Source organism: Molossus molossus, unplaced genomic scaffold (genome assembly GCF_014108415.1).
Source record: "Molossus molossus isolate mMolMol1 unplaced genomic scaffold, mMolMol1.p scaffold_m16_p_15, whole genome shotgun sequence".
Classification (NCBI taxonomy): Eukaryota; Metazoa; Chordata; class Mammalia; order Chiroptera; family Molossidae; genus Molossus; species Molossus molossus.
The window spans coordinates 24,782,222-24,926,400 of NW_023425350.1; the positions used below are offsets into that span (position 1 = coordinate 24,782,222).

Sequence of the window (144,179 nt, forward strand, 5' to 3'; positions counted from 1 at the left end):
AGGATATTTTTTCCATTTTTTTGTTCAGATAGAGTGGGAGGGAGAGCGAGGAAGAGAGAGAGAGAGAGAAACATCGATGTGAAAGGGACACATCAAGTGGCTGCCACCTTCAGGGCCCAACCAGGGCCGGGGACAAACTGCAACCGAGGTACATGCCCTTAGCGGGAACCGAACCCGGGTCTCTCTGGACCGCAGGCCGACGCTCTAACAGCTGAGCCAAACCGGCCAGGACAACAAGGTCTATTTCTTGCATACAGAAACCAAATTAAAGAATACAACCTTCAATACTGGACAACAGTGTGTCTGAAAATGATTAACCTTATTTGGAAGCAAAAACAACAAAAAACAAAAACGATGAACAAAATGACAAAACTTGTATTTTCTAAAGAAAGTCAGTCGGAGTCTTATCACTGTAACATTTCCCACACGGTGAAGAGAGGTAATGGTGGCTGGTGATGGACCAGAGATTTCATGAAGATCAATATAGGGATAGATTCCTAAAGGGCACTCCAACTGTCCCTGCTCCTCTGTCCTGCAGGGACCTGCAGAGCTCAGAAGTTTAGAGGCCAAGGGCTAGCTGGAGTGGGAGGTGGTAGCAAACCTCACCAGGCGTTTCTTTACCATGATGCCTGTACCCTAGTTGGAGAAGGGAGAGGCAGGGAGGAAGGAGGCTGGGCAAGAGGAGTGGAGAGTGAATAGAGGGAACCAGCTGGCCAGGACACCTATGTCCCATGGCAGCATTAACCTGTGGCCCTGACCCCTGCTCCAAGACAAGTGACCCTGCACTCTTACAGTGCACCTGCTCAACCCATAACACCCAGAGCTGCAGCAGGACAACCCAGCCAGCTGTTCCCATCCTTCCAGAGGATGCTTGTACCCAGTAGATGGAGGAAGTGAGGCGCAGAGAGGCTGGGCCACCGCCTCTCGGAGTTCCACCCATACTTCCTGTGGGAGAAGCGGCCGATTCCAGAGCATGCTTTGCTCCACAGAAGGCAGACAGCAGTGTGGCCACACACCTGCCCATCCCCTTCCTCTCTGAAAAGCGCCTTTTGTAACGTCTTTAAAAAGGAAACACCTTCTTCAGGGGAGGAACAATACCTGCTTCTTGTTAGAACAGACTTTTATTTAGGATCAAGCTTTGTGGGGGGCCCGTGCCCACAGGGAGCAGGAAGGTGCCCCAGATGCTCCGTGGAGGCCGGTTTAGAGAACGGCTGCAGAGAGCTCAGAGCGCCAGGAGCTGCAGGCCCGCAAACCCAGCCTCTCTCACCTGGAGACCCTCCTCCCTCCTCCCTGTCCAGGAAGAGCCTGAGACTCAGCAGAAAGACAGTCATTCTGGGCGCTAAACTTAATGGTTTGGTTGGCTTGACCCTTAGATGCCTGCCTGTCCTTTCCAGGGACAATTAAAGCCAATCATCCTTCCATGTATTTGACAGCTCTTTGCTGAGCACCTACTCTGTGCGAGGCCCTGTGCCTGTGTGCACACAGCAGGAAAACAGGCAGACTTGTTTCACATCCCCCCTCCCCCAACCTGAGAGCCAGTGGGAGACATTCAACAACCACCCAGACAGCTCTATGCTCACACACAGGATAAGGGGATGTCCCAGGGGGCATGTGCTGGTGGCCCTGACAGAGGCTGGGCATGGGTTCCTGCCTGCAGGACAAAATAATCTGTAAAAGCAGGACGGAGGGGCCAGGGCAGGAATCTAACCCCCGTGCTTTTAGAAGCCAGCAATTCACAGTTACATCATGGTAAGGATACTTTAGGTGCTCAAAGCCAAGTTCAAATAGTGGATCATGGAAACAGGTCATTTATTCCTGGCAGGACTCAGAAGCTGAGGCTGGCCCTCAGGCTGGTGTGGAGGGTATGCTCTTCTCTCGGAGGGGCAGCTTGAAGCCCAGCAACTGTTGCCATGAGATGACCAATGTTCCTGAAGCAGCAATGACAATACCCACCATCGTCAGCAAATATATATGACAGGGAGCTACTGTTTTCCATAGTGGCTGCAGGAATTTGTATCCCCAGCAGCAGCGCACCAAGGGTCCCCTTTCCTCCACATCCTTGCCAGCATGCGTGACCTCTTGTCTGCGAACAGCCACCCTGACCCGTGTGAGGAGATAGCTCCTTCTGGTTTTCATTTCACGTCCCTGATCTTAGAGGGGCTGAGTACCTGAAAGCTGTTTGTTTTTCTTCTTTCCATAAGTGTCTATTTTTCAATATGTCAGACATATTTCAATAACACTGTTTTTTAAAAGAGAGAGAGAGACTAGAGGGAATGTCTATGCCTCTTGTGAAAGCCAGGGGAGAGATTCCACGTAGGCTTCTCCAGGGTTATGGCCACCTCTGCAGCCTGTCTACTGAGGTGGTCTGCTTGGTCTTTGCCCCACAGACACACGTGCCCTGCTGCCCCCCACACCTGGGCACGCACACCACCGCCGAGCAGAGGACAGCTAGGGAGGAATGTACAGGCTACCTCGACCAACTCACATGCTTTGGAGTCAAGTGTTCTTTATTTAACTCTCCGGGTAGCTGAATAATAAGCTAAACCTGCCTTTTATGGTTGAAAATACCTTAGTCCCTCCTCTTACGTGAATCTAACACACCAGAAGTTATTATTAAATTATTTGTGGACAAATGAGGAAATTGAACACTCAAATCTTTTATTCTCAATTTCTGTTTTCATTGTATTATAATTGTACCTATGGGCTGAATGCATGGAAAAGATAAATAAAAGCTTATTTGGATATAGGACATTATAATTCCCAGGGTGTTTACACTACATTACTGGATTTGATCCATACAATTGTCCTGGGAATGAGGCAGGAAATATTTCAGTTTCACAGATGAGGAAATCTATGTCCTGAAATGTTTAAGTAACTTGACCAAAGTTCATATAATTAATTTACTTTGTTTTTCATCATATTCCACTATACTATCTTCTGAAATCTGGAAGACTATATACACATAACCAAATTCATAGTTGTCTATTCATCTCTTCCTAGAATTATGATGCAGAAAATAAAAGGCTGTCTAAAAAGGAACTCGAATGTATTGTTTGTCTGGGTAATTAAATTTTATTATATTTTGTTTTAATAAAAGTTTGCAAATAGCCCAGGAGATTTCCCCTAGAGTTCCAAACTAAACACACATGGATCATATACACATACAGCTCAATTGCATGGTAGGTCCAAATTCTTAATTTCAATCTTTCATTGGAATAAAAATCTTTACTTTTCTTTCACTAGTTTTTTAAAAAATTTTTAAAGGCTAAGGGAAAAGCGGGGGGTGTATAGTGCCATCTTTGTCTCATTTGACAATCACCAGCGCCATCTACTGTCAAGAAATAAAATCATGAAGGATTGCAACAATTTGTTCGTAGATACGACTTCTCCTACCCTCAGTCTTTTTATCTGTAAAATATGAATAATTATACTTGTAAGGTTGTTTTGTTGATTAAATGATATGTGCAAAACTACCCCAAGCCAGCAGAACAAGGTGGCCATTATTACACAACATTTATTGAGCACAAGCTGCGTATTAGACCGTGCTTGGCACTTCCCTTACAGCAGTGGTGAGACGGAGACTCTGACAGAACAAGCACTGTGCCCAAGGATGCACAGCCAAGTGAGGGCCAGGTGTAAGCCCCGTTATCATGTGGTTCCAGAGTTCTTATTTCTGGCAACTCCCCTTCTGATAGACTTCTGTGGATGTTCACTTTGGGGCCATCAGTGAGAACCTGCTTTGCATGTATTGATTTGAGCCTCATCCTGTGTGGTCTGAAGCGCGTATCTCATTGTATGAGGGTGCCGAGTTTGCCTGACCATGATATACATATCTATTTAAGAAACTAATTTCAGGAAGACTCTTCGTCTGATATATAACCTTGACCATAACCAGGGATGAGAAGAATGATAAACTCACACTTCTCTGTGTCCTCGTAGCATTTTGTTGCTGTTATCTCACTATGTCATCGAAGTTTTTTTTACAAAGTTGCCTTCCTTTCTGGAATAGAATTTCTCAAGGGCAGAATTCACATTTTTCTAAATGAAAAATGATAACATGATTTCTCCCAGGATGAAGAGGTGATGCCTCCAGAGGGTCTTTGAGGACAGGGACCTTAAATTCTCTGCACTCCAGCATGTAATGTTTTTCTGACTTGAATCAGGTTGGCTAGAAACTGTCCTCAACAAGACGGCGGGTAGGTAAACGTGGTATCCGTCCTCCCACAACCACATCAAATTTACAACTAAACTACAGAACAACCATCATTCAGAACCACCTGAAATCAAGCTGAATGGAAGTCCTGCAACTACCGGATTAAAGCAGCAGCCACATCCAGACTCGTAGGAGGGGCAGAGGCGGACGGGCTGGTCCCACACCCACGTGTGGCGGATAAAAATCAGGAGGACACCTCGGCTGGGAAGGTCCTCCCTGAGGACTGAGGGGTCCCCGTCCCACACCAGGTGCCCCGCTCAGGGTTCTAGTGCCAGGAAAAGAATCCCCATAACTTCTGTCTGGAAAAACCAGTAGGAACTGAGGCTCAGGGAGGCTGAGGCGGCTGGAGCCCCAGGCAGCTCCTTAAAGGGCCCGCACACGGACTTATTGGACTCTCTCCCTCTAAGCTTGGAGGGGAGGCAGTTCGAGGGGCTCCAGAGACATACAGGGAGGAACTGAGCTGTTTGGCACTGGAGCAAGGGCTGGAGAGGGGGCTTTCTCCAGGCCAAATGTGCTGTCAGAGGCCTTTGTTCCTTTGGTGAGCCCTTTCCTGGGGCAGCAGACAGTCACCATATCTGGGACTCCAGCAACCTGGCTCACACTAGTTGCCCCACCCTGGTGATTCCCTAAGGCCCCGCCCCACCCCACGCAACTTTCAGGCCCACCCAAGCTGTTTCCAGTTGGTTAACTATAGGATTGGCCTGTCTCAGATTCTGTTTCAGGTTTTTCCTAAATTCTTTCAAACGAGCAGCATCTGGTCTCAGCGAGCCCCATATCTCTCGTTAAGTAATACACAGAAACAAACACAGGGAGGCAGCCAAAATGAGGAGACAAAGAAACAGGTTCCAAATGAAAGAACAGAACAAAACCCCAGGAAAAGAACTAAGCAAAATGGAGATAAACAACCTAACAGATGCTGAGTTCAAAACACTGCTTATAAGGATGCTCAATGGACTTAGTGAGAACCTCAGTGAACTTAGTGAGGCCTCAAGAGCATAAAATCGAACCAGTCAGAAATAAAGGAGGCACTAACTGAAATAAAGAATAATTTACACAGATTTAATAGTAGAGTAGGTAAAGCCAAGAAGCAAACCATAGATTTGGAATCTAAGGAAGCAAAAAATACCCAATCAAAACAGCAAAAAAGAAAAAAGAATCCAAAAAAATGAGGATAGTGTAAGGAGCCTCTGGGACAACCTCAAGCGTGCCAACATTCGCATCGTGGGGGCGCCAGAAGGAGAAGAGAGAGAACTAGAAATCGAAAACCTATTTGAAACAATAATGGCAGAAAACTTCCCTAACTTGGTAAAGGAAACAGACATACAAATCCAGGAAGCACAGAGAGTCCCAAACAATATGAACCCCAAGAGGCCCACACCAAGACACATCATCATCAAAATGCAAAATGTTCAAAACAAAGAGAGAATCTTAAAAGCAGCAAGAGAAAAGCAGTGAGTTACCTACAAGGGAGTTCCCGTAAGACTGTCAGCTGATTTCTCAAAAGAAACTTTGCAGACCAGAAGAGAGTGACAAGAAATATTCCGAGTGATGAAAAGCAAGAACCTACAACCAAGATTATTCTATCCTGCAAAGCTGTCATTTAGAATCGATGGCCATATAGAGTTTCCCAGACAAGAAAAAGCTAAAGGAGTTCATCACCACCAAACCATTATTATATGAAATGTTGAAGGGTCTTCTTGAAGAAAAAGATAAAAAATATGAACAAACAGCCCTGGCCGGTTTGGCTCAGCGGTTAGAGCATCGGCCTGTGGTCTGGAGAGACCCGGGTTCGGTTCCCGCTAAGGGCATGTACCTCGGTTGCAGTTTGTCCCTGGCCCTGGTTGGTTGTGCGGGTGGCGACCACTCAATGTGTCCCTTTCACATCGATGTTTCTCTCTCTCTCTGTTCCTCTCCCTCCCTTCCACTCTACCTGAACAAAAAGTGGAAAAATGTCCTTGGGTGAGGATGATAAAAAAAAAATATATATATATATATATATATATATATATATATGAACAAACAGAATGGCAATAAATATTTATCTATCGACAATTGAATCTACAAACAAAATGAACAAGCAGAACAGAAACATTCTCATAGATACAGAGAACATTTTGTTGGTTGCCAGATGGGAGGGGCTTTGGGAGAATGGGTGGAAAAGGTGAAGGGATTAAGAAGTACAAATTGGCCCTGGCCAGTTTGGCTCAGCGGTTAGAGCGTTGGCCTGCCGTCCAGAGAGACCTGGGTTTGGTTCCCGCTAAGGGCACGTACCTCGGTTGCAGTTTGTCCCCGGCTCCGGTTGGTCGTGCGGGTGGCAGCCACTCGATGTGTCCCTTTCACATCGATGTTTCTCTCTCTCTCTCTCTCTCTTCCTCTCTCTCCCTCCCACTCTATCTGTACAAAAAATGGAAAAATGTCCTCGGGTGAGGATAAAAAAAAGTACAAATTGGTTGCTAGACTGACAAACGTCAAAGGGAAGGGTATTGGGGGATGGGAAGAAATAAACCAAAGAACTTATATGTATATATGCATAACCAATGGACACAAACAACAGTGTGGAAAAGGCAGGAGGGGGATGGGAGTGGGGAGACCCTAGGGGGTCAATGGGGGAAAAACGAGGAACATCTGTAATACATTCAACAATAAAGATAAAAAAAAATAAAATAAAATAAAAACTGTCCTCAAGGTATTTCCCTGTAGACAAACCACGTTAGAGTGATATCTTTCCCCTTTTTAACTAAATCCAAAGAGAAATTTTCTTAATTAAATTTTTTTCTATAGGGAATTTGAAAAGATTTTACTGAGATTCAAAAATATCAATAACTAGAAATGGATAAAATGCCTGTAGAAATCACAAAATTGTATTGCTAAAGTTGCTTTTAAAACTAAGGGTGTCTTGGTGGGAGGGGGGGCAGAAGAGGGCAAAGGGGGTATAAATAGTGGCAGGAGACTTGACTTTGGGTGGTGAACACACAACATAATATACAGATGGTGTATTATAGAATTGTACATCTGAAACCTATATAATTTTATTAACCAATGTCACCCCAATAAACTCCATAAACATTTTGAGTGTATTTTGCCACTCATCTGTTAAAACAGAAAAAAGAAACCACAACTGCAAAGAAACATTTTAAATGTTAAATGAAAGAACATATGTAAAGTATCTAGCCCAGTGCTTACTCAATTTCATTCTTTCACCTAAAAGTGTATTTCCTGAGCTTCTATTATGTGCTGGATAGATGGTGTTTTAGGCACTAGTGTAAGATAGTAAACAAAAGAGATAAAATCCTGCCCTTGTGAAGCTTACATGGCAGTTGGGAATGGAATGGCAGGCAGGGAAACAGACAAATTAATCGAATGAAAAGTGCTATGAAAAAAAAGCAAAGCAGGGTATTAAAAAAAGGAAGTGCGAGGAGGTGCTGGTTTAGAGAGAACAGTCCCTGAGGGCCTCCGTGAGTGGTGAGACTTAAGCACAGAGCTGATGAACTGAGAGAGTGCGCCACCATGAGGGTATGTGGGAAAAAGAGTCTCAGACCAAGAGGACAAGAAAGATAAGGAACCCCTAAGATGAAAATATGCCTGGCCTAGTAAATGCCAAGAGGTGCTCCTTCCCACCTCTGCTCCCACACCTCAGCCCTTTGGTTTTCCTGATGGTGGCTCCTATGATCATATTGATTTAGATGCATAAGTATTGGCCACACTATGTACACAGATGTAACTGACATCATTGACAAAGACCTGGTCCATGCAGTGGGCTTCAAAGGATATAAAGAAAAGTAGCAAAGGCGAAGTTCTCTGTGGCAAGATCATTCCTGCTTTGTGACTATTTGATTTACTGTGTTGTTAGGGTGCCTGGCTGACCACAGGACCCTACCTAACACCGAATGTAGATGGGATATGCATTACGGCAGAAAACAACTCTGTTACCAGTGTATAGCACCATGTTCTAAATTCGGTTCCGGCTCTGACGCTCTATAATTCTATGATGCATAAAAGGAGCAAAGGGAAAATTCATTACCTGTACCAGGGGTGGAATGGGCCTTTGTGGGCTGACCTGGGCACCCAACAAACACTTATAACATTCTCTCCACAGAAAAGTGAGTTCTGGATTTCACACGCTGCACTTACAGACGTTGCGAATACAGACCATTCCTGAATTGGAGACTTCCTGTGGTGCGTGAGAGCGCCCCTGGTGGCCTCGGGCAGGAAGAGATTAAAGAGCAAAGCAAGGACCTGCTGTCCTGGAGCGTTGTGGGGGAAACACTGATCATGACAGAGTCCAGACAGTCCTTGGAGAGCCGGGCTGTAGCCGTGCGTGGCTAGCTGCTGAAACAGGCAGGCAAACCCTGGTCTGTAGACGTCAGCTGTCTAATGGAGCTCTGGAAAGAGAAAGTCTAAAAATGTTAACATACTTTTCTCTTTCCATTTGGGGGCACATGGCCTTCCCCATAAGGCATCATTGATTTCAAGGATAAAGACTGTTGCTGCAGGAATGCAAGTGGGAAAAGTACTTTGAATAACCGGTCTAGTTATTTGAAATAGGATTGTATGGCAGAACACTGAGCTTAAAAACCACGCTTAATTCACAATGAGGAAGTTGCTCCAAATTCTTTTATTTCCTTCTTTGATATATGGAAATCCATATAAGATGGACAGAAATGTACAGGAAATAAAAAGAGGGAGAGGAAAGTCTTTCTTTTTAGACCCAGGGAAGCGTAGCAAAGAGAAAGGAGAAAGAAGCTGGCGAGTATCGGACAACCAGGTTCCTCGTACTGCCTTTGGGACTAAGAAACTTGCACCATGAATGTGAATCGACTCACTTTTTTCATTGAAAAAGTCTTATTAAAAATATTTTAAAAGTCAGCTGAACGACCACAGTGTGCTTAGTGATAAGTAAAAACCGAATGGCATCAAGGCCAATATGTTCATTTCAATTCATTGTGTATCGATATTGTTGCTGATCCATAACCATAGCAGTTGTTTCCTGCTGAAGCAGGATGGAACTTAGGGGAGCAGTTTTACCAAGCCGAGCATGTCTGAACTATGAAATGAGCTCCTAGTGTTTCTCCAAGTTAAGAAACCCGTTTAGTCCCGGGATTTGTGGATGTGCCAGACTTGCTTATTGGTTTGAGGTCTTCACTATTTTAAGTATCATTAATATTTCGTACAAGGAAGGCAGGCAGCGTGCCCTTCAATGATGGGTAAGATCAAAGAGCAAACACACACAAAGTCAGGAGCCTGGAGGCCCAGTGTCCACACATTGTGGTGATCATAGTGAGGTAGATGATGCTCTTATTGTAGCACACTAGAGAAACATGCATAAAACACTTAGGCATTTGATAGAATGTTTTGAAATTTTCTATTGAGAGAAAATTCACACATAGGAAATCCATGGGTGTGAAAGCGATTTCTTTCGTTAAAAGGTTGTTTAACTATTCTACTATAATGAGGTAAGAAATACTAGAACTTCTGCTTTCATCTTAAATTAAATTTTATTAATGTTTAATAGTCAAAGTGTCAGCAAAAGGTTCCACAATGCATAAATAATATACATATACCGGGGATGTAGGCTCCAACAGTTTTTGCTGCTTGGGGTACACAGTCAATAAAGTTTGGTGACCCCTGGATTAGAAGATGGGACTGGCAGGATGTTTTAGCCTGGGCAATTACAGATTTGATTTCTTTAGTTCCCCCTTGTACTGATTTCTTCTGATTATGTCCTGTGACATCCATAGGGCTATAAGGAAAGAGAATATTGATGGTATAGACTTGGAATATTTCCAGGCCCGTGACCACAATTTCTTGTGCTAAAGTAATAAAATGGTTTCTGATTATGATTTCCTTTGCCATGTAGCTTAACTACAGGGAAAATCCATAAATAGTCCAGCCCATTTTTCTCATTGAGAACCAAGTAGTTGACATTTTGGTGTTTACTCCAGTCTGCTGAAGGGAGTCTCTAACCCGAATGGATCTCTGTGTCTGAGAGTCTGAGGCCTTCCCTGTGGGGATGCTGGAATGAGGTGACTTGTGCAGGACGTATCCAGCAAGGATCTGCCAGCCACTGAGGGCCTTCTTTTCAACCAGTGGTTTTCAGACTGGAGCCTTACCCTTCCATGGTAGACCCCCCCCCCCTTCAGTTCTGCTTTAATCCATTTTATATGTTCGACTTTGGCATATGGTTTCCTGAGCAAAGTTGGAAAACTACTGTTTTACCTGACTGCCACCATTTGTATCTGCCCTCAATGCTGAGTTCTCTGGGTTCATCTAATTTTACTTGTAAATCTATAGCCAGGTCTCTTCTGGGATGAGCGTTTCTGTCCATCTGTCCGCCTCTATGGTGGTCTTGGGGCTCCCTGCTGTGTGTGATCTTGGAGGAACACTCCCCCATCTCTCAACTCAGCTCTTCAAGAATTCCTGGACTCCCTCGGGCAACACCTCTGTCCACTTCTGCCTGTGGCCTCCGTAAAGCCAGAGGTTCTTTAGTCCTCTGGAGCCTTCTACACAGTAGCAGAATCTAGCCCCTTCTACACAGTAGCTGCTTACTGGAGTTTTGTTGACGTGAATTACTGAGGAAAGAACAGAAGAAAGTGTAAGAAAATCAAATCCAAGGAAAGAATAACAAGACTTTAATTGATGAAATAAAGCCTTGTCCCAGCACAGCATCTGTTTTAGGGTTGCCACACAAACCAGGTGGCTCTTCTGGCCTCGTGGTTTGAAGCCCAGATAACCGAGGACAATTGCCAGAGAGAATGCAGCAAAGAGGCCATTTCTGGTAAAGAGTAACCTTGGTCCAATTATTCAAGTATCTCATTTATAAAGCCAGCTATCTCCGTCTCTGGACTGATACACAGCTTGTGTGTCCCCATAAGAACGTTGCAGGTATTAATGTATTGAAACACTTTCCTGCTGGTTGGTAAACAGCTGCTGGCCCACTTCCCCTGAGAGCTCCCCTCCAAGGTCCTCCTCCCTACCCTCACTGACCAGACTGTTTCTGCCCCTCCCCCTTCCCCCTGGAGCTCCCCATAATCTGGCAACTAAAGGGTTAATGCCTGACTCAGCAGGGGTTTTCCAGATCCAATCCAATCCTGTGGCCTTGAGAAATCAGTTTGCTTCCTGCTCAGGCTGCTTTTAAATCTAGCAATCCAGCATCCTTGAGTGCACACAAAAAAACCCCCAAACAACAAAAAAAACATTGAGGAGACCCTCCTTGGAGGATTGGGTTGGATCAGGGAGATGCAGATTTGCTTAGGCCTGACTTGCTTAGCTTGGCTGTTGTCCCCATTATATCTCAATCTACATGCATGAGAGTGTTGCCCAGGAAAGGCCTGGAGAGAAGGAAAAGGCACAATCCCTAAAGACAGGCTTGGAGCCTGCAGTCTGGAGAGGCAAACAGATCAGCCCTGGACAATGTGTGGCTCAGTGGGCCTTACTTCACCAGGGCGCAGTTTAAGCTGCTTGCTTGGATTTATTAAATTGACCCGGGCCAAGGCCAATGCATCACAAACCCAGGGCCATTGTTGAAGATAAAGGAAAGTTTGGAATGAACAATTGAGTTGGAGGAAGGGATTAGAGGCTCACATCCCCAGAAATGCACCCAGAGAATTGACGAGATTTGCTTTTCCTTCCTTTCACATCCCATCTGGTGCTTGTATTGATGGCTAAACCTGGCTTGATATCTCAATACTATAAAATATTTTACAGTCTGCCCAGAATTTTACCATGAATAATCACAGTGCCATGCTGGGCAGTAATTATTTTTACTCATTTTACAAACAAGGAAACCAAAGAAACTCAGAGAGGTTCAATAACTTGCCCATACCCCTTTGGGAGTCAGGCCCTCAGACTTTAAGTCCAATGTCTCCTATTACGTCATGTTGCTACTTAAAGTCCTTTGAATAAGACAGTGCCCTCTTTTGTATGACTTAGTAGGAAGCAGCCCAGGGCAGTTTAGTGATGTATGCTCATTTCTGAAGCAAGTAGGTGGCAGCATGTGAGATTAGGTGGCGGGTGGAAAGAATGATATCCTGGGAGCTTATGGCTTTGTCGTTAAAGCAACACATATACACACGAAACTCTTAAAGAAATATATAAGAATCCATCTTATTTTCGTCATAGGACTTACTGATTTTCTCTACACAGGAAATATCAGATGAGGACAGCTCATTGCAACGTTGCCTTTTCAACAGCGAGAGAAATAAAGACAAAACCCAGGAGTGGAGAGTTTACTTTTTGGATGTGGACCCATGAGCAAGGAGAAGGAAGAGGATGGCAGATTTAGTTAACGGGGAAGAAGAAAGGTTGGGATTGGGAAGAATGCGGAAGAAAGAAGAGCATCCTGCTCTGACTGGAGCATCAGGAGAGGCACGACATCCAGGCAGGGCATGTTTGCTGAACCCTCTCAGGGAAGGAGCCTTGAGGAGAGGCCTTAGACATCTTCTCATTGTCCTCACCTGTCTGGGTCTCTGGCGTGGATTTTCCTCTGTGGAGAAAGAGATGGCAGAATGTAGCATCACATGTCCCCCTACGACAACAACTCTATGACACTATTAACTACTGGAAATGCTTGATGGGATGACCAGTTACAGAGACCTCCAGGGGCCTGGATTCCCAGGTTGAAGGGAAGCAAAACACAGAGACATTTGTGAATGCAAGACCTCAGACTAGTTCCATTAGAGGGTTTCCTAAATCCCCAAAGGGCAGGGAGGTCTCAACTGAAATCTGGGTTCCATAGTTCATCACTTTAAAGAATCTTGTTATAGCTGAACCAGTACAAATTGCTTGGTTTCCTCATTTTTAAACTTGGGGGGAGGTAACTCTTTGGTTCTCCTCAACTCAAGACACCATGACTCTTTTTATGCTCTAAATTACAGTTTTTGAAAATCTGGTTTTGGAAGGCCCTCCAGGTGGCCTGTGGTTGCCCAAATGCAAGAAATAGGTTTTGTTCAAAGGGTATTTTCTGTTGGAGATTCGAATTCTGCATAAAGGGTACAAAAATAGATATTTGAACATTATAACCAGGAAGGTAGTCATGTGCTAGACCAAACACTTCAAATGGTGTGGTGGTGGTGATGGTGGTGTGTGTGTGTATGTGTGTGTGTTGTGTGGTTGCAACAGAAGCTTTGAGGTAAGTGGTCCAAGGGATTCTCCTTCAATGTGGTTCACAGTCTAAAATCTAATTTAGGATTAAATTAAACCACTTATAAGACACTAAGAAACCAAACCACTTTGAGAATCTTTAGAACAGGTATTTGCAACTGGTATTTCAACTGGGAAAATATCTTGACTCTAAACCTTTGCAGTTTCATTTCTGACCATAATGAAGGGTTTCCTTGGCCATGCTGTCCTCGGATCCAGTTTTGTTTCTAGTAGGATAAAGAACTGCTCAGCTTTGAAATTCAGTGCTGACTGCTATTTACAGGGGACGGTCTGGAAAGAGACTGGCTAGGAAATCCATTCCCAGAGAGGGTCTTTTGAAAACCTTCGCAAATTGTTATTATCACAACTATTTTCTAACTTCGGTATTTAAAAATGTTCTATTCATTGTTTCGAAACCATGGCAAGAGTGCAGACCATTCAGACAGTAAGAATTCGGTGGCTGTATAGTTTTATTTAATCTCTCCAAATCATTAAAAAATAAGGTGACCTAGCTACTAGGAGCATAAAACACCGAGGACGTCTTTAACAAGACTGGTTGAAAAGAAATTCCCACAGCCCCCAAATACAGATAGGTGTGCCAAAGCATGAGACAGCAGCAGGGCACGAGAGAGAAAGGAAAGTCCAGAAAGATCTTGTGAACTAGAGGATCAATAAATTATCAGCAAAACTCTCCCCTAAAGGGAGAGGCCCACACACTCTGGGAACCTCGGTGAGCAAACTGAAAAACACCCAGTGAGAAAGGTTCCAATTTTGGGGGGAAGTGGCTGGACTGTGTTGTGGGGGTGGGCTAAATCACAACCCCCCGAACATGTCCACGACCTCCTAATCTTCAGAGGGAGTCCAGCACTGCCCATACTTTGATTTTAGACGAGAGAAACCCATTTTGGACTTCCCGACCTCCAGAACCATAAGCCTATAAACTTGCATTGTTTTAAAGCCGTTGAGACCTGGGTGATTTGTTACAGTAGTAATAGGAAACTGATACAGATGGAAACTACATTTCCCAGAATCCCCTCTCCTGTATTGTCCTTGTTAGAGTTGGCCAAAAGAACACGGATAAAATTTGGGGATCAGGGCCCGGGCCGGTTTGGCTCAGCGGTTAGAGCGTCGGCCTGAGGACCAAAGAGACCCGGGTTCGGTTCCCGCTAAGGGCAGGTACCCCGGTTGCAGTTTGTCCCCGGCCCTGGTTGGGGTCGTGTGGGTGGCGACCAGTCGATGTGTCTTGCTCACATCGATGTTTCTCTCTCTCTTCCTCCCTCTCTCTCTCCTGCTCTGTCTGAAGATGGATGCAAAAATGTCCTCGGGTGAGGATTAAAAAAAAAAAATTGGAAAGCAGGAGTGAGTGGAGCTGGAGCCATTCCTTTCTGAGGGTCTGTTTGATGAGATAAGGTGCTCTGCCGCATCCTCTCTGTCCTCTGCTCCATGTTGGCTCTTCGTCCAGACTGCAGGCCCTCTAACCCAACAGATGCCTGGCTATCGCTACCCTGAGGCAGGAGCTCCTGGAGACCCCCTGAGCTCCCCTTCACCACCCCTCTTCAGCACCGGACACTTGGCTCCTCGGAATCCCTGCACTCCTGAACCTGCCCTCTGATAGAGCCTCAGAGGGTTCATTAGACAGTGTCAGTGTTCAAGTGATTACGCCATGTACTTTGCAGTGGGTGGAAGTGTCTATTGTCCCATAACCTGAACGACACTTGATACTGGCCAATTGTTAAATTTTGACCAAACTGTAAGCAATGTGCTGATATCTCCTTGTGGCTTTACTCTGCATTTTCCTGGTAACTCATGAGCTTGTGTACCTTTTAATATTTTTAGTGGTTTACTGGATTTGCTTGTTTGTGAAGCATCTGACTTTCACCCATTTTTTCTACTAGATTGTTTGCCTTTTTCTTATTGATCATGGTTCTTTATATAGTCTGGATATTAGTCCTTTATCAAGTATATGTATTGCAAATATCTTATCCCAGTGTGTGGCCAGCCATTTTGCTTTGTTTTAAAAGTTCCTAATTTTGAAGTGATAAATTTACCAGTGAGAGATATATATATATATATTTAGTGTTTATTATGCATACACTAAAAACCCGCAGTCTTACTCCCAGACACATGTCCTGGAAAAGCTCTTGCATAATTCTTCAGGTACAAGAATATTCATGGAAGCATTGTTCCTAATAGGAAAACAACAAACCCTGGGAGCTCCCTAAATGTCCCCAAGAGAAGAGATAAATCCACATAAGCATGTCCAAGGTAATGTCCATACAAGGTAATGAACTACAGACACGTAAGTTCACACGGATTTGTGTCTCAAGCATACTGTTAACTAAAAACAAAATAGTAATAATAATTTCTCTTACTAAAAATTCAAAATCAACTCAAGTTAAATACTAAGTTATTTAGGGATAAAAGCAGAGGTGTTCAGCTGCAAAGAGAAGGAAGGGGGCAGTTCTCACCAGTCTCAGGACTGAGGTCACCTCTGGGGAGAAGGAGGGGATGTGAGGTGAGGGGGGACACGGGGGCTTCTAATGTGCTGGCGACATCTTTTTAACCTGGAGGGGTTTGCACATCTTTATTATCTTCTTTGAAATGAACATATTTTAAATATTCATTGTTACGTAACCTATTTACTCTATAAAACACTTTAACAGATAGCACTCTCTTGATAATTGTATTTGTCATCTTGGATTAAGGGAGCTGGGCAGACGATTCTGAATACTTCATGGGAGCTGTTCCCTCCCCAATGCCAGGCATCGGAATCATGTGGGCCGTGTGTTAAAACTACAGGCTGCAGAACCAGAATGTCCAGTGTGGGGCTGAGGGATGGGTGTCATTTTTCCCAGGTAACTTTCTATGGAGACATGCGGGGCTCCTCCAGACCACCCAGTCCCGGCAGTAAGCTCTTGAGGGCGTCACTGGCTCCCTACTGCCCTCTCGTGGTCAGTTTTCCATCCTCTTTCTTGTCATTTACTCTCCCACTGGTTTCCTCCCTGTCTCCCAGGGCTTGCTCTCTTTTACTCTTTCAGCCTGTGGAGAATGAGATGCTGCTCTACCTACGTGCATCTACTGTCACTCAGTCTGGAAATTGAGGCTCCAGGTTCAGAGAAAACTGTTTTCTAATTGTCACATAGTTACATGTGTCTAATGTGACAGCCGAATCCCTCAAAGAAATTCTGCAGAGCATCCCAGGAAAACAAAACAACCAGAGAAGCCCAGCCCTCTGTCCACACTTTCAGCACCCCCAGCAGACCTCTGCTCCTGCCCTCCAGCCTGCCCTGTTCTTCCTCCTGCTCTCCCGAGTGTAGTCTCTTTGTTGAGAAGCATATTGTGGATGAAAAGGGGGTTCTATGGAAAGTAACCTCACAGGGTGGTCTCATTATAAATTCCTAACTGGGCGGGTCGTGGTGGGTAGTCACTCCCCAGGCACATAACTTCTTTCGTAAAAGGCTTGTCTTTGCCTTAAGTAAACCCTGTCCATTGTTTCTGTGTATCTAGGTTAACACACCTTTGAAATGACCTCTTTTAGACCCCTCCTTCTAAAGCTTGGCCATCCTCAAGAGAGCACACAGACTTAGCTATTCTGTGATCCAATCCTGCCTTGCTTTCATGACTTCTTCCCCCCATTCCCTCCTTAACCTCAACTGCACAAAAGAAATGGCACATTATTATTCTCTGGAGGATTTGAGATCTTCTACCCTACCAACTGTCATCATTTTCGGCTCAAACTCATAAAAATTCTCTACAGGTTTGGACTTTCTTACACTGACACATTTAATCATGACATACACTCTCTATTCAGAATTGAACATTGGGGAAAATGAAAACTTCACGTAACTGGAAGACCTGAGTTACAGACCCACGCGGCGCTACCTGGCTCTGTGACCTTGTGGAGTTAGTTTCTCCTCTCTGGGCTCCTCATCTGCCAAAGGAGAGGGCCAGGCTGGATGGTCTGAAAGGCCAGCGTCAGGGTCGCTAGCACACAAGAGAGGCACGTCTGCTCTTTCCGCAGCACCACCCTTCTGAGAAGCTGCAGACATTCAGACAATGTGTCTATCTGCTTCATTCCTCAGTACAACTTCAAGGCTCGGTCCTTGACTCATCTATGACGAAGATCCTGTAGGGTGACTTGCTGGAGGTCATGAAGTAAAGCAATTTCAGGGTCCAGAACAGCAACCCAGGTCCCCCTCCCCGCTTCATTCCATAGACACAGCTTAAAACAATACCCACCACCACCTTCCCCAGAAAAATTCCTGATAGATTTACTTCCACATAAAACTTCTTTTTAACTTAAATTTGAACTTTCAGGATGATGTGTATTTAAACCAGTAGACTGTCATTATTCAAAGCTCTTTTTTTAAGCTTGCATGTGATCTTTATGAAAGAACATTTAGAAATTGTGGTGAAATGACAACAATAAGCTTTTTTCTTGCCATGTTTTTTAAAGACAAGAAACTTGAGTTTCTATACACAGCTCCCATGTTCCTCAGGCCTGGTAGCACTGATTCGACCCGGGGTACTTGGTGTTCTCCAGTTCTTCATTTGAGAGGTTTAATGTTTTGTGTGCAAAGCTCGCTGGCACAGAAACCCCCCCTGGCTCAGTCCTGAGTGTGGAAGAGCAGCCAGGCTCCTTGGAGGGAAAATCACTGAAAGCAAACAGTTGTGTTTTTTTTTAAATTCCTCAACCAAGGATATTTTTCTATTTATCGTCAGATAGAGTGGGAGGGAGGGAGAGAGAGGGAGAAAGAGAGAAACATCTATGTAAGAGGGACACATCGACTGGTTGCCTCCCGCACAACCCCAACCAGGTCTGGGGATGAACCGCAACTGAGGTACATGCCCTTGACCAGAACTGAAGTTTGTGAGCCAATGCTTTAACTGCTGAGCCAAACTGGCCAGGGCTGAAAGCAAACATTTTTTCCCCAAGGCAACATTATCTTATCTCTGACTTTGTTCCCTTATCTAAGAAGAGAGGACCAAATTCTTCCAGGCTTCCCAGAGCAGTACTTGCACTGTTGGAAGCAAAGCTGATTTCTTATTGTCCCCCAATCTCAACTTTCATGCAACTATGTGAAAAGAAAATAAGGATTTTGCAATAGCTCATGGTCAGGAAGTCTGTTTTCAGATAGTTGTGCTTAACCGTGTCACCATTATTTTTATAAAAAGGCTAGTTTGTCTCAGAAAGTTTGGCTTCCCCACCTAGGTGGGGAAGCAGGCAAGAGACTGGAGTGGGGAGAAGGGGAAGCAGAAATGCCCAGAGAAAGCTTATGCTTGGGCCACAAAAGAAACAAAATGTTTGTCCCTGAAACTAAAGGCCATGGAAATGACGACAGACACCAGCAGCTGAAGCCAGAGCATGAACCCAAAGGCAGCGGTGGAGGTGGGGTTGAGAGTCAAATGAACTCCCTCTCAAGGGAAGAGAATGGGAACAGACCATGGTCATACTGGTGGGATGCCAGATGATACAGAAGCCCCATCAAGAGTTTAGCTCACCTTCAGGGCAAAGGAGAGAAGGTGAACAGGGTGGGAGAGAGTCCCAGATTTAAAATCTGGAAATAACTGAATTACCTTGAATAAGCAATTTTGATTTCCATTGCATTGCTAGCCAGGATAAGGCTTCAATGGCTCAATTCAATCACAGATTGATTAAAAAAAAAAAAAAAAAAAGACATTTCTGCATATGTAAATGCTATGATTGAAAGGCTTACCTGTTATACTAGCAATATTTTGTTTTATTGAAGGATGTTGTTGTAGTGGATCTTTATAAAAGATTTTACCCCACTGAACTTAAAGCCATTGTCAGCATGCCTTACAGCAAATCTAATTCAGAAGCATAATAGGTTAATTTAGCTTTGATAATACTAAGGTTTTTTTCTTAGTATCAAATAATAGAACAGATTCATATTCTTAATATGTAATGCTCTCATCAGAGTTTCTCATACTTTAGTAATTTTAAAGAAAAATAAGCAGAATCCTTATGTTGACTTATTTCTATGATGATGTTTCTTAAATAGGTACAAACATAAAATAGGTATATAAAATCCTTATGTTTGATGGCCCTTTGTTACAGAAGACATGTGAAATCTTATGTTAACCAACAAAACAACCTTCTTGATTAAATAACATATAATGAACGATGCTTCTCCCCAAATCAGGGAACAGGATGTATGTCTTAAAACAAGGGCCCTGTTTGTCATGACTGCTGCAAATCACTAACAACCCTTTGAGCATATTACAGGCACTAGCTTCAGGGAAGGAGAACAACTCCAGCCACCAGACATTCTGGCTCTGGGAGACTTGCTTACTCTAAACCATAAATATAGGACCTCTGCTTGACCATTTTCAAGATAATCATCAGAATGGACTGTGCTGACTTACATGTAGAGGACTTTCAACCCTTCTCCCCCTGATTTCTTTGTTCCTGTTTCCCTCTCCCTCCTGATAAAAACCCCTTCCTGCACTGAGATGGGCTTTGGAACTGCAGTAATCTTTTCAGGTTGCCATCCCTTGAATAAACTGCTTTCCTTCTCACCATCACCTGGCTCATGAGGTTGGCTATCATTGCAGCAGGCTGCTGAACCTACATTCAGTTATGCCTTTCTAACCATAAAGGAAAAAACATAAATTAAATATAAACAATACCCATATAATTTGAGGTCATTATTAATTTAATAATAATTGATGCTGTTTTGCTGAAACCAAATTGCTACTCAAAGAGTGACTGAAACTGTGTCACAGGTTCTTTTGTGTTCAACATGTTTATTCTACCATATGCCCAGGACCACTCAACTCTTCTGCTTCATTTTTTTGTTTTGCTGATGCATGAAAAGTTTGATGGTCATTGTAGCCCATAGGGATTGAGGGACCCCCAGGTTCAAGGAGTCTGAAGCCCCAAATCACCAGCTTTTTATTATAAAACTGGAGGAGGAACCCCATCATCACTAAAGGTTTACCCTATTGCCATAAAAGGAAATGCATGCTGTGTCTCACCCCATCATCAGACCTACCACAGACTTCTCAATGGAAAGTGAATAAAAACGTGTTCTGAATGCAACTCAGCTTTGAAACCAAATTATTATAATTTAGTTAAAAAAAAAAAAAAAGGCTTATGCATTCATCCATTCATGTACACTTATTAACTGAGTGGTCCCACTCTAGTGTAAATATATTAATCTATTATTTCTCTTGGACCTATACAGTTTAACCCATTAATTTATAAGTATGGATTAAAAAGTCTTGTGTGAAGGCATTTCAGGCATCAGTAATTTCCCCTGTGGGTTGTGGGGAAGAAGTGGGTTGAAGCAGAGTGGCATGTCTGGAGCCCGAAGTTTATTTCAAATCTCTCTCACAAGAAATGGAGCTGGTCTAGTCAGGTGCTGGAGGCTTATTCCCAGAAGTTTTTACAGGCTGAGAGGAACCCATCAATGACTCCTGAGACCTGGAGTCAGTCCCCACCATCTAGGCAGCGGGGAATTAAAGTCTACACCTGTGGTCCATCTCAACTCTCTCCCCACCGATATCCTTTCTGTGAAAGTACTTGTGAAGTGCTCTGCCCATTGCACTGCATAAACCTTGTTCTTTACCACAAGAATCTCAGGCATGTTCCTAGCCAATATGACAAATTTTTGGAGCCAGTGTAGATCAACCCCCTTTTTGACCTATGTTACGTAGGCCCCTGTTAATGATGTTTCTAGCAACATGGTATGTTGTGGAACATACTCTTTTTTAACATAGACATTACTCCATAAAGTGAAAAAGCGTGGCAGCAAGAGAGCTAGCTCAGGCTCATGATCAGCATCCTTTTCCGTGAAGCCAGTTATCAGGCAGAGTTACTCTCAGATGATAGGAACTATCTGGGCTTGAACTATTCAGATATGGAGTCATCTGACATATCAAATAAAAGACTTATTTATTATCCTGGATATTTAGATATTGTGGACATACATGGGGACACTGGGTAACCTCTATACTATGTTTTGGCACCCCTACCTGCACCTAGGTTTTCATTCTTTACTCTTTCTCTCTTCCTACTACAACTCTTACTGACTTATTCCCCATGTGACTTCCTTCAGTGATTTAATTGGTTACTCAGAAGGTCAGTCTAATAAGTGCCTAAAGCCATAGTATTCAGGAAAAACAAAGGTATTAAAAGGCATTTTTCCTTTGAATTGGAATCTTGAGAATTGTTCCTCAGTAATTTTATATAACGAATGTGGTCCTTTCTTGTTTTTGCTGGTTATTGCATAGTTCAAAGGCTGCCAATTCTTATATCATTCTTATATTCTTATATACATTTCAAGAGGCTCTTCTCTTTTTCTGAGAATAGTTACTAGAAATAGCAGCAATACTTTGAAAAGTAAATTTCCAATTGCCCAATGTTTTAAACTTGCAAACTTAAATTTTCCTTGTCAGTTATTCCAAACTTACACTTGAAAGTGTAAGTGCTTACTCTGTCTGAGTACAAGTGTGACAGACTTTACCCCCACCTGTGCTAATAAAGGTCCCAAGCACTCCCACCCCCACAAGGCCTCTACCTTTATTTGTAGAACCCTAGACATGCTTCTTTAGATGTCATCTGAATGTATTTGAAAATCTAAATGACTTCCCTGAGGTCCTTCTAACTCTAAGCCTATGAGTTTACAAACACACTACAAAACCTTATAGCAAAGGTATGAATAAACTGTGTTTTACAGAAAAGCAGTGGACTAAAAATAATCTGAAGGTAACTTGAAATCAATACTAGATGAAGATAATAAATATGCTTTATCATTTTTAAAGGTGTTTCATAAAAAAACTTGACATCACTACAAGCAGCTAGTATTTTGTTAGTCATTTATTAAGAAAGGGTAGCATTTTTACTCTTTAATATTTTTTGGTTTTCTTTTCCTACTAAGAAAAATAAATAATGCACAAGAGGGAAACTTAAAATGAACTTCTAATTTTGTGCATTAAAAACTAATTAGCACTATCTTACCTTGAGACTCAGAAGGGCAACAATGCAAGGATTAAGTCAGTTCATCAAGAGCAAAGATGTGTCATCAGAGACCAAGGTTAAGATCACCTACACCCTCATATTTCCAATGACTCTGTACAGATATAGGGAGAAAATGATTCACTTGAAATATGATGCTGGAGGAGAGCTCTGTGGAAACCCTGAACCACTGGAAAGATGAGCAAGTGGACCCTAGAGCAATTAAGCCCGAAACATCGTTGGAGGATAAGTGACAAAAACGAAGCTGCCCTACTTCAGGCACAACATGAGAAGGCGGGGTTCTTTGGAAAATAAAATAATGCTGGGGGAAAAATAGGAGGCAGCAGAAAAAGAGGAAGACCAAATATAAGATGGATTGACTCCATCAAAGAAGCCATGAGTCTACAGGAGCTGAGCAGGGCTGTTGAAGATGGAACATTGTGGACATCACTCATTCACAGGTCGCCAGGAATCAAAGCGGTCTCAATGACATGTACATGCACATCTTACCTTTCTGTGCATTCACTGTCTGAGCTTAAGCTTGCAATCACTGCTCAAACAACAGGCAGCAGAAATGTACACTAGCAACTAGTTGATCAGGAAAAGCAAGAAGCTCTCAACTGCAAGTGAAGTGCTCTGAGCATCTATTTACTGGATACATCACACTTACTCTCTGGGAGGCTGTTTCCTCATCTGCAAAATGGAAATGAAAATACATGCTTTGCCATCTCAAATGTTGGAGTGACCATCAAACACCAGCTCATGAAAGTCCTTTGAACGCTCCAAAGCGCCCCCTGAATGCAGAGTGCTGTGTCTGATAAAAGAGGCAGAACGCATTCTCTTACCTCTTTCATCAACTCGTTGGTCGTGTCCACTGGATATTCATCACCTGAGAATTAGCTTGTGGAAGAAAAGGAATATGGGAAGCAGAGACCATTGTGACACAATGAATTCATCTGAATGATGACAATAAACCTGTTGGCCAACTACTAAAGAGCAGGTGCTGCTCAAATGATGGTCGCCTCATTTCAGGCCATGAAGGCGTTCTAGAACACTTGAGCTCTGAGAGCTGCCAGACAGGACCTGGAGCAGAGAGCGCCTCTGTCGGAAGAGGTTGAAGAAGCAGGGACAGCATCCTCTGATGCTGAGAGAAAGGGAACTATTTTCTTACTTCTCTCTCTCTCTCTGGCAAGGAAATTGCAAGGGGAATCCCTCATGAAGTATCCAGTTTCCAGAAACATAATTTCATTTGTTTTTTTCTTCAACATGGTCTTTGAACCCCTTTTTGCATAAAAGACCAAAAATGAATCAAAAGCAGATTCAACAGTAGTTCTTCTAGAATAAAGCTGCCTGATTTCATTTTTACTTTAGAAATTCAGCAGATCATCAACCCATACTGCTACATGCAATGTTTCTCAAAGGGTGGTCCATGCGACAGCAATTCAGGGTAATATTTTGAAATGTAAATTCTCATCTCAGAACTAAGAATCTTAGGGTTTGGTGGTCAGAGAATCTACATAATCAGCAGACAATCCAGTTGATTTGTATGCATGTAAACATCCCAGTCTTTCAGTTTGCCATCTTAATTACAAATGCTACCTAAAATATTTGGTGGAGTTTGCAAAGCAGAAACCAGTGACGGTAAAACATTTTAAAGTACATATGTATTTAGAAAGAATTCCAAACACTGGATAGTAAAATTCTTTGATAAGAATTAGTTTGATAAACAGGGCTGGCTCGAGGTAAACTACAGGTGTCCAAGGTGAGGTCAAAGGTTTTCATTGAATTTTGGAAACTTCACTTCTCCATCCTCAGCCTCCCTACAATTCCATGTTCCATGGCCCATGGTATTTTCTCCCCTTACCTGCAATAGCCAAATTTTTTTAAAAACCTTTTTTTTTTAAGTAATCTCATAGGCATGTGTGCAAACTTGCCAAACCTGGCTGAAAATTGAAGATTTCAGATATGTAGATATTTTAACTTATCCATTCATTTACTCATTCATTTAAGATATAGATTATAGATTACGGAATGTCAAGTACTAAGGATAGAAAAATGAATGAGACATGGCCCATGTTTTAAGAAAAATTATTGAAAATATAGGAATTAAAAATTTACAGCACATTTTTTTCTAAGTTGGGACATTGTTTAAAAAGCCTACCCAAGCATTATTTAGTTCTCTAGAAAAATGTACTTTGTTTGACTGTGCTATTTCCTATTAACTAAGGGCTGGGATTCTACAAAGTTACTTGTTAACTTATACATCTCCCCACAACTAGTGGGTGGGAGCCCAGGTATGCTGCGGAACATCCTACAATGGAGAATTCTCCCTCCAACAGATGATTCTCTGGTTCAAAAAAACAATAGTATCAAGGCTGAGAAACTCTCTTCTACAGAGATCGAAAGCCAGTCATTTTGAGAAGTCAGGAGACCTTTGTCCTTCTTGAATAAAGCAGTTTCAGTGCCGTTTTAGCGGTTTCTGCAGTGGACTAATAAAGGAAGGGAAGTGAGGAAGCAAAGCCTGAAAGTGAAAACTTTTACAGTTTTTGGTAGTGAAGACTGAAATAGGGTAGTAACACCAGAGGAGAGAAGGGTTGTACGAAGAATAATTGGTGGTAGCAAAGTATTTGAAAGTATCTGAATCAACTGAAATTTGCATTTTCATTTAGGTGATTGATGCTTTTGAAGCTGCAGTGTATTATTTAAATGAAAGATCTTTACAGGTTCCACATCTTAAAAATATGGGACAATAATGATCCCTAATTGTGGTCATAGCTGCATAATCGCAAACCTCTAGCCAAGGAAAATGATGGAAGTGCCTTTATGTCTTAAGTTGTATTCTCACACTTAAATACTTAGTGAAAATCATGTAAGCTATTGTCATTCTGTAAAATCTTATTGCCTTTCTGTATGTAAATATCTAAATTATTTAAGAGTTTAACAGTCTTTCTTAGTGAAATACAGACACTCCTTCAGTTGTGCTTTGTGTGACTGGCCAGGCATTATGTCCAGAGGAGAAGTTCCTCTTAACGCCCTTCCGTTTGAGAAATGGGAGGTTTCCATGATTAAGGGAGAGAGTAAATGTCATTACCATCAGAACAGTCTTTTTTTTTTAAGGAATATTGGAAGAGTTGTTTTGCTTCAGGTGAGAAAGTCAAAGAGCCCTGGCTGAATAGGTAGTTCTTTTGCAGTACTTCACTATTGTAAAAACATTGTGTCTGACAGCACATTCAACTTAATTTTTAATCTGTCACAAACAGTGAAACTGGCCTTGACTTGTGAAGTTGACGTATATATCTGGTCAAGGATGTCCTTGAACATTCTCTCTCAAGATGAAGAAAGAATGCAGGAGGGAGAGGGAAGATTGCTCTTTGCTCCGAACCTCTTGATTTTCATTTTAGAGTGTATCCAAGGCTACGCTTTGAACAAGCTGGTTATAGAAAACCAGTGTAAGAATGTGACTTACAAGTTCTGAAGAAGCTACTCCTATCTCAAGTGCCACAAAAAAACTGCCGATGATCACTGAGCAAGGCTAATGTCAACAAGACAAGATATACGCCTTTCTGAAAATGACTGTTTCTTCACTGAACACAAACTTCATTTTTCCAACAAAACAGAAAGTTTCTAATAAAAATTCTGTATTTAAATGAGTTATGTTTGTGTAACAAATTAGTTCAACAGTGAATTTCTAAGTAGCATTATATAAATATTGTTGCTAACTTTTCTTTCATGCATATCTTTCTAAAATACTGTTTCTCATTTATTCAGCACAGGCATATTGGTTCAACTATTTTCTTATATTTAAATTATTAATAATTTATCCCACTAATCATTGTCTTCTGGAAATATTTAATAAACATATCCTTATGCCTTTTTCAAAGAAAGCACTTTTGCCTTGGAAGGTCCAATTTAGTCATAGATATTTTTCAAATATTTTCAGGGTAATTTTCTTGTGTCCTGGGGGGGAACATATTTATATTAGACACAGTATTATTTTTTCCTCTTTTCCCCAAGCTGTATTCCTAGCCTAACCTGAATGTGATAGACCCACAATAATGTTATACCCTGTGGTTTAGAGATAACAGCGCAGAACAGCCTCCATGGGTAGTGCTGCAGCCTGGGCATTCAGTCCCTCCTGTAAGAGGAGCAGTGACAGATGAACCGCAGATAACTGACATGGGAGGTGGAGACGACAACATCACGTGAGAAGCGCTATGACGTGCTTACGAAAGGTGCTTACGAAATGTGCTATCACAGACGGCAAAGCCTGGCTCACAGGGAGTGATTAAGAGAGTTTCTAAAGTGGACTGTGTAGCCTGGGACAAGTTCCTTCACCTGTCTATGCCTCGGTTTCCTCGCCTGTAACTTTTTACCTCAGTGGATGGTTGTAAAGATGAAATATAATTATTCATGTAAAAAATGAAGCAGCAACTGAATGTAAGACTCGATCGTGGATTTTGCTGCAGCTGCTGCTGTTTGCTCCCGGTCCAGTTCACAGAGGTGGGGCTTCAGTCATGCCTGGCTGGCTCCTGCCTCCACCCTGCTCTTCGTCTGCACAGGCAGATTTGATCTCTCCTTGCTTTCTGACTCGCTCTCTTAATGTGTTCCTTTAAAATAATTTCTTCCGTTATTTAGCAGTAAAGCACTTGCTTAACCCATCTAGAAAAGAAGGTATATTTTGCTGTTTTGAGGTGGGAGTTGGAGATGACATGGTGTTATTAATTATATTTACAGGTCGGCCCTTGGTTTATAAATGAAGAAATTTAGGTTGTAAATTAGAAAATGTAATGTAATATACATTGTAACATCTGACTATCACCAATTTCTGAGCTTTAAAGTAAAATCCAGATCAAATTTCTAGAACAAAAAGAGTATATTGTCTCAAGGAATAAAGGCAAAACTCTTGATTGCCTTCTAGCTAAGCAGTTCAGTTTCCTTTAATGGTCTATTGACTAAATTGACAAGTGATAAAAGGATTTGGAAATAATTACACATACACTTATATTACTATTATATGAAGGACTGCATATTTCTTTTTTTTATCCTCATCCAAAGACATTTTCCCATTTTTTGTTCAGATAGAGTGGGAGGGAGAGAGAGAGAGAGAGAAACATCGATGTGAAAGGGACACATCGAGTGGCTGCCACCAGCACGACCAACCAGGGCCGGAGACAAACTGCAACCAAGGTACGTGCCCTTAGCGGGAACCGCAGGCCGACGCTCCAACTGCTCAGCCAAACCGGCCAGGGCAGGACTGCATATTTCTTAATTCTTTTCTCTTGAGTGTACATACATACTACTTCACAGAAATGTTTTCAAATATTATCTGATATAGAGTATGTGCAGTGCCAGACACTGAGGATATGAAGATAAATCTATTTCACCATCTCAGTCTTACTCACCGAGCAGTAATGTGCAGTGTACATGATAGAGGTGAGCTGAAAGACAGCAGAGAGGTTTTATATTCATTGAAACTTTTAATCCTTCCACAAAAGTTTTGGTTGGGCATGGATGAACACTTCTTTTGGGGAGGAGGAGAATGTGTAGAATAGCTTCTCAAGGGAAGCAGACTGGACTGGATGAGTTCGTTTTTGACAGGTGGCAAAGGGAGCAGCCTGAAAAGGACACAGAAACTAGCAAATGGGTGGCATACGGAAAGATTGTAAGGTAGTTTGGCTCCAGCTGAAGTATAGGATGATGTCTGGTGGAATGGCAGAGAAAAGCTGCAAAAGCAGGTGGGGACAAGTTGTATGCCACCGGTACTTGTGATCGGAAATGCTGTGCTAGTAGTGAATTAAAGTGTCTTATTTTGGGCTACTACAGCAAATTACCAACTGGGTGGCTTAAAAAACAAACATTTATTTCTCTCAATTCTAGATGGTGGAAATCTCAGCTCATAGTGATATTATGGTTGGGTTCTGGTGAGAATCCTCTTCTGGTCTGCAGACAACTGGCTTACCATATCATCGCACGGTGGAGAGAGACAGCTCTGATCTCTTATGCTTCTTTTTTTTTTTATCCTCACCCAAGGACATTTTTCCATTTTTTGTTCAGATAGAGCGGGAGGGAGAGAGAGGAAGAGAGAGAGAGAAACATCGATGTGAAGGGACACATCAAGTGGCTGCCACCCGCACGACCAACCAGGGCTGGGGACAAACTGCAACCGAGGTACGTGCCCTTAGCGGGAACCGAACCCGGGTCTCTCCGTACCGCAGGCTGACACTCCAACCGCTGAGCCAAACCGGCCAGGGCTCTTAAGCTTCTTATAAGGGCATTGCAGTAATCCCATTCATGAAGGCTCCAAAGTCATGACCTAATTATTTCCTAAAGGCCCCCTCCTCCAAATACCATCATATTGGGGATTGGGGCTTAATTTTTTGGGGGGAAGTTCTTTAAGACTGTACACTCCTACTAAGGGTGGGGTGAGTCATTTCTTCTTTTTTTTTATGTAATCCCTACAACAGTGCCTGGTAAAGATAGCTCCTCTTTGCTTTTCAGTTTTAACTTGACCAAAGATAATGGTTACCATCATCTGAGTTCTACCTCATAATTTTTACTGATCAAGGAGCTTCTGTTCTTCAGAGGTATTACAGGACAGGCAGAGGAACCCATGTTACCCTACTTCCTAAACTTGAAGAACAAGTAAGTACCAGCTTACCAGCTACCACCTTCCTCTTGGAGCAGAGAGTTGGCAAGGCCCTGTTCTCAGCCCACACCCCATATTTGCATTGAAGACCTCTTCAGCGCTGTATGCTGGGAATGTAGCAGTGAGCAGTTCAGTGGGCTCCTTCTGGAAAAGCTAAAATCTCAAGGGGCTTTAAGCTTCTTTTAAGTATTGAAGAAACAGTAAAATTTCTTTGTAACCAAATCCTGTTGTTCTTTAAAAAAAAGAAACCTATTATCACCATGCATGACAGGTTTACATGATATTGTATTCTGGTTGAATAAAGCAGATTTTAAGTTTATTGTAATATCTTTGCAAACCATGATAAAATAGTATTGAAACTGGTTTTTAGAGAAGGGAGTGCAGTCCTGGCTGGGCAGCACACATACTAAAATTAGAACTAGATTAGCATGGCCCCTAAGCAAGGATGACAGGCAAATTCTTGAAGCAGTCCATATATTTTTTTTAAGAGAATAAAAAAAGGAGGGCTTTACTAGTTTCAAATCTTAGAGGTTCAGGTCTGCTGTCTGCCAAAACATAACGTAGTTTTAATAAAATGGCTATGGCTAGGCCTACTTATTCTTGAATGTAGCTTGCTTGAAGCTCAAAAACCATCTTTTAGTCTTAAAAGCCTATAGAATTCCCATCAGTAAAGAGTTTTGTATGGACTGTAAAAATCGCTTTTTTATTTTTTATAGAAGACATTTTTTTTTTTAATAGAGCATACCCATTTTTAAGCCCATTCATTACATTGCCTGGGAATTTAATAATCAAGACTAAGTTCTCTGCAAGCCTGAATTGAAAGCTGAGAGGGAAATACAGAAGGGAGTGAGTGAGAGGTTGTTAAAGAGTTTATTTGGCAGAATTTTACTTTCATTATAAAAACCACAAAAAGCGAAGCTTAAATCTCAGATGTTCAGCGTCGGAGAAGATGGTTGGTGGTGTTCATCGAAAGACAACCTAGAAAGGTGGGGGGACCAGCAGATTGGGGGTTGTGCGCAGTAAAGGGAACACGAGTCCAAACGAAGTTAGGAAAACATGGCCGTGGCCAGGGTCACTACTTAGCTAAAGGCACCTGCGCCGGACCCCGCCAGCAGAGGCTGTACCTACGAAGGGGCACAGAGGGTGAGACTGGGGGAGGCGCGGGTCGGGCAGCGGCGGCGACGGGAGGGGACGCGCTGGGGGTGGACGGCCAGCGCCGGGCCTCCCAGGGGCCGACCGCGGGTGACCCTGAGCCCAGGCGCGGGGGGGACGGGCCTCGAGGGGAGGCAGCATCCGGACAAGGTCGGGTGCGGCCGAGGGGCCAGGCGGAGCGCAGTCTTCCTCTGCACCAAGTGGGCGTCGGCCGCAGGTGAGTGAACACCCGGAGCGAAGAGGCGGGACCCGAGGGCCAGGGGCCGCGGGCTCCTCCCCCGGCGCCTCCACTCACCGGGTCGGGCCCGGCGCCGGCCCTCAGGGTTCGCGGGCTGCAGGGCTCCCTCCGCTGGGCGCTCGCCTCCCACCCGCCCCTCCCGCGGGCCCGCCCCGGTCCCCGGTCCCCGACGGCGGAGAAGCGCGCGGCGAGCGCAGGTGCGTGCAGAGCGGCCGGGCGGCGGGCTGTGGCCGGGGGCGGGGGCGGGCGCGGCCGGGTGCGCCGGGCGCAGCGAGCACTTCCGGGTCGCGCGGACGCGCTCCGGCCGCTGCGCCGCCGCCCTCCTCCCGCGGTCCGCGCCGCCGTTCGTCCTGCGGCCCCGGGCGCCGGGCCCCACCGCCCCGGGGTCCGCGTGCGTGGGGAGCGGGCAGCGCGCTGCCTCGGCCGGCGGCCCCCGCGGCCCCCGCGGCCCCCGCGGCCCCCGCGGCCCCCGCGGCCCCCGCGGCCCCCGCGGCCCCCGCGGCCCCCGCGGCCCCCGCGGCCCCCGCGCCGCGTCTTCGCCTCTCTCCTCGGCTCCCTGGGTCGTACCTTTCAGCCGCCGCGGGACGTTTTTGTTCTGCTCAAAACAGAGGCGGGTTTTCTACCTGTTTTACACAAAACGATGGGCAGGCTTTTAGTGCGACAAACATGCAGATCAGCCAAACCTTAGAAGCCCTAAATTTAAAAGAAATGATAAAATAGGAAAAATTGTGAACACCTGGTGAGATCTTAGTGCTAGAATTCACTTAAAAGGGTCCGGTTCCCCAGGTCGCCGTGGGGAGTCTGATCCCTAAGGCAAGGTCTCCTGGGATTCCTGGGACCCAGACCTCGGCTCGGCGGTCCGACGGTCCTTGCAGAGTGTGCCCTGCACCCCCCGACTTTATCAGTTACATGTTCTGTGTATTTTCCCCTAAGAATCTGTTGATGAATTAAGTGACTATATATGCTAGATATTGCTGAAAGCATTATAATTAACTTAGTAAAGTATACTTTTTATCTAAAAGTTCATTTAAACTAGAACTTAATGTTTTCTGGAGTTAATTTTTGTGACTTTCTACCAAGAAATTTTAATGTAGAAGTTTCTTTCCAGACAAATACCATATGATCTCAATTATATGTGGAATCTAACGAACAAAATAAACTGAGGAGCAAAACAGAAACAGGCACGGATGCTTGGAACAGACCTGACACCCTTCAGGAGGAGGAGGGTGGGGGAGGGGTGAAGAAAAGGAAGGGATTAGCCAAAGAACGTATGCAGGATACTTGGACAGACCAGAGTGTAGTGACGACCGGGCGAAGGGGTGGGGATGGAGGTTGGGTAGAGGTGGGCAAAGGGAGGAAAATGGGGACACCTATAACAGTGTAAGCATAAAAATAAGGTTAAAGAAAAAAATAAATTTTTTTTTTTTTTTTTTTTATCCTCACCGGAGGACATTTTTCCATTTTTTGTTCAGATAGAGCGGGAGGGAGAGAGAGGAGGAGAGAGAGAGAGAAACATCGACGTGAAGGGACACATCGAGTGGCTGCCACCCGCACGACCAACCAGGGCCGGGGACAAACTGCAACCAAAGCACATGCCCTTAGCAGGAACCGAACCCGGGTCTCTCTGTACCGCAGGCTGACGCTCCAACCGCTGAGCCAAACCGGCCAGGGCAAAAATAAATTTCTTTTGAGTCAACATTTTAATGATTTATTTAAGTAGAATTCTTGATTCTCACATGTGAATTACCTTTATGTATTACATATTAATTTTAGATGGCAAAAATTTTAATTGAAATGTCTCATTTTCCATTATCACTGGCACTTTACAAATTGAAACTTGTAACAGGAATATTACTTATATCTAATTATCTAGTCAATGGATTTTTAAACCTTTTTTTATTCATTGATTTTAGAGAGGAAGGGGGGAGAGAGAGAGAGAGAGGAAACATCAATTTGTCGTTCCACTTATTTATGAATTCACTGATTGATTCTTATATGTGCCCTGACTGGGGATGGAATCTGTAACCTTGGGGGATCAGGATGATGCTCTAATCAACTGAGCTACTTGGCCAGGGCCTCTTTTAACATTTTTAATATTTATATTAAGTAGCGAACATATTTGTAAGAGTAGTGTTAATGTTTTCCTGCTTCTTTACATATTCAATAATTTATTAGTGGATGATCAACACTGATTTTTATGTTGTTGAGTTCTGGATCTTTTCTTAGCAGAAATGCTAACATATATGAAGCCTTCATCTCCTTTTCTTCTATGGCCCAGAATTCCTCTGCTCCTTACATTTCTATTTCTGTTTGAGGTCTTAATGTTTTCCTTTCTTTCAAATTTTAACTTACAATTTGATTTTAGAGGAGACTCCTGTACAGATTTCTGGGGCCCTTTCTCTTCATACCTACCTCGTCTTCAGTACTATGCCACAAAAACTGTAGGTGCTTTAGTTTTTTTGAATTCTGATCTCTGTTCAACTCTGTGAGACTCCCAGGCTCTGTTTGGTTTTCCCCTTTCTGTGCCATAGTTCAGAAGTTGCCTCCAATTATAAACCTGGGGAGAGTCAAGAATTTACCTCCTTTGTTTCCTTTTTCTCAGGGATGATAGTGGCAGAGCAGTAATAATTTTCTTGAAACAGTTCAGAAAAAAACAAAAATTTTACAAATTTGATTTCCTGTAATACAGCTTACCATTATTTATAACATTTCTCTCAAGTGGCTAACAAAATTTATTACAGATTTTTGTTTTTTTACAAAATAGGGGAAATTAATGGGAAAACAATTTGGGGAACTTCGAAGTTAGTAAAAAAAAAAACATTACTATATTGTACTGTAATTACATAAGTTCATCATAGTTCTAATATACTTATTGCCATTTTACAGTCTCAGAAGGAGCCCTGGGCAGTTTTGTCCAACGGTTAGAGCGTCGGCCTGCGGACCAGAAAGTCCGCAGGGTTTGGTGCCTGCTAAGGGAACGTACCTTGGTTGCAGTTGGTCCCCGGCCCTGGTTGGGGTCCTGTGGGTGGTAACCAGTCGATGTCTCTCTTGCATCGTTTTTTTCTGTCTTCCTCCCTCCCCCCTCCCTGCTGGAACTGAAGATAAATGCAAAAATGTCCTCTAGTGAGGATAAAAAAAAAAAAAGTCTCAGAAGGAAAGGGGGCTTAATATTATTATTTTCCTTTAATGGTCTTTTGACTTTAAGAATAGAGATAGGCAATAACATTAGTGAAGATGGGATATTCTAAAGAAGGATTAGGTGCATTTGGTCAAAGGAGCTGAGGTTATTTGGAAGTAGGTGGGCCAAAGCGTGGGCCTTGAATGCAGAAAAGCAAAATTTCAAAAGGAGAAAAGAGTCAAATAAATCACTTTTTTTTTTTTTTTTTTATTCTCACCCGAGGACATTTTTCCATTTTTTGTTCAGGTAGAGTGGGATGGAGAGAGAGGAACAGAGAGAGAGAGAGAAACATCGACATGAAAGGGACACATCGAGTGGCTGCCACCCGCACAACTGACCAGGACCGGGGACAAACTGCAACCGAGGTACGTGCCCTTAGCGGAAACCGAACCCGGGTCTCTCAGGACCGCAGGCCAACGCTCTAACCGCTGAGCCAAACCGGCCAGGGCCACTTTTTTTTTTTTTAAGTTAAAATTTGAGGCCTGGCAGAGTAGCTCAGTTGGTTAGAGCATAACCCCCATATGCCAAGGTTGTGCATTTGGTCTTCACGTACAAAAGGCAACCAATCAGTGCATAACTAAGTGGAACAACAAATTGATTCTCGCTCTCTCTCTTCCCTTCTCTCTCTAAAATCAGTCAATAAATTAAAAAATTTTAAAGTTAAAATTTAAAAGAAAGGAAAATATTAAGACTTCAGAAATAGAAATGTAAGGAGGAGAGGAATTCTGGGCCATAGAAAGAAAGGAGGTGAAGGCTGCACATGTGTTAGCATTTCTACTTTTCATGTTGAAAAGAAGAGAGGTGGAGGTCAGGTTACATACATGCCAAAGCTCTCTAATGTATTTTGTGTTTTGTTTTTTTGTTAATCCTCAAGGATATTTTTCTGTTGATTTTCAGAAGGGAAAGGAAGGAGGGAGAGAGAGAGAGAGAGAGAAACATCCATGTGAGAGAGACACATCAATTGGTTGCCTCCCATACGACCCCAACTGGGGTTGGGGATCGAACCTGCAACCCAGGTACATGCCCTTCACTGGGAATCGAACCTGAGACTCTCCTGTCCGAGGCCTGACACTCTAACTGCTGAGCCAAACCGGTGAGGGCATCTCATATGTCTTGTATCTCAAAGCCCTGGGATTTTAAAATATCATTTATCACTCTAAATATAAATACAAATGTAAACTAGATGCTAAAGAAGACCTTTTCAGCCTTCTTTAAAGATTAGGTAAGATCCAGAAATCAGCACACTAGTCAATTTTATACAAATAAAAGGTTCAGACACAGTTAAGCATAATTTGAATTTAAATAGTTTTTTCCCCCAGAAATTTATAATGATGCTTTTACCTCTATTACACCATTTAAAAAGATATAGTAAAGAGTAAATATCAGATCAGTCATGCAGAGTACAGATTCTGAATTAAAATTTATACTTTACAATGGACTTCAGTAATATCCTTCAAGTAAATATTTCCACTGGGCTGCATTTATTATAGAGGTAATATATTTTAGTTTATGATTTATCAACCGTGTGTGTGTGTGTGTGTGTGTGTGTGTGTGTGTGATGGTGTAGACTTGGCTTTTGCTGATTGTAAAAGCTCTAATATTTTTGTTTTGTGCTAAGATAGAAACAACATTCGTTTACATTTGTGTTTTTTAATTTTAGAAACAAAAACCAAGAAATGTCTCATTCTGCAAACAAAGAACTGATACTTGGCATCATGGTGGGAATTACTGGCATCAGTTTGCTTCTTTTGTGGTACCACAAGGTTCGTAAACCAAGCACAGCAATGAATTTACCTAAATTTCTTTCTCTGGGGAATGCATATGATTCAATGACTTTGCAAGATGAAATGCATAATGACCAAGGAAGGCAACTTCAGATACTGGAGAAGTTAAACGAATTACTGACAAATATGGAAGAACTCAAAGAGGAAATCAGAGTTCTTAAAGAAACCATTCCAAAGCTGGAGGAATATGTACATGGTGAACTTGGAGGAAAGACAGCCACTCATAGGATTAGTCCTCAGCACAGAGCTAGGAAAAGAAGGCTTGCCACAGTTCATAGTTCAGGAACAAGCAATAGTTCAGAGGAAGCAGAAAGTGAAGGAGGGTAAGTTGCTTTAGATGTTTCCCAGGTTGAATTGCTTATTTATTGCATTATTGCTATTATTTATGTATTTTCATAATGCATTCCCAGTCATATACAGGGGTGGGGGAAAGTAGGTTAATAATAAATAATACAACAATGAATAAATAAACAATACAAGAATAAACTCTGTGTCCTTGTACTCACAACTCTAAACCTGCTTTTGCCCATCCCTGTATTCTGCTACAAACAAGACATAAAAAAGTGATTATTGTGGCTTTTATTACAATTAAAACCATACTCAACCGAAGTCAGTATTTAAGCTAGTATAGACTCCATTGACAAAAAGAATGTAAGTAACTTATTAGTGCTAGGTGGCATCATGTGAGTATTGAAGAAGACAGTACTCGTTTGCCAAAACATGTCACCTATTTTCATATGTGGCCATTGTGTGGACCCTTATATAGGTACAATAAGTGCAGTCCAGTAGAACCTTGTGTGATGATGGACATGGTCTGAATTTGTGCTGTGCAATGTCGCAGCCACTTGAAGTATAGCTACTATAACTGAGGAACTGATTTTTAAATTGTACAGTGATACCTCGGTTCTCGAACATAATTCGTTCCAGGAGGACGGTCGAGAACCAAATTGTTCGAGAACCGAAGCAATGAAACCAATAGGAAATAATGGAAACTGGATTAATTCGTTCCAAGCCCCAGAAAATGCCTATTTACTGGCCTAATTTGTATATAATATGTAGAAAAACATAAGTCTCAACAAGAAATAAAAGTGTACAGTATGTCTAAGGGTTAAATTCAGTGTAAAGCGTGACTCTCTCCACAAAGCGTGACTCTCTCTCTGCACTCACACTGATGCCGCAAGCAAGGCGCGCTGGGCCGAATGAACGCCATTCCGCTCAACTCGGCTCATCTCGGAAGTTCGAGTTCCAAATATTTGTTCGGATTCCGAGACAAAAGTTTCTCGAATCTCCTGGTCGAATACCGATTTGGTCGAAAACCAAGGTGTTCGAGAACCGAGGTATCACTGTATTTCATTGTAATTACATTTGAATAGCCATATGGGACTAGTGGCTACTGGGTTGGGCAGTGTAGATTTAAAAGGATTTGAGAATGTACAGGAGATTTACGTTTATCCTCGCATGGAGTAATCCACTGAATTCTAAAACAGAACATATATAATATTCTCTGAGGAAAAAACAAATGATTTGTGAATAAAGAAATTGTGCCTGGTTAGTGTTTTTGAAGAGTAAAATAGGCAAGTAAGTAAAGAAGCACTAGTGAGTATGACAGGGACTCCGTGTTTTCATTGTTGTGTTCCTCACATCTAATGTTGCTGGGACACATCTGTACTAGTTGACCTAAAATATGTACTTTTTTGTTTCTGTTGTGTTTAAAACAACTTGCAGTTTGTTATTGGATCAGTTCAAACCCTTGACCATGTGCCGTTTCTTTATATTTACTAAACTGCATTTAGTACCTACTATCTAGTGAATTGATTAATCTTCTTTCTTTCAAAAGGAACTAAGAGTGGATAGGGAAATTCTAGAGAGCACCTATTAAATTGTTTGATGATCCCCAAGAAGTGCTTTTTGTACCTTTCAGGTCACATGAGGGTAACCATGCTATCTGAGCAGCAAACTAGTAGACTGAATAATTTACATTTACTACACTCAGATTGGCTCAAGATATAAATGTCCATTGCTCACTGAATTCAGCTCACTAGCTCTGTTTTGGATAATGTGGGAAAACTTAAATTTGTCAACCCAAATGAACTCAGTCACTTCTGGTTTAGAGCTAGTCTTTTTGTGTTAAAGATTCAGTCACATTCAAGGTTCTCCCCTCTCCCCCCCGCCCCCCGGGCACCCCAAGTATAATCCAGATTCCTTAGGGACTTAGCATCTAGGCACCAAGAGAAGGGATATTCAGTCCTGATATTATTTGTTGTCTTTCCTGGACATAGGAGGCTTCTGTAAGGTCTCTCAAAAGGCCCTTTTAACTTTTACTCTGAGGGGTTATTCATTACCTAGATGTTCTAGAACAGAGCTACTCAAAGTGTCCTTTGTGGACCAGAAGCATCAACATCCCATCTAATCTGGGAGCTTAAAGGAAATGCACACTCTCAGTTTCACCCCAGACCTAGGAAATCAAACCTCTGGGAGTAGTGCCCTGGAATCTGCATTTAGCATGCTCTCCTGGTGACTCTAATGTACCCTAAAGTTTGAGAAGCTTTGTTCTAGAAGATTTTCTAGGCTCCCACTGAGATATCATGATGAAATTGTAGTTTTAATTAGTGGCAGTTACGGTTACAAGTAAAGATGTTCATGGGACATAGTGAGATATATCATGATAGAGTATTGGTCTCGGTGGGAATAGAGTGGCTAAGGTAAAGAAAAGGGGTTTAGGTGACCATAGGACATGATGCACACAAGGCGCCTGGGATCATGGAACTGATAGAATAAAAGAGCTGGGAATGGATCGAAGGAGAAGTTTTAGGTGCAAGTTTTAGGGGTTAATTAGATCTCATTATGGTTTTCTTTAAAATAAGCCATGAGGGGCAATTTTAGGATTAGAGATTTAGATATGTAATCTATCCAGAAAAATATTAAACAACATATGACACATAGTAGTATGTGACTTCTTTTCTTTTCACATGTTTAGGCAGATCTGGGTCTTCTTTCCTGTCCCCCAAACATATACACTCACATACTTTTTAAAAAAATTGATGATTACAGATTTACTTCAATGGAGTGAGAGTGGAATGATCTGACCCTATTTGTTACTTTCTTTGGGCAGAAATATTTGTCAGCTTTGAGATCTAGTCCTAACATCATCATTTTCTTTGGGGTAGCTCAGTGGGCAGTGCTGCTTCTAGAGGCTCTGGTGGGGCTGTCAAACAAGAAGCTGGCCCAACTTTGGAAAGAGAAGTTTCTTTTAGAAACTTTCTATGCATTACATGACCTGTTGTTTTAATATGCAAAGGATGTGCTTTTGGAAAATGTACTCGTGGATCTTAGTGTGACTTAGGAACAATAGACAACAATCTCATAACACTGGGAAAAAAATAAGAGTGCTGCGGTGAGAGCCATGCTCCTTGGGCTTCTTACTTTCTTAAACATCTCGCTGGGTGTCCCAAGAATGTAAGGCCCTGAGCACTCTTTTTTTAAATTTTTTAAAAATTAAGACTTCGCTTTTCTAGAGCAGTTTTAAGTTCACAAAAACTGGGGGCGAGGTACAGAGATTTTCCATATAATCCCTAACCCTACACGTGCACAACCTCCCCATTGTCCAGTGCCAGTGAACCCACACTGATGCATCATAATCATTCAAAGTCCATAGTTTACATTATGCCCCACTGTTGGTGTTGTTCATTCTATGGATTTGGACAAACGTTTAATGAGATTAATCCACCATTATAGTATCATACAGAATATTTTCACTACCCTAAAAATCCTCTGTGCTCTGCCTATTCATCCCTCTCTCCCCCAACCCCTGGCAACTACTGATCTTTTTGCTGTCACCATAGTTTCATCTTTTTCAAAATGTCATGTAGTATGTAGCCTTTTCAGATTGACTTCCTTTATTTCATAATATGCATGTACGTGTCTTCCATATATTTTTATGGTATAATAGTTCATTTCTGTTTAGTGCTGAATAACATTCCATTTTCTGGATGTACACACTTTTTTTTATCTATTCACCTGCTGAAGGACATCATGGTTGCTTCCAAGTTTTGGCAGTTATGAAGACAGCTGCTGTAAACACTCATGTGCAGATTTTTGTGTGGACATGTTTTTGTCTCATTTGGGTAAATACCAAGGAGCATGATTGCTGGATTGTATGGTAAGAGTATGTTTAGTTTTGTAAGAAGTCTCTAAACTGTCTTCCAAAGTGGCTGTCTTCACTTCCAAGGTGAACCTTTTTGCATTCCCACCAACAAAGTGTGAGTGCTCCTGTTGCTCCACATCCTCACCAGCATTTGGGAGTGTCAATATTCTGGATTTTGACCATTGTTATAGATGTGTAGTGGTATCTCGTTGTTGTTGTTTTTTTTGAGAGAGCTTCTTTCTTTCTTTCTTTATTTTTATTCCAGATGTTTCTCCTTCCCCCAGACACCCTCCTTTCTATACTGCCCCCACCCTAGCCAAGCATTGTTGTCTATGTCCATTGGTTATGCATACATGCATGTAAGTTCTTTGATTTATCTCATCCCTCCCCCTAAGCACCCATCTCTGAAGCTTGTCAGTCTGAAGGTATCTCGTTGTTTTAATTTGCACTTCTCTGATGATATATGATGTGGAGCATCTTTTCATATGCTTGTTTGCCATCCATGTATTTTCTTTGGTGAGGTGTCTCGTAAGGTCTTTGGCCCATTTTTCAATCCGGTTGTTCATTTTTTTATTGTTGAGTTTTAAGAGTTCTTTGTATATTTTGGATAATAGTCCTTTTTTCAGATATGTATTTTGCAAATATTTTCTCTCAATTTGTGGCTTTTCATTCTTTTGACATTGTCTTTTGCAGAGCAGAAGCTTATCAGTTATTTCTTTCATGAATTGTGCTTTTGGTGTTGCATCTAAAAAGTCATTGTCAGCCTAAATTTATCTAGGTTTTCTCCAATGTTATCTTCTAGGAGACTTACAGTTTTGCATTTTATATTTAGGTCTCTGATTCATTCTGAGTTAATTTTTGTGTAGGGTATAAGGTCAGGTCTACATGACCTTTGTCCTGGTCATTTCTCAGGGTTGTGGTGAGAAACCTTGAGGAATGAAGGAATGTTTTCTCCAGGATCAACAGTAGGTTTAGCAGATTTACTCACTGCTTACTCTAAAAGTGGTAGATTGTCTAAGTTCAGTGTTCCTTTCTTTGTAACACAACTGTCTGTGAATGTAAGAATTTCTGGGCCCTCTGCATTGCCCTGTAGAACCTGGGGTCAAGGAAAACCAATACAAATTTGCTCATGCTCACACTGCTTGATATGCTGTCAGTAATAAAGTCCTCTGTCTGACCCAAGAATATGTATCTTCAGCATCCATAAAACAGTAACAGATTAATTTATTAGCTTGTATGTAGGGTAAAATCATTTATAAACTGACAATTGTATGGTGAGAATTAGAGTGCTGTAGGCCCTGGAAAGGAATTTGTTCAAGGATTTCCCAAAGAAGGTTGTTAGGAATGAAACAAAAACAGGAGATGGTAGTAGGGTGTTCAGGATATTGAGAAGTAAAAAGAAATATATTTGAGAAGGTGTTTTATGTCATAGTGGCTATAACATACATCTGTTATGTAGACAGTGCTGCAAGTTGGTTTAGAAAAGGAGAGGACAATATTTTCTAAAAATTTTGTTAACTTTGCTTTTAAACGGGTATAGGTTGTTTTAAGGGATTATAAACATGGCTCAGCCGGTCTCCATAGTCTGTGCATGTGGCCCATGCAACCAGATGGGACACTTCATTGCCAAACTTGTTTCATTCAGGGGCCATTGACATTTTCTGTCTAGGCTTTCTAACCTTCTCAATATATCTTTGGGTGAAATTTTGTAACAGTCACTGGCCCATATTACTGGATGGTGTTAAAACCTGGGGTAAAGCGGGTGAAGGAAGAATGAGTTAGTGGGCCAGGGGTATGGAGGGCAGCGAGTGAGAGAACAGTTCCATGTAAAGTATTGTGCAGATATGTGTGTTATGTTCTTCATTTTGCTGTTTCCTCTTCCCTTAATTTGATGGATGACGCCTTAAACATAACAAAGTTAGAATATACATTCCACAGTCATGTGAATTGGAGCTTTTCAGAGAGGTGAGGCACAGGACAGTTTATTCTAAACTGATGTCATTAGATTCTAGAATCTGTTGTCATCACATTCTGTGTTGTCTCCATGTTACCTCCACAGGCAGCTTAAACATCCAGTCTTCTGACCTGTTCCACCTACACAGGGCATTGTATGGCCTAAAGATGATGGCTTAGAAAGGAAGGGAGAGCTCTTAAAAAATTTATTAAATTTAATATGGGAAAATGCTTAAGGTAAGCCTTTAAAAAGAAAAAAACTCTTTCCTGTATGCTTCATGTGCTAAAGCGCATTGATAGATTCATAAGCCAAGCTTTAACGCTGCCTTTAGTTCCCCACAGTAACTGAGTACCTGGACTAGCTGGCTATTTATCTGAAATACTCTTCAGGGAGGCTTTGTTTTATATATGGTTAGTATTTTTTTTTTTTTTTTTTTATCCTCACCCGAGGACATCTTTCCATTTTTTGTTCAGGTAGAGTGGGAGGGAGAGAGAGGAACAGAGAGAGAGAGAGAAACATCAATGTGAAAGGAACACATCGAGTGGCTGCCACCCGCACGACCGACCAGGGCCGGGACAAACTGCAACCGAGGTACGCGCCCTTAGCGGGAACCGAACCCGGGTCTCTCAGGACCGCAGGCCGACGCTCTAACCGCTGAGCCAAACCGGCCAGGGCTATGGTTAATATTTTTAAATGCACGAGTCAACGGTATAAATTTATTCTCTACTTAGCTCCTTTAACTAGAGTAGTTTAATAGTCTCAAACAGATATGGCTCATTATTTTTAAAACAAAATGTTCTACCTTTTCCTTCAGGGGATCCTTTCGTTCTGGTGCCCTCTCCTGTGTTTCCCCTGATCTTTCTTTCTGCCTGCCTCCCTGAGTTTCAACTTACCTTCCCAAGGTTTCATAGACTGGGCAGCTATGTGTAGACTTAGGCATTCTTTTAAGTACCTCTGTGTGCCCATCCACTTTAGCTGCCATCGTTTTCTTATTCCCTGTTGTTTCCATATTGATAAGGTGGATAGTACTCCTCAGGAGGCTTGGGAGGTTCCCAGTTCTGCTTCATACTTTTTCCTCACCTGACACTTTTCTCACTCCAGCTGCTTTACAGAGGACCAGCGCTTCCAACCAGAATGTCCTGCAGATCACGTTGCTCCAGACCCCCTGCACCATGAAGCCTCTTGGGTTTCTCATCCAGATATATCTTTTGGTTTTAAAACAAACTGTCCTACCATACGGATAGTCAGTTTACCTAAAGGAAGTAAAAATTCATCTTCAAATACATCGATTCACTCATCTTCCTCTGGAAGAAGTCACTCTTCACTGCGTAGATTTCATAAAAGCGGTGCTTCCCTTCACTGTCAACAAAGTAGAGCTAACTTCGATCCCGAAGAAAAAAGCATCATGAGTGATTTAAAATGTCCCTCAGAACATTTAATTTATAGATCCCGGAAACATTTCTCTACCCCTAAACTAAGTATAATTTCTTGTTATGAAAGTGCTATGTTTTATGATCCTCAATCAAGTAGTGACATCAGATTTAATCCAACTGAAATGGAAAGCATTTCTAAAAGCTCAAGTATTGCTGATGCTGAAAAATATATAAACTCTTGTTCTCCTGACTACAACATCAAGCATTTTATGAATTTTGAAACAAAAGTTAATTCTTCAGCCACTCGGAACTCTGTTGGTAGAGACATCTATCAACCAAGCACAGTAACCTTCCTTACGATTCCATCTCTCGTTTCCTATTCTTATCAACAAAATGAATTTGCCACTGATACTCAAGAAAGAAGCCAATTAAGGAAAGATTCCCTTTATTCTGGTTCTCAAAGTCACAGTACAGATCATTCTCCAGCTATGATTCAGCAGCATCCCTCTCAAAGTGTAACTTCTGTTCCCCATAATGTTGGATCTTCTTTGTTTTATAAACATACTAGAAGCTTTACTAATACAAGGATCAAGTAATAAGTAAAGACACGTTGTCATAGAATATGTAGACTATATTCAAACCAGATATTTTAACTAAATATTTTGTTGTTGTTGTTGTTAATCCTTACCTGAGGATACTTTTCTCATTGATATTTAGATAGAGTGGAAGGGAGGGGTGGGGGGGGGGAGAGAGAGAGAGAGAGGGAGAGAAGCATTGAAACTGTGACCCTTTCAGTTGTGGGTTGACACTCTACCGTTGAGCCAAACAGGCCCTGGCTTAACTAAATACTTTTAATGCACATTTATGTATGCATGTGTCTGGGAATTCAGAAAACTCTGAAATCAGAGATAATGTGTATATTAGTTCATTTTATTTTTACAGTTAATATTTTTTATGTTTTTTCTAAAATTTTAATTTGAACAAATATCTCTAAAATTTTTATTTTTAAGAGTGAATATTTTCAGATTTTTCTTTTTTTTTTTTTTTTTTTTTGTGGTACGTGCCCCTAGCGGGAACTGAACCCGGGACTCTCTGGTCCGCAGGTCAATGCTCAACTGCTGAGCCAAACTGGCCAGGGCAGATTTTTCTATTATATTATACAAAGTTTGTAAACATATTTATCATTATAACTAATGAATGGACAATGTATATAGGCAATTAAAAATACTTGTTAGAATATAATCTTTTTAGAGGATATAAATTTGTCATAATAAAATGTTCCCTAAATTTGTCATTGGGCTAAGATGTTATTTTTGGTTTTTACTTTTTTCCCCAGAACTATTTGTTGTAGAGACTGTTTTTTTCATCCATTAAACAATCTTGTCAAAAATCATTTGACCACATATATATGAAAATTTACTTCTGGGCTCTCTATTCCATTGATGGTGCACACTGTTCTGATTACTGTAGCTTTGTAATAAGTTTTTCAATCAGAAGTATGAGACCTCCAACTTTGTTCTTTTTCAAGATTGTTTTGGCTACTCGGGATCTTCCATATGAATTTTAGGATGGATTTTTCTATCTTTGCAAAAGACATTGTTGTCTTGCACTGAAGGATTGCACTGAATCTATAGATGACTTTGGATAATATTGATCTCTTGATGAAATTAAGTCTTTAAACCCATGACATGAGATTTCCATTTGTGTTCTTGACAAATATGTTGAAGTTTTTTCAGTGTGTTGTGGTCCTTGATTAAGTATTTTAAATATTTTATTTTCGATGGTATTAGAGAGTTGTTTTCTTTATTTCCTTTCAGATTGTTCATTATTCATATATAGAAACAAAATGAATTTTGAAGTTGATTTTGTATCCTGCAACTTTGCTGAATTTATTAATTCTTAACTTTTTGGTGAAATCTTTAGGGTTTTCTACATATAAGATCATGTCATCTGCTAAGAGACAATTTTACTTCTTCCTTTCCAGTTTAAGAACGATTTATTTTTCTTGCTAATTGCTCTGGCTAGGGCTTACAGCACTATGTTGAGTAGACGTGGCAAAAGCAGACGCTCTTGTCTTGGTCCTGATTTTAAAGGTAAAGCTTTCATTCAGTCTTTTGCCATTGAGTATGATATTAGCTGTGGGCTTTCATATACAGTCTTTTTTTATGTTGAGGTAGTTTCATTCTATTTCTAGTTTGTCATACATTTTCATCATGGAAGAGTATTGAGTTTTGTCCAAAGCTTGCTTTCTATACCAATGGAGATTATTGTGTGTGTTTCCCACCTTGATTCTCTTATTTTGTTGTATTATAGTCATTGATTTTTCTATACTGACTAATCCTTGCATTCCCAGAATAAATCCCACTTGGTCATATGGTATAATCCTTTTAATGTGCTTTCAAATCTTTTTTTTTTTTTTTGCCAGTGTTTTATTGAGGATTTTTGCATCAGTATTTATCAAGAATATTGTTCTGCCCTGGCTGGTTTGGCTCAGCGGTTAGAGCATTGGCCTGCGGTCTGGAGAGACCCGGGTTCGGTTCCCGCTAAGGGCACGTACCTCGGTTGTAGTTTGTCCCTGGCCCTGGTTGGTCGTGCGGGTGGCAGCCACTCGATGTGTTCCTTTCACATCGATGTTTCTCTCTCTGTTCCTCTCTCTCCCTCCCACTCTACCTGAACAAAAAATGGAAAAATGTCCTTGGGTGAGGATAAAAAAAAAAAAAAAAATATTGTTCTAGTTTTCTTAAATTGTATTTGTATGGCTTTGTTATCAGGGTCATGAGTTAGGAAATGTTCTTTCTCTTTAACTTTTTGGAGGAGTTTGAGTAGTACCGGTTTTAATTCTTTGAATGTTACTGGAATTCACTAGTGAAGCCATGTACTCCTGAGCTTTTCCTTGTTGGTAGGTTTTTGATTGCTGATTTTATCTCCTTGCTTGTTATAAATATTTTCAGATTTTCTATTTCTTCCTGATTTAGACTTGGTAGGTTGTATATTTCTAGGAATTTGTCCATTTCATCTAGTACTCTCATAATCCTTTTTGTTTCTCTAAAACTGGTAGTGATAGTCCCTCTTTCATTTCTGATTTTAGTTATTTCATTCTTCTCTCCTTTTTTCATTAGTCTAAAGGTTTGTCAATTTTGTTGATCTCTTTGATGAACCAGCTCTTGTTAATTTTCTTATTTTTTTTATTCTTTATTATGTTTATATTGGTTCTAATCTTTACTATTTCCTTCCTTCAGCTAACTTTGGGTTTAATTTGCTCTTTTTTCCCCCCTGAGTTCTTCAAGGTGTGAATTTAGGTTGTTGATATGAAAGACCTTTCTATTTGATACATGCATTTACAGCTATAATTTCCCCCTTTCCACTGCTTTTGTTGTATCCCATAAGTTTTAATGTATTGTTTATTTTGTTTTCTTTGACAAGATATTTTCTAATTACCCTTGTGATTTCTTCTTTGACCCTTTGGATGCTTAAGAGTGTGTTGTTTCGCCCTGGTCTGGGCATCACCCAAGGACATTTTTCCATTTATCTTCAGATAGAGTGGGAGGGAGGGAGGGAGAGAGAGGGGGAGAGAGAGAAATGTCTATGGAGAGAGACACGGCTGGGGATGAACTGCAACCGAGGTACGTGCCCTTGACCGGAATTGAACCCACGACTACGGCCAACGCTCTAACCACTGAGCAAAACAGCCAGGGCACAATGTGTCTCCCTCCCTCTCTCCCTCCCTCCCACTCTGCACTCTGTCTGAAAATAAATGGAAAAATATCCTCAGGTGAGGATTAAAAAAAAGAGTGTGTTATTTAAATTTTATATATTGGTGGATTTTTCAGTTTTCCCTCTGTTGTTGATTTCTAATTTTATTATAATTAGAAGAAATACTTTGTAAAATTTTAATCTTTTAAAAATCATTAAGACTTATGTTGTGGCATAACATATGATTTATCCTGAAGAATCTTACATGTGCACTTGAGAAGAATGTGTATTCTACTATTGTTCAGTGGAGTATTCTGGAAATGGTTAAGTCAAACTGGTCAGTAGTGATATTCATGTCCTCTGTTTCCTATTGATCTTCTGTCTGGTTATTATATTCATTATTGAAAGTGAGGTATTGAAGTCTCCTACTAGTATTATGTAGCTGTCTGTTTCTCCTTTTGATTGTCAATGTTTGCTTCATATGTTTAGGAGCGCTAATGTTTAGTGAATATATGTTTATTATCATTATATGTATATTCTTGGCAAACTGAGTCTTATTATATGTATATTCTTGACAAATTGAGTCTTCTATGTCTTCTATAATTATATAATGCCCTTCTTTGTCTCTTGTAAGTTTTTGAGTTAAAGTATATTTTCTCTGATATTAGCATAGCTAGCACTGTTTTCTTCTAATTATTATTTACATGGAATATCTTTTTTATCCTTTTACTTTCAACCCATATGTGTCCTTAGTTCTAAAATGAGTCTCTTATAGACAACATATAATTGATTCTGATTTTTTAAATCCATTCTACCAACCTGTGTCTTTTAACTGAGGAATTGAATACATTTACTTTTAAAGTAATTACTAATAGGGAAGGACTTACTATAGCCATTTTGTTATTAATTTTCTATGTGTCTTTTTTTTTCTGTGTCTTATATAGCTTTTTTTGCCCTTCATTTCCTCCCTTATTGCATTCCTTTGTGTTTACATGATTTTTTTTTTTTTTTGTAGTGACACAGTTTGATTCCCTTCTTATTGTGTATGTGTTCTATAGATATTTTCTTTATGTTTGCCCTGGACAATACATATACCATCCTAAATTTATAACAGTTATTTTAAACTGATAACAACTTAACTTCAATTGTGCACAAAGACTCTTCTCCTTTGCACAGCTCTATCCCTCATGTGTTACTAATTTCACAGATTACATCTTTATGTGTTGTGTAACCATTAACATATATTTATTACTATTTTTATGCTTATCTCTTTCAAATCTCTTAAATATATAAGTAAAATAATAAAAAGTGGAGTTGTGAATCAAAATGAGAGTAATACTCATTTTATATTTTACCCATGTATTTATATTTATCAGAAAATTTTATATTTTTATGGCTTCAAGTTATGCCTAATGTCTTTTTGTTTCAACTTGAAGGACTCCCTTTAGCATTTCTTGTAGGGTAGGTCTAGAGGTAATGAACGTCCTCAGCTTTTGTTTATCTGAATGTCTTAATTTCTCTCTCATTTTTGAAGGACAGTTTTACTAGATATAGAATTCTTGGTTGACAGTATTTTTTCTTTCAGAATTTAAAATATATCATCTCATTACCTTTAATCAGACCTATAAGGTTTCTGCTGAGAAATTCACTGATAATCTTAAGGATCCCTTATATGTGACAAGTTGCTTTTCTCTTGCTGCTTTTAGGATTTTTAAGATTTATCTTTAGCCCTGGCCGGTTTCACCCAGTGGTTAGAACGTCGGCCTGCAGTCCAGAGAGACCCAGGTTTGGTTCCCGCTAACGGCATGTACCTCGGTTACAGTTTGTCCCCAGCCCTGGCTGGTCATGCAGGTGGCAAACACTCTATGTGTTCCTTTCACATCAGTGTTTCTCTCTCTCTCTCTCTCTCCTTCCCACTCTACCTGAACAAAAAATGGAAAAATGTCCTTGAGTGAGGATATAACATTTATCTTTAACTTGATATACTTTGAGTGTATGTTTTGGTGAGGACTTTTTTTAGTTTATTCTGCTTGCAATTCATTGAGCTTCTTGTATTTGTATATCCGTGTCTTTCCTTAAATCTGGGGATTTATTTTTTTTGGTGGCCATTATTCCTCAAAATAAATTTTCTCCCCTTCTTTCTTCTCCTGGGATTCTCATAATTTGTATATAAGTCTGATTTATAATGTTCCAATTTATAATGTTCCTGGGACAAATTTTCATGTTTGTTGCAGTTTTTTTTTTGGTTACATTTTTGAGGATTTCTGTATCTATAATTATGTGTGAAATTGGCCAGTGATTTTCATTTCTTATACTAGTCTTGTTTGTTGGTATCAGTTTTACTAGTTTTATAAAATAAGTTGAGAATTTTCCCCTCTTTTTTAATTCTTTAGATAATTTTGAGTAAATATAATTCTTTGGGTATTTGGTATAATTCACTATAAAACTATCTGTATATTCCCCCCTCACCCACCCAGAATACATAAACTCTGATTTATTTAATGGCTATAGGAATATTCCAGTTTTTTGTTTTATTCTTATAAAAATAATGTCTTATTCATATACCAGAGCATTTAACCTTTTAAAGTTAAAGTGTTTTAGTTTATTTATAAGCTGTACAGCCATCACCCCTGTCTAATTTCCAATCACTTTCATCCCTTAGAAAAAAAGCCTATACCTTGTACTCACTCATTCTCTCTCTCTTCATTGCCAGGCTCTGCCAACAATTAATCCACATTCTGTTTTCATGGCTTTGCCTACCCGGTACATTTCATAAAATGAAATCATGCAAGATATGACCTTTACTAAGCATAATGTGTTCAAGGTTTATTCATGTTGTATCATGTAACAGAACTTCATTTCTTTATATTAATGCACACTATTCCATGGTTTATTCATTTAGTTTACCCATTCATCAGTTTTCTTGGATATGTACTTAGGAGTATAATTGCTAAGTAAAATGGTAACTATATTTAACATTGTGAGGAACTGCCAAATTGCACCATTTTATGATCCCATCAGCAACATAGAAGCGTTCTAATTTTTCCACATCCTTATCAACACTTGCTATTGTCATTTTTATTTTATCCATCCTAGAATGTGTGAAGTGATATTTTATTGTGATTTTGATTTTCACTTCCCCAATGACTAATGATACTGAGTATCATTTCTTGTTTTCATTGCCCATTTTTTTATCTTCCTTTGGAGAAATATCTCTTCGAGTTTCTTTTCCCATTTTTAAATTGAGTTATTTGTCTTGTTATTGAATTATAAGAATTTTTTTATATACTCTCATTATAAGTTCCTTATCAGATATAAAATTTGTAAATACATTAACTCTCCCTTATCCACAGGGAACATGTTCCAACACCCCCTAGTGGATGCCTGAAACTGTGGATAGTACCAAACCCTATATATACTATATTTTTCGTACACCAAATAACAAGTATACAGATGAATGAATTGTCACAAACTGAATACATTTGTGAAGACAGTACCCAGATTTAGAAATAGAATATTATCAGCACCTCAAATATTACCAGCATGCTCTCTCCCAATCAATCACTCCCTGCCCCAGGCCCCAACAGGATAACCCATCTTGATTTCTAAATGTATAGATTAGTTAAACTTATTTTTTCTACTTTATATAAATGAAATAATATGCTATGTACTCTTTTGTATCTAGCTTCTCTCAATTGACATTATATTGGGATATTCATCCATTTTGTTGTGTATAGCTGTAGATTATTCATTTTCATAGCTAAATATTTTTCTATTGTGTAAATATACTACAGTATTAAACTTTCTATTTCCAATAGGCATTTGGTAGTTTCCAGTTATGGAATATTATGATTGGATAAATATATGTACTCGTTTCTGAGTATATACCTAGGAGTGAAACTGCCAGATCCACAGAGTACACATATACCAGCTTTAGGATGTATTGCCAAACATATTTACAAAGCGATTGTGCTAGTTTACACTCCCATCAGCCATCCATTTTCCCCACATCCTCACCAACCCTTAGTACTTTCTCTTTTTCATTTTAGCCATTCTGGTAAGCATTTAGTTAGAAGTATATTTTAAAATTATTTTTAAATATTTAGTTTTTCTCCCCTACTTTTTAGTAGTGATTTCTAATTTAGTTGCATTGTGAACAGAGAATATGGTTTACATAACAGATTGTTTGTTATTTTCCGTGGTTTGCTTTGTGACCTTGTGTACATGGCAGTTTTTCTAAATATTCTGTATGTACCAGAGAAGAAATTGTCCTTCATATTTTTTTGTCTATTTCTTTTTTCAAAAATGTCTTTATTGTTTTTTGTTGTTGTTGTTGTTTGTTTTTTTTAGAGAGAGAGAGGAAGGGGAAGAGAGAGAGAGAGAGAAACATCAATGAGAGAGAAACATCAATTAGCTGCCTCCTGCATGCTCCCTACTGGGGATCGAGCCCACAACTGGGGCATGTGCCCTGACTGGGAATCGAACTGGTGACTTCTTGGTGCATGGGACGATGCTCTACCACTGAGCCACACCAACTGGGCTGTTTATGTCTATTTCTATATATGTTGGTTAGATTTGAGCTTGTTAATTTTGGTGTTTAAAACTTGGATCCTTACTATTTTTTTCATATGCTTTATCAATTACTTAGAATGTTATGTTAAAAATCTCCCACTCTGATTAGTGGATTTCATTTCTCCTTGTATATCTTTAAATCTGTGCTTTTTATATATTTGAAGCTTGTGTTTCTAGATGCATAGAAGTATGAAACTGTTCTTTCTTCCTCACAAGTTTAACTACTTGGTATTGTTTTATGTCTGTCTTTAAATATAATGCTTTTTGCCCTAAAGAATATTGTCTGATATTAATGTCATTACTTTATTTTTATTATAATTCTCTTATTATATCTCTGGTGCACAGAATTGGATTAAAATTTATCTTTAGCTCATGCAAATCCTGATTATTGGTCCATGCATGTGTCACTGTTACTTATTTATGCATTTAATTATAAATAATGTAATAAGTATCACTGAAACCACCTCCTAAAATAAAAAATAGAACCTAGACAATAATGTGCATGAAATGATTTGGCTTCCCTGCCTCCCCTACCTTACTCGTGAATCTATAATCTATATTGTTCATTCCTCATTTGCCTTTTTATACAATTTTGTTACATGTATGTGTTCCTTAAAAGAACATTTAATTTTGATTGTTTTTATAGAAAGGAGATCATACTGTATATCATTTTAGGAGCTTATTTTTCCATCTAATACTCCTCTATATTTTGTATGTGTACATCTCTGTATTTTGTTCATCTTGACTGGTGGTTCATTCACTTTCTTGTTTGGCATTTAGGTTGTTTTCTGGTGTTTGCTACTGTGAAAGTACTGTTGTCTCTATTCTCATACAGATCTCTTTTTGTATATGTGTGAGAGACTTGGGTTATTGGGCCCTCAGGGATGTTAAAGTTCAGTATTAAAAGATAATGCCAGGTCTAGCTGGTGTGGCCCAAGCTGGTTGGGTGTTGTACCGTGCACTGGAAAGTCGCAGGTTTGATTCCTGGTCAGGGCCCATGCCTGGGTTGCAGGCTTGATCCCCAGTAAGGGGCATGCAGGAGGCAGCTGATCGGTGTTCCACTCTTGCATCAAGGTTTTTCTCTTTCTCTCTCTCTAAAAACAAAACAAAACAAAACCAATAAAAATACATATTAAAAAGAAAAAAAAGATAATGCCAAACTACTGTTTCAACTGGTTTTACCAATTTACATGCACATTTGACCCTATGGATGAACTTCCTCTCCAATATTTGGTGTTGTTAGACTTAAATTTCGTAAATGAAAAAGTGTAGAACAGTGGCTTTTTGTGGTCTTTATTTGCATTTCTCTCATTACTAGTGAATGTTTAACATCTTTTCTCGGCTATCTGTTTTTCTTGGTTATATGTAACATCTCTTTATGGGCTATATGTATTTTCTCATTTGAGAAAGTCTATATTTTTTTAGCATAGTATATGGAGTTTACTGTGTTTTTGTTGCTGAATTTTGGAAATATTTATGTATTCTTTTTTTAAAAAGTATTTTTGTGGGTTTTTGTTTTTTTGTTTTTTTTTGCATTTATCTTCAGATAGAGTGGGAGGGAGAGAGGGGGAAGAGAGAGAGAGGGAAACATCTATGGGAAAGAGCAACATTGACTGGTTGCCAGGCATACCACCCCAACCAGGGCGAGGGACAAACTGCAACAGAGGTACGTGCCCTTAGTGGGAACCAAAACCAGGTCTCTCTGATCTGCGGGCCAACGCTCTAACCTCTGAACCAAACCGGCCAGGACCTTTTATTTATTTTTTAATCCTCACTCAGGATATTTTTCCGTTCATCTTTAGATGGAGCAGGAGGGAGGGAGAAAGAGAGAGAGAAACATCGATGTGAGAGAGACACATCGATTGGTTGGCACCCGCATGACCCCAACCAGGGCCAGGGACGAACCACACGGAGACACATGCTCTTCGCCAGACTCGAACCCTAGACTCTTTGGTCCGTGGGCTGATGCTCTAACCACTGAGCAAACTATCCAGGGCTATGTATTCTTAATATTAATGATCTCTAGTTAGATGTGTTATAAAATATCAGTTTCTGTTTTTTTTAATTGTTTTTGCATTTTTCAAAGTATCTTTTCAATTGCAGCAGTTTTTCACTTTAATATAGTCAAATTGATTAATCATTTATAATAATTCATTTTTAATATGTTTCTATTGATTTTCTTTCTTTTTTCTTTTCTTAGAGGGAGAGAGAGATGGAAACATCATTGTGAGAGAGAGACATTGATCGGCTGCCTCCTGCACACCCCCTACTGGGGATGGAGCCCACAACCCTCGCTTGTGCCCTGACCAGGAATCAAACTGAGACCTCTCAGTCCATGGTATGACATTCCATCCACTGAGCTACACCAGCCAGGTTATAATTAATACTTTTTTATAGTTTATGCTTTTGTATCTCAGTTAAGAACATTTTTTACCCCCAAAAATAAAAGATACTGACCTGTTTTCTACTTAGAGTTTAAACAATTATTTTAATTCCTTATACCACCTAGAGTTATTTTTAAATATTATAAGGTAGATATTCAATTTTATCTTTTTTTCATAGGGATAACCATTTTTTTCCAGCTCAATCCATGACTGAGTTGATCCATGATTGGAATGAGATCTGACATACCGACTCTGTCATGTACCACATTTCCATATATGTATGGATCTGTCTCTGGGTTCTCTTCTATTCCATTACTCATCCATTTATCCTGTATCAATAGCACACTGTCTTTAATTATTGTAGCTTCATAATTGGTCCTCCTATCTGGTGAGGCAAATCTTCTCTCCCTGTTCTCTTTCTTTAAGTGGACTTTGACTATTCTAGGCTCTTTACTTTTTCATATGACTTTTAGAATCATCTTATTAAATTTCATGAAAATTCCTGTTAGGTTTATAAAATTGAGATTATATTGAATCTGTAGATTAAGCTGGAGAGAATTTACGTATTTATAATATTGGGTGTTTCTAACCATGACCATGATATATTTTTTTCATGAATTTAGATCTTTTTATAAACACCCCCCCTCCCATTTTTTGTTCAGATAGAGTGGGAGGGAGAGAGAGAGAGAGAGAGACATCGACGTGAAAGGAACACATGGAGTGGCTGCCACCCGCACAACCCAACCAGGGCCAGGGACAAACGGCAACCAAGGTACGTGCCCTTAGCGGGAACCGAACCAGGGTCTCTCTGGACCGCAGGCCGACGCTCTAACTACTGAGCCAAACTGACCAGGTCTATAAACACCTTTCAATGCATCTTTTATAATAGTCTCCATAGAATTTTCACATATCTTTTATTAGATTTATTCCTGGGTGCTTGATATTCTTTGAGATCATTATAAATGAGATATTTTATTTAATTATGCTTTTTAGGTTTTTTGCTGCTAGTATATAAAAATGAAACTGACTTTTATATGTCAATCTTATATGTAGCCAACTTGCTAAGCTCTCCTACTGGTCTCATAACTTGTTTTAAATGTTTTCTGTGTAAATAATCATATAATCTGCAATAAAGGAAGTTTGCATTACATTTGAACAAGGATGTGAAACAGGCAAGGAATTAAATTATGTGGATATCCAGGGAAGAACATACCAGGCAGAAGGAACAGCAAACACAGAGATGTTAAAGCAGGAACATGATTGATGTGTTCAGGGAATAGCAAGGAAGCCAGAGCGTCTGGAGTGCTCTGAGCAAGGAGAGCGGCAGATGAGGTCAGAGGCCCTGCATTGGAGGATTTTAAGCAAAGGGTGACATGATCCGGTTTTAAAAAGACCATTCTGGCCCTGGCCGGTTTGGCTCAGTGGTTAGAGAGTAGGCCCACAGACCAAAGAGTCCCGGGTTTGATTACGGCCAAGGGCATGTACTTCGGTTGTGGTTGGTCCCCAGCCCTGGTTGGGGTTGTATGGAAGGTGACCAGTCAATGTGTCTCTCTCACGTCGATGTTTCTCTCTCTCTCTCTCCCTCTCTCTCTCTCTCTCTCTCTCTCTCCTCCTCCTCCACCTCCTCCTCCTCCTCTTCCTCCTCCACTCTATCTAAAGATATATGGAAAAAATATCCTTGGGTGAGGATTTAAAAAAAAAAAGACCATTCTGGCTCCTGTGTTGAGAATAAGCTGTAAGGGTCAAGGACTAAAGCAGGGAGATACGATAGGCGGCCATTACCATAATCCATATGGATGGTGGTGGATTAGGCCAGGGCTGTAGTAGGTAGAGGTGGTGAAAGGTGGCTATATTCTGGATGTATTTTAAAGATAGAACCAAAGGAATGTCTAACAGACTGGATATTGCTTAGGAGAGAAAAGAGAGTTAAGGGTGATTCTAAGTGGTTTGATTTGGGCAACTGGAAGAATAAAGTTTCCGTTAATAATGTTGTTGAGCAATGTAATATCATTTCACACAGGGTCTTCTTCTTTATAAGGACTTTGAAATAAATTAATTTTGTATTGGAAAGAGTTGCACTTCCTTCAAAAACTTGTATCTTTGTTAGTATCTGCTGGGGACTGTGACTACATGGCTGCTGAAAGATACAGACATTTGTGTCCCTTGTAGCAAGAGTATAGATATTTAAAGTATATGTATGTTCTTATTGCCTCAGTTACATTTGGCCTTTTCACTACTTCTAGTTAGTTCTCTTATATGTTATGTATCCTTACATACCTCCTTAAAATCCTTTTAGAACAGGACAGGGTTTGAAGACAAATTGTTTTTTGTATGCCACCAAAAGAAAAGAAAATGTTGAAGGTAGCATGAATTTTTAAAAACAAAGCTAAGAGAGCATAATCTTGCACTTTAAATGTGTGTGTGTGTGTGTGTGTGTGTGTGTGTGTATGTGTATTTGAGTGCCTGCTGAGTTCCTACAGCTCTGTATCATTCATTCAACAATATTCAGTGCATGTCCAATGTGCCAGGTGCTGTTCTAGGCATGTGATACATCAGTTAATAAAATAAAGGATCCTATTGTCAGGGAGCACACCCTCTAGTGGGAGTGATACTGACAAAAATAGCACATGTAGTAGATTAGTAAATAAGATGGTATATTAGAAGGTGAAACATACTGCAGAAAAGAATTGCCAAGCTTGATAAGGGAGATCGGGTGAAGGGAATGTGGATGGGTTGGAGTGTGGAGGTTGCAGTATAAATAGAATGGTCTGGATGGGCTACCTTGAGAAGACAACACTGGAGCTGAGACCTGAAGGAGGTGAGGATGTGAGTTAATGCTCCTCTGAGGGAAGAGCATTCCATCAGAAGGAAGAGCAAGCAAAGGTCCTGAGGCAGGAGTGTGACTAGCATGTTTGCCAGTGTGGAGTTGAATGAGTGATAAAAGTAGTAAGGAACGAAAGTCAGAGAAGTGGTACGGGTCGGGAGACAAACCTCATAGGACCCTGTAAACTGTTGTGAGGACTGGAACTCTCCTCTGAGCGAAGGGGGGCACTGTTGCAGGCATAAGGGTGGGATGATTTGACTTGCATTTTCAAAGGATCACTCTGGCTATTATAGTGTAACTTTCAAGAGAGGTAATGGTTATTTCTGACATTTTTAGGTATATTACAGCTAGTACCGACACAGAAGAACAGAGTTTTCCAGTCCCTAAAGCACTTAACACACATGCTGAGGAATTAAATTTAGATGTCCTTCTTCGGAAGGCGGACAACTTACGTGCAAAAGAGACGAGCAAGACGGAGAGTTTTGAACTGCTTGATGACTACAAAGAGAAGGTAAGAGATATAATAACATATTTGTATAGTTTACATTTTTTATTTAATCTATCCCATTCATAGTGTGACCATACAATTGTGTCACAGTTTACAAAAGCTAAATGAATGATGCAAAATTTTTCTATAATGTGACTGAAATTTTTAAAAAATATATGTAAGAGCCCTGGCCAGTGTGGCTCAGTTGGTTGGAGCATCATCCCATGCACTGAAGGGTGGTGAGCTCGATTCCCAGTCAGGGAACATGCCCAGGTTGCTGGTTGGATACCCGGTGGGGGGCGTGTGCAGGAAGCAACCAGTCTGTTTCTCTCTCACATCGATGTCTGTCTCTCTCTCTCTCTCTCCTTCCCTTCCTGCCTCCCTCCCTCACCCTAACATCAATAAACATATCCTTGGTTGAGGATTTTAAAAAATAATAAATAGAATAAAAATACTGAATAAAAAGTATATATAATAATTTATTAGGCTCTAAGATTTTAAAATGAGAACCAGAGCCCTGGCTGGTTTGGCTCAGCAGTTAGAGCATCTGCCCCGGGACCGAAGGGTCACAGGTTCAATTCCCAGTCAAGGGCATGTACCTGGGTTGCAGGTTCTGTCCCCAGCCCAGGTCAGGGTCATGTGGGAGGCAACCAATCAATGTGTGTCTCTTACATCGATGTTTCTCTCTCTCTCTCCCTCCTTCCCTTCCACTCTATCTAAAAATCAATGGAAAAATATCCTTGGGAGAGGATTAACAAACAAACAGAATGAATAAATAAAATGAGAACCAGAGATATGAGTATACAGATTTACTTTGATTTTTATTAATTTGTTATATTTAATAAATATTTTATAACATAAATAACAAGACACACTACTACCCTTGGGGCAGGGGAAGAAAAGCTACATTTTATGTTGTCTAACTTAGAGTTATTAATATAAGAGCCATCAGTATTTTTTTTTAATCCTCACCCGAGGATATATTTATTGATTTTAGAGAAAGAAAAAGGGAGAGAGAAAGAAACATCAGTGTGAGAAAGAAACATTGATCAGTAAACACTCCGAACAGGAATCGAAACTGCAACCTTTTTGGTGTACAGGATGATGCTCCAACCCACCGAACCACCTGACCAGGGCAACAGCCATCAGTCATCATTTTTCAGTGTTTAATGTTGGGCAGAATTGGGAATGCCCATCTCGGCCAGTGTCACAATCACCACCACCACCAAAAACGAGGGTTTGTAATATCTCAAAGAAATCTCTTTCTTTGCCACGAACAAGACTAACCTTTGAGGATTTAACAACTCTAAACACATTGTCTAAAAGAATGTTTTTGAATCTCCAGGATTTAGGCTCTAAGATTTTAAAATGAGAACCAGAGGTAAACAAACAAACAAACTACTTTTTTGAGTTCAGTGTATGTGCGCTGTAATAATTTACTGATCTATGAAATGCTCATTGAGGCATCACATCGATAGTAGAGAACTTAGAAGGTAAATGAGAGGAAGACACTGCAACTCGAGGAGAACGTATGGCTTCTGGCACCTGTCAGTTCTCTCTTCCGTGTAGCTGTGGAACTAGTGTCTGGATGGTATTCGTTGGTGTTACGTTCCAAATGTAACACTATATTAAATCACATTCCGTAGCCATGCATATTTTAATTTAAAATGATATATGCACAGGAATAGATTCAGTCATCTATAAATACCAGCTTACCTGCCTAATTTTTTAAAAATGTTGCAGTAGAAACATTTATAGTCTGGTCAAGTTACTGTGTTAATGTGATGTGCAGTTCTGTCTCTTCTTTCCAGTTTAGAGATGAAGTAGAGTTTATTTGGCGGTTTGCTCGTGCTTATGGAGACATGTCTGAACTATCTACAAATATACAAGAAAAGAAACATTTTGCTAATATTGGTAAGTATTTTGTAAAGATTGGTTATCCTCAAGTGAGTTATCGCCTGTAAGAAAACACTAATGAATTTTAATTAAAGCAAAATCATTTGAGCTAAAACCAATATGTGTATCTATTTCAGTATATTCTGCTACTGAAAATTACACATAGTCTAAGGACAAGAAAGGTTTTGGGGAACTAAAGTACATATTAGAACAGGCAACTGAAAAACTCAGATTTTAGCTTTTAATGTTTATAGAAGCACAGAGAGATGAGACATGAAATGACACTTCGAGAAGCAGTAATAGGCAACAGACATTTGCTGTCAACAGTAGTCTTTCACCACAGCTCAAGTAACGCTCCTGCTTCTGGTAACGGAGAGCTCCAGCTGCCACAAAGAGACAGTTACTCAGATTTCAGTGTGTTTTTTCAGAATTTATCTTAATAAAACAAGATTAGCCTTGAGCTGATAATTGTTTTAGCTGTGGCGAGTACATGGTGGTTCTTTATACTGTCCTCTGTACTCTTTTGCATATTTTTGAACCATAACAACAACAAAAGAAAACCAGCCAGAATAATGTCACGTACATACATATTCACCTTGACTCTCACTGAACAACAAAACCCTTTCTTGCAAAACGCCCCTTGACTGCTATCTCTGTGAGCTTCAGGGTAATAATTTGACTTTTTAATTCTTTTATTCTGAAGCCCTCCCCTTCCCGAGCTTTCCTCGCTAAGAGAGCATGAGGAAGAAACATCTCCTTCCAGTCTCTTTTTCTGTCATTTTTATTTCCAAGAAGGAAATATTTCCAAACTTCCTGTAATCACATTTCTCCCATGGGTAGATTTCCTTGCCAGTTGACCTCTGCACTGATATTCTCTCTCAGTGGGAGGAGGGTGGGAGGAATCCCCCTCTCTCACATCTTCATCATCAGCTCTGTGGGGCAGTTTCTCCACAACAATTCATCTTGCAGGCCATAAACAAAATGGAATTTTAGGGAAGGGACTTATTAACTTGAAGGTCAACAAAAATTTAGCCAAAGAAGACAAACTGATATTTTATATCTACGGAGAAAAATCAGTGTATCAATGTAAACTGGTCCAAGATTCATCAATTTTAAATACTTTTTTTCTTTTTTTCTTAATCACCTTCCCTGCCCTGGGCATTAGGTCTCCTTCTGTGTTTCAAGGTGGAATGATGATAGCAAAATAGGCGTGTTCTCTGGCTGCAGAGGAACTTACGGCTTGGTGGGGGAGGCAGTGCTATTCAAGTAATCACACACACAAAGAAACAAACTGAAAAAAGTTGTTAGTGAAGAAGAAGGCAGGTGTGCAGAGAGGGTATCACAGGAGGATATGATGGTGGGGTGGGTGCTGATGCAGGGAGGTCTGTCCTAGGGAAGTCATGGTTTCACGCAGGTACGATGACTTGGGTCTCTGTCTGAAAATGGAGTGGGAGTTTAATTGAGTTAGTGTATGAGATGGTGAAATGGGAAAAGAAATAGGCTGGAGGAAATTTGGGGAAGAATGGAGCATAGATTGGAGTAGGATGTATTCAAAGCAAGAGAAGAAGTTTATGTGTCAAAGAAAAAGGAGTGAAGCCTCAGATATATTCATTTAGGTATTGAAATAAATGAAAAAGAATAGCTTATTTAATCCATTTAAGAAATATTCATTTCAAAATTACTTTGTCCAGGAGCAATGAAGGGTGAAGGAAGGGGAGGAGGGAGAGAAGGGAGGACATAAATGTGAGATGATGCGACACTAAGGAGCTTACTACATAGAACACTGTGGAGACAGCCAGTTGCCATTCAGTGTAGAGGTGGGAGGTGCTTGGTGATGACAAAGGACGCTGGAGCTGAGATCAGCCACTGAGGGACACTGGGACTCAGGATGAAGGCGGAAGAATGCCGAATGTTATTTCTCATAATAGAATGTTGAAATGCTTATCCGAGGGAAGATTTGCTTACCAGAGAGTGCAGAATTCTTCCATAAAACTCAGAGCAGGGGATACATTATGCGGGACGTCTTTTGGAGTACTGTGATTGATCATAACTTGTATTACTTATAAAATGTGAATCTTATATCTAAAGGAACAGTATTATCATTTCCAGAATTCAGCGATCGGCCCAAATGTCTCAAATCGGTCACCAAGTACAATTTTGTAAGGGAAATAGCTTTCCTTTCAGACTGGGGCTGTGTAAATGAGGCTGTGAATCCACTCTGTATACCACCCAGCTTCCTTTTATATTCTCAGAGTGACGGGCTCTCCTCCACTGAAGGCTTGCAGTGTACTAAAAGCTGTTTCTGTTCATTTAGCAACATAGCTACAATGCTGATTTTGTTGTATTGTTTGCACATTAAAAAGTATTTATGCTTTTCAATCATTTACAAATTATTAACTCTTCTAATATGTGTCCACAATGTAATATCAGTTATTAAAATACTTCACTTTAGAAAAGTTTTCAGTTTATGGAGATTTCTACACAAAGTTGTTTTCTTAATGGATAGAGCTACAAAGTACTACCCTAACCAATTAACAAATAGGAGAATAACTTTTATAAAGATTTATAAAGATTAGCTCAACTATGTATTTAGAAGGACTTTGTGTGAGTCATTGGATATTCTTTCCAAGGCAAAAAATGGAGCAGCAAAAAACAGAGATGGTATAAAATAAAACATCTACATATTGAGAAAGATTTTCAGAATGCAGTTCAGCTTTGTTGCAAGCATTTGGATTTTTCAAGCCAATAGACAAACCTCTATCCAATGTAATTATTGCATTATTAAAAGTTATTCTAAACTAAGTAAAATGATGTTGGAGAATTATTTATTACTGAGCCTGTTCATTACTGTGAATGATTAGGTGAGAACTCTGGGCAGCCTTCCCTTACCCTTTTAGATAGTTACTCACTCTGTTCTCTGCTGTGCTTTTTTTTTTTTTTTTGCCTTGCTGTTATGTTTTGCATGTAATTTGATTGAACTGTGAGCCCTTGGAATTCAAGAACTGTTTGTCACTTGACTTTTCATTCCCAGAGGCTCATATAATATGACATGTAGAAGGCAGGCACTCAGCAGATGTTGGTAATTACAAAACAATTTCTATTAATGCTGTTAAGTAATGATTGAATGGCTTTTCTTGCCCTTGGTTGAATTACTTAGTCCAGTGAGTCTCAAACTTGAGCATACATCACAATCACAGTGGCTCATTAAAACACATTGCCGAGTCCCGGAGTTTGTGATCAAGTGAGTCTCCTATGTGGCCAAACATTTGCTTTCTACCAAGTTTCCAAGTGATGGATTTGGTCCTGGGACCACACTTTGGAAACCACTAATTTAATTCAGTAATCTACCCTCCAGCAACTCACATGAGGTTACTAAGTATAAGTACATTTATCTTTCAGGAAAGACATTAGCTGAAAAAGCTGTTACTAGAGCACCCATGAATGGACATTGTCATCTGTGGTAAGTACATAGAATTTATGCAGTCTTTTAAAAGTCTAACATACTTTTAACAATTAACATCTGTGAATTGCAATGGCATTTAAAAAATATGATCGACCCAGTTAACTCGTCTGTCACGTTCACTGAAAAGTGTATTTAGTAGCTAACAATAACTGTTCTTGTTCTGTTTATTCTCATGTATTTATCATTATGTATATTTTAAATATATTTAAGGTAAACTTTCATTGAAGATTTCATAAGTGAATCTACCAAGACCAGTGGCTTTGAATTTGACAAATTCTAATTAAAACGAATTTAACATTTTGTTTGAAGACAAATACTGAAATGAAGTTGTGTTTCTAAATGAAATGTAGAAAGAATGCTTCAAAGAATAAAAGCATTTCAACTATTTCTTATACCTTGATGAGTCAAGGTATACAAATTCCACAGGTCAAGGAAAAGCCATTTATAATATTAAAAAACTCAAACAAAGGATACTTAATTAGTAGAATGGGTATAGTTGAATATCCTTGTGGCAAATAAATTTATTCTTGAGTACTATATGTTTTGTTTTGAATCTTTCATATGTATAGATTTATAAAACACAAATAAGAAGAAATATATTGTTTTGAATCAACATTCCTTTTACTTGTTGCAATTTTTAGGTTTGTTTTTTTTTTCTTCCTAGCAATACAGGTACTTTAGGTGCTAGGAAGATACAGTAATAAGTTAATTTATGAGCCTTTTGTCAGACCTAGGTTTCCAGAAATCCACCCTTCTTCGAGATTATCTTATGCTTCTGGGGCACTCTCAGGCAAACTCTCTCTCCAAATGGCTTCCTTAACCCAGGTCCACATTTGTCCCCCAGGGAAGTCATTTTGCCTCACCAATTCTGGGAGGACACACAGTGTCCCCAAAGCAGACCTGTTTCTTTACTCTGCCACCAAGCAGGGGCATGAGGGCTCCACCCACAAACTCTCATCTTAAAACTTCCCTGGGCAGAAGTCAGGTAATTTTTTTTATGTCCCCTAAATAACAAGGGACACATACCAAATAAGAACAGGTCTTTTAAAAAAGCATACATAGATATAGATATAGATATAGATATAGATATAGATATAGATATAGATATAGATATAGATATAGATATAGATATAGATAGATTTTAGAGAGAGAGAAGAAGGGAAAGGAGAGAGAGAAAAACATCAATCAGCTGCCTCCTGCACACCCCCTACTAGGGATCCTGCAACCTGGGCATGTACCGGGCCAGGAATCAAACCTGTGACCTTTAGGTGCATAGGATGACACTTATCCAACTGAGCCACACCGACCAGGGCAAGAAGAGGTCTTTTGAAGCTGCCCTTACTTGGCATAATATGAGATGTAAGACTACCCTCTGCCCTTCATAGGAAGGTGAGAAGTGGACTCCACAGTGCTCTAACACTTCTATTCACAGAAATCTCACCCCAGGTGTCTTCCTCCCACTGTGAATTCTTTGCCTTCTCTTAAATAGCCTGGAGATGGGTGAAGGGTAAGCCTGGCAGAATCTGTGAATTATTTCCTTAGCATATCATGCATGGGTTGTAGAGTATCTTGCTTTAGGAATTGGAGTACCTAATAGATAAAAGTATTGTTCTGTATCCTTGATGCCTCTGCCAAATCTCTAAGAGAAAGATAATTTGCAGCTAATGTCCTGGTATAAATCTTTATGATAATGTCGCCAGTATATAAGTGTCTTGGCTATTATTTATATAGCCAACTTTACCTTTCTCATCTAATTTGCATAATACTAATATTAATAAATTAACATGTTTACACTAGGTACCTCTGTTCTTCCACTTGTGATAGTAAGAGTAATGAATTTATGCTGATCAAGCCACACTCTCTCCATCTCCTTTGAAATTAGAGGTATTTGGGAGCTGATTAGCTAGATTTAGGTGCAGAAAGAACGCCCGGCTTCTATTCTTAACTAAGCTATTCCTCCTCCTCGTCTTTCTTCTCCTCCTGTTTGCTTGTCCTCTGCTCTCCTCTTCCTTCTCCCATACCGCATCTGCATCCACGAAGAATCACATTAAAATGTACATTGGAGGACATTTATCAGTGTGAGCTTCCACATTTTCATAGAGGAAAATGTTGGCTCTTCTCTGAGGGCTTCATAACTACAGAGAAATCCATCTTGTGATGACCGATTATGCTTACCTCTTTCTGAGTGGGCTGCCTCGTCTCATCTACCACTCTGGCTACTTCTCCTTTGTTTATCTCTTTTCACTTTTTGTTGTGAACTAAATGCTGCCTTTATAACCATGGGCTTGAATCCCAAGGTTAAATCTCATCAACACATACCCACAGTAAAGGTCTAATTGTGCTTCACATGATTTATTTGTTATCAGCTTTTAATTAGAATAACAAAATCTAATCAGTTGATTATAATTTAACAAATTCAAATGTCAATTTTATCTAAATTCTTGGAATGGATTATACTGTATCCCCTGAATACAAGTGTTCACATTCATATAAATAGTAGAGTTTTAGGGTGATGAAAAAAAGAGAAATTAAAACTTGGTTTGAGAAGCAAGGGGTAAAATTTAGGTCTACCAATTTCATTATTAATTAAAATAAAATATAGTGAAAAGGTCTTAGTCCGCTACAATCTTTGTTAGTATATTAAGACATTGTCTCATTCAAATAGCACAAATGACAAACTATGACCCACAGACCAAATCCAACTACCTTCTTTTTGAAGTAAAGTTTTACTGGAGCACAGCTTCACCCCTGCATTGTGCCTAGTGACGAAGTTGAATAGTTGCAACAGATGCTCTCTGACCCCCAAGTCTAACATGTCTGCTAGCTCGCCCTGCAGCCGAAGTTTGCAGACCCATGTTTTACAGGGTTGTGTGATGACGTATAAGCTTTCATTTTGAGGTAAAAGATGCACTCTTTAGGAATAATTATCATGAAAGATTAACATTGAGGGAATAATTGAAAAACAATATTATTTGAAAGACTTGCCTTTCATCTTCCTCTTTTCCAGAATGAAATTGCTTTGTAACTTTAAGGCTACACAAGCTTTCTTTTCTGGAATCAAGAGACTAAAACCACCAAGGATTTGCAGTTTGTTAGCCAAATTGGCCTGACCTTAATTATAAATAATGTCTTACATATTTGTTGTGCTCTACTGTTCACAAATTATATCCACACGCCTCCTAGCATGTGATTCACAGACAGCCTTTTTTCATTTTATAGAGAGGGTAAGCAAGGCGGTGTGTGTGTGTGTGTGTGTGTGTTGATGTATACATTAGTAACCAAGGTTCACACAATAACTGGCAAAACAAAGGCAGATTTTATATTCTTAAATACTCGGTATTCTATTAACATTATTCTTTCTCACAGTATAAATAGGATTCATGCTTAGTCAGCAGTGCTGCAGGGAAACTAATGGAGTTGTATTAGTAGTTGTTGAAAGAAGAATGTTTGTTGATTATTAAAGATATATTCAATATCAACGGCAATAAAATACAGATTTTTTTGTCAAAATGCATGTGGTTAGAATGACCTCTAGATGGAGGTAATAGACCATGCTGTGAATTAATTTTCTTCAGCGTTTCCATCAACTTGAGAGTTTAGGAAATAAAATTTTAAATTACATTTTTAAAGATGAACAATATCAAAAACAACTGTACACACTCCGAGACTTAGTTGGAATTGATTGCCGGAAAAGAAGTGATGATCCTCTAGGGAAAGATGGTCAGGTGGACTTTGAATTTATATGTAGGGAGATGAATATGATTTTAGACTTTAAAGAAGCAGACTTCAAAAAAGGGTTATGAAAAACATAAGACTCTAGTGACAGATTATTTATAAGGGAAAATGTACATATTTTATATAATGATATTCATAAATCACAGGTTTTTTCTTTACTCAGAGTAACTTGGAGAGAATGTGCTGAGAGCACTATAAAAGCCTGAACATAAGTAATTCTCAGTTTCAGAAAATAGAAGATTGATTCCACCCCTGTAGATCAGTGAACACAGAATCTTTTCCTTTGATTCCAGCACTGATGGTTAGTAGAGTTGTTTTGTGAATTTCTGCATAAGGACATTCAAATAGACTTGACATAGATTTTCTAAAACTGTGACATGATCTTTTTAAAATTTCTTTGCAAATAGGTAGAGTAGGGAAATGGAGCTAGTATATCTGGATTTAAGTAAGGCATTAAGGCCAGTTCACTCCTAAAATTCTTGTGAACAAAATGTAGAAATGTGGGCAAGCTTCTGGGCTCTCCATGCTGACAGGAGGGCTTGGGCCTCAGTCATTCCACAGAATAACTATTGGCAATATCACTGTCAACTTGGACGTGATTCTAGAGTTCTAGGTCTACACTTTAGACACTAGAGTGTTTAGTAATTTTGTCAGTGGGTGAAGATATAGAAGGTATACTTATAAAAGTTACAAAATAACAAATTAAGAGGAACAGGGTGTATAATGGATAACAGTAGTAATTCAAAATATTTTCACATGTTAAAAGATACTGAGCAATATGTTAATTAATAGGAATAAATATGGAAGGAGGCATGGGGAGAAAATGTAAAAATTTAAGGACATTAGGGAAAAACAGATGGAAATTTGAATGAAGTGGAGTCCAGTTAATAATTTATTAAATAATGTATTGCATGTCATTATTGCATGTCAATATTGGTGTGGTTGTGATAAATATACTATAGTAATGTATGATGTAAACAATAGAGAAAACTGGATATGGGTGTATGGGAACTCTGTACTATCTTTGCAACTCTCCTGTAAATCACAAGCTATTTTAAAATAAAAGTGTATTGTTTAAAAAGCGCCCTGAGGTTTTAAGTTCAAATAAGTTATAGTATCCATTACAACAAGGGGGCGTCTGGAGATGCAGTGGTGTGGGACTCTGCTCCACATGCTGGAACTCTTTGGGAGGAACGATAGAACAGAATGACAGAGAACATTTCAGAAGAAAAAGCATATTCTAAAATTACCTTCGACTTCATTTTGTTTTAGTCATGATATTTACTTTTATTTTCAAATGACATTAAAGGAGGCCATGAAATTTTTATTCTTATTAAAGAAGAAGCAGGGATTTGTTGATACAATATATTTTCTATTTAATGTGCGATTAGATTTTTTCTGAACCTCTTTGTGACTTTAATGTTGATGATGGTGATGATGGTAGTTAACATTTCTTGAAACTCACTATATGCAGGTGGTATTCTTAGCAATTACATGTTTCTGATGTTTACCCTCACAGCATGCATATGAGGTAGATGGTGTTAGTACCCTAGTTATAGATGGGAAAAATGGCTACACATTAATGTCAAGTATTCATTATTTTTAGGGCCCTTCCATATACATGAATACTTTGTTAAATATTCATGACTGCTTCAGAGACATTTTTTAAGTGTTTTATTTGATGGTATTTGAATAAAAGTTCAAACAATATCCACTGTTTTTACCTTTTTCAGGTATGCAGTTTTGTGTGGCTATGTATCTGAGTTTGAGGGCTTACAAAACAAAGTCAACTATGGACATCGCTTCAAGGTATTCCTTGATAGTAAAAATGTTTTGGGCTGGGGCAGGCCAAAAAAAATGTTTTAATGTAGCCACATGTTTCATTAACAGGTCTAAATCAAATTATTCAACAAATTAATCTCTAGGAATTTATCTTTTTTATTTAAATGAAATGGCATCCTTTTTTAAAAAGTATTTTTTTTTCTTTATTGATTTTTAGAGAGAGCACAAGGGAGAGGGAGAGAGAAATAGAAATATCGATGAGAGAGAACATCGATTAGCTGCCTCCTGCATGCCCCCCACTGGGGATCAGGCCCACAACCTGGGCATGTGCCCTGACCAGGAATCAAACCGGTGACCTCTTGGTGCATGGGTCAACACTCAACCACTGAGCTGAAATGGCATTCTTCAAATACTACTGTGCCAAAAGGAATCAAACTATGTGGGTGATTAAAGATTATTATTATTCTAGATACGGAAAGAAGTCATATAGTAAACGAGTTTAATTTTTTCAAAGATAGAGGATTAGCCTGTGGCTCATGAGCTCACCAATACCGTAAACATGACTGGACTAATTAGTTAACATTTTCTGCATATTGATTTTCAGGAGGAGTAGAATCCAATCTAGAGCTTAAAATTACCATGGTAGATGAATAAAATAAGTAATGTAAAACACATCATTCATAATGTGCCTCTAGTTAAAATAGCTCAATAAATAATCCTTCAGGCTCAGTAATTATAATGATAGGCAGAGTTCTTTTTATCCCAGCCCTTGTAGCCATTTGATGATGTCAGGAGAGTAGATTCCTCTACCATCCAGTTCTGCTATTTTTCCCTCCATTATACCCTAATCATTTGATATTTGTAAGCTTGCCTCTGAATCAAGTATTAGCTAAGTAAGTCATGGGCAGACAATAATGTGACTGGGTGTTTTCTGGTTTTATAGTGACATTTTGGCTTTAAATTATCTGTTGCCTTATTAAATCATAGTCACAATTCTGGTTCTAGTTCTGAGCAATCTTCCTTTTTTTTTTTTTTTGGTTAATCTTCACCCGAGGATATTTTTTTCATTGATTTTTAGAGAGATTTAAAGGGAGGGAAGGAGGAATCGAGGTGGAGAGAGAGAGAGAGAGAGATCGATGTGAGAGATCCACATCGATTGGCTGCCTCCCACACGCACTTTGACCGAGGCCCTGGATCAAACCTGCAGTTAGGTACATGCCCTTGATGGGGAATGGAACCTGTGACCCTTTGGTACATGGGCTCTAACCACTGAGCACAATGGCCAGGACCAGAGTAATCATTTTTGATAAAGAATTATTGATAATAATTAATTGTACTAATGATAGGGATTGCGGGGGAGGAGAAAACAACATTGTAAAGTTCCTTTGAATTGACTAGGCACAGTTCCATTCAGCACTACTTGAAACCTTGGGAGATGATACTTCTTTGGGATTTTCTTTCAGGAACATCTAGATAAAGCAATCCAATTATTACCTGAAGAACCTTTTTTGTATTACCTCAATGGAAGATACTGTTATGCTGTAAGTTGAATGCTTTTATCTATAAATCTTATTTAAATGTACTCTGATTGTATGATATATTTTCATTGACTTACTCATTCTTTTATTGTTTTACCTAGTTCCTACTATAGGGAAATAGATAAAAACAATTCAAATTTAATGAGTTGGTATATTTATGTTGTATTATTTATATATTATGTTATTTATATGATTTTATGTAAGTATGTTGTGTATTTTCTTCCTTTACTGCCTTTCTATTTCCCCCTGTAGCAGGCACACTGTCTCTCTCTCTCTGCTCTCTCGGAAGGTCATCAGCCACCTGCACACATGTGGCCTGTATTGGTGCACTACTTACTCTCTGATTTGTGGGGGGACTTTTTTTAAAATTCTCACTGGAGGATATTTTTCCATTTATTTTCAGATATAGTGGGAGGGAGGGAGGCAGAGAAGGAGGGGAGAGAAAGAGAGAGAGGCGAGGGGGAGAGAAAGAGAGAGAGGGAGGGAGAAACATCCACGTGAGAGAGACATACTGATTGGTTGCCTCCCACACGACTCCCACCAGGGCTGGGGACCAAAACACAACCGAGGTACGTGCCCTTGACTGGAATGGAATCTGTGACTCTTTGGTCCGCAGGCTGACACCTTAACTACTGAGCCAAACCGACCAGGGCTGGACTCTTTTCATTCAGAGTTGACTGAGGATAAATTATGTGCTCACTAGCCAGAAGATAAATTAAACACTGTCCTTGTGTTCAAAAACTTAATTTAGAAAGGGACATGAGACATAAAGAAATAAATGTAGCTGGTAAGTCTAAGACTGAGTGTCTTAAATGACATTAGTTTGTGGAAAATTAACAGAATGTGAAAATATGTCTTAAGAGATGCATGAAAAAAGGTACGATGAAGAGAAATGCTATTTCTGAATGAGAAAATCAGGGCAAGCAAAAAAGGAAACTTTAAATATGAGGCTTGAAGAGGATTAGGGATGAAGAAGGAAGCTTGCTTTTACTGAACACCTGCTACACATCAGATATGCATTTTATGCTTTACATTTATCTCAAATAATCCTACAACAGCTCTAATAATTACAATTTTCTCAAATCTCTTATTAGCAGTTTTTATCATGCTAGTTTTAAGTATTAAGAATCTGAGTCTTCATGAAGGTAGGAGACTCCCCTAAGGTTTAAAAACCATTGACCCAACCTTGCATGAGTCTGGAACTTGAATACATATGATTTGTTTAGGCTTCAAAAACCCAAGAAGGAAATGTTAATGCAGAATGGAACCTGCTTTTCATGCCTTAGACACATGGCAGAAGCTAATGCTGACCCCCCCTGGAGGAACGTACCTTCACACGGGCCTTCTAACACTTATGCAGAGTGGCCCAGCAATGATGAGCTCACCGTAAAAAATAATGCGATATGTAAGAAATAAGCCATCAGGGATGACAATCAGCAGAAACAACAAAAGAACAGAAATAGTTCTAAAAGGACTTAAGATTTTGGAAACATGGAATACAGGACCTTAAATAGCTACCTATCTAATGTGTTTTTTGAAATAAGAGGAATTATGAGGGGAAACGGATAAAGAGCATGAGACTATAAAAATGACCAAGTAGATTTGACAAGATGAAACAATTTTTGATATAAAAGTATGTTATTCGGCACTCGAAGAAAACTCAATGCAAGTTGTAGCAGTAGATGGGCACCACTAAAGAGAGAAATAGCAAACTGTAAGATAAATCTGAAAAAGTTACCTGAAATGCAGAATAGAAGAACAAAAGGATGGAAAATACGAAGGAGAGAGAAAAATACATGGTAGGTAAGTAAGGACACCACACAGTAGTAAATTTTCACCTACCACTTTTGGTAACGAATAGAACAAGAAGACAAAAAAAGTATTAGTAATTGTGTAAACATTGGAGCCTCACATTTAATAACTTTGATCTAATAAGCATTTATGAAAATATATACCTAACCATTGGAGGATGCACATTTCTGAAGCACATGTAGAATGTTTACGAAATTGACCATATATGAGGTCATAAAGCAAGTCTTAATACTTTTCAAAGAATTGCTATCATACAGGCTTTTTCATCATAATGCAATTAAATTAGAACTTAAAAACAAATCTTGAGTTAATAGCACTACAGGCCTACCTCAAAAAACAAGAAAAATTTCTAATTGACTGTCTAACCTCACAACTTAAAGAATTAGAAAGCAAACAAAAAGAAAACCCCAGAGCAAGTAGAAGGAAGGAAATAGTAAAGATCAGAGCAGAAATAAATGACATAGAGACCAAAAAAACAATTCAAAAGATCAATGAAACAAAGAGCTGGTTTTTCGAAAAGATAAACAAGATTGATGGACCCTTAGCTAGACTCACCAAGACACAAAGAGAGAGAACCCAAATACACAAAATCAGAAATGAAAGAGGAGAAGTAACAACCAACACCACGGAAATACAAAAGATCGTTAACAACTACTACGAACAACTATATGGCAACAAATTCGACAATCTAAGCGAAATGGACAAATTTCTAGAAACACACAGTCTCCCAAAACTATTCCCGGAAGAGATAGAAAACTTGAACAGACCAATAATAACTAAGGAAATTGAAGAGGTAATCAAGACTCTCCCAGCAAACAAAAGCCCAGGCCCAGATGGCTTCATGGGGGAGTTTTACCGAACATTCAAAAAAGAACTAACACCCATTCTCCACAAACTCTTTCAAAAAATTCAAGAAGAAGGAAGACTTCCAAACACGTTCTATGAAGCCAGCATAATTCTAATTCCAAAACCAGAAAAAGACACTACAAAGAAAGAAAACTACAGGCCAATATCCCTGATGAACATAGACGCCAAAATCCTGAACAAAATATTAGCAAATCGGATCCAGAAATACATCAAAAAAATTATTCACCATGACCAAGTGAGATTCATTCCAGGGATGCAAGGCTGGTACAATATTCGCAAATCAATAAACGTGATACACCACATAAACAAAATGAAGAATAAAAACCACATGATCATATCAATAGATGCTGAAAAGGCATTCGACAAAATCCAGCATCCATTTCTGATAAAAACGCTCAGCAATGTAGGAATAGAGGGATCATATCTCGACATAATAAAGGCCATATATGAAAGACCTACAGCCAACATCATACTCAATGGACGGAAACTAAAAACATTTCCATTAAGAACAGGAACAAGACAGGGTTGTCCACTTTCGCCACTCTTATTTAACATTGTACTGGAAGTCTTAGCCACAGCAATCAGACATGAAGAAAAAATAAAAGGGATCCAAATTGGAAAGGAGGAAGTGAAACTGTCATTTGCAGATGACATGATATTGTACATAGAAAACCCTAAAGACTCCATCAAAAATCTATTAGACTTAATAAATGAATTTGGCAAAGTAGCAGGATACAAAATTAACGTCAAGAAATAGACGGCATTCTTGTACACCACTGATGAACTCACAGAAAGAGAAACTGAAAAAACAATCCCATTTACCATCGCGCCAAAAAAATTACGATACCTAGGAATAAACTTAACCAAAGAAGTAAAGGACCTATTTGCAGAAAACTACAGGTCATTGAAAAAAGAAATAGAGGAAGATATAAAAAAGTGGAAGCACATACCCTGTTCATGGATTGGAAGAATTAACATCATTAAAATGTCCATACTACCCAAAGCAATCTATAGATTCAGTGCAATCCCCATCAAAATACCAACGACGTATTTCATAGAACTAGAACAAATACTTCAAAAGTTCATATGGAACCAAAAAAGACCCCGAATAGCCACAGCAATCTTGAAAAAGAAGAACAAAGTAGGTGGGATCACAATACCAGATATCAGGTTATACTACAAAGCGACTGTAACCAAAACAGCCTGGTACTGGCACAAGAACAGGCATATAGACCAGTGGAACAGAACTGAAAACCCAGAAATGGACCCAAGGCAATACGCTCAGTTAATATTTGACAAAGGTGGCAAGAGCATACAGTGGAGTAAAGACAGCCTCTTTAATAAATGGTGTTGGGAAAATTGGACAGCTACATGCAAAAAAATGAAACTAGACCATCAACTTACACCATACACAAAAATAAACTCGAAATGGATAAAAGACTTAAATGTGACCTGTGAATCCATAAAGATTCTAGAAGAAAATGTAGGCAACAAAATTTCGGACATCATACGGAGCAGAATTTTCACTGATACATCACCTAAGGCAACAGAAATAAAGGAGAAAATGAACACATGGGACTACATCAAACTAAAAAGCTTCTGCACAGCAAAAGACACAATCATCAAAATGGAAAGGCAACCCACTGTATGGGAGAACATCATTGCCAATGATGTATCAGATAAGGGGTTAATCTCCAATATATATAGAGTGCTCATACAACTCCACAAAAGGAAGACAAAGAACCCAATTAAAAAATGGGCAGAGGAGTTGAATAGACACCTCTCCAAACAGGACATACAAATGGCCAAAAGACATATGAAGAAATGCTCAACATCACTAATCATCAGAGAGATGCAAATTAAAACAACAATGAGGTATCACCTCACACCTGTCAGAATGGCCGCCATCAACAAATCATCAAACAACAAGTGTTGGCGAGGGTGTGGAGAAAAGGGAACTCTAATACACTGCTGGTGGGAATGCAGACTGGTGCAGCCGCTATGGAAAACAATATGGTGCTACCTCAAAAAATTAAAAATTGAACTCCCATTTGACCCAGTGATCCCACTGCTGGGAATATACCCTAAGAAGCCTGAAACACCAATCAGGAAGAATATATGTACCCCCATGTTCATAGCAGCACTATTTACAATAGCTAAGATCTGGAAACAGCCCAAGTGTCCACCAGTAGACGAATGGATAAAAAAGCTGTGGTATATACACACAATGGAGTACTATGCAGAGGTAAGAAAGAAAGATCTCTTATCCTTTGAGACGACATGGAGGGACCTGGAAAGTATTATCCTAAGTGAAAGAAGCCAAGCAGAAAAAGACAAATACCACATGATCTCACTTATATACGGAACATAATGAACATAACAGTCTGAGGAATGTGGTAGACCCAGAGACATGGAAGTAGGGCACAGACTGACATCCCTCAGAAGAGGGGGTGGGGTGGTGGGGTGGTGGGGTGGTGGGAAGAGATAAACTACAGAACTTATATGCATGTATGCATGACCAATGGACATGGACAACTAAGCCGGGGACAGGGTGGAGGTGGGGTGGGGTGGGGGGTGCCAATGGGGTAAAAAGGTAAAATATCTGTAACAAAAAAATAAATAAAAATTCATAAAAAAACAAACAAACAAATCTTGAAATTAGAAATGATAATAAAAAATACAAGGAGATGCCATTTTATATATATATTAAAAAATTTATTTCTGAATCCTTTTCCTCTTTTATTATAAACATCTAAAACTCATATTTGGGGGAAATGAAAAAAATTTTAAAGAAAAAAGTTGTCATATGGAATTTAATTTTGATGGTTATTGGTTTAAAAATACGTCTCCCTGATTATAAATATGTATATTGGGCCCTCACTCTACCACCCTCTTGAGAATCCTCGCTGTGTTCAAATTTCTGAGATGCTGCCCTCTGGATCAGGTTGGCAGCACGGAGCAGGCAGGAAGAAAGCAAAGGCAGGGTCTTGTAGCTAGTACACTCTGTGCCAAGAAATGTTTTGCAGTCATCTGAAAGTCATCAATCAGATGGTTGACATTATTTCCCACTTCCACTCCAATTTGAAATCTTCTTACAAGTATTTCAAATTGATTTTGTAGCCAATGCATTCAGAGTTCATAGTTTTTGAATTATGAAAAAGGAAGGTAAATATTCATACCATAAAGTTGATATCTCTCATATTATTTATGGATATATATTTACATATATTGTATGCATATATGTACATAGATACATATACAAACATCTAACTGGGGAGAGATTATTCATTCAAAACGTGAGCACTTTCTAAGAGTGATGTTGCTCTATATTTGCAGATCTCAAAACTGAGCTGGATTGAGAAAAAGATGGCTGCTACTCTGTTTGGAAAAATACCATCCTCAACTGTACAAGAAGCTTTGCAAAATTTCCTTAAGGTATATTTCGTCTATCCATTATTTCAGTGTCAAACTAGCCACTATCCTGATCAGTCTTTCCTGCCCAGGAAATTTCTCTTCTCCATGTGTAGATCTCTGATGGTTTGAATCCTAGTTCTGTTTTAAGCCTCTCATGATGTGAGTTATGTTTTAAATCCAAACACTTAGAGCAGCTAGTTATGTATGCCCTAGGGCCCAGGTGCGACGGCCCTTACTACCAAATCCAAGGGCAGCTATCCAGGTCACGTGAATACGATTAAAAGAACCGATGCCCTGCTTATTAGACTTGATCCCAAATAGTCCTGATTAGCCTTAATAAAGAAACAGTTTAATCATAAAGAACTGAAAGATGCCAAGGAAGAGTTATTTTAAAAGCCATTTCTTACGCCCGGCCAGTGTGGCTCAGTGGTTGAGTGTCGACCCATGCACCAAGAGGTCGCTGGTTCGATTCCCCATCAGGGCACATGCCCAGGCTGTGGGCCCAGTCCCCAGTGGGGGGCATGCAGGAGGCAGCTAATCAATGTTCTCTCTCATCGATGTTTCTCTCCCTCTCCTTTCCTCTCTCTAAAATCAGTAAAAAAAAAAATTTTTTTTTAATAAAATAAAAGCCATTCCATAAGTTGCAGGCAGTTCTGTGAAACGTTCTTAGGGAATCAGACCAAATCAGTATTTTCATTTGTGTCTTAAAATGTCTAATTGCTATAAAAATAAAACTCCAAGCAGTAATGTGTGTATGTGTGCCCATGTAAATGTGTACTATGCCCACATAGATAACCAACTTTATGTTGTGCCAATCACTTTACCTTTGGAACCAGAGATAGAATCTTACAGATACTAGGGTTTTTCCCCACCTACAATTTCAGATTTGTAACAATATAAACAAAATCAGGCTTTGAACTGTATTGTTCAACATATGGTACATGCTGATTTTTCTTGGTTGTATTTTAAGGATCAATTTTGTAGAACTGAGGAAATTTAGAGATCCTGTAGTCTAAAATGAGAACCAAGTTTCATTTCATTTTCCATGTCTGAACAGTGGCTAGTGTCTGCCTAGAACGCTTGGTGGAAAAGTAAGTCTTCTGAGCCCCGGCCGGGTGGCTCAGCTGGTTGGGAGTGTGTCACCAGTTGTTTTTGCTCTCTAAAGGGAGAAAGAGAAAAGATAGAGAAGAGAAAGTGAGGAAATGACTATACAAAGGAGTCCTCAAACCTTCAAGTATCTCATTGCTTTGTAAGCTTTATTACCATAATAATTTTATTTGCATGGATAAGCTAAAAAGCTATATTTGCACCCAAAGGATACTTTGAAATTGATCAAAGGACTCGGATGTGACACAACCAGCCTAACTTCTTGGGGCAGTTTGGTTCCATTTGAATAATACTTGATTTGTTGAAATATGTCCTCTTCACTGCTCATTATTTTTGCTTTAATATCACCCTGGTTCTCTCTTTTCTGTTTTTTCTTAAAATCAGGTTGAAGATCTACACCCTCGTTTTTCTAAGTCCAATTACATGTACCTTGCCAAGGTAATGAAGATGGATAATTTTAAATCACTTTTTAATTCATTACATAAAATGTGACTACCTTTAATATTGGTTCTTTTCTGTTTCTAGTGTTACATCGATCTTAAGCAAACAAAGGAGGCCATGAAGTTCTGTAACTTGGCAGAGCAGCTTCCTTGTGTTACCAAAGAGGTAAGCCCAGATGGTGCCAAAGAGCACTATTATTTTACCAGTACCATTCCGGCTTCAAATCTGAACGATGGCTTACATACATCTGGGTTCTCTTCTATACTAAAACATCTTGACTTGGATTTAATGTGTACTGTGAAGTTTTAAAACTTGCTATAGGTAACTGTTCACCAGGAGACCCCTTGTGTCTTTAAGGGGCTCACAAATCTTGGGCCAGCAGTTAAAACATCTTGATGCTTCTTAGATGCTAGACAGCAGGTAATGGAACAAGCCCCACTAGGAAGTGGGGGAGGGGCCAGCATAATTCTGGGGAGCTAGTGATTAGACTACAGTAGGCTGCAAGCAAGCTAGACAGGCCACCCACCTAGGACAGAGGAGTGTCCATGGGTTGCCACCATCAGTCCCCAGCTCATAGCACGGTGTGGCTATCCAAGGCCATGAAGAAGATTGAAATGCACGTTAACATTTTCTTGGTCTTTGAATACCCACCATTAATGAAAAAGGAACTATTGCATCGATTCTTACCCTTTTATTCACTAATTCAAGACTCTGGATGTACCCTATGTTTTAGGAATTTTTCAGAGTTAATAGCTCAGTCCTTGTTCTCGTGAGCCATTTACTGTTATCATGGGAACAAAAGGAAACACATCAGTGTTCGCCAGCTCCCTTCTCATACCATCACCCGACATGATCATCCTTCGGGTCACAACTGAAAAGAAATGCCTCAGAAATCAGCATTCCTCCTCTTCTCTGATGCAGGCTCTGACACTGGTTGGGGTCTGAAATATAAACAAGTAAGACATGCCCACAGCCCTCTGGGAGCTCAGAGCCCGGAAGAGAACGTGAGGCATCTACCCAGATAACTAAGCTCAGGGTAGAAAGTGTGAGTGTCTGGAGAGGGACAAACAGTCGGTTCTATTGGAGAGGGAGAAATTATTTCACCTAGAGGAGATCAGGTAACATTAGAGGTAGACTTGGAAAGACGTAGATGATGTGGAGGTGTGGGGAAGCACAACGCAGGTCATGAACAAACACACAGAGGTGGGAAAGCAAAGATATGTTCAAGGAGTGTTGAGGGCCTTCCTGGGCACCGAGGCTGAAAGGGGGAGTGAAGCCAGGCCTGCCAGGGAACCTCAGGGTTCAGGGATGCCTGTGGTTCAAACACAGCCCATCAGGCTTCCCTGGGCCTCCTCAGCAACCGCCTCTGCAAGGTTTAGGATTTCCTACAGGGTTGGTTGTCCTTCTAACTTGAATCCCTCAGTTGGTTCCATTGGTTAATAGTGCAAAACAGCGGTCTCAGTTGCAACACCTTCTCCAGAAGACAAGTTGAGTACTTTTTTCAGCAAAACACAGATTTTTGTCCTGCTGGTCGCTTGCTCATTGTTGGTGATTGGGACCCTACTGCCTTTTCCGTCTCTTCTGAATGATGTCAGTTTGTGTTACGTGCAGTGATTTAAAACTGAGTGTCTATGCATTCCTGTTAAAATGTGAGATTACAATACATAGTAATGAGGTATAATACCTGGTTTGCCATGCAAATGTTCTGCGGGAAATGGAGAGCTCTCACAGGAGATACTGATGATCCTTGGTACTCAAGTATCTTCCCTCCCCTTTCCTCCTCCCTACCTCTCAAACCTGGGTCCATGGCTTCAAATGCTGTCTAACTGCCAGGTTTGACGCCTCTTCTGAGCTCTGGACCTGATTGTCGAATGTCTTACTTGGCATCTCCACCTGAATGTCTTACATCTTAAGCTGAACTCATCATCAGGCCTATAGACGTGTTCTTCCCCCATCTTCTCCTTTCAGTAAATGGCACCCCCATCTCTTCAACTGGGAACACTGGAAATCATCATCCTTGACACCTCCTTCCTCCCCAGCTTCCCAACACTGACCTCTACCCAGTCACCAGATTCTTGGATTTTTTTTTGTTTTGTTTTATTTATTTATTTTTAATTTTATTTTTGTTACAGATGTTTCTCCTTTTTTCCCTATTGACATCTTCCTACTCATCCCCCCACACCATCCCTGGCTTTGTTGTCCATGTCCATTGGTTATGCGTACATACATATAAGTTCTGTGGTTTATCTCTTCCCTCCCCCCCCACCCCCTCTCTTGAGGGTTGTCAGTTTGTACCCTACTTCCACATCTCTGGGTCTACCCTATTCCTCAGACTGTTATGTTCATTATATTCCACAAATAAGTGAGATCATATGATACTTGTCTTTTTCTGCTTGGCTTGTTTTACTTAGGATAATACTTTCCAGGTCCCTCCATGTCGTCTCAAAGGATAAGAGATCTTTCTTTCTTACAGCTGCATAGTACTGCATTGTGTATATGTACCACTGCTTTTTTATCCATTCATCTACTGATGGACACTTGGGCTGTTTCCAGATCTTACTAATTGTAAATAGTGCTGCTATGAACATGGGGGTACATATATTCTTTCTGATTGGTGTTTCAGGCTTCTTAGGGTATATTCCTAGAAGTGGGATCACTGGGTCAAATGGCAATTCAATTTTTAATTTTTGAGGTAACACCATAATGTTTTCCATAGTGGCTGCACCAGTTTGTATTCCTACCAGCAGTGTACTAGAGTCCCCTTTTCTCCACACCCTCGCCAACACTTGTTGTTTGATGATTTGTTGATGGCGGCCATTCTGACAGCTCTTTGTTCCATTGATCCTTTGAATTGTTTTTTTGGTCTCCATGTCATTTATTTCTGCTCTGATCTTTACTATTTCCTTCCTTGTACTTGCTTTGGGGTTTTCTCTTTGTTTGCTTTCTAGTTCTTTAAGTTGTGAGGTTAGATAGTATGTTACAAATTTTTCTTGCTTCTTGAGGTAGACCTGTAGTGCTATGAACTTCCCTCTCAGAACTGCTTTTTTTTTTTTTATCCTCACCCGAGGACATTTTTCCATTTTTTACTCAGATAGAGAGGGAAGGAGAGAGAGAAAGAGAGAGAAACCTCGACGTGAAAGGGACACATCGAGTGGCCGCAACCCACACGACCCAACCAGGGCCGGGGACAAACTGCAGCCAAGGTACATGCCCTTAGCGGGAACCGAACCTGGGTCTCTGTGGTCCGCAGGCTGACGCTCTAACCACTGAGCCAAACCGGTCAGGGCTCAGAACTGCTTTTGCTGCATCCCATAGGTTTTGTGTTGTTGTGTGTTCATTTTCATTGGTTTCCAGGAAGTTTTTAATTTCTTCCTTGATCTCCTCGGTAAACCATTCATTGTTTAATAACATGCTATTTAGCCTCTATGTGTTCACATGTCTTTGCATGTTCTTGTTGCAGTTGATTTCTAGTTTCATGCCATTGTGATCTGAGAAGATGCTTGATATGATTTCAATCTTCTTGAACTTTTACAGACTTAGTTTGTGCCCTAATATGTGGTCTGTCTTTGAGAATGTCCCATGTGCACTTGAGAAGAATGTGAATTCTGCAGTTTTGGGGTGTAATTCTCTGTAGATATTTATTAAATCCATTTGGTCTAGTGCTTCATTTAGAATCTCTGTTTCCTTGCTAATTTTTGTCTAGAGGATCTATCCAGTGATGTCAGTGGGGTGTTGCAGTCCCCTGCTATGATTGTATTGCTGTAGATTTCTCCTTTGAAGTCCTCCAGAAGATTTTTAATATATGTTGGTGCTCTTATATTGGGTGCATATATGTTTATCAAGGTATAGCTGCCTATAGGATAGATCCTTTCATTATTATATAGTGGCCTTCTTTGTCTCTAGTTATGGTCTTCATTTTGAAATCTATTTTATCAGATATGAGTATTGCTACCCCAGCTTTTTTTCCTTTTCGTTTGCTTGGAAGATTTTTTTCTATCCCTTCACTTTCAACCTATTTGAGTCTTTTGTTGTGAGGTGGGTCTCTTGTAAACAACATATACATGAGTCATGCTTTCTTATCCAATCAGCTACTCTGTGTCTTTTTATTGGCATTCAATCCATTTACAGTTAAGGTGATTATTGATATGTACTTATTTATTGCCATTTTTGTTTAGTGTGGTTCTATTTTTCTTCCTATTTCTTCTACTAATTACAGCAGTCCTTTTAACATTTCTTGCAGTGCTGGTTTGGTGCTGATGTATCCCCCTAGCCTTTTTTTTTTTTTTTTTTTTTTTTGTCTGGGAAGCTTTTTATTTGACCTTCTATTTTGAATGATAGCCTTGCTGGGTAGAGTACTCTTAGATTCAGATTCTTGTTTCATGACCTTGATTACTTTGTGCCATTCCCTTCTGGCCTGTAGTGTTTCTGTTGAGAAGTGAGCTGAGAGCCTTACAGGGTTTCCTTTGTAGGTAACCTGTTGCTTATCTCTTGCTGCCTTTAGGATTCTCTCTTTGTCTTTAACTTTTGGCATTTTAATTACTATGTGTCTTGGTGTGGGCCTGGTTAGGTTCTTCTTAGTTGGGGCTCTCTGTGATTCTTGAACTTGAATGCCTTCTTCCTTCACCAAGTTAGGAAAGTTTTCTGTCACTATTTCTTCAAATATATTCTCTAACCCTTGCTCATTTTCTTCTTTGGGGACTCCTATGATGTGAATATGTTTCCAGTTGTCCCACAGTTTTCTTAAGCTGTCTTCCTGTTTTTAATTGTTTTTCCTTTTGGTTTTCTGATTGGTTGATTTTTTCTACCCTGTCTTCTAATTCACTGATCTGGTCCTCAGCTTTTTCTACTCTGCTGTTTAGTCCTTCCAATGTGTTCTTTATTTCTGATGTGTCATTCTTCATTTCTTTCTGGTAGTTTTTAATTTCCAATTGGTTGATTTTCAACATTTCTATGTCTTTACTCATGGTGTTGATGTCCTTACTCGTGCTGTTGAGCTTCCTCAAGATCATGGCTCTGAATTCTAGCTCTGTTAACTTGCTTAACTGCACCTCATTTATCTCATCTTCAGTAGAGGTCTCTTGTTCTTTCATTTGGCATTTGTTTCTTTGTTTCACCATTTTGGCTATCTCAGTGGGCTTTGGAGCCTGCCAAATTTTCCCTGTGGGTGTTGGTGTTCTGCTGTTTGTGGCTCCCTCTCCCGGGTTTGGATGAGCGTGGGAGGACCCATGTTAAACACCGCTGTCAAGTCTTACTTTCCTGGTTAGAGTTGCAAGACCAGGAATGGTACTGTTATCCTCTAGCTTTTTGCCTGGAGGCTATTAGTCCAGGTTACTTGAGGAGCCTTGGGTTCTCAGTTGAATGAAAAACTCCCTCAGGTGTTCAGAGTAAGGGTCTTTCCTGAGGGAGGGGCAGATGCTGGTTGTTAATGAGCCTCAATTTGCATTTCAATGGTCCACAGGGTGGGGTTGAATCTCTGAGGGAGGGGCCACTGCCTCTCCCCAGAGCCCTGGGAAGGAGTAAGATGACCACTGTCCTGTGTGGCTGCAACTCAGCAAAAGCTCTGAGCACCCCCCAAATCCCGAGTATCCCCACACAGTTCCAGTCTAGTCTGCCTTCCCTCTGTCGGAGCCCAAGGTGAGTGGCTGTGGCTATTTTAGCCTCTGTCCCGGCTCTGCACTGTGGAGCTGCTTGGGGGTTTAACCCTAGGGCGCTGCTCACAGCTAAGGCCACTGCTGTCCGTGGGCTCCCAGCCCGCCTCTCATGCCTCTGCAATCCTACCAGGATGAATCAGTGTCCCTGGTTATATGGTCCTTGCAAGCTGCTTTTCTGTTGCTTTTTCCTGACGATTTGTCTTAATGTTATAATTCCAGTTTGGTCCTGGGAGATGGTCTGTGTAACTTCCATTCACTCCACCACTATTTTGGAATCCTCTCAGATTCTTGGATTTCATCTTTTAAAACATGTCTTGAGTCATCCAACTGCCACCACTCCGAGCAGCACACCACATTGAGCCCTGTTGGTCTCCTCGCGGCTTCTTGCCTTCTGCCCTGTCGTTCTTGGTTTCGATAGCAGCCAAAGCAACAGAGTAAACAGACCTCAACATGTCACTTCTCTGCTTTAAGATCTTTTGCTTTGAGGATGAAGTTCAAAATTTTTAGCATGCCCTTTGAGGCTGTAATCTGGCTCCTACCAATCTCTCAAGCTTCACATGTCCTCTCTTCCCCTCCTCTGCACAGGTTCTTCCCTGCCCTCTGCTCTTAGGACTTCTTCTTCCCTCTTCCTGAAACACTCCCACAAGAATGCTGCTTCCTTTACCGGCTTTATTCCTACTCATCTCTCAAACCTCATAACTGTCATTTCTTCAGGAAAGACTTCTTTGGCACCACCAGGCAAGAAAGCACCTTGTCCTTTTCTTCATTCAGCACAGTTGTGGTTATCCAGGTATCTGTGCGAGTCCCATGCATGGAGCCGGCAGGTGTTTCGTTCACCGCTCTAGTTCAAGTGCCAAGTAGAGTGGCTGGCGTGTAATAAGGACTCAGTAAGTATTGGTAGGAAGGATCAAAACCCTAATACCATACAAATAAATATAATATGCTAGTAGTAATAATAAATGGGACTGGTAGTAAAGGTGACTAAGAAAGCTGGACACTGTGGAAATATTTATGTAATATGCAAAGTGGCATTAATGGGTATTTCTAACAGTACTGTTTTTTTCCCAGTGTTGTTTCCATTTGTATTCCTTGCAGGTTTCCCCCCCAAATATCTCAATTCCATTTTCAACTAAAAAATAGGATGAGATGAGTTTTCTGTAGTACCCCCATTTCTATAAAGTTTTTCCAGATTGAAATATACCCATTAGTGATTTGGCCCACCAAGATATTCATTTCCGAAATGTCAGGTAGTGCCACTAATTACATCGAAGGAAACACAGCCATTCGGTTTTCTGTCCCTGGTGAGCCTGCAGGACGTATTTACTTCTTTCCTGAGGCCCTTGCAGCTCTTCCTGGCTTTGCAGACATTTGTGAGCACGTCTTCCGTCCCTGTCAGGGAGCTCGTCACACTGCACTGGCCTTGGCGGTGTCAGCCCTCGGGCTCCAGAGTCCAGACTCGTGTGCGAGCAGCTTCACGTTCTCGGAACGTGAAACTACAGTGTTCTGTTCCACGTGGACTTTTCCTGAGCCTGGGAAGGTGACCTCACGTCCTGGGCAGCATTCCTTTATTTTAAATTGAAAAGGATTCCTGCGTCTAAGGCAGTGTGAGAATGATTGCTGAATGAAATACTGACTACACCAGCTGCCTGGAAACTGTCTGCCTGGAGGAGGCAGTCAAGTCATTGACTTGGAGTGTACGGAGAAGCTCAGATATAAAAAGCATGATGTCACACACACACACACATACACACACACACTGAGGGATGTGTTCACCTGGTAAAGAAAAAAACTATTTAAAGTTATTATAATATTTTGAAGTGATATTAATTGCTCTTCTAAGAAATTCTCAGAGGATGTTCCAGAAAGAAGCACAGGAAGAAGTGGACTCCGGGAGTGCCCGAAGTGAAGAACGCGTGTTCCTCTTAGCAAGGGATGTAGTCGTCTTTGAAGTTACCTGTGGTTTCAAGCCCTGGGCTACATTTCTAACGCTTGACATAGACTGAGAATCATCCTTGTCATCAGGAACCTCCCTACTAGTAAAATTCTAGTCCTGCTTTCAATGTCCTATCTTAATTAAGGTCTCATATTTGATCACCTTACATTGGTTTTTCAGAGCGGTTTAGCAGTGTAATTAGTCCACAGATGGTCTCCCTGCTCTCCTGTTGCAGGGATGCCCTAGCTCAGGTCATGAGGAGGTCACTTCCAGAAATCCAGCAATGTTGTCCAATCTCAGGTGTTAGGAATCCTTATTTGCCTATTTCTTTCTGGTTTGAACTTATAGGTATAAGATGCCTGGATAATTTCTTCGTTGTACATTTGAAAAAATTAGTAAGACTCTTATAGGATGGACAGACTTTTCTGAACATTTTCGTGAGTTGAGGAGGAGTGTTACCCTCTTTATAGCCTCTTCTTTCTACTTGTTTGGCTCTTACCTTCTATTTATTTACATTCAAAATATGTTCTTTCTTAAGCTTTGTTGATATATAATGGCTTTGATTATATTCTTTAAGTTGACCTTTAAAACACCTTTAAGAAGTTCCATAGACCTTCTTTTAATTAATTTTTAAAAAATAGCTGATGATATAACATCATTTTTAGATTAGTTGTTCTTCATCAGTACCCAGTCTAGTAAAGCTGATATTTGATCATCATGACCCAAATGCCAGGAGCATAAATTTAATATAAATATCCAGTCTTTAGCAGAGAACATTGATGTATGTTTCCAAAAGCTACATCTCCCAACACTTTCAGATCAACAAAATCTGTATATTTTAATGCGTGTTTGAATGAATGAAAAAGATGATCTTTATTTCTATTACAAATATGGGGATGCTCTGCTGGGTGCTTTGGCTACAATGAGAAGAAAACAGATTCTTTTGGGGAAGGCAGGCACCGAACACGTAACAGCAGTAGTGTGATGAGTGTTAGGAAAGTCAACGTGCAGAGATTTGTGGGAGAATACCACTGGGCCTGCAGCCTGGCTGGGCTAGGTTCTAACATGTAATCTGAGATTCTCAGGAAGTTAGAACTCTAACCCAGTGGTTTACACCATTAAGATTTGCTTGGGGGGTGGAGGGCTTATAAAAAATACAGGTTCTTGGCCTTTTCCTGGAGAGGAAAGCAGCTCGGCAGTGGGGTGACACCAACCTCAACATCAAGGTGATCTCACTCAAACTTTCGTCACGTTTGGGTGCTGCTCTGCTGGCTTAATGCTCAGACTGTCCCCGGGTGAGAAAACAGAGGAAGACAGGTGGTGGCTGAGTTCTTGTCTCTGCGGCCACAGGAGAGGAGGACCTTTGGGGATGTGGCTGTGGACTCCACTTAGGAAGAGCAGGCCTCTGGCCCCATCTCAGAGGAAGCTGCACAGAGATGTGGTGCTAGAGGTCGGCCAGCTGGCCTCCCTGGGGGTATAAGCTCTGGACATCAGACGTAACTTCCCAGTTGGCACAAGAGGGAGAGTGTGGGGGAAGGGAGAGGGTTTCCCCAAGGCCGGAGTCCAGGCAGGAAAGTCTTAAAAATGAAGACCTAACTTCCATGTAGAATATGTGTGGGAAGGAGCCGTCTGATGTCATGGTGAGATCCTGTTCCTCCACCTTGGCATCGGCCTATGAACGGGGCCAGTTAAGCGTGAAGCGCCATCACATGATGTCAGTTTGAGGGGAGAGAAAGTGTGCTGAATCTGGGGAAGAAAGGAATAACTTGATCTCAAAATCATACCCTGAGTTCTTACAAGAGAACAAGTGCCGAAATATGGTTCCTCTATGAAGTGCTTGAAACGTAAAGAAGACCTCACAGTTACTCAGATAGCTCTACAGTTGACACTGCAAAGGAGAAAACTTGTGTGCGTGCAGGAGAGGAACACGCCTTGTGAATGCAACCACTGTGCCAAGTACTTCAAGTAGGGTTATCACTGAAGGATCATCTGAGAGTTATTGTGCAAACATGGGTAAATAGATGGGTAGATGTGGGGAAACCTTTAACAGCCTCTCATCTGCTCAGGGGCAGGGATTTCACACTGGAGAGGAGTTCTTGGACTCTATTGATAATGGGGAAATGTTCACTCCTAGCTCAACATTGACTCACCATGTGTTAACTCACACTGGAAAGAAACCCTACGAGTGTTGAATGTGGGAAACACTTTGGCCAGAGAGCTACCTGTTTATCCCAGGAAACTCACACAGGAGAGGAACCCTTTGTGATCAGTGTGGAATGCCTCCAGTAACGATTCATCCTTCAAATGACCTGAGGGAATTCACTCTTCAGAGAAACCATATGGATATCATCTCTAGCCTTTGTCGTCATGAAACAAGGCACATGGGATAGAAGCCATGTAAATGTAACGTACGTGGAAGACTCAGCCTTCCCTCTGACCTGGATAGGCACCCGATTGTCCACACAGGGGAGAAACCCTGCAGCCTTCAGCCAAAGCTCAAGCCTTGGTGTGCACAGAAAACAAGGGAAACCAAGAAGAAAAGCAGCAAGTCTTTACCAGGTGGAGGAAGCCATTCGGGAAGTAACATATAAGTCGCGATGAAGAAGCAGTTTAATTAAATAAATGTGGTTGCCCTGGCCGGTTTGGCTCAACAGTTAGAGCATCGGCCCTCGGACTGGAGAGTCCCGGGTTCAGTTCCTGCTAAGGGCACATACCTCAGTTGTAGTTTGTCCCCAGTCCTGATGGGGGTCATGTGGGTGGCAGCCACTCGATGTGTCTCTCTCACGTCGATGTTTCTTTCTCTCTCTCTCTCCCTCTCTCCCTCCCGTTTTATCTGAAGATAAAGGCAAAAATGTCCTTGGGTGAGGATAAAAAATAAAAATAAATAAGTAAATGTAGAAATCCCTTCACTCACAGAGCAATACTCTAGGACATGTGAAGATTTTCACCATATAAAACTCTTAGTGTCATGAATGAAGGAAAAGTCTTTAGTGATGACACACTAACTTTAGTCAACCTTAAAGTTCTCATACTTGGGAATTCCTCAGACCTCAAGTCAATGTAAATATGTCTTCATCTGGCCCTGGCCAGTGTGGCTCAGTTGGTTGGAGTGTCATCCCATACACCGAAGGGATGATTCCTGGCTAGGGCACATACCCAGGTTGTGGGTTCAATCTCACAGTCGGGGTACATACAGGAGGCAACTGATCAATCTTTCTCTCACATTGATGGTTCTCTCTCTAAAACCAATAAAAGTGTATCCTCAGATGAGGATTAAAAAAGTGAATTATTAAAAAACTTGTCTTTATCTGGAATTTATATAAGAAAACTCATACTGAAAAAATACTCTATTAGGAACTCTTTAGTACACAATTCAACATATAATTAAGACTTTTTCCAAATGACATATTACTGAAAATAGTGTGAAGATATAGCACTGTGACACATTCTTAGAATTGTTGAATCAGAATTTGGTTAAGATGTAATAAGCAATGAGATAACCCCTCTTTGGTAGACTAATAAAAGTTGTTGATTAAAAATCCAATACATTGGTATTTGTCTTTAATACTATGAAAAAATTATGAAACATTATGCTGAGTAATTGGGGGCATTTTCCTTTTATTATATCACTATTAGTCAATTGATTAGTTTCTATTTCTATGCAACTCTAAACATATTTAAAAATACTTTGTTCAATCAGAAAACATTTAATGTAACTGAAGACATGCAGAACACATAGTGTGTTCTGATTATTATATTACTTTTGAAACATGTATCTACATGGCAAGCTGAATGAAAACACTGACAAATAAGACACACTGTGTGATTCAAATATCCCAGGTAATGCCTTTGTGGATTAGGAGTAGGGTTAGGGGTAGGGGTAGGATGAGGGTAAGGGTTAGCCTTTCCTAGGGGTCCTGTGTTCCAGCATCTAACCACTAGTTTAGCAGACATTTGTCTAGGGCTTCTAGGTGCCAGGCACTGTGCTCGTTCTAAGACAACAAAGAGAAACATGAACTGTGGTTTGTTTGGTTTTTTTTTAGTAAGTTCTTTTAAATAATACATTAATACCCTAGATTCATTCATCATATTTTCTCACAACCTTCAAAAAATATTGATTTGATAGAAGGTGAACTTCTAGTTGATCAAACATTACAACTGGGTTAGTATATTAATAGCTTTATGATTAAAGCTATTAAAGAGGGGACTTCCGGTCAACATGATGGTGTAGGTAAACGCAGTATCACCTCCTCTCACAACCACATCAAAATTACAACTAAACTACAGCACGACCATTATTCAGAATCACCAGAAATCGAGCTGAATGGAAGTCCTACAACTATGAAATTAAAGAAAAAGCCACACTGAGACTGGTAGGAGGGGCGGGGATTTGGGCTGGCTGTGGTGGATAAAAATCAGGAGGAAACTTCAACTGTGAAGGTCCTCCCTAAGGAATGAGGGGTCCCTGTCCCACACCAGGCTCCCAGCTCAGGGTTCCAGTGCCAGGAAGAGAAATTCCCATCACTTCTGGCTTTAAACCAGCAGGAACTGAGGCTGAGGGAGGTTGAGGCTGCTGGAGCCCCAGGCAGTTCCTCTTAAAGGGCCCGCACAGACTTACTCGGACTTGCTCCTTCTGGGCTCCAGCATTGGGAAGGAATCTGTAAAGTCACCAGAGACATACAGGGAAGAACTGAGTTATTTGGCACTGGGGCAGCTTTCTCCTGGACAAACGTGCTGTCAGAGGCCTCTGTTCCTTTGGTGAGCCCTTCCCTGGGGCAGCAGCCATATCTGGGACTCCAGCAACCTGGCTCACACTGTTTGCCCCACCCTGGTGATTCCCTGAGGCCCTTCTCCACCCAACTTTTAGGCCCACCCAAGCTGTTTCCAATGGCTTTACCATAGGATTGGCCTGTCTTGGATCCTGCTTCAGATTTTTTTAAAAATCTCTCAAATAAGCCCCATCTGGTCTCAGCTAGCCCCATACCTCTCGTTAAGTGGTCCCAGGTCTGGCACTAGAAGCAGCCAGCCTTGGTTCACAACGTGGCTTTTCCTGGGCACCTCCAAGTTCAGCATAAGAAGCAGCCATCAACACATCACTTTGTAGCTAATGCTGGGTGGCCCTGGATAGAACACAGGCAGTGAGTGGCTAACCTTGCCCCAGAGCACGCACACCCAGTGGACAGCTTAAGACTACATGGAAGCACCACCACCCAACCACTTCCACAGGTGACGCACTCAATGAGTAGACTCAGTGGGTACCAGAACCCTGCTGAAGTAAGTCTTACTCTGGGTGATGGGCCCCTACACAGCTGTTCCTCCAAGGTAGTCAGAAGCCAGTAGTCAGTGGGCACAGCCAGTCCTTGCAGCTGATCAGCCTGAGTAAATCCCTCCCATTGATGTGCCAACAGCAATCGAGACTCAGTTATAGCAGAATGGTGTACAGTTCACACCAGGGGTGCACCTCAAGGACACAGCTGGGGTGACCATGGAGGCTGTGCTACTGGACCCTACAGGACACCTACTACAATAGGCCACCCTACAAAGCCTAGGAGATATAGCAACTCTACCTAATATAAAGAAACAATCACAGGGAAGCAGCCAAAATGAGGAGACAAAGAAACATGTCCCAAATGAAAAAACAGAACAAAACCCCAGGAAAAGAATTAAACAAAATGGAGATAAGCATTCAATCAGATGCAGAGTTCAAAACGCTGGTTATAAGGATGCTCAAGAAACTTAGTGAAACCATCAACAACATGAAAAAGGGCCAGTCAGAAATGAAGGATGCACTAACTGAAATAAAATAATTTTCAGGGAATCAATAGTAGAATAAGTGAAGCCAAGAAGCAAACTATTGATTTGGATTAAAAAGAAGCAAAAAACACCCAATCAGAACAGCAAAAAGAAAAAATAATAAAAAAAAAACCCAAAACATGAGGATAGTGTAAGGAGCCTCTGGAACAACTTCAAGTATACCAACATTCACATCATGGGGGGTGCCAGAAGGAGAAGAGAGAGAGAGCAAGAAATTGAAAACCTGTTTGAAAAAATAATGACAGAAAACTTCCCTAACTTGGTGAAGGAAACAGACATACAAGTCCAGGAAGCACAGAGAGTCCCAAACAAGATGAACCCAGAGGGGTCCACACCAAGACACATCATCATCCAAATGTCAAAGGTTAAAGACAAAGAGAGAATCTTAAAAGCAGCAAGAGAAAAGCAGTTCGTTACCTACAAAAGAGCTCCCATAAGACTGTCAGCTGATTTCTCAATAGAAACTTTGCAGGCCAGAAAGGAGTGGCAAGAGATATTTAAAGTGATGAAAAGCAATGACCTACAACCAAGATTACTCTATCCTGCAAAGCTATCATTTAGAATCAATTGACATATAAAGAATTTCCCAGACAAGAAAAAGCTAAAGGAGTTCATCACCACCAAACCAGTATTATATGAAATGTTGAAAGGTCTTTTTGAAGGAAAAGAACAAAAATATTAATAATAAAATGGCAATTAATACATATCTATCAACAGTTGAATCTACAGACAAAATGACCAAGCAGAACAGAAACAGATTCACAGATACAGAGAATTTTTTGTTGCTTGCCAGATGGGAGGTGGCTGGGGAATGGGTGAAAAGGATAAAGGAATTAAGAAGTACACATTGGCCCTGGCCGGTTTGGCTCAGTGGTTAGAGCATTGGCCTGTGGTCCGGAGAGACCTGGGTTTGGTTCCCGCTAAGGGAACGTGCCTTGGTTGCAGTTTGTCCCCGGCCCTGGTTGGTTGTGCGGGTGGCGACCACTCGATGTGTCCCTTTCACATCAATGTTTCTCTCTCTCTCTTCCTCTCTCTCCCTCCCAGTCTATCTGAACAAAAAATGGAAAAATGTCCTCGGGTGAGGGTGATAAAAAAAAGAAAAAAAGAAGTACAAATTGTTGGACTGATGAACCTCAAAGGGAAGGGGGGAGGGAGGGCTGGAAGAGATAAACCAGAGAACTTCTATGCATATGTGCATAACCAATGGACACAGACAATAGTTTGAGGAAGGCAGGAGAGGAGTGGGATTGGGGAGGAGGAGTCAGTGGGGGGAAAATAGGGGCCATCTGTAATATATTCAACAATAAAGATAAGTTTAAAAAAAAAGCAGCTATTAAAGAATTTCCAGTTTCAGAAAAGTATAGCTAGCAGCTACTTCAAAGATCTTGTTTTTTCCAGTTTTCCTCATGTTTATTTTACATTTATTACATTCCTTAAATTCTTTTTGATAGGTGCCAAGTAAATGTTTGTTAAATGCAAAATGCAGAAGAGTACCCTACCACATGAATTTATTGCCACCCTTTCTAACTTACACACTTGTTTTAAAGAAATAACAATACATGTGGATCCTATAAATCATTATGTGACTGAAAGCATAGGATTAAAAATCATAAACATACATGATTTTTAATCTTAATTATAAAGTCTCTGATAAAGCCAATGATGAAATGTGTATTTGCCTGTCTGGATCTTACAGTGGAGTCTCAGATTTCCTCAAATCCTGCCACCAGGGCCAGGACTTCTTCCACATCTTATAAAAGAAGAAAACAATGTTCTCATTAACACACTCTCCTTCCCATTTCCAACCACTCCACGCCTGAGGAAGACGAGCCTGGACATAACTCTCCGTTGCTCACATTCTCAGAGATCTGAATCAGGCCTGGTCCTAAGAAATCCACAGTTTCTTTGTAACGGCCTTTCAAAAAAGTCTCCCCTCACTCAACAAAAATCTACCTCAAAGTAACCTTGGGTATCAGGATAAATGTGTGGATTTTCATTGCGTATTTGTGTTTTCTTTATAGGATAAAATGGCACATGAAGATATGAAAAAAATGTGCACTGCCTTCAAGGGGTAAATAAAAGAACTTACTCTTCAACAAATCAGATGTGGTCTACTAAATTTTAAACTTACCAAAGTTGTGGAGGGAGGGGTTGTCTTTTTTTTCTTCTTCTTCTTTTAATGTAAGGGTATGTGCTCTGTGCTCAGATTTTAAGGCAAAACCACGTTTCTGTAGAATGCATTCACTAATAGCACTACAAAACTAATCATGTTATTTGGAGAAGTCTATTTCCTATAATGTCAGTAAAAAATTATCTTTAAAATTATATGCTTTATATTTTTCCTATCAATAAACTGTAGTCTTCAGAATATTTCTTTAAATAAAAATTCTTAAATCAGTCCAATAAAATGAACTCTAGTGAGTGTTTTATTGTTGCTTAGATGGAAACTTGACAAAACAAAATAATTTTATTCATGTGGATGAAAAATGGACAAAGGATGTGAACCCTTCAGTGGTAAAAGAGGAAATATATTGTAACTAGTAATCACAGGAATGTGAATAAAATGGAAAAGATACTGTTTTATCATTGAATTAGCAAGGATTTTTTTCTTTCTTTCAAGAAACATTTAATGCTGACAATGATGCCACACACTGGAACTTTCTGGTATGCTGATGGGAGGAGGCCATTTAGACAAACACTTACCAGAGTATCCAGAGCCTTAAAAGTGTATTAACTCTTTAATCTTATCATTTCATTTCATAGAAATAATCCTAAAAAGAAAAAGTATAATTATTTATACACAAATATTCATAACAGCATTTTTTTTTATTGATTTTTTTTTAGAGAGGGAAGAAGTGAAAGGGAGAGAAAGAAACATTAATGAGAGAGAACATCGACTGGCCGCCTCCTACATGCCCCCTACTGGGGATCAGGCCCACAACCTGGGCATGTATCCTGACCTGGAATCGTACCAGTGACCTCTTGGTGGATGGGTCGACACTCAACTACCGAGCCACACCAGCTGGGCCATAACAGCATACTTTATTATAGCAAAACACAATGTCCCATAATAGGAAAGCAGTTAACCATATTAGAATATAACTATAATAGAATATTATTTTGACATTAAACAATTACAAAAATGATAGAGCTTGTGTGTATATACTCTTTTCTTGTGCTCACACTTAACATGCTATGTGTATTTGCCTGTATTGCTCCAGCTTTGTTCTTTTTTTTTTTTATCCTCACCCGAGGACATTTTTCCATTTTTTGTTCAGATAGAGTGGGAGGGAGAGAGAGGAACAGAGAGAGAGAGAGAGAAACATTGATGTGAAAGGAACACATCAAGTGGCTGCCACCCACACGACCGACCAGGGCCGGGGACAAACTGCAACCGAGGTACGCGCCCTTAGCGGAACCGAACCTGGGTCTCTCAGGACCGCAAGCCGACACTCTAACCGCTGAGCCAAACCGGCCAGGACTCCAGCTTTGTTCTTTTACAAATTAATTTTGGCTATTGTTATTCTTTGAATTGAGTTTCCATATGAATTTTAGAATCAGTTGTTTTTTAAAATTTCTACCAAAAAAAACATCTAGCTAGAATTTGACCAGGATTGTGTTGGTCAATTTGTCTCCTCAACTCAAGGAGATTGTGGGACTCCTGTGAGGTCCCCTCTGTGCACGGCGACCCGGAAACTCCTCAAGGCAGGAATCTGGGGCAACTGTAGGGCTCACCTTGTTTGTTACCCGTCTCTCAGGGACCACTGTCCTTCCTTCTTGCTGTCCAGTATCTTGAAAACCATTGATTCATGTATTTTGTCCATGTTTTGGATTTTGAAAAACAGAAATTGTAACTTTGGGGAGTTGTAACCCTGTAGCACATTTCAGTCCTATAAACTATTTCATTTACATACAGCAAACTCAAACATAGTGAATTTCTTTTTTTTTAATCCTCACCTGAGGATGTTTTTCCATTTTTCTTCAGACAGAGTGGGGAGGGTGGAGAGAAACATCGATGTGAGAGAGACACATCAATCGGTTGCCTCCTGCATGGCCCCAACCAGGGCCAGGGAACAAACCCTCACCGAGGTACGTGCCCTTGACCGGAATCGAACTCACGACTCTGGTCCACGGCTGACGCTCTAGCACTGAGCCAAACCAGCCAGGGCATATTGAATTCCTCTTTAAAACAAGTTTCTATAGTGTTCAGATGTATTCATTCTATAAACTTAAGCAAGTTGAGTAATTGTACCAGGCAATTAATTAATTGGACTTCAGTTAGAACTCTGACAATTTTGGTTTTTAGCATTCTTAAGTTTTGGCAAATATAGTTGACCTACAAAGAATTAAATTATACCTTTCCTCCTTCTTGAATACTTTATATTTACACATCCCATCTAATTTTCAATCGGGAGGCCTGATTGGGAAAATAACCTGCTGGAAGTTACAAGTGGGAATGGTGTTAGAAATTATTAATGCCGCACAGCTGCCTCCAGCGGAGCCAGTTGGACAGCCACTTGGAGTCACGCAGACTGGCCCCTCCGTGGGCTAGTGTGGCATCCAGAGCCCGACATTGTCCCAATTTAAGGTCCCAGGCATAAAGATAGTGATTTTCCAACCAAGCTACTAATTCAGTTATTTATTTTGTCTCTTTGTTTGAAATGCATTTTATTTCCCTAGTGATCTTCAGTCCCAGGAGCTCAGTGTTCTTAGCAATTGTAATTAGGTATTTATTGAGCTAATATTGTGGAATCATCCAAAGGCCTGATCCAAATTTGTGGGGCCTCGAGCTTATACAGTTGGAGAATTGTTAAGAAAAAGAATACAAACTTTTAATTACAAAATTAAGTATGAAGGTAACTATTTAGAATGAAGAAGACCACAATTAATTATAAAATGTGAAAGCTGACGAATGCCATAAATATTACAAATTTTAGAAAAGCAATATAGCATTATTTATTAATGATGTAGCATACTTCTAGGATACTTTCTTCCTATATTTTGCCACACGCTCTTTGTCCACTTTGTCATATGGCTTTAATAGTTTTTTTTTAACATCATTTTCTATAGAAAGCATAGAGGATAGAAAAATGGTCTTTCCTCTAGGATGACTGATGGATATTTGTTTTTTATTCCTGATGGTTCAGAAAAGCCCCTTTCAACCTCACTTCTTGTTGGTAATGCACATGGGGACTGAGCTCTGGGAGAACTCGTTTGCCCTTTGAGCACGTTGATTGGGCCCCTATGGCCCTGCTGCAGCTGGTCCAGCTTGCCCGGCTTTGGCACCTGCCCAGCCTTGAAGCCTGGGTCACAGTGGGCCCTGAGCAGGGAGCCAAGCAACCCCTTGTTCATCATATCCTTCTCCTTGGAGTCGAAGCCGGGGTCTGAAGCTTGATGCAGGCCCCTTGAAGCTTGATGCAGAAGCGAGCTATCACTGGGGCCAGTGGGTGTGGAGGTTAGAAGTCACCTGCTGAATCCACCCACCATAGGGTATATAGGGGACCTTTAAGCTGGGCGCCCCCCCCCCAAGCCTTCTTCCTGGGGCTAGGGATGTTTTTGTGTGGGGAGAGGGACAAGGAACAGGATGGACACAAGGCCATGTGAGATTCTCTGAGGAAGAGTAGACTAATAATCTCACCATGTTCTTCCAGTTGCCTACAGCATGAAGGCCAAAGTGTTCGGCAGGTCTTTCAAGACACCCCATGCTCCTGTGCTCCTACCCAGGCTGGCTTGTGGGTGTCGCTCAAGGCCTGCCTGGTGTTCTGCCCTAAGTCTCCCTGAGGCACATGACTAGAGATGCTCTCTCCCTCCTCAAAACAGCAGATACTTGTTGGTGTCCTGTTTTAGCCCAACCAACGCTCAGATCTTCAGCAAGGGGAGGAGGACAGCGATCGTCTATCATTCACCTTTGTATCTCCTGTCCCGCGGTATATACCCAATCAGCATGTGTTCAACTACGTACAGGCGCTCAAGAAAGAGAAGCATGCTTCACACACGTTCTCGGTTCCTAAAAGGAAACTGAGAGTCACTTCTACCCTCAGATGTGATGTGACAGGGAGCAAGCAGAGGGAAGGGCAGGGGACTGGAAATGGGAAGCCCCATGGATCGGGGACCAGACACGAGAGAGCAAGTCTGAGGAATGCCAAGACCATCCCCCCTAAGACTTCAAATTCATGATACTTTCTTACTCCCCTAAAAACAATACGGACCTGTGTACATTCTTTTTTTTCTGCTACATCCTTCATTAAATAGAATACAGACTACATACTAGGATAAGTCATCGTGGCATTTCCATGACCCAATTGCCTCCTTTCTTTTTTTTTCTCTCTTTGAAATTTTCATTTTTACCCCATTTCTAGGCTTCAGTTTCCAGTCTATTGCTTTAGCAATAAAGTAACTCCTCCAACATTCCAATGTGAAACTTAAAACCATTAGAGCAGTCACGGAGGACCCTTCCCGACAACCTAAGAGTGAGTGCTGTTTTTAGAAGACACTTAACCCCTGTGCTCATTGCTAACAGATTGGAGAAGAAAAAGATGACAGAGGGTGTTAACGGCTTTACAGACGAAGTCCTCCAACATCCACATACACTGAGAGCACATATTTTATGCGTAAAACGTTTAAAAGGTTTTCGTTCAAATGAAAAATGAACCCTGCTTTACATTCACATTAAACTTTAAATTTTCCAAAGTGTTATCACATCTAAGATGTCAGTGAAAGCTTTTAACATGCTGAGACAGATTAAGAAAGGGACGCCGTCCTCATTTGCCCGTGGAGGAAACTGGACCAAAGGTTAGATTTGCTGGAGGTCACATACCTAGTTCATGAGAGAACTGGAGCCAGACCCAGCTGCCCCGCCGCCCAGCCCAGCCTGCACAGCAAGCAGAGAAGTTTCAGAATCATATAACCAGTCTTAAACCATTTAAGACGTAATGTCCTTAGGGACTGACTCTGTTTCCTTTGTTGCTATTTACCTAAAAAAAGTGCTGAAGGCAGCTAAAAAAGATAGACTTCTAAAAACAAAGAAAGACTTGTTGAAATTTGTGTAATTGTTAACTTAGCCAAGAACATACTAGTATCTCCCACAGTCGGGAAAATGATCCTTTGGAGGGAAAACAGTAATTTAAGATGGGTTTCGGGTAGGGAGCTTAGTGTCCACAGAAGATACATTCACGAGACTCACCTGGAAAGTTGCCTTGTTCCACTTAGGGAATGACTGACTTCCATCTGCTCGTGGGAATTTCCCCTCGAGATGCTGCTCAGAGTCATTTTTTGTTTCCCTTTTCATTTTGATGTAATTATGTGAATTTTCACTGTTCCATAACTATAGTTTATGTTTCATAACATACTTAGTCGAGATTATGATCCATCTCACAGTTTCTGATGCCCCTAGTCGGGACTGTTCCGTTTGGCTCAGCGAGTTGGCCACAGAAATTTGGGGATGAGGGAAAAGTTTGTGTGGATTTCCCCAAACTCAGCTCTGAATTACCAACACCTGCTGCTTTACAAAGAAGCCAGCTTGCTGCTGGGGCTGTGAATAATAGCTGCACACTCCCCGGATCTCCGTGGGTCCTGGGCTGGACTGCTCCCGGGGCAGGGTCCTCCTCCCAGGATGCACAGGGCCTGTGAGAAATGCTCTTTACTTATTTAAAAGTTTTTTTTTTCTTTTATTGATTTTAGAGAGAGAGAAAGTGAGAAGGAGAGAGAGAGAGAAACATCGATGAGAGAGAACATCGATTAGCCACCTCCTGGGGATCGGGCCCACAACCTGGGCATGTGCCCTGACCGGGAATCGAACTGGTGACCTCTTAGTGCGTGGGTCAACGCTCAACCACTGAGCCACACCAGCTGGACAATGAGAAATGCTCTTTAAAAAGAAAAAAATTAATTGAATTTAGTGAGGTGACATTGGTTAATACAATTATATAGGTTTCAGGTGTACAATTCTACAATACATCGTCTGTATATTGTATTGTGTGTTCACCACCCCAAGTCAAGTCTCCTTCCGTCACCATTTATCCCCCCTTTCCCTCCTCTACTTGCCCCCAACCCCCTTTCCCTCCTCCACCTCTCCCCAGCCTCCCTTTCCGCTGGCAGTCACCACACCGTTGTTTGTGCCCATGAGTCTTTCTTTTTTTTACTTTGCTTAATCCCTTCACCCTTCTCACCCAGCCCACTCTTGCAGCTGTTAGTCTGTTCTCTGTGTCCGTGAGTCTGTCTCCACAAGATGCTCTTCTGAGTACAATCAGCTAGTCCCAACCGCAGTATCTCGTTCGGGAGAGAAGCCAGTGATCAAAAGAATCGTCCAGCCAACAAGACTGGGCACCATGGCTGCTGGCCTGTGACTCGGCCTTAGCCCCTCGCACAGCATTTTAGCAGATTTGGGGGTGAGCTGCTCACGGTTCCATCCTGCAAGGGATTCTCCCAAAAGTGAGCGCTGACTCTCACTGGTTTACTTGACCCTGCAGCCTGTCCATTAGAAGTGCCTCCTCCTTTTTGGCATCAGCTTTATTGAGATGTAATATTTAACAAAATGCACCAATTTTAAGTGTACAGTTTGGTGTTGAGACAAATCTATGCCGCAGTGTAACCCCTACCACAATCAAGATACAAAAATATGTGCATCATTCCAGAAAGTTTCTTTGTGTCCCTTCCCACTCAGTCTCCCACCTGTATCCCACTGTCAGGCAATCACAGATGTGCTTTCTGTCAGTGTAGTTTATTTTTTTTAGAATACCATATAAATGGTATTCTTTTGCTGAGCACATTTTTGAGACTCATCTATGTTACTGAATGTATCAATAGTTCATTCCATGTTGTTGCTGTGTAACACTGCACAACTTGAATATACTAGGCATTATCAATTCGCCTGTTTGGGGTTGTTTATAGTTTGAGGTTGCTGTGAATTAAGCTGACAGGAACATGCATGTACAGGTCTTTCTGAGGTCAGTAGAGGGGAAATAAATACCTAGACACAGACTTCTTGTATCACTGGTCAGTGTATGTTACCTTTACAAGAAACAGCCCTACTGCCTTTCAGGTGTTTGTACCATTTTGCATCAGAACATCAGAAATATAGGAGAGTTCCAGTTCCACAGCCTCACCAGCACTTGGCATGGGCAGTCTCAGTCTCTAATTTTAGGTTTCAGTTTGCACTTCCCTGACTAGCCATTGGGCACCTTCTCATGTGCTCATGGGTACACCTCCCATGACAATCGTTCTAACTAGCTCAATGAACTAAATTCAATAATCCTACAGCCCAAAGCATCCTTGTCAGTTGCTGGTCAGTTGTTACTTTGTCTTTCTTGCCTTAACGCCAGCAGTAGATTAAAAAAGCTGACAGAACCTGTGGTTTCTCTCCTGTCCCAGGGTGAGATCATCAAAACAGACCTTCTGCAGTGCCCTGCATCGAAAGTTGAGCAGGGCCCTGGCCAGTTTGGCTCAGCGGTTAGAGCGCCCATCTGCGGTCCGGAGAGACCCGGGTTCGGTTCCCGCTAAGGGCATGTACCTTGGTTGCAGTTTGTCCCCGGCCCTGGTTGGTCGTGCGGGTGGCAGCCACTCGATGTGTCCCTTTCACATCGATGTTTCTCTCTCTCTCTCTTCCTCTCTCTCTCTCCCACTCTGTCTGTACAAAAAAAAATAAAGAAAAAAAAAGAAAGTTGAGCAGGTGGTACCAGAACATGGCTGGGAGAAGGGAGCTATCCTTTGGGTGTGCCTCTTCCTCCCTGCTCTTGTGTCCGTAGAGGACCCCTATTTCCCAACAACTAGTCCTGAGTCCTCTGACCTCTCACAACACGGTTTATGCTTCTAATTTTGGTATTCAATGCTATATTTCTTTGAATTGTTATCACTCCATAGGTACATGTATTCATTCCCCAAATAGATTGAAAGACACCAAAGAATGTTTTTTAGGTTGAATTAAATTTGCAATTTTATACACACACACACACACACAACACACGGAGAAAAACAGGGAGAAAAACAGGGAGAGGCTGAGATTAAATTTTATTCTCAATGTGAACCCAAACTTTTTATCTCCAACACTTTATGAGATCTACCTCCCCTCCAACACACACACACACACACACAAAACCCCATGTTCTTGTTGAAAATGTGAAACAAACCACAGTTAGCCTGGAAATTATCTTTATGGAATAAATCAGCATATTGTTTTGAGTTTTTATACTGCATGTATTAATTTTGAAAGAACGCATGCTTTGGTTCAGTAAAATTTGCAGAAAGCCAGACATCCCATAAAAAGAATTTGTTGGTTGAGATGTTTATCCCTCCAGCTATCTTTCCCCTTTTATGACTACAAAGAATACTGGTTGGTGTTTCTTTACTTTTCAAAATCCTCTACTCAGGAAGACTTCTGGCCGCGGCCCCACAGGAAGTCCCACTCTGCTGAAGCAAAGGGTCTCTGTGACCGTGGTTCCTTCCCACCCTTTCCACTGGGTTGCCCATAGGTGTGTCTGCTCCCACACTGCCACTGCCAGAAGGTGCCTCTCTCGGCCAGGACACTCTACTGTGTAAGGTGTGATCCAGAGGGGCTGGGCGCAGACCACCCCAGCCCCTCTACCCCTGCCTCCATCATCATGTTGTGGTGCCTACATGATGGGGGGTGAGGGGCTGGGGGAGCCCAGGTATGGCTGCTTCACTGGAATTGTCTGATATAGAGGAAGACATTCACAGGGCCCCAAAATCAGACTTTTTCAGAGAGGAAGTAAGACCTTCCAATGAATGATCCTCAGTTAACCAATCTCCCATCGACTGATAAGATAATCAACATCCCTCCTGATGATCCCAAAGCATTCAAGACCCTGAGGTGCCTTCTGCATCAAAAAGGAAAGATTCAAGTGTATGTGGTAAATGTTAATATTTTAATGTAAGCAATTTTGCTATAATCTTCTAAACCCATTGGTCTCCAATTTTTTATAGCATTCTTGAATTCTTTTTCTAAAATTGGCATCCATTTGTTTGTGTGTTTATAAATATTTGTTTATTTATAAAGTATACATAATCTCTATTAAAATGTTCTTCATAAAACATGCACACAGAGGATAAGATTGAAGGGTAAGATTACTTCCTTTCTTGATTAAGAGAAATACTTAGCAAAGTAGAAGTAAAGGGACATTTTCTTAACAAAATATAGTTATCTGAGCCCATCATGCTTATTAACACAGAATTTAGAAGCATTTGTACTGAAGTCAGGGACGGGACAAAAAAGACATATCACTGCTCTTATTTAATATTATTCTGGAAGTACTAGCTCTAACTAGAAAAATCAAGTAAATTACAGTATAACATTTGAAAATAATATATTAATGGAGTGTTATAAATATAGTTTTTATATAAGTAAATAAACTTATATGCATAAAAAACCTGAGAGAATTAACTTCAAAATTATTGTCAACAATGAGAAAATTTACTGAGGTAATGCAGTAAAAAACTAATGTGTAGAAATAAAAAATATATATACAAATACAAATAATAGCCAGTTAGAAGGTATTACCCTTGCCCTGGTTAGTTTTGTTCAGTGGTGAGAGTGTTGGCCCTTGGACAAAAAGGTCACAGGTTCAATTCCCAGTCAAGGGCATGTATCTGGGTTGCAGGTTCAATCCCAGCCCCGGTCAGGATCATGCGGGAGGCAACCAATTGATATATCTCTCTCACATCAAAGTCTCTCTCTGTCTTTCTCTCTCTCCCTCTCTCTCTCTCTCCCCCCCCTTCCTCCCTCCCTTCTACTCTATCTAAAAAGTAATAGAAAAATATCCTTGGATGAGGATTTTTAAAAAATGCAGTACCCCATTTACCATAACCACATAACAAAATCAAATAGCTAGGAATAAACCTAAGAATCATGCCTGACAGGGAAACAGACATCTAAGGACCCAAGGGTTTGAACAAATAGAAAGACTATGTTTTGACTAAGAAGACAGCATCCTAAAGTTATCAAAAATTTCTGTTAATCTATAAATGTAGTGCAATTCCAATTAAAATATCAACAAAATTATTTTTGTGTTCTGAACTTCAAATAGAAAAACAAACAGCAAGAGTACTTGTGGAAATTCTGAAAAAGTTGAGTAAGGGAAGCCATACCTATCAGATAAGAAAATAGATGTAATTAAAGTCTATAATATTTAAAATAATGTTGTGAACGAGCAGATGAACAGAGCAGTGAAATCGAACAGAAAGGCCATAAATACACCCAAACACACATGCAAATTTAACACCACGGATAAAGATGACATGTAAAACAGATCACTGAATAAACGAGCCTTCTTCAATGAATGGGAGAAAAGGGGAGTAGGAAAGATGTGAGACTATGAAATGAAGCAACAAGTTTAGATCTAGTTTAACCAGCAGGAGGCACCAGCATCTTTCTCTCTTTCTCTGAGGGCCACCTTCCCATGGCACCCTGGTGATGACAGATCCTCTTAAAGGCACCAGCGGTGTTACATGGATGGTTGTGCTCCAAGTATGCACAACTGTGTCTGGAGATACACACAGCTCAGTAAAGGTCCACATGATCTCTAGCCTGGAAGACCACAACAGGGAAAGGTATGCCAACTGGGAAGGAAATCGAGCCTCGGAATGAAAGAGGACAAGTAGAAAAAGAGGAAAAGGAAGGGAGAGAATAGCCTAGCTGGGCACACACTGAGGGGACCCTTGTTGATCGGCCCAACTTAGAGATAAAGTGGTGCTTATGATAGAGAACCATGGAGATGTTATCACAGAGAGACGTGATGTGTCATCTGGGAACATCCCTCACCTGCATGCCACCCACACCAGGAGCCCAGAGGCATGGGTCTGTGTGATCTTGAGCAAGCCAAGCACCTCTTGTTGGGGATACTTCTTCCTGCTGTGTCCAGCTCATAGGGTTCACATAAGAAGGACATGTCATGACTAATGTGAATATACCTTGCAAAAACTATGATTTACAGTAATTGTTCACTTTAAGTTGAACCTTGCTTGTAACATGCACTGACCTCACTGTGATCACCTTTTATTTCCAGAGGAGCCGTGGTTTGCATGAACTATGTAGACCCAGCAAGAATCTGGACACCGCACTGAGCAGTGGTTAGAGCGTCGGCCCATGGACCAGAGAGACCCGGGTCCGGTTCCCTGGGTTCGGTCCCTCTAAGGACACGTACCTTGGTTGCAGTTTGTCCCGGGCCCCAATTGGGGTCGTGTGCGTGGCAACTACTCGATGTATCTCTCTCACATTGATGTTTCTCTCTCTCTCTTCCTCCCTCTCTCCCTCCAGCTCTAAATGCAAAAATGTCCTCCGGGTGAGGATAAAAAATAAGTAAATAATCTGTACACCCTCCCCCAAAGGAAGAGTCGTGGAATAATCTTGCTGCCCTGTCCAAATGCAGGTCCCGGTTAGAAGCGATTGCCCTGCGAGCCTCCTGCTTCCCTTGCCTTCATCCTGCAGGCAGTGAGGCATCTCGTCGAACTTGATGGAAGACCCAGAGCTCACGCCAGGGCACCGCAGCAGCGAGGGCTTTCCTAGATGCAGAGCTCACATCGAAGCTGCTTCTTCCGCGCTGACATCTGTAACTCTTTAGCTGGTCTGATAACACATAGACAGACTCTTGGGTTCCTGTGTGGGGAAAACGGAGCCAGAGAAGAACTGAGCTGGCACGTACGGTGTTCTTTCTGCAAAAGTCTGATGGGAAAGCAGCTAGGCCAGAAATGCACTGTGCGTACGTACCACAGTGCAAGGATGACAGAGGCTGCCCCAGGCATCCTGGGGGCCTTATTATCTATTTCCAAAGAAGAGGAGGGCTCAAGAGCAAAGATCATAGGAAAATGTGCCGCTTTATCACTGGAGTTCATTTATCTCCCAGACACTTTGGCTTCTAGGGAATGGTGGTTTGATACAAAAGAGAAAAAAACTTGTGGATGCAGAATTGGATTCAAATCCAGACCTGGCATTGCTGTGCATAGGAACATAGGCAAGTGACTTACGCTGTCCCGACCTTAGTTTCCTCATTTGTAAAATGGTAATAAAAATTCCTACTATGCAGAATTTTGTAGGAAGATACAATAATGCACATAAATTAATTAGCACACGGAAATGGAGACTATTTCTCAGCTGCCTTCCTGGAGGAACGAAGACTCCTGGCTATTTATATGTTCCCTAGCCGGTTCTGCATTGCTTTGTATTCCCAGACCCCCGCAACTGCTACTAAAGTTGCTCACCTGTAAGAATCTGGTAGGTGCTTGTTGACTGTTCACCTAGATTCTGGTTGTTCAATAAACTTCTGCAGAAACTGAACAGACCCCTGAAGAAGGCCACGGCGACAGGGAAGGACCTCGGTGTGAACCGTGGGAGAGGAGTGTGTGCAATGCCGCGCACACCCCAGATGGTGAGTTGGTGTTGGTGTTCTTGACTTAACTGGGCTCCAAAATGCAGCTCAGAACCCTGGGGAGACGTTTCTGAACGCACATTTTTTGTTGGTGTCTTAGCTTCCCATTGGCTACTGAGAGCTTGAAAGAAACACAAGGAAGGCATCGCACAGACGGCTGGCAGATGAGACTGTCCCACAGGCTCGGCACACTTGGGCTCCTTCGATCCTGCCCACAGGGTCACGGTGCCCTTTTACAGAAGCCGAAACACAGGCTCCCTGAGGATCCGTCACAATGACACAGCTACTGAGGCCCGAGCTGTCACAACAGCCCTTTCACAACAACATGGTGACAGGATGAAGAAATGCCGCACATCCAGGTGTTTTGTGCGCCTGTAGAAGCCTGGAGAGCCTGGTCGTTGGTGACTTGACTTGCAAGCGGGATGTCCAGGACTCTGGCTACCCTCTTCTCATCCCTGTTCTCCCTCATCCATCTCTTTCCTTGAGACCACAGGAAGGCATGGCCTGGTCCATTCGGCCGGCAGGAATCTCCCAAGCCCAGGAAAGGGCTTTGAGGACTTCCACGGGAGCGCATCTGCCTTGGTCTCCGGGGCCCTCGCTAACTGAGCCTTTCCTGGCTCCAAGCACGTCACCCTGCCTTCCCTTGGGGTGTTTTCGGTTCACCCCAACAATCGAAGGAGCTGTGGTCTGTGTTTCTGGTTCAGTTATCTCGGTACATGGGGGTGAGAGCCAAGGAGAAAACTGGTCTCCTGCAGGATTCAGGGCTGGTGGTTCCCACTGTCTGCCTCCCGAGCCATCTGCGCCTTCGCGGGAGGAGCCTCGGCGTTGGGGGGCGCGGTCTGTGTCCTCCTCCCCCGTCCTGAGGTAGGGCACAGCCAACAGAAACCCCGCATCTTCAGTCTCTGTCCCCAGCTCTGGAATAAAACCCACCACAGGGCAGGAGTCTTTTGGAATCAGAACAGGAGTGTGGATGACTCCGGGTGCTTCTCCCGAGCCCACGGGGTTGGCACTAACAGGTGTGCTGTGGACACGTGGACTGGAGGCCTGGTTCTGGCGTCTGCCTGGTTCCCGCTGACGCGTGACCCCCGGAAGCTGAACAAACGTGCAGTTCTTCTGGGTCCAGCTTTGATTTGAGTTTTGTGAGGATGAAAATAATGATATTTTTTGAGCAATAGTTAAAAGTCGGATTCTGTTTGACACTCCTTTTGATCCATACCTTGTCCTGTGGAGGGCAGTCCTGGTTTGGGGATTGCCCCTTGGGATTGTCGTCATTTGGGGTCGCCCTCATTGCGAGGACACGCAGACCCGGGAAGGCCCGAGGCTGAAAGTCTACCTCGGCCAGAGGAGGGCGGGGAGACCCGAGAAGGCTGCCCCTCCAGTCTGGCAACTAACAGAGGTAGTAATAGAAACTTACATGAGAGGCAAGTCTTGGGCAGCGGCAAGACTAAGTGAATGTGCTCTGGGCCACTTGACAGGCACCCGACGATTACATGGGATGAAAGAGGGCAATTGTCTCCGCACGAGTACGTGAATGCCACCAGGTCCAGGAAATTACTTGTCATGCGTGAGCAGGTCGTGTCCACGTCCTTCCAGGAACTAGCAACAGTGGGAGGCAGGGGAAGGCGCTGATGTATGTCACAGGAAAACACCCATTTCGATCAGACGTCTCCAGGGGGCTGTGGGAAGTAATCTCTCCCTTTGGCTCAGGTCCAGCTCAAGGGCCTGGGTCACATCATGGGCCGGTCTCCTCCCTGCATTCATTTTACAGATGAGAAAACTATTGCCCCGGGCTAAGTAATTTGCCTGAGGTCACACCACTAGTGAGTCACAGAAATGTGACACTCAAGCCTGGCTGGTTTCAAAGGCCAGAGATTGGCCTGGGGTTGAAGTAGTTTTCCTGGAGTGGCCCAGGGGCTTCATTCTCCCACTTGGCCTGGGAGCCCTGACTTCCTTTACCTGAGGGGCACAGTCCCTCCTACCTACACTCCCTGTCCTTCTAACACACCTTTTCTGTTTCGATGGAAACATTCACCCTCCCCGTTCACTCCTGTCTTAATGAAAAGGCCCTGCCACCACTCCGAAATTAGGTTTGAGCACAGTGAGGGAAGACCCCTCTCCCTCCCTCTCCAGAAAACCATCCAGTGTCTGAGGCTGAACCGTGGGTTCCCTGTGGGGTCAGGGCAGCAGGGTAAGATGCTGGGGTGGCCCTGCCCTCTCACAGCCCTAACATCTCCAGTTTCACCATCTGCCCCTGGTGCCAAGGACCAGGCCTTGCTGTGAAGATCAAATGAGACAGGCATGTGAAGCAGGGTGTCTGAGAAAACACTGGCATCCCTGCCTGCCCCTCCCCCACTCCTTAGCATCTCTTCCTCTCCCTTGGGTGGTTCTGTCATCCTCCTCAGCAGGGCTGCCCTCTCTTCACTGCAGACTCATGTCCCAGGCAGGAGGAAGACCTCTGCCCTCTGGTGTCCAGTGGACAGGTGGCAAAAGCCAGTTTCAAGATGGGGGAAGGCAGTGTTGGGTGGGAGGACGGAGTGCCGGCTCTGAAGTCCAGTGCTTAGGTTAGCAAGATCAGGGAGGGATCTAAGTTTTTTCACCATATATGAATGACTCTGTGTGCATTTGTGTGTGTGTGTGTGTGTGAGAGAGAGAGAGAGAGAGAAAGAGAGAGAATAGCTATTATTCTTAGTCACTATTGTTTGAGCACCTATAATCTATATCTGAACTTGAGTCCTGGCTCATTAATAACTATCCATGTGATCTTGAACAAGTCATTTAAACTCACTAGGCCGCTCTGATCTTATGCTTTACTAGTCTGAGAAAGGTATTACTCCCATTATTATTGTGAGAAAGGTATTATTATTTCCATTTATTTTACTGATGAACAGACTGGCCCAAGTCACATGGCTAGCAGAACTCCTATGATTACATAATATATCCCAAGCTTCATAATAAGCATTTTTATGTACTATCTTATTTAATTTTCACAAAATGCAAGAAATGTTAATAACTTTATTTTACCAGTTAAAAAGATAAAAGACTTAAAGATATTAAATAATTTGTCCAAGATCTCATATGAAATGATTTAAGGTGAAAACTGGACTAAATAGAGTCCTGGAGGATAATAAGAAAATAATAACAGCATTCATCGTATGTCATGTGTTCTTGACCCTGCCTCGAGCCCTTCACATACATTTTTTTCATTTTAGCATTTTAGCAGCTTTCATTTAAGAATAAAGCTGCTGTAAACATTTGTATGCAGGTTTTTGCATAGACATGTTTTCAACTTATTTGGGTAAATACCTAGGTGTGTAATTGCTCGATCACATGGTCAAAGTAAATTTAGTTGTGTAAGAAATTACCAAACTGTCTCCCAAAATAGTTGTACCATTTTGCATTCCCACCAGCAACAAATGAGATTTCCATTCTAATCAGTGTGTAGTGTTTTCTCATTGTTGTTTTAATTTGCAATTTCCTATGACGTATGATGTTTAGCATTTTTTAAAATGTTTTCTTGCACCCTGGCCAGTTTGGCTCAGCGGTTAGAGCATCAGCCTGCAGTCTGGAGAGATTAGGGTTCTGTTCCCACTAGGGGCACGTACCTCCATTGCAGTTTGTCCCCGGCCCTGGTTAGGTCATGTGGGTGGCGACCACTTTTACGTAGATGTTTCTCTCTCTCTTTCTCCCTCCCACTGTATCTGAACAAAATATCAAAAAAATGTCCTCAGGTGAGGGAAAAAATAAATAAATAAATAAATAAATAAATAAATAAATAAATAAATAAATAAAATGTTTTCTTGCCATACATATATTTTCTTTGGTGAGGTGTCTGTTCAGATATTTTGCCCATTTTTTACTGGGTAATTGACCTTATTGTTGAGTTTGAAGAGTTCTTTGTATAATTTGAATACAAGTCCTTTTATCAGATATGTGTTTTGCAAATATTTTCTCTCAGTTTGTGGTTTGTCTCTTCAATTTTTTATAGTGACTTACACAAAGCAGAACTCTTTAATTTCAATAAAGTCCAACTTATCCTTTTTTGTTTCCCCATGGATTATGCTTTTGTCATATCTAAAAACTATCATGAAACCTAAAATCACTCTGATTTTCTTCTAGAAGTTTCATAGTTTTGTATTTTACATTTAGATCAATAATGCATTTTGAGTTAATTTTTTTTAAAAGGTGTAAGATTTGTGTCCAGATTTCTTTTCTTTTCCTTTTTTAAAATATGGATATCCAATTGTTCCAGCACCATTCATAGAAAAGGCTGTTTTCTCCATTGGCTCTATTTCTAGACTTTCTCCACTGTTTCATGGATCTGTGTCTATTTCTGTCAGTGCCATGCTCTCAGGATAACTTTATAGTTAGTAGTCCTAAAATCAGTCATCGATTTTGAAGTGTCAGTCATTAATTTTGTTTTTCTGAGTTTTATATTGGTCATTCTGGGTCTCTTGCCTTTCTTTATAAGCTTTAGAGTCAGTTTTTCAATATCTAAAAATAGCTTGATTTTGATCAGAACCACACTAAATGTACAGTTTAAGTTGGAAATAATTCACTCCTTAATATATTGAGGCTTTCAATACATGAACATTGATATCTCACCATTTATTTGGATTGTCTTTGATTTCTTTCATCAGAACTTTGTACTTTTTCACATATAAATTGCGTCCACATTTTGTTAGATTTATATGTAGGTACTTCTTTTTTGTGCACTATTACAAATGCTATTGTTTTTCATTTTAAATTCCAATTGTTCATAACAGATACACAAGAAAGCAATTTTTTAAATTAACCTTGTCTCCTGTAATCTTGCTCTACTTGTTTAATAATTTAAGGAGTTTTGGTTGGTTCTTTGGGATTTTGTACATAGACTATCATGTCATCTGCAAACAAAGACAGTTTTATTTATATCTTCATAATCCATATACCTTTACTCTCTTTTTAAAAATCTTATTGTATTAACTAGGAGTTCCAGTACAATGTTGGGTAGGAAAGGTGTGCATGTCTTCTTTCACCTTTCCTACCCAACATTGTACTGGAACTCCTAGTTAATACAATGTTGGGTAGGAAAGGTGAAAGAAGACATGCACACCTTGTTCTTTGGAAAAAAATGTTCATTCAGTTCCTTACCATTAACTATAATGTTAACTGTGAGTTTTTTTAATAAATTTTATTTATCAAGTTAAGAAAATCTCTCTCTATTCCTACTTTTATAGGTGTTTTTAAAATCATGAATGGGTGTTGGATTTTGTCAAATATTTTTTCTGCATCAATTGATATGATCATAGTATTTTTATTCTTTAGCCTGTTGATATGGTGGATTACATTAATTGATTTTTAGATATGAGACCAGCCTTGCAAACCTGTAATAAGTCCTACTTGATTATGGTGTATAATTCTTTTTATACATTTATGATTTGACTTGTTAATATTTTAAGAGTTTTTGCATCCAGGTTCATGAGAGGTATTGGCCTATAGTTTTCCGTTCTTATACTCTCTTTATCTGATTTTAATGTTAGAGTAATTAATTAATGCTGACTTTATAGAATGAGTTAAGATGTGTCCTTTCTTGGTTTCTAGAACAGATTATAGAAAATTAGCATTTCTTCCAAATGTTTGATAGAATCCACCAAAGAAACCATCTGAGCCTGGTACTTTCTTTTTTTGGAAGGTTATTAACTACTTATTTCAATTCTTTAGTGGATACAAGCTTATTTAGATTATTTATTGTGTAAATTTTGGTTGTTTGCATCTTTCAAGGAATTAGTCCATTTCATTTAAGTTATCAAATTTGTGGTCATTGTTTTTCTTTTTATTTGTATCCCTTGGGAATGAAATTATTAAGGGATTTTCAAGAATTGAACCAGGTTCTATATTTCTATTTATGTACTTATTTTTATTGATTTTAAAGAGAAAGGAAGAGAGAGAACAAAACACCAATGAGAGAGATCATCTGTCATCTGCCTCCCGCAAGTCCCCAACTAGGGATCTGGCCCACAACCTGGGCATGTGCCCTAACCGGGAATTGAACCAGCGATCTCTTAGTGCATGGGTCGATGCTCAACCATTGAGCCACACTGGCCAGGCCAGATTCTATATTTCTATGAGGATGAGAAGAAATGATATTTGTAACACACTTAGCAACTAGGACTGACAAATAGAAAGTGTTGGCTGCTGTTATATGTATTACATTCGGTGCTTACTAGACTCACAAATTGTATACATGTATGTTTGAACTTGATGTTTTGCTTCTCCTCCACCCTTATTTTTTAAAAGAGGAGGGCAACAGATTCCTTATAAGCAGGACTTCTGCAGTGATGAAGCAGGAAGCTTGGAAATTATCTCCCTCCAAAATTATGATAAAACTAAACAAAATAACAATTTTGGGACTCTGGAAATTGACCAAAGGCATGAACAAATTAAGAGCATTAACTGAAGAAAAAATTCACTGAACCTCAGCTAATAGCGCTTTTGCCTGGAATTGCTCTTATTTCTCCCCACCCCTTACTCAATTTGTATAGTAGTTATACCAGGGTGGGGCACGCAATGAAATCTTGTAGCTTCTCTGCCAGGGCTGCTGACTTGATTGGAATAGAGTATGGAAAAACCCAATGCCACTGGATGTTGCAATGAACAGTAGCAATGTGGGTGAGAAACAAACAGGGAAGGCCAACCTCACAGCTAGCCTGAAGTTGTGATCCTGGTCGAGGCAAGCAACTGAGACAGACTAGCTATAAATTTAACAGTATAATCCAGGGAATGAGGTAGAAATAGTGAGTTCCCACATATCCTAGTACTCTGAAAGGCTGCACACATGCCCATGGCCACATACGCACTGAGGAGAGACCTGAGAGAGCCTCATTATTCACACATCCTTGGCTGAGTCCTTACACATGAGTCCTTACACATGTAAAACACAGAAGAGCTTGGAAAAAAGTAAAAGTCTGGGATAGACTTGTAAACTGTCTGAACTTTAAGTGCATTTTCCAACCCACACAAGGAGTCATTGGCAAAGGTTATAAGACCATCTGACTCAAAGTATTTGAGCGCAACCTCTAATCCAGTGGTTCTCAACCTTCCTAATGCCCTGACCCTTTAATACAGCTCCTCATGTTGTGGTGACCCTCAACCATAAAATTATTTTTGTTGCTACTTCATAACTGTAATTTTCTACTGTTATGAATTACCATCATAAATATGTATTTTCTGATGGTCTTAGGTGACCCTTGTGACAGGGTCATTCAACCCCAAAGGGGTCGTGACCCACAAGTTGAGAACCCCTGCTCTAAACTATCATTAGCTAACCTTTAAGCTATGCTGTCACAGGGAAACCCTAAGGGAATCAGGTTTAAGAATAAGAATAATCGCCCTGGCCGGTTTGGCTCGGCAATTAGAGTGTCGGCCTGCATGTGGACCAAAGAGTCTCAAATTCGATTTTGGTCAAGGGCACATACCTTGGTTGCGGTTCAGTCCCTGGCCCTTGCCAGGGGTGTGTGGGAGGCAACTAACTGATGTCTCTCCCACGTTGATGTTTCTCTCTCTCTCTCTCTCTCTCTCTCTCTCTCTCCTTTCCACTCTGAAGATAAATGGAAAAATATCCTCAGGTGAGGATTTAAAATAATTTTTTTTTTTTAAAGAATAAGAATTGGTTTTTGTTGTTGTTTTTAACTAAGCAAAAATATCAGCAATAGAGATTGGAACAGAAAAACATTTGAAGAAATAATGACCAGAAACTTCCAAAATTTAATGAAAAACATTGATCTACACCTCTAAGAAGCTCGAAGTAACCTCAAAAAAACCCACACCTAAGTACATCATGGTCAAAGTGTTAAGAACCAATAAACAAAAGAAAAATCTTGAAAGCACCAAGAGAAAAAAAGTCTTATTACACACAGAAGAACAATTAATAACTAAACTTGCATATGAAAAAATATAGGCTAGAAGAAAGTAGGACAACATAATCAAAGTCTTAGATGGAAAAATTGTCAACCAAGAAGTCTATATCTAGCAAAACTATCCTTCAAACATGAAGATGAAATAAAGACATTTCCAGATAAACAAAGACTGAGAGAATTCATTGCCAACTGAACTTTCTTGCAAGAAATACTAAAATAAATCTTCCTGACAGAAAGGAAATGACATCAAATGGAAACTTAAATCCACATGAAGAAACAAAGTGCACTGAAAAAGGCAAATACCTAAGTAAAAATAGGTTTATATAAATATGTCCACACAAAAACTTGTATGTGAATGTTTATAGCAGCAATATCTATAATAGCTCAACAATGGAAACAATCCAGATGTCCATCAACTGGTGAAGGGATAAACAAAATTGGTATATCCATACAATGGAGTACTATTTAGCAATAAAAAGAAATGAACTACTGAGAAGACACAGAGCTGATTTGTAAAAGCTTGGCACTGAGCTCTTCCTGTTAAAAAAAAAAAAAAAAAAAAGCTGATGACTCAAAGTTGGAGTCAAGACATCTGGAAAAGAATCTCTAACAAATGATAGAACCAACAGGCACTAGGTAGCTATAAATCCTTCTGAGTGAAAGGTGCTTCCTCTAGGGCTAATCTGCAGAAGAAGCAAGTTGTAGAAATGTCTAGACTACACTCTGACCAAGCCACATAGGTGTTGGGAAAGTGGGGCTTTATTGGCAAACCCATTGCAACTTGAAAATTCAGAGAGAAGTACAAAGCTATGCGTTGGCAGGCCTAAGAGTCATTTGAAGCTCACTAATGGTTATATTTTCTCTTTTATGCTTTAATTAAATTTGTTGTGGTCACACTGGTTAAAATTATATAGGTTTCAAGTATACAGTTCTCTAATATAAAATCTGTATATTGTATTGTGTTTACCACCCAAAGTTAAGTCTCCTTCCATCACCATTTATCCCCCCTTTACCCTCTTCTACTCGACCTCATCCTCCTTTTCCTCTGATAATCACCATACTGTTGTCTGTGTATATAGGTTGATTTTTGTTGTTGTGCTTTGTTTAATCCCTTCACCTGTTTTGTTTTGTTTTTCTAGTCTATAAATATAGAGAACATAGTCCCATCCTCTTTCTCAGAAAGCTGTTTATCAAATGAGGCTAGTTTCTTCACAGTATGAGGGATTGTTGTTTATTGCTCTGTCCCTTGGGTTTCAGCAAATCAGACTTGGAAAGTCCACCCCTTTAGAAGCAGCTGTAGAGAGAGTGGGAGGGAAGGAAAGGCAATGGAATTGGAAATTAGGGCCATCGCCTAGGCCAACAAGACCCACAAAGCCCTGACATTGGATTGGACTGTCCTACTGTGAAGGGGAAAAGAGGAAAATCAATTAAACACCTAGGGATTCAGTCTTATCTTTAGGGATAATACGCCAGGGTTCTCACTGACCTCTAAATCCCTGTTGGGGGGAAATGTGAAGGCTGTGGAAGTCATGACTCAATTCTGCTTTGAATTACCATTGTTTACATATTTCTCTCTCACACCAAATTTTCAACTCTTCATTGACAATGACCATGATTTGTACATCTTCTTGTCATCTTGCTTCCCCAGCCTCTGTGCCTACTATGAACAATAATTAATACTATGGTTATTATTGTAGCTAACATTTGTGGCACGCTTACTTTGTTCCAAGTACTGTGCTTGGCACATAGCATGCATGATTTACTTGAATATTCACAACAGTAGTTGAATTTGAGACCTTATTTTCTCCATTTACATATGAGGGGATGGCCACTTAAAGAGGTTAAAGTGCACAAATTCACACATTTCTACAAACTGGAAGAGACAAGATTTGACCCCAAGACTTGAAGAAAGCTCATAACCCCACATTACATGAACTCTGTGGACCTAGCCCAGGGTCCCAAGTGGCAAGCATCCCATTCCGGTGCCTTCTCAGGGACTTGACTTCTTCAGTTGGGCTCTCCTTGTCCTGCCCCATCCTTTCCTCTCCCCGTTGGAGTACTGTGACCAGCATATGCACATGCCTCAGCATCACCTGCTTTGATAAAATACCTTTCTTGACCATATAGCTCCTTCCATATATCCCACATACAGCACCAATTTCTCTGATTCTCTCTTCCTGTTCCTGAGAAAGCAAGCCATGTGACCAGCCCATTAACATTGTTTTCACATCTCAGATGTGTTTGTGGAGCCTTAAGAAGTTCACAGGGCCAGTGCCCTGCCTCACTGGATGAAGTCTAGTTTCCAATTGGGCAGAAAAGCTGGCCTTGATATCCTACAATGCCTCGATTTCATTAAGAACTTGGAATTGAGAGAAAACATGATTCTGTGTGAACTCCACGTATATTTCTTAACGTAAGAACAAAGGATTATTTCACTAGATGGCTCCAAGTGATTACTTTCATTCTTCATCTATTGAATCGGTGTAATAACATGTGTTATTCTATTAAATTATGATTAATGTTTTATATCTATAGGATCTATGTAAACAGAAAATTAGGCAATAAGCATAAAAAGGTCTTTAAAAGGTAAGCAGTCTGTAAAAACAAGACACTACTTGAAAGACATATGTTTAAGACATTGGAATCGGTTCTTATTTAATTTTGGGTGATTATTCCTATGATTTTTATTTATGGTTTTCCCCCAGTATGCTCTAACAGAAGCATCATGATTTGAAATTGAATAGCAATTCTCACTCTGAATCTAGCTCCCTGGCTATAAAAGCAATCCACTGACCTTTAGAACTCCAATTTGGTATCTCCCAAATGGTCGATGCCTAAGAACCAGAAGAAAGTGAGACAGAAGAGACAGTGTACAGAGAAGGCTCATGGGTAATCCTTTGCTTCTGTGGAAGCTTCCATCTGGAAAAATTACCTGGAAAGTATCACAAAAGGCACATTATTTATAAGTGCCAGAATCCGAGTTGTGGAGAAGGAAGAACAAGTTGTAACGGGCTTGGCAAGGCTGGCTGTGCCCCAGGGGAAAGAGCCTCTTCAGGAAAGACATCACCAACTCCAGTGACAAGCATTAAGATTTACACTAGGGCACAAAACCTCATTAGCTCAGGCTTCATTAACCTGGAATTTATGCAATTTTACGGAGTCTGGTTTGATGTTTATCTTTGATTTGCCAATCCTTTCTTTAGGGTCATGCAAATTCACAGTGAAACAAAAATTTTAGGGGGTGTTGAAGATAGAGTCAACCCTTCACATTCAATCAGGATATCATGTCTGGAGGTGTTTGTGAATGGTGATTGGACTTTAAATTCCCTCTGTACAGTGCAGTGAAGTGGAAATGAAAATGTTGAGTGACTGTCATACCCTTAATGATTCTTCATAGACATTGATGAACCTGCCTAGGGAGCCTTCTTCCTAAGGACTGCTTCTCTTTTCTTTTTACTGCCATCACCAGCAGTTGCTGGTTTTTTCTTTCCTCTGGGGCTATTATCTACAAACTTAAAAAAAAAATAAATCAGTTCCCAGGAATTACAGGGACTCCGCAGTCAAGTAGAAAATATTCATGCTACTTTGACAGGAGAGGGTGGCCAGTGGGCTGGGCTCACTAGCTAATGGGTTCAACTCCCATCCTCGGGCCTTGCTGTTTGTGGGATTCAGGCATCAGAAAAATCACCATGCAGGACACATCCTCAGCCACTGACTCCGTGGCTGCCCGATCTACAAATGTCAAGGCTCTGTTCAAAGTAGTGATTCTTAACCTCAGTTACTATATTGTAATTACTGTGAGATTGAAAGTATTGTGTTACTAAAAATAAAGTACCAACTAGTGCAAATAATGTCCCTTAAAAAACATACAAGAATGGCTGTGGTTAATTTAAGCTTATCTCTATAATGACAATGTTTTCCCCTTGAATTGTGATAAGCTTTTCTGAGAGAGAAAATAATGCTTTCAAATACAGTTGACAAAGACCCACAGCTCATTTTACCTAAGACCAACCATTTGATGACAAGTGGCCATTACTAATGTATCAAGAGTTGGATATCTGAGTACTATTACCTTAACTGTCCTGGGAAGTTTGGGGGGTTTCATGGGAATGCAAATCATGTACGTGTTGTCTACTGTAGGTGTCAGAGCAAGAGAGAGCTTCAGAAATGCTGCTGAAGAAAGAGTACAAGCTCTATCCAAGGGCTCCAAGAAGTACCATTTATTTGTCCACAGACACTTGAAATATGAAATTAAAAGTCAGTCTTATCTAGTCCCTAAGATGGTTCCCAAATTGCATGTTACTAAGCATATATACGCATACTCCCCCACTCCACCTAGGTTATTGCCACCCCCCATGCACATCATGTTTGTTCATTCAACAGACAGTTAATGAGCACATAGGAGCTGCCAGCACTGTACCATGCCCTGGGGACTCAGCAGGAACACAGCAGATAACCATGCCCTTCCGTGCCTCAGGAACTTGTCCAGGATCTTTTCATCCCTCTTCCTCAATATTGCATCTCTCTGGTCAACCCCTAAGCATCTGTCTTGGTTGTGCTACATAGTACCTCCTTGTGGAGTCTATTCTAACCCCCATCTCCCCACATTCCCTAGGAGGAGGTATTTCCTGACCTTTATTCCCGTAGCACTTCATACATATCTCTATTACACCATCATCCGTCACACTGTGTTAGGGGTGTTTGACAAGTGTGTCTCCTGGCATAGACAAGAAACACCTGTGAATCGGGAAATGTGTTAATTTCTATAACATGTTTGTTTTATAATACTATCTATTAGTACTTAATGTTCAGAAACATAAATTGGAGGCTAAATAAATTCTGGCTTGACTGATCTGAATGTATGTAAAATTAGACTTCATTTTACTGTGCTCTGCGTGTAAGAACATATGAGAATTCTTCAAAAACACATTTCAGAGTGTCTCCTCTGACTATAAGAGGAAGAACTTAGCTTATTTGATTGTTACATTATCTTAAATTATGTGTACTAATTGTGAAACTGTGCCATACTCTCAAACGATATAAAATTACAGAGACTAAATAGTTCGGGAAGAAGAAAATAATTCAACAAGGACTTCGTGTCCTGAAACCACAATCTGTTTTTCAGTTTCATTTAGTGATGTTGCTATACTGCAGAGGTCTGAATTTTGCCAGAATTCAACTGCTGTCTTCTCTAGTCTGTGATAAAACACCTACATTTTCCAACCATCTAGAATATTTCCTTCAAGAAAAATGCCTTTGACCTTCTTTTGATTCCTAGTGACCTCAGTTGGGGTGTTGGCTTTGGGGGTTCATGCCTCTCTGAGAAGCAGCACCAGCCTGCCAGGGCTCTGGCACAGCCCAGGACCCCTCAAGGCAGAGGTAGAAATGATGTGTGTGGAAATGCTTTGTTAATCATAAAGTGTGTGAGAAGCGTGAGGTGGTTATCATCATGATTCGTTGGTGATATAGACCAGGCTGGTAAACTTACTCTGCAAAGGACTAGTTAGTAAATATTCCAGGCTTTGCAGGCCATGTGGTTTCTGTCAGTTACTCATCTCTGCCGCGGTAGCAGGAAAGCGGTCATAGGCAATAAATGAGTGTGATTGTGTTCCGACACGACTTTATTTATGGATATTGAAATATATTACATAAAATGGTCTTGTGTCACAAAATACTATTATTTTTTTAAATTTTTCCATCCATTAAAAAATGTAGAAATTGCCCAGCCGGTGTGGCTCAGTGGACTGAGCATTGTCCCATGGACTGAGAGGTCCTGGTTTGATTCCCAGTCAGGGCACATATCCAGGTTGCGGGCTTGATTTCCTATAGAGGGCGTGCAGGAAGCAACCAACCAATGCTTCTCTCTCATATCTATGTCTCTCTCTCTCTCTAAAAAATCAATAAAAACATTTTTTTTTTTTTACTGTAGAAATTATTTGTAGCTCACAAGCAGTACAAAAATAAACTCTGATGTAAACCATAGAAAAAGATTCCTCTTGAACCTCCATAGAAGGTTGGTGGCAATGGAGCACATAAGTCTATCTGAATGGTATCAGGATAAACACTCAGGACATAGTCAACTTGTATTAGTGGTAGTAGGGAACCACACTAGTTCTTGAATATTTAATTTTTTCTTTGAAAATAACTGTGTTCCTCACATGCCTTGTTTCTTCGACCTGAGTTTATTTTCCACTGGGAGTATTGGGTTCTTCAACTCTGGGTGAAGGCCAGGTCAATGGGAGTCAGTCCATATGAGTCAGGGGAAGGGGTGAATTAAACGCAGGGCAAAGAAGTAGAATCGAAACTCCAAAGCCCTGGGAACCACAACTTTGAATCTCCTTGTTTGGAGTTAACTTTCCCATCAGTTAGTACTTAATACAGGTTCTCCCCTTCAGTTATCAGATATTGAGTGTTCTCTGCTTCAGAACTGAGATAATGGGCAGTTTTCTACTTCAGACTCACCTCCTCCAAGAAGCCTTCTTTGATTTCCTACCTTGAGCTGGAAAATACAAATCTCTCCTTCCTTTGAATTTCTCCAGCACTCTATCTGTATATACCTCAAGACTTTTAATGCATATCTTCATAGTATATTTATATTCAGACCCACTTACTGAAAGAAGAAAGGTCTCTGAATCCTTCCTGTGCAGTTCATATTTCTTATCATGATGCTTTACTCAAAGTAGATACTAAATATATAGTTACTAACTAAGTCAAAAAAAAAATCCAATAAGCTGACAAATTGATTCATCTGTAGCAGGATTGTCCAGCCCAGCCGACTTTTCTGCTGTGATGGAAGTGGCTTAGATCTGTGTTGTCCACAACAGTAACCACTGGAATGTGGCTAGTGTGACGAAGGAACTGCACTTTTAATTTTATTTCATCTTAATTACTTCCAATTTAAATAGCCATGTGTGACTAATGACTACCTTGTTGGGTAGCACTGGTCTAAAGGACAATAATTAATTTCTTTTGTGAGTGGATTGTTTATTTGCGCAGTGAATTCAAACCATGTGAATTGAAAATATAATGCAAACCAGTTGTCAGATATTGGGTAGAAAATCCAGCAGATGATTGAATATTCCACAGTAACAGAAAGATAACCTCTGTAGCATTTATATTCTGGGAGCTAGGTCTGGTAGGGACAGACAATAAACCATAAACAAGATTAAAAGGTTAGATTTATGTGAGATTAACAGGAGATACTGTTATGAAAAAGGAAAAACAGAAAAAGGAGAGCAAGGCAGGGCGAGTGGAGGGAAGTTGCAGAGCTGGGCAGACTGAATATTAAACAGAGCGGCCAAGAGAGGCTTTGTTAATAAGGCGGAATCCGAGTTCAGACTGGAGGTTGGGGGTGGCGGGGTGGGGGGGGGGGGCGGGTGGAAAGAAGATGAGAAAGATGCTGGCCTCTGCAGAGTCAAGTGGCAGGTCTGTATCATGAGCCGAACTCGTTGACACGTTGTCACCAAGAAAATGAGCCTGCTAGGGCACCGAGGAAGGAGGACAGTTCTGTTGATTTTGTTAAGGAAGGCACGATAGATGTTTCCAGAACCATCTCTTAAAATTAGAAAGTAAAACCAAGTGGCAGGCAGACTCGTTCTAGTTTTTATTGCTATAAGTTTCTGGAAACCACGTTGGAAAACACAACAGTAAAAAGTCAACTCTATTCCTCCAGCCCTCTGCCCAGCCTGTTCCCGCTTCTCCCCGCGGGGCCGGTGCCAAGCGCTGGGAACGCCGAGCCCAGCTGGACGTGCTCGGGACTGGAAACTGCAGAAGCAGAGTCTGACGTGAACCGGCGATGGCTGGGAAGGGCAGAGAGGACCAGGCCGCCCTCTGGCCGAAGCCGGCAGCAGCGAAGCGAGAGCAGGGGCGTCGGTACCAGGGCAAGCGTCAGAGGGGCCGGCACGGAGCCTGCCAGACCCAGCGCACCACTCGCAGCTCCAAGTCTGAGGATGGAGCTGCGTGGCTCTTGCAAAGCTGGGTGTGACCTGAGCCTGGGATCCCAAGGCCTGGGCGACAGCAGGAGCTGTTGTACATATGGTAACACAGCGAAACAAGGCCCAGCAAGGAGAGCAGGACAGTACCTGGGATGGAGGACCCTGTAAACAGAACCCAAGGCTGCTCACCAACCCCATTGAGATGAGGGTAAAAATCCTTTTTAATGAAAGTTCCGTTCAAGAGCCAGAGGCAGAATGAATGAAATATTCCAGAAGGAGGTCCGTTACGTGTTTCAAAGAGTCCATTTGAAATCTTTTGGTGAATATAAAATTAAAGAATCACCAGGCCATTTTAACCTGTGTCCAGCATACTTTCAGACGCAGAGCGCCTGTCTTCTCAGTTCCTCAGGACTGGCTTCCGTGCTCCCAGGGGCACGTGATCCGGAATGGACTTGGGGGTCTAAGGCAGGAAACAGTCTGGATTATACCGATGCCATTTGGCAAAACCAAAAGCCAAGATTGATTAAGGGCCTGCCTAGAGCATCTGTCATTGGGTGTGCTGAAACTATTTTATTTCAAACCATGGTCTGTGACTCATTAGTGACCATAAAATCAATTTAGTGAGTTACGGCTAGCTTTTTTCTTCTTCAGATAATTTTTTTGTCTGATAGCTCAGTGCCGGTATTTCCTTCATATAGGAAAGGAGGAGGAGGAGCTTGTCCTAAATTCCACCCCTATATATCACCTCCTTCAGAAAGTCTTCCCTGACTTCTCATTCTAAAGAGTCCCCCAACACACACACACACACACACTCACACACCTCTCACTCTGTTTTACTGTCTTTACAGCACACTTACAATTAACTAAAAGTTTACTTCTTTATTTTCTCTCCCTCTACCCCCCTCATTAGAATATCAGCTCTAAGAGCCCAGGGCCCGGCTGTCTTGTTCATTGTTATATTCCCAGTGTCCAGAACAGTGCCTGCCACCTAGTAGGCACTCAACTAATACTTATGGCATTGAGTCATAATTGCCCTGAATGACAGGTCCCAGTCCATGGCTATAGCTGCTGTTGTTCTTCCCAAAGCTGGTATTCTACTTTCCTGTTCTGCCCTGAGAACCTGGTACCACTTGTCCCTCAGTCTTCAAGGACTCGACACAGGCCATGACCCTGGTTCACACATCTGGACCTGACCTTCTGTGTTCAATGTTTCTATATATTCCAGCAGCTGCTATGCTATCCACCAACCTCAATTCAGCTTTAGTCAAACTCATTTGTACCAACTCTCCTTTAAAAGGTATTTTTAGATCTATTTTAATATACAGTTTTATGAATTTTAACACACATCTAGATCCATGTAACCACCACAACAATCAGAAAACCCAAAAAAGCTCCATCATATTTTGTAGTCACACTCTCCCTCCATCCCTAACCCTTGGCGACCAGTGATCTGCTCCCTATCACTTTAGTTTTGTTTTTTGGAGACTATCATCTAACTGGATTCATATAGCATATAACTGTTAGAGACTGGCTTCTTTTACTCAACATTATTCCCATGAGACTTATCCAAGTTTCTATATGGATCAATAGTTTTTTTACTTTTTTATTGCTGAGTTTCCTTGTATGAATGTACCACAGTTGTTTAGCCAATCTCTTGTTGACGGATACTTAGGTTGTTTCCAGTTTGGGTGATTATAAATAACATGCACAAGGATGCTCCTAGCAGCTTTATTTGGGAATGCATAAAATTGGAGGCCATCTGGATGCCCATTCCCAACAGAGTGGATAGAGAAAATGCAATATATGAATACCACGGGGCATGAGGCAGAAGTTGGAAGTTGTGAGATTTAAAGCCATGGCACTTCCAAATATTGTGCGAAGAGAAGATGAAGCAACAGGATGAGATTTGTACAGCGTTTGCACAAATCAAAACCACATGTATGCAAAACAATAATACAAATTTTGCTGGAACACAAAACCAATAAGTACGCGCGTTAAGCATTATGGAGGGGGACAGAAACAATTGAGAGGGAGAAACAAAATAGAATTTGTTTTAATTTTTAGAAATAAATAAAAAACAGAATTAAAAATTGTAAAAAGAGGCTGGAAGATGTTTCTGGGTTGTGGAGAGACTCTTAGCCCTGACCTACAGGGATCCCAGTGGCTGTTAGGTTTGTGCTGTCATACTGTGTAATTTGTAATGCTGTTTTGTTTATTTAGGATAATACTTCATTTATTTGGCCTCTCAATCACCTAAAAGGATCACAAGAGGCCCCAAACCAGTTCCAGGTGTTCCAGTTATGCTGTTTTCAGAGGCAGGTTCCCCGACAACATGCTTGTTTCATTCATGCCTTGGTTCTGTCTCTCTCTGGCCAGTGCTCTCAGTATTTATCCTACTCAAAGTCTCTGAGAGCAGGAGAGGCTCTGATTGGCCACATGAACTGATACTCAGTGTTGTGCAGCCCTATCAGAGCGAGTTCCTGAGTCAGGCCACTTCACAGGCAACTGGGCCAACCTATGGAAGAAAGGCCTTTTGCTCAGGCAAGGATCCCTGGCGCGATGGATTATAGGACAAAGGTTTTGGAATTGTAAGATAAAGTATGACCTTTTGTGTTGTTGTTGTTGTTGTTGTTTCTTTTTACATAAGAAACAACTTGCCCTGGCCGGTTTGGCTCAGCGGTTAGAGCGTCCGCCTGCGGTCCGGAGAGACCCGGGTTCGGTTCCCGCTAAGGGCGCGTACCTCGGTTGCAGTTTGTCCCCGGCCCTGGTTGGTCGTGCGGGTGGCGACCACTCGATGTGTCCCTTTCACATCGATGTTTCCCTCTCTCTCTCTTCCTCTCTCTCCCTCCCACTCTGTCTGAACAAAAAATGGAAAAATGTCCTCGGATGAGGATTTAAAAAAAAAAAGAAAGAAAGAAAGAAACAACTTGATGATACTCTTCTGAGGAAAGAGGAGTGTTGTGAATCTTTCTGGCACTTCCCAATGTCACTTAGTCCCTGACTGTGGTATGTGCCCTGGACAAAGGAGGTACATTGCTTGTGAAACTCCAAGAATCTCAGGGATTAAAATATAGAATAACTAGACTGTATACCCAAACATGGGCAGGTTGGGGAGTGACTAGCTATATAGCAGGAACAGCGTTGGAGTCAGTTCATCTCTAGGGAAAACCCAGACACTGGCACTTTTAAACCAGCCCTTCACAGGACTGTTGTGTCATACGTGTTCAAGTGATGAGCATGGTGACTGGTGCATAAGTGCTCAACATATTTTAGTTCTATTTCATCCCTCATACCTGCCACATTCTGAAAAGTGTCCACATGACCTGTGTGTGAGTGAATGAAGGAGCCACAGGCACAAGCTGTTGTTTGCCTATAGCTTGCCCATAGCTTTTTAAACTAGATTATTTTCCTCTAATCTTTTGCATTAAAAGTAATTGCTTCTGAATGTATTTGAACGTATTAATTGACTTTCTTCCCCTAAGAATAACTCATAGTTCAAAACTGGAGAGCAGAGCATGTGAGTTATTGAGTCAAAATAAGGGAGAGTTAACAGCCAAAACTTCTGTAGCCCACATGCAGACAGATTGACTGGCTTCAAGGTTATCAAACTGACCTTGATGAGTGTGCAACAACCAGGCCTGTCTTATGTCCCAAGAGATATTCATTCTCCACCCCATGCTCTGGTCTGCTCGCCTACTGCATCGATTGGGCAGAATCCAATGCTACTTGACATTTTTTAGAACACCTGACCCCAATTATGATTTTGTTAAAGAAATTTTTTCCTTAGAAAATATTTACTTCAGTTGTTCTGAAACTTTATGAGCATTTCCAAGGTCCTATGTTAGTACATCTGGAAAACAAATGAGAACTCTGTTAAACCAATTCATAGCCATACCTTTGGCTGCTAAAGTCATGTTCTCAAGCCAGTGTATCAATAACATGGTGCGCAGTTTTACTTCACAATTTCTTTTGTTTTCACACTAACAGGAGCTAAAGTCTGGAAGAAATAAGGACCTTTGGCACTGCCCGGTGCTGCCATCTGGGAGGTGGGGCAGTGAAGGCGTGGAGAGTCAAAGAGGGGCCCTCTAAAGCCAAGTCTTTCACCGGGTAAGTAAGTCGGCAGAAAAATATTTCCATACAGTGTATTACAGAATATTCTCATCCATTCTATTTTATTAGACTCTAATTGCACTCATTAATTAAGATACATGTACCTTAAAAAAATGAATGAACTACCCTGGTTGGTTTGGATCAGTGATTAGAGCATTGGCCCTCAGACCAAAGGGTCGAGGGTTTGATTCCAGTCAAGGGCACGTACTTCAGTTGCAGGTTCGATCTCCAGCCCCAGTCAGGGTCGTGTGGGACACAACTAATCGATGTCTCTCTCACATTGAAGTTTTTCTCTCTCTCTCTTTCTCAACCCCTCCCTCCTACTCTATCTAAAAAAAAAAAAAAAAAAATCAATGGAAAATTATCCTTGGGTGAGGATTAATAAAATATATAATTTAAAAATGAATGAACAAATGAATGTGTATCAACCAAATTAAAAACATGTAAAAAACAAAAGAAAAAGATTGATGTGATGTTGAAAGGAAAGAAATATATGACCTGCATTTTTTAGATGAAGCAGAAATCTTTCAAAATTAAAAATTAATTCCTATTAATTTTGACATCCAAATTTTGTTGTTTGCCATTCAAATTTAACATCTGTTTTGGTTCTCAGAAATTCAGAAATAGGGAGGTCAGGAATTTGGTAGGAAACTGAATGCTAAAAGCTAATTTAAAAAAGGAAAAAAGGCACCCTAAAATGTAGACTGACCAAATCAAATGTTTACAATAAAACATTTTAATTCAAGCACTTAAAAAATAGTTTGCTACAACATAAAGTAAAATTTCTTAACAAGATTATGAAAGTGATTTTTATTATTTCAGTAATGGTGTCCTAGTATATAGGTAATTACAGAATTTTAAATTTGGCATATCAAACAGTAAAAGCTACATATTAATGCTGTGTCCCCAAAATCTATTTCAGGTACAACTATGCATTATAGTCACTATGTGCAGATTAAAAGCGTACGTGATAAAATACAAAATAAGAAAAGGTTAAATAAAAAGTTACCTTTGAGTTATAAACATCTAACAAAGTATAGCTTTTTATCACACATTTCTGTCATAGCTAAAAACACACAAATTAAAATATAATGCTATGCAACTATTTGATCTAATATAGATCTAAAATGGAAATATGAAGGCTATAATAGCATTTCACAGGTAAAGGCTAAGTTCTGAGACATGAAGGCTTTTAGGTAACCCACAAAACAAACCTGAGACATCATCTTTCTGTTTTGGAAAAAAGCAATTTTTTTTCTTACAAAGTCAAAGCTTTAATATACAAGTGAAGCATTTAATAAACAATATAGTTTATTGTAATAACCTGGAGTAGATGTTCTGACTATAATGGTGACCAGCAAATGCATTTTTCCTCTGGCAGAAATAAAATGAGATTTTCTTATTGGCCAGTAACGTGATTACTGCAGCACACAAATTTGGTTATATTTATTTGCTTTTGGTTTTGTTTTCCTTCCTTTAACTAGGTCATAAACATATCAATTAAACCAGCTAACCTCCCAGCGCCCACCTTGCTTTCTTCTACATAAGCATAGCTTCCCCATTGCTGAAAGCGCCAGATTAGCTGAGCCCACATACATCAGAACTACATCAAAACAGATTGTAGCACATCTGGATCTGGTTGACTTAATGAGGCATCTAGATTGGTACATGATTACTTTGCTGCCACACATCTCTCAGAATAAGTAGGCTAAGGCAGCCCAAAGTCACCGTCTCAGCCCTGCTTGGAGAGATGGGAGGAGGGGTAATCATATTTTGGAATTGCCAGTGCCAAAAAATTTAAATGTGTTGGCAAGCCTCATTTCTGTAGTATGTTACTTTCGTGCCTTTAAAAATGCTGGTGCAAACAGTTTTTCATATTCAAGAGGTACAGTTATGAGATTTTATAATTAAAATTATGTGAAATTTTTTACTAATAAAAATGTCAAATTATAGCCCTGGCCAGGTGGCTCGGTTGGTTGGAGCATTGTCCCATACACCAAAAGTTTTCGGGTTCGATTCCTGGTAACAGCACATATCTAGGTTTCGGGTTCAGTACCAGTTGGGGAGTATACAGGAGGCAACTGGTTGATGTTTCTCTCTCTCTCTCTCCCTAGTTCTAGTAAAAAAAAAAAAAAATCAATAAAAACATGTCTTGGGTAAGGATTAACTTTTTTTTCAAATTACATAATAGATCTAATATGTTGTGGATTTTTTAAAACTCTATTTGGGATTTAATACCAGCACACGAAACATCGTTTTTGTAAATATTAATATTTCAAATTAATTAATTTGGAATGAGTGGGGAAATATTTAACCATCTTTCTTCCTTTTCACTTTTTCCTCCTTTTCTCTTTTCACCTCCCACACAACCATGATACACTCCTTCCTTTATAATTTTGATAAGATTCCAAAAGCTTAATAAAATGTAAAAAGCTGTAAGCTTTTCAGATACTGCACAATTTACTGCACAACTTCCTTTGGACGTTTACATGCAATGAAAGTTAAACATTCAAACTTCACTTTGTACTCCTGCAATCGCCCATCCCTTTTTTTTTTTAAGGTTTTCAGATCATTTGCATAAACTAAATGTATACATTTTGCTCAAGCTTTATGTTTTCACAGTTACCAAAGCAACAGCTCACTGGGTTGCCCATCTTAAAACAGCACAATCGATCTGATCAGTTTCAGTGATACACGATGCAATCCTCAAAACAGCCTCTCAAGACTACCTTCTGATTCGGACTTTGCAAAACACTGACATTAATGCTATTTTTTACAATAATCATTTAAAAGAAAAACTAGGTTTGTTATAATGGAAAATTTGCCTCTTGTTTCCTAATAAAGAGAACATTCAGATGATTTGTTGCATTGTTCACTATTCATCAGGAAACACAAGTAAAATTTCTCTGCCTTCCAATGGTTAATGGTCAGATTTTCAGTAACTTCAACTGGAATTCAATAATCACAATGTCTTTAAAATTAAATTAACATTTAAGCATGCCAAGAGTTTGGAATCATAACATATTAACTTGATCAATTTTCAAAAGAGATTCTGTATTATGAAGATAATTTTAATAAGTACATTGTAAAGTAATAAGGCATCTTACAGACCCAATTTTTAAATTTTTCAGTTGTCATTCGAGTTTTGGATGAAAGACAAGACTCTGCTTCAACTTGATTTCCATACCAAAAATAGGTAGTTGATTTTATCTAATTCATTTCAGCCAAAATTAGTTGAGTTGGTTGTACTTTTCAATTTGTTATGACATTATAAAAGACATACATTATTCCACCTTTTCTTGACCAAAATAATTAACACTAACTATTTAATAATAAAATAACTAATACATATTACTTATGAGTAACTATATGTATATACATATTGAATACTATTTGGTGATCTTTTTAACATATGCGTATTATTGAAATCTGTGCATTGCAAGCACATCATTTAAAGCTTAGCTGGGCTGGTAAATCTTGTTTTGTGGGGGGGATTATTGCTCATAATTGAAATTCTGTACTTTGGTAACCAACACAGCTTGCAATATTTTACAATTTAACAGCTTATACTTTGAAATTCATGATAAATCAGTGAAACCCACTATAATTACTAAAGCAACTATTATTAATTTCCTTTTCAGCAAATGATCTTATGAGTCATCCAAAAAAAGAGAAAGTACATCAATAAGCCAAAGATAAATCCATCCACAGATACCACAGCCTAACTAAGCTATTGTATTGATAAGGTAAGAAGAAAAATTTCTGGTCTGAATCTTTTCCCTCTCATCCTCAATCACATGCCTTACACGGAAATTATTTGCCTTTGCATATTGAACAACATATTCTGAAACCTGGCTTAAAATCATTTTCTACTGATGTTCACCGCACAGAACATCAACCTCGGATCCCACCCACAAAGGCATGGCTTTGGAAGTACCTCTTCATCAGGTAGTTCTGTGTGTGTGCGCAGGTGTGTTTTATCTCCAAAGAATGCTCCCTCGAGAAATTATTACCAGCATTCGAAGTTATGTCTAAAAATTCTTTGGGCCTTTTAACTCTGTGACTGAAAACAATCTTCCCGGAGCTCCTGCACAGCCCAGTGCTGACCTGGGCTCACTTTAGAGGCTAACTGACAACGTGGTACAGAGGAGCTGAACAATTTTACTCCTCATCCCCCCAAAACTTGAGTACTTCTAAAATCCCAGCTTGCTCTGGCTTCTCACTGGCGGTCTTGCTCGGCCTGTAACGTTTGCACAGCCCTGTCGAAGAGCTCCATGGACTCTCTGAGAGTCACGTTGATTTTAAATGACTTGGGTTTAATGCTCAGGCCGTAATTAAAATCCATTTTTGAGGGCTCATCTGGATTGGCCTTGAAATTGCACTGGTGAGCCAGGATGGAGATGAAGAGAAACAGCTGCATCTTGGCGAGCTCTTCCCCAATGCAGCGCCGTTTGCCCACCGAAAAAATCATCACGCTGCTGGTCAGGTCCTTGTTGATGAAGCCGTCCTGGTCCAGGAAGCGGGTGGGATCGAAGTCCTCCGGGTTGGGCCACTTCACTGGGTCATGATTCACGGACCACTGGTTAACAAAAACCACCGTGTGCTTGGGAATGTGGTAGCCCAAAACAGAGGTATTGACAGTGGTGGCGTGAGGAATGGTGACAGGCACAAAGCTGGAGAAGCGCATGGCTTCATAAAGGAAGGCCATGACGTAGGGCAGCTTGGGCTGGTCATCCAGGCAGGGGAGACGGTCTCTACCCACCACTTGATCCAATTCTGCCTGCACCCGAGCCTGCACTTCAGGGTACCTGTTCAGATTTTAGTGCAGAGGGAGAAAATACATGAAGAAATTCCATTCTTCTTTCATGTAGAATGCACACTGCAATTTATTTTATTCCCACTTTATTTGAATCAGTGACTGGATTAACTTTTCCGAGCCACCGCCCCCCCCCCCACAATAATCAAACAGTTTCCTAACTTCTCACTAAACTACAAGATAAGTAAATTCGTAGTTAGATTTCTTCTAATAAACCTCACATGACTAATGCTCTCTTTCCCATCGTAAGTCAAAAAATGTCTAAGTTTTCTCAGCCTGAAAAAGTATGTATGATCAAGGACAAGGCCAACTTCTCCATTAGACAAAGCAAGCACAATGCTTAGGACCCACGATACTTTTCAGAGGCCCATGAAAATGTTTTCCTTTCCTTTTTTTAACAAATCAGAAGGGGGGAAAAATGAACTTTTGGGTCAAAGAAAATGTTTTAACATACAATTTTAATATATTTATCTTTCTACCAATGTCATAAAACATAACTTCGTTTTTCATGGAGTAAGGCGTCTACACAGACGCAAGCACCCAGGGCTCTCTAACGTTACAATGCAGCCCTGGAAGCTGATCCTTTCTGCCCCTCCCCTCCCTGCTGCTCTCATTTGTACAAAGATCATTGGTATGCTGATAGGTAAAGCAACATATTTTTAAAATGTGAAAGCAAATACCCAATGTTCATGAAACTGTTGGTGATATAAACTAGCACAATCCTTTTGGAAACAAAATCTTACTACAAAGCAAAATCCAAAAGGGTGACCTCTCCCTACTCTTTGTAAACCCAGTAATAAGAGCCTAGCTATTGTATTTTCAGGAACTGACAGGAACAAAACTATGTAATCACAACAATGGCTGAAATTGTAAAACTGTAGTCAACAACATTAAAGCTCAAGCAATGGTTATATATAATGATTATCTTATTATGTCAAAACATTATGTAACCATCAAAAATTACTAACGTGGACATGTTAGCAATCTATCAATAAAGTGACATAACATTTTTAAAAATTACTAAAATAAAGTTTAAAAGAGTGGGGAATATTCAATACAATAAATGGAAATGTCAGAAGTAAAAAAAATGTAATTAATTATTGCAATCCTGAAAAAAAATATAAGCATGTATGTGATGAAATCGGGGTGATTTGAAAAATTGCTTTGTTAACAAGCTTTTCCATAAAGAGCCAAACCCTCTCTATCCCAATTATTCAACTCTGCCTTGTGTTGTAGTGTGAAAGCAGCCATAGACAATACATAGATCTATTTTATTTATTTTGATAAAACTTATATACAGAAATGGATAGTGTAATGTGCCAATCCGTCACATTGTCTTTTCACCAAGAAGAAGAAAAACATACTCATCAGCTATATTGAATTGAATGTAACCCCAAAATTGTTTTATTTTTCTCCACCCAATCTATTTCTAATAAAAAAGGAAGCCTGTTTCAAAAGATAACACGTTTACCTGGGAATGCTAAGAATGTATTGATCCCATTTTGGGATGTCTTCTATCTGACCTACCCTCCTTCCCCCACTACGTTTCTATGATCATAAAACTGAGAAGCGATTGTGAATATACAAAAAATTCAACTTTTGAAAGTAGCCACACAGTATCTAAGGGTTGCAATGTTGCAGTGAGTTCTAATAAGAAGCTGTCGCTGCCTTTCAATATCTGAGGAGCCAGCAAACAGCATTCCCACCGCTAACCGGTGCACCAAGAAATGTCACAACCAGGATTTCTGGTCTCTCCAGGCAATTAAGATTTGCCTTAAACCAGACATTTGCCCCGGGGTTAGGGTTGCTTGACAAAATACAGGCCACCCAGTTAAATCTGAAGTTCAGATGAACAATGGCTAATCTTTTAGTATAAGTGTGTCCTATGTAAAATTTATTTTTAATTTGCTAAATCTGGCAACAAGCGATACCGGGAACTTGTTTGATTCCTGCGTTCACAGAGCTTCGTAAAAGTTCGCTACCTTAATCAAGGTGGGCTCTGGGGACCAGCTAACCAACTGAGCCGGGTCTAGGGGCCACAGAGGTCAGAAGGAGCCTCTGTTTGACCTTCTAGATGCTGTACTGCGCTGGGTAAAAGTGACTGCTATTCCGGATCTTTACCCATAAAACACTTCTCTTACAGCTAGCGTGTCAGTTTTACAAAATCCAGCACAACCCTGTGGTTCCCAGCCTCCTTCTTAAAACTTCTACGCGGGTTAACCAACCCTGGGGCCAAGTCTAAGGGCCTTCAGGCCGGCCTCCGAGTGCTTCCTATGCCCGAGAACAAAGCCCGGATAGGCCGCTGGCTTTTAGCGCCCGGGGCGGGAAGGCCTCGGGTCTGGGCAGATGACTGGCAGAGTCGTTGAGGCTGCTGTGTTTATTTAATATACTTACTGCGTTACCCTTTCTTTCTGAACCGTTCCAATTATGCTTCTCCTGTGCCAGGGAAGAAGAGATCTGGACTGACCTGCGGGCACTTTAAAAATCTGGTTTTTCGCGGGGGAGGGGGTCTCACAAATTTGTCCCTACCCGGAGAGGCAGAGACAAGAGCAAAGATGGAGAGAGGTCCCGGTCCCGCTGGGTGGGGGAGGGGGTCTCACAAATTTGTCCCTACTCGGAGAGGCAGAGACAAGAGCAAAGATGGAGAGAGGTCCCGGTCCCGCTGGGTGGGGTGTGCTCGCGCACGTGCCTCTGCCCTCACCGTGCCTTCCTGAATTGCGGTTTGGGAATCCGATATCAGATTTGAAAGGTGGGGTCCTGGAATGAAACCTCAGATCCTCCCTGCGCGCTGATCGACACCTCAGCCTATTCTAGTCCCTCTCCACCTTTTATAGGCGGATTGGAAGGCCCGACCCACGCCTCCCGGAGGCTTTACCTGGTGAAAAAGATGAGCAGCCACTGCAGCGCCGTGGAGAGAGTGTCTTGGCTGGCGCCGAATATGTCGGTGACAGTAGACGGCACGTCATCTAAGTTCAACCCCGCGCCGCTGTCGCCAGGGCCCTGGGCCGCCTCTTTTTCCACGGAGAGGATGCAGGCGTCCATCATGTCGCGAGGGTCGGCCCCGGGGCGAAAGCTTTCGCGGTGCCTCAGGAACTTGTCAAGGACGAAGTTGCTGAAGTTGCGGTTCAGCAGCTCGAATTCGCGGAAGGCGGTGCGGACCGGGTTAGGGAATCGCTGCAGCCAGGGCAGCATGTCCACCAGGCTGCCCGCGCCCACCGTGCGCCCGAACTCCTCGTTGTGGCTGAGCAGCTCGCGGAACTCGGCGTCCTCGTGGCTGTAGCGGCAGCCGAAGCACACGGCGCTCATGACATTGGCCACCGCCACCACGGTCAGCGGCCGCGGGTCGAGGAAGGCGCCGCCGGCGCTGCCGCGCACCAGCAGCTCCACCAGCTCGCGCGCCTCGTCCAGCACGTGGCCCTCGAAGACGCGGCGGCTGCGCGGCTGGCGCGAGGTGAAAGCGCGCATGGTGCTGTGCGCCGCGCGCCGCTGAGCCTTCCAGCGCTCGGAGTACTGGCCGAAAGCCAGGCTGCGGCCGTTCGACACCACGCGGAAAGAGGCGAAGGGCGGCCGGTCCGCGAAGGCGGCGCCCTGGTGCACCAGGGCCTGGCGGATGGCGCGCTCGCCGTTCAGCACCACCACCGGGCAGCTGCCCAGGCGGATCTGGAAGACGTCGCCGTAGCGCCGCGCCAGGCGCGCGAACGAGAGGTGCGGCGCCGGGCCCATCGCCGCGGCGTTTCCGATCAGCGGCCACGCAAAGGGTCCCGGGAGCACCGACCCTGGCTGCCGCCGCCGCTGCCTCAGCAGCCACTGGCCTACGTGCACCGCGGCCAGCACCGAAAAGAGCAGCAGGAGCGTGGTCTGCTGTGCAGACAGCGTGATGGGCAGCGGAAGATCGTCGAGGCTGAGCCTGGTGGCCATGCTGAAGAGAGAAGGGCAAAGGCGTAAAACTCAGGTGTGTGGAGAAAGGAGTGGGCACCCCATACCCCCCCGGCCTCCGGCTACCGTGCGCTGTTGGCTAGGAAGGTCGTGGGTAGGTTAGGACAGTGCTGCCTCACTGGAGAAGCACCTGAAGACGTCCTTTCCCATCCCAAACCTACTCCCCAAAGGAATAGGGAGGGGGCATGTTTCCGTTTCTTTGTGACTCTGCCTCTCCGTCCTCCCGCAGCCGTGTAACGGTTCCTGCAGTTCGGGGACAACACGGCGGGCATCGAGGCGGTGACGCTCAGTTCCCTCTAAGTGACTATCACCCCAGCCCCTGCGCCCCACCCCATCCATCCCCCATCTGCGAGGACCCAACAGAAGAGGCTGCGGGATGGCGGCTCCCGGGACAGACTGACCTGCGAAGAGGCACGGTTTCCAGCGGCGAGGGAGAGCTGGCTCCGAGAAGGGGCAGGGGCCTTTGTGAAAGGCAAGACGTCAACCCGAGTGTCTCCAGAAAGTTGGACGTCCGCCCCGACACCTGCTGCCAGTTCTGGGAGCCTTAGCACTCACTCTGGAGTCTGAAGGCGTTGTCAGAGCTAGGGGCGCTTGGATGGGGATGGGGACGGAGAAAGGTGACTCCTCTGCGGAGCCCCGCTGCACGTGTAGTCTCGGCAAAGTCGGGGTTTTCTAACAGCGTGTAGGTTTAGGTTGAGGGTGGATGAGTGGAGTCGATCCCCAGCTCTCACGACCCCCGAGCGGCTCTGACAGCTGGAGGCGTGGCCCGTTTGCACACAGCCACTCCAGAGAGTCAAAACGCGCCATCCCGTTTTTAAGGTCTGTGATGAGGGTGGAGGCGGCTGGACCTGGAGGGGGAGGGGCGCTCCAGAGGGCGGGGCGCGACGGAACTGTCCTCAAGGCTGGGACTCCTACTGGGGTTGCCGCGCGCAGGTGGTTACGAGAGGCAGCTCCGGTGCGCCCCGACCACCTTGGCGAAGTAGCTGGTGACTTTACTAGGAGCGGCGGTCTGAACTTTTCGCGTACCCGAAAACCACTCTTAATCACAGTCACCCCCAATTATGGCCACACGGTTTCCCCGGAAGCGCGCTCCTGCCAGAAGCTGCCCATAACGCTGAGCTCTCGGTGGGAGCGCGCCCAGAAACTTCCTTCCCTCTCAGTGACTTAAGCTTCGGTCCCCGAGAGAACATCGCTCGGGATAGTTTGGAGCTCTAGCCAGGAAAGGAAACCTGTCAGTTTGGAAACGAGGGAAGTGCGGTTTGTGGTGGCGGTTTGCCCGACGGCCTCCCTATTTTATCTTAATGTTCTCGTAAACAAATGGCCCTAAAATGGGGCCCTTGTGCACGCAAAGTTCTCGTGCAGCGATATCAAGAATCCCTGAAAGACGCCGTTCCCCTGCCCCGGGGCCCCGACTGTCCTTGGCACACAGAGGCCAGCACTGTCGGAGCGCAGCTGGCCCTGAGATTTCACGCGCAGAAACTCATCCAGGTGGCGCCGCCCACTGGAGGGCACAGGGCCGCGCCGGCGGGGTACTTGACGCTGGGCCCGAGACAAGCTGGGGCAAATAGTGGGGACAGGAGAGGGGAGGGGGCGCACTCTGAAGATTCCCGGAGGGAGGAGAGGGGAGAGAAAGGGAGGCAAATAGCCGCGCGGCTGTAGACATTATCGGGTTGAAAAGTTCCTTTGCTGTCACCTCCCCCTTGCGTGCGGAGCTGTGCCTTGCGTGCGTTGCTTCTGGAAAGTCGGCTCTAGTCATATCCCTCGGCGCTTCTCACGGCACCTGACACGCCGGGGCGGCGACGGGGGCGGAGGCCGAGGGCGGGGTGCGGGCTGCGGGCTGCCACCACCCTCCGCAGCGCACGCACAGCCTCGCCTTCGGGGCCAGCGAGGTCGGGCCACCGCCTTCGGGCCAAATCTGGGGTCGAGATGGGAAGGCTTCTTTCAAAGGGGAAGCCGAGACGTCCGTGTCAGCGCTGGCCTCCGGCTGGCTGCACCCATTCCTACTGGCTGGTACAAAGTATCTTCTAGAGAAAAGGTCTTCACAACAAGGCTGGGGAAAGGGCAAGCCCGTGGGAAGGGTGGGATGTGTCAGTTAACCAGGTAGGAATTGTACGTCTGGAGCTCCCCGGTCATCAAGTGTAAATATAAAAGTTGTGCGTTTATCATGTGTCATCTCTGTGTTTTGAATTTTACTGGAGCTTGGAGTATCTTTTTACCGTTTACAAAGGAAGAAACTAGGGTTCAGAGAGGTTATGGGACTTACTCAAGATAACCCAGCTGTCAATCAAGAGGGGAGCCAGGATTTGAACAAAGGAAGTCTCACTCCAGATCCATTATACAAGTTTATGCAGAAGGAAATCCTCAGATAAAAGGTATAAATGCCCTCGTGCCTGTCTGCTCTCCCCATGTCTATACCTTTTAAAAATCAGCTGGAAGAATTTTTAAATTTTTTATTTTTCTATTGCAGCTGGCATACAATATTATATTAGTTTCAGGTGTACAACATAGTGATTAGACATTTATATACCATAGGAAATGATCACCCTGGAAGAATTCTTCTTTTAATTTATCTCTATCGTTGAAAGCATTACAGATGTCTCTCCTTTTTTCCCCCAGTGACACCCACCCAGCCTTCGCCACACTCTCATCTGTGTCCATTAGTTACGCACATAAGTTCTTTGGTTTATCTCTTCCCACCCCCACTTCCCTTCCCTCTAAGGTTTGTCAGTCTGTTCCCTACTTCCATGTCTTGGAAGAATTTTTCTGATAGTTGTTTTTGTTTGCAGAGCTGAGGATTTTGAGAATCAGACAGAAGAAATAGTATGTTCACCTTTTGCAATTAAATTGGTTTTGAATGAGGGAAGCCTATGGACTGTGCTTCCGCTAGGTGTTGGGATATGGTTACATTTTAAAGAAAAATAAAGAGGTGTCTGAGAGAGTCTCACTTCTTGAGAGACTGACACCAATGATAAAATAACTGACCTGATAAAAAAAAAATGCCCCCCCCCTTTTGTAAAACTCTCCATTTGGTAGTTTTTGAGAGTTTCTCTAAAATTATTTCACACACCACTATGGAGAACTTACATCCATGATGAAGTTAGTTTTTGAGCAACTCGCTAAATAAGTTTTGGTATCCTAGAACTGTTTGCCTACATACCCTTTGAAGTAAGTTTCATAACAACCTTACAATATCCAGCTTTAGCAAGACACTTTCCTAATGATTCAAGACTTCCGCATGCATCAATCTCTCATTAGACTTTAATTTGGTGGACGGGAATTGTCTGTGGGCTAATGCCAACTCTGAACGATCAACATGCCTGAAAGATTTTACCACAGTATCTCCTCCAGAATCAGAGTGGATAGACGTTTCCATTAAACCAAGTAAATTCCTATCTTAAATAGTATGAAGCAAGGCTGTTCCTAAGACCTCTTGTTTAATTCCTGAAAAAATGTCATATAGTTTTTAGATAAACTCAGATACCTTCCTGCCACAGCAAATAGTCCAAGCACATCTTCCAAGCTACGTTGGTGCCTTGAACTCAGCTCTTGTTCTAGGATGTGCCTTAAAAAGGCAGAGGAACCAGTTGAGCTATGGTAACACCTTCAGAATCTGCAGGCCTCGGGCTCTCCCCGGCCTTGTGGTGTAGACCTCTGTTGCAGGGCCCATCTGGTACCTGATGAGGATATATGGTCTGTGGGCACCCCTGATCCAGCCCAAGGTGGCTCCCCTCCCTCTGGAGAATTCACACCAGGCTCTTTAGTTATCATCACAACTTCTCAACCAAAGTCAGAAAGTATCGAAGGCCCAGGGATCTCCTTTCAGGCAGCAGCACAGAATATGGGGATTTCATCCTCCCAAATCTGAAACTTGAATTGTTTGCTGCAAATAGAACAGCTAAGTTAAAAAGAGTTAAAAAGAGTTTAAAGTAGAGGTTTAAATTACCTTGCATTGTATTGATTACAAAGAACAGACATCCAGCGTAAGCTTGTTGAAGCAGGACAGGAATGTACTGGCTCATGTTCCAGGAATGATAACAGTGGTACCTCAGAGGATGGAGTGACCTAGACTGCTCTCCCTGACCTCTCTCTATGTTGGTCTGCACTAAGGATTTGTTCTGCAAACTCTCCACAAGGCAGGAGAGCTGGCCATGGACAGTCTCAAATGAACCACCCCAAGAAAAAGGGAATATCTTTCTTCCAAAGTCATCATACAGGCCCCATAGAAGGACTTCGACATACCAGGCTGCATCAGGCCACTCCTGTGGCCAAGGGCCTTGGACTCATCAGAAAAAGAGGCACGGGATGGGAGGAACATGCTATGAAGCCAAAGACAACAGCTCCATTAGTCCATATGTAACCCACTTATGTTCATCGTTCCTCTTTGAGTTGGCAGATGGCCCAAACCTATTATTATTTTTATTAGTTTAAATCAGCAAGTGATATAGATGCATTGCTCCTGGAGTCTATAGCCAAGAAAGCTCAGCCTTTATGTCATCAAGCTAGATGTTGGTTTTCTTCCTGGGCTTTCTCTCTAGAATAATCTCTGTGTTGATTTTATGGGTAAACACCAATTTTCCAACCTCCTCCAAACACACACACACACACACACACACACACACACACACATGCACACTGAGAAGACAATGTAGGGGAAGCATAATCCCTGGCAAGTCCTTGATGTGTGGGGTGGGCAGGAATCGGTCATCAGAAACATACTGGTAAGCTGGAAAAACAGGACTAAGTAGACATACTAAGCCCAGCCCGTGTGGCTCAGTGGATTGAACGTCCTCCTACACACCTAGAATTTGCCAGTTGGATTCCCAGTCAGGGCACAGGCCCAGATTGCAGGCTGGATCCCCAGTAGAGGGCGTGCAGGAGGCAGCTGATTGATGATGTTTCTCTCTCTCCCTCTCCCTTCCTCTCTCTCAAATCTATAACAAACTCTTTTTTTTTTTTTTTTCTTTTTTTTTCTTTTTTTTTATCCTCACCAGAGGACATTTTTCCATTTTTTGTACAGATAGAGTGGGAGGGAGAGAGAGGAAGGGAGAGAGAGAGAAACATCGACGTGAAAGGGACACATCGAGTGGCTGCCACCCGCACGACCAACCAGGGCCGGGGACAAACTGCAACCGAAGTACGTGCCCTTAGCAGGAACCGAACCCGGGTCTCTCCGGACCGTAGGCCGATGCTCTAACCGCTGAGCCAAACTGGCCAGGGCTTTTTTGTTTTTTTTCAAAGGACATACCAAGTGTCCCCGGTATCTGAGAGTGTGGCAGAGAGAGGAGCTGCAGGATCCTGCACATCACAGGCTGGGAATTGAGAGGATTCTTAAGAGCTAATACCAAACCCTGTGCCCCCCCGACCTGCTGCCACTTCCTTCCTGCTGGTAATGAACAGGCGGAGAACCCCAGAGCTAAAAGTAGATCTTATTTCATCTAATCTTAAAAACCATTATTTTTGTAGGATATACCATTATTTTATGTACTCATTAATATAAAAACAGGGGCTGCCAACTGTAATTATGTCATTGATTGTAAGACATATTCTGATTTCAAAGATGTTAAGATGTTTTCTTTTTCTGTTGAAGTGTGTTTTAGAATGAAACCCTCTGCATGCCAGCACAGGTCCCTACCTTTGTATTAAGCAGTGGTGGTCCTGAGGTTTCATAGATGAAGCAATTGGGGTCAGGAATGTTAACTCTAAGCCATCTCACCTTCCATTAATATTATTTGATGTGGACAATATTATTTGATGTTTTCCAATCCTATGTAAAGTGTGGGTAGAAGCTTCTTTGGAAGATTTTGCTAATTTTATCAACTTCAATAAATCTAAGAAAAAGACAGTCACTTGCTAAATCAGTGCAACTGAAGATAAGTTTCTTAACCCTCCTCTCCTTCCAACTTGATTGCCCACCAAGCTTTTTTCATATATTCTAGTATTTGTGAAAGCCACAGAGCAACACTATATTATTCTAATTTCCCACCAAATACCTTCCATACATATTTAGAAATAAAAAGGCATCTATGCCTGCAACTTACTCTCAAAGGTTTCAAGGAAAAAAAGGAAGAAACAAGAGAGCGGAAAGAGATAAAGCAAACAGGATCAAATGTTCAAAACTGGAAAATTTAACGTAAATGAGAGTGATGTTTTGGCAACTTGTCTATATGTTTGAAATCATATCAAGATGGAAAGTTATTAAAAATAAGACCACAAGAGGGAAATATTTTTATGACTTTATGATCTCCCGTTGTCCTCTTAGCTTGCATTGACAGTCTCTTATAAGAAAGGACCGTGACAAGAACCTGAGATGGATATGTCTGTCACTTAATGTCCTCCGTGTGCTTCGTTGTTCTTCGAGTTCAGGGCTAAGAAAGTTTGTGCTCAGTTGCAGTTTTCCCCATCATGATCTGATATGACCTTGTTCTTTGAATGCTTTGAATGTATCCATGTCCTTTATTGTAAGCTGCCTTCAATTCCTTTTGAAAATAGAAGGAATATAATATGTAAAGAGTACCTGCCCTCAGTTTCACTGTGTTCTTTTAAAAAGATAATCTTTTAAAAGTTTCTTGTGCTTCCTAAATGTAGTAAATGGTACAGTTCTCTAATGGCTTCTTTCTTTTATTTTTTTATTTTTTTGTTAATCCTCACCCAAGGATATTTTCCTATTGATTTTTCGAGAGTGGAGGGAGAGAGGGAGAGAGAAACATCAATGTGAGAGAGATGAGAGAGACATATCGATTGGTTGCCTCCTGCACATGCCCCAACCGGGACCGGGAATCGAACCTGCAACCCAGGTCCATGCCTTGATGGGAATCAGACCCGAAACCCTTTGGTGCACGGGCCAACGCTTTAACCGCTGAGCCAAATCGGCCAGGACTCTTCCTGCTTTCTTTAGTTTCCTTCCTTCTCTGCCTTTTTTCTTTCCCGGCTCTTCCTTCTTCCTTCTGCCTTCTCTCCCATTCTCTCTCACCTCATCTTTCCTTGGGTCCATTCTTACCTCTTCCTCAATCTCGGAGACCCCCGTTCTTCTCTCCAGCTGCCTCTCTCATCCTCTAATTCTCCTGCTCACCTTTCCTCCCTCGCAGAAGAGCAACGAGTAGGGGACGAGGAGAAAAGAGAAGTGGGAGTGAAGGAAGTAAGAAAAGGGGTCAGGGAGGTAGAACAACTAAGAAAAGAAAACGGAGCAAAATATCAAAGACCAGGGCTAAATTATAAGCTTGGTGATCATTTAGTCTAGTCTCGCAGTCAATCTATCAGTGCTTCCTGCTCGGTATTTTTGGGGTGAAGGTCTTACCAACTGAGAACAGTGATGATTCCATAGGAAGGAAAGGTTTGTGGTTGCTTCCTGGGGCTTCAACTCCCACCTCATCCAGTTCCTGAAACTCACCTTTCTGACAGTGAAACCAAGAGTCTGCTGTCCACTACTTTGGTCAACAGAGAAAAACTTTACTTTTCTATTTCTTTGATCAAGCACAGAAAATCTTTAGGCAGATAAAGGATGTTATTTTTCATTTTTACTTCCTAAAAATAAATATTTACCAGGTTACCAAGAAAATGCATAAAGCAACAAGTTAAGGACAACAACAACAAAAGACAACGCACATCTGGGTTCAGCTATATCACAGTATCTAACCATGGGCATACCAGTACTTCCAGATTTGGGGTTCTTGGTAGAGAATCTAGATTCCAATCTTCTTTTTCTCCATTAACCTCTTAGTTTTTAGGTTTAGATCTGTATTCCCTCGCGGGTTTTCTTCTCTTTGCAGAAAGGGACAAAAATCTGGGTCAGAAACTGCAGTGATAGCCAGAGCTTGAGAAAGTAGTTGGTAATGTAGTAACTTAAGTGGCTATTTCTCCGCTACACATTCCCAGAAGAGGTCACAAGGGCAGGATAATTATACACTGGGGTTTTGTTTTGTTTTTTCTTTATTGATTTTTAGAGAGCGAGGAAGGGAGAGGGAGACCCAGATAGAAACATCGATGAGAAAGAACATCGATTGGCCACCTCCTGCATGCCCCGCACTGGGGATGGGGCCCATAACCTGGTCATGTGCCCTGACCGGGAATCGAACCGGCGACCGCGTGGTGCATGGGTCTATGCTCAACCACTGAGCCACACTGGTCAGGCTATACACTGTTTTGTTTTGTTTTGTTTTTACCATAAACCCCTAACAGGATTTTTCTGTTCTATGATAGAAGGATTCATGACTCAGCTGTGGCCTGTCCTGTGGTTGGACTGCTCTGGTTAGAAAGATCTGGATGTTAGGAAGTGCTCCCCAACATTAAGAAAGAATCTGGAGTGACTGTCTTCTGCTGAACTTAGAGCCACCCTTTGGAGTGACACAGACCAAGACCGATTTCCCTCTCACACAACAGCCCTCCACGTATTTGAACATGGCTATTATGCTATTGCTGAGCCATCTCCACCAGTTCCTTCCAGCATTCTCCAAATAACTTGTTTTCTAGAGCTTTATCCAGCTTTTCTGTGCCTTCTAGACAGTGTAGTTTTAAAATATCCCTAAGTATGTACCTAAAACTGAACACAATGCCCCAAAAGTGACATATTGTCTAGCCCAGAGGGATGTAGTTACTTCCCATCAACCACACAGTATTTCTTTTAATGCAAACTAAGGTTTTGGACTATTTAAAAATATTTGCATACCAGTGTTGTACTCATCCTAAGCTTGTGATGAACTAAAGTTTTCATCTTTTATTATAAGACTTGATACCATTCTGAGTCTTTAATTGCACTTTGGCCACTAAGATTTTAAAACTAAAACATGAGATTTTACATTTTTTCTTTTTCTTTTTTTTTTTTTTACATTTTCCAATTATAGTTGACTATATTTATTCTTATTAAATGCATCTTGGGGCTTTATGACAGTGTCCCAGACCATGTAGGCCACGTTGACACTCTTGTTGGCCCTGAGGACCAGAGACCAGAACAGGAGCAGAAAAACAATATAAGAAAAGCACATATAGTGACCAGCTGACCACTCATCTACTCCGGACTACTTCTAAGCCAAAAATCTTTGGACTGTGATTTATATTATATATCCACAATATTATACATATTATATTTCTGTTTCGGCAAGATATAAATTCTTCACACACGCATATAGTATATGAATAGACTCTTGTTGCAAACGATTTAATCAGTATACAAGAATATGCAGAAAAGTGGGAAAACCCATACGACCACCCCTTCTCAGACAACCACAGGAACCATGTGCCTTCTAGAAACATGCGTATGTTTGTACATATGTGTGTCTTTTTCATAGAAATGAGATCCAACTAGAATTGTTGTTCAATGACTTTTTACAATTAACAATTGTTTTAGGCCCTGGCCAGGTTGGCTCAGCGGTTAGAGCATCGGCCTGCGGTCCGGAGAGACCCGCGTTCGGCCCCCGCTAAGAGCATGTACCTCGGTTGCAGTTTGTCCTCGGCCCTGGTTGGTCGTGCGGGTGGCAACCACTCGATGTGTCCCTTCACGTGGATGTTTCTCTCTCTCTCTCCCTTCTTCTCTATCTGTACAAAAAATGGAAAAATGTCCTCGGGTGAGGATAAAAAAAAACACAAAACAATTGTTTTAGGGTCCACAACAGAGGGTATAGATCTACCTCAAGCATTTAAACTATTGTGTAGTATTATTGTAACAATTTATTTAACCATTTCTCTTAGATGGTCATTTATGTTGTTTCCGTCTTATTATAGACTCCCCTCTAATGACTTCACTTTTCTGTGCATTTCTATACACATTTGCAAGTATTTCCCCAGTACAGATACTTGAACCAAGGGAATATGCATTTTAAAGGTTGTTGATACCATCTCATTATCTTCCAAAAAGGTGTGCCAGTTTGCATCCTCATGAACCTGGGGTTTTGTACCACGTAGCCTGTGCCAAAGTACGTTCCCTTCTATAAAGAACTATTGCTTTAATGTAGCTTTGCAACTATAGAATGAAAACTAAACAAAACAAAAACATTACTTGTCTTTCAGACCTATTCCTTACTTTAAAGAATAACTATGCTTGTGTTCAGATCAGCACTTCTTGACAGATGAGGGAAATCCCCAGATTAAAGCCTGTAAGAGTTAGAAGGGGTACATTCCAGATCTCCACATCCCTGTGGAAGACACTGCAGAAGCCAAGGAGGGAAGAGCAACCTCAGCGGCTCTGGATATCCCCTCTGAGATGATGACAATTCTTTACTGACCCCTGGGCACAGGTCCAAATGCCTTCCGGGTTCATCTAATCCTCCAGAGAGATTGAAAGCAATGAAGCCAACATACCACAATCATTAGGATTTTGGCTTCTGGGGCCGGGCACTCTTGGCTCTGAGGCCCAGCTCTTATTTAAAATCAGTGACCTTGGCCCTGTTAGTTAACTCTTCTGAGCCCAAGTTGCCTTATTCATGCAAGAGGAATAATAATATCTTCACCTCAGAGGGTAGTTGTAAGGATTAAATGAGATATTATGAAGAAATCAATAGCATAGTAGATTTTAAAGAGTGAGCTCTCAATAAAAGTTAGTCATAACTATTACTCCTCTTACTACTAAGCCCTTCTTCCTGTCCACTAACATCAAAGCCATGCAAGGACTTGGACCTCATAGAATAAAGACTTGGCCTGCTTGGTTCACTGTGATGGCTCTCAGGGTGACACGTCCTTACCGATCTGCAGGCTCCTGAAAGCCTAAGTTGACACCAATCACCTTCTTGTCTTTCCCTGTGACACTTGAAGTGGTTAATAGACAACTCCAGAGCCAGCCAGGTTGTGAATCTGGCTCCACCACTCATAATTGAGTGACTTCAGTTACTGCAAATCATTTCTCTGGGCCAGCTTATGTTTAGGTAAAATGAAGATGATACTAGTGAAAGAGGGCATATGGCAGAACAGCTGC

General features: G+C 41.2%; 2 protein-coding genes and 1 pseudogene across 2 annotated transcripts; 2 read left to right on the forward strand and 1 right to left on the reverse strand.

Moving 5' to 3' along the window:
- Positions 1-27,507: 27,507 nt before the first annotated feature.
- Positions 27,508-92,496, forward strand: RMDN2 (regulator of microtubule dynamics 2). The gene is made up of 11 exons (XM_036263522.1): positions 27,508-27,518; positions 35,206-35,652; positions 56,610-56,784; positions 58,572-58,674; positions 62,056-62,116; positions 67,588-67,663; positions 69,100-69,177; positions 75,190-75,288; positions 76,759-76,812; positions 76,900-76,980; positions 92,235-92,496. Exons 2-11 carry the CDS (start codon positions 35,222-35,224, stop codon positions 92,286-92,288), a joined length of 1,212 nt encoding a protein of 403 aa, XP_036119415.1. The 5' UTR covers positions 27,508-27,518; positions 35,206-35,221; the 3' UTR covers positions 92,289-92,496.
- Positions 29,361-29,457, forward strand: LOC118631282 (annotated as a pseudogene).
- Positions 92,497-127,890: 35,394 nt separating the features above from the next.
- On the reverse strand, positions 127,891-134,048 carry LOC118631254 (cytochrome P450 1B1). The gene is made up of 3 exons (XM_036263577.1): positions 133,681-134,048; positions 132,219-133,262; positions 127,891-129,335 (listed from the first exon to the last, which is right to left on the reverse strand). The coding sequence occupies exons 2-3, from the start codon at positions 133,259-133,261 to the stop codon at positions 128,747-128,749; spliced, it is 1,632 nt and encodes a 543-aa protein (XP_036119470.1). The 5' UTR covers position 133,262; positions 133,681-134,048; the 3' UTR covers positions 127,891-128,746.
- Positions 134,049-144,179: the final 10,131 nt, after the last annotated feature.

Coding starts and splice junctions, on each gene's coding strand:
- RMDN2 (XM_036263522.1), top strand. CDS start 35,222: ATGTCTCATTCTGCAAACAAAGAACTGATACTTGGCATCATGGTGGGA. Junction 56,785..58,571: donor TTGATGACTACAAAGAGAAG/GTAAGAGATATA, acceptor TCTTCTTTCCAG/TTTAGAGATGAAGTAGAGTT. Junction 62,117..67,587: donor AATGGACATTGTCATCTGTG/GTAAGTACATAG, acceptor TACCTTTTTCAG/GTATGCAGTTTTGTGTGGCT.
- LOC118631254 (XM_036263577.1), bottom strand. CDS start 133,261: ATGGCCACCAGGCTCAGCCTCGACGATCTTCCGCTGCCCATCACGCTG. Junction 129,336..132,218: donor CTGCTCATCTTTTTCACCAG/GTAAAGCCTCCG, acceptor AAATCTGAACAG/GTACCCTGAAGTGCAGGCTC.